Source organism: Malaclemys terrapin, chromosome 24 (genome assembly GCF_027887155.1).
Source record: "Malaclemys terrapin pileata isolate rMalTer1 chromosome 24, rMalTer1.hap1, whole genome shotgun sequence".
NCBI classification, from domain to species: domain Eukaryota; kingdom Metazoa; phylum Chordata; order Testudines; family Emydidae; genus Malaclemys; species Malaclemys terrapin.
Window position 1 is genome coordinate 6,190,701 of NC_071528.1, and position 143,262 is coordinate 6,333,962.

At 50.2% G+C, this 143,262-nt stretch overlaps 2 protein-coding genes across 3 annotated transcripts; both read right to left on the reverse strand.

Moving 5' to 3' along the window:
- Positions 1-11,113: 11,113 nt before the first annotated feature.
- REXO1 (RNA exonuclease 1 homolog) lies at positions 11,114-85,304 on the reverse strand. Of its 2 annotated transcripts, XM_054013535.1 has the most exons (16): positions 85,036-85,302; positions 57,547-59,339; positions 53,220-53,321; positions 49,794-49,995; positions 45,056-45,219; positions 42,208-42,345; positions 41,050-41,173; positions 39,253-39,366; positions 37,061-37,198; positions 33,711-33,824; positions 31,919-31,992; positions 21,859-21,969; positions 20,853-20,968; positions 19,852-19,990; positions 16,360-16,480; positions 11,114-14,932 (listed from the first exon to the last, which is right to left on the reverse strand). In XM_054013535.1, exons 1-16 carry the CDS (start codon positions 85,187-85,189, stop codon positions 14,844-14,846), a joined length of 3,693 nt encoding a protein of 1,230 aa, XP_053869510.1. In that variant the 5' UTR covers positions 85,190-85,302; the 3' UTR covers positions 11,114-14,843. The 2 variants fall into 2 exon arrangements, with proteins under 2 accessions (XP_053869510.1, XP_053869509.1); XM_054013534.1 differs by lacking the exon at positions 11,114-14,932 and having other exon boundaries at positions 16,199-16,480; positions 85,036-85,304.
- Positions 85,305-104,072: 18,768 nt separating this feature from the next.
- Positions 104,073-119,308, reverse strand: KLF16 (KLF transcription factor 16). Its single transcript, XM_054013539.1, has 2 exons — positions 118,687-119,308; positions 104,073-107,403 (listed from the first exon to the last, which is right to left on the reverse strand). Exons 1-2 carry the CDS (start codon positions 119,096-119,098, stop codon positions 107,117-107,119), a joined length of 699 nt encoding a protein of 232 aa, XP_053869514.1. The 5' UTR covers positions 119,099-119,308; the 3' UTR covers positions 104,073-107,116.
- Between the last annotated feature and the right edge of the window lie 23,954 nt (positions 119,309-143,262).

Consider the following 143,262-nt stretch of genomic DNA (forward strand, 5'->3'; position numbering starts at 1 on the left):
TAGAGATGAGAGCTAGAATTGGTTAAATGGAATCAATTACATACAGGAATGGCAAAGTTCTTGGTTCAGGCTTGCAGCAGCGATAGAATAAACTGCAGGTTCAAATCAAGTCTCTGGAATACATCCCCCGCTGGGATGGGTCCTCAGTCCTTTGTTCAAAGCTTCAGCTTGTAGCAAAGTTCCTCCAGAGGTAAGAAGCAGGACTGAAGACCAGATGGAGATGAGGCATCCGCCTTATATAGTCTTTTCCAGGTGTAAGAACACCTCTTTGTTCTTACTGTGGAAAATTACAGCAAAATGGAGTCTAGAGTCACATGGGCCAGTCCCTGCATACTTTGCTGAGTCTCAAGGCATATTTGCCTTCTCTCAATGGGTCCATTGTATAGCTGATGGTCCTTAATGGGCCATCAAGCAGGCTAGGCAGAGCTAACACCAATCTGTCTGGGAAGTTTCCCAGAAGCTTAGCATAAGTTTGAAATACAGACAGTATAGAGCCAATATTCATAACTTCAACTACAAAATTGATACACACATACAGACAGCATAATTATAACCAGTAAACCATAACCTTGTCTTAGACACCTCATTTGACCCCCTTTATACAAGATTTGGGTGCAACTACAGGACCTTGGCTGCAACAATGATCTATATGGTCCCAGATTATATCAATAATGTCACAGCTGGGTGGCAAGGGCAGCCCTGTGTCGTCACCCACGAGCCCCATGCTCTGGCGTCAGCCCCCTCCAAGGGAGCAGGGATATTTCGGCTGGACGCTGAGCTGGTCCCAGTTTGTCCCCCAAACAAGGTTCCCGTCGGCACATGCGGTTTGGCTCAGCTCATCCTTTTCCACCGGGAAGCACCAACACGCGGTTGAGCTGCTGGTCGGGAGAATGGAAACCAAAGCCGCCCGCCGATGGTTTCACTTCTCTCAGTGGCACTGCCAGGGGCATTGGACTCTGTATGAGAGCAGCAGTTCCTAGCGGTCTGCGCTGATCGAGCCCCACGATGCTGGACAGACACAGAGTGAGAGGCAGCCCCTGCTACAATGAACTTCCCACCTAAATAGCCCAGACAGATGACTGGTAGGAGACAGGACCTTTAGCCCCATTCTGCAGATGGGGGAACTGAGGCAAGACATTCAGGGCTAGATTGTCCCAAGAGCTCAGCACACCGGGAGCTGAACTGGGCCCCAAAGTCACCCGGGGAGCACACGGCAGAGCCATGAATCCACAGGGCCATCCCCATGCGCTCAGCCGTCCCCCTTGCTGCAAAGCCAGCGCTCAACCCCTGAGTCTCTGCAAGGTCTGGCTGCAGCTCCCAGCCAAAGCCTGCCGGACACCGGACCAACGGGTATCCCTTGTGGTTGTCGCATTCCTCGAGGACTTTATGCACTGCCTGTGTTAGGAGTGTCTGGGAGGCTGTGTCTCCCGAGCTCCTGACCCAGAGAGAAGTAGGGCGGGGAGCTTTAAGGACTGATACAATTGCTAGCACAGTGGGAAAGGACCTGGCTGACAGAGGGCTCAGTCAGGTGGGTACCAACTGTAGTTGCTTTGTATTGAGGTACATGAGTTGTGAGGATTAGGAGGCAGGAAGTGCTGAGTTCTAATCCTGGTTCTGACACGCCAAGACCTTAGTCAGTAACGCCCACATTTTCAGAAGGGCCTGGTCTACACTTCAAAGTTTTCCCAGCATAACTATGTCTGCTAGGAGCAGGAAAAAACTCCGCATCCCGCCAGCAGAAGCCCCAGTGTAGACACAGCAATACCAGCCAAACGAGTCCTTCTGTCGGTATAGACGAGTCTGTTCGGGGACCTGCTTTAAGCTACGCTGGCAAAAGCTACATCTCCACCAGGACAGCTTGTGGGTTTAGCGCTCCATAGGCTTGGGAGGATTCGATTAAAGGTTGATTTCACCAAACACACAGACAAATATTTCCATCAATAACAATCAAAAGTTAGACAACGTAAGAAAAAGGCTGTTTGAGAACTTAGGGGAGTTTGATTGAAGGGCATTTGCTTTGTATATTTTGCCAAGTGATGTTGATAGTTTGAGTTTTAGTGGTTACAAAGTGTTAACTTCATAGATCTCAACATCTACTGTTATTAAACCATGATTGTCTCCCCCCCCCTTAGTAATCTGAACCCCACTCCCATAATTTCCCACAACTGTGAAAATTTAAATCAATACAAATCGGGCAGGGTGGGGATGCTTAAAACCCATAATTTTGCACAACTGTGAACATTTAAATCAGAAAAAAAAAGCTTCAAACGGAACGTTGATATCCGTCAAAATGGTAAAAAATAGAACCTGAATTCTGCCCAGCCTAGTTCTACGGGCGATCCCTTCTAGCGTAGACAAGACTGGGGGTGCCTCACGTTAGAGCCCTGGAGGGGACCCAATCTGTACCATCCACCCCTCTGTACCTCAGTGTCCCTGTGATAAATGAAGGTGGGGGAGCTCCCTTTTATTAACACCCAGACAGACAGTTAGCTGTAAAATCCCTCTTGGGGTCTGTTCTCTGCTTGCTTTACCTGTAAAGGGTTAACAAGCCCACAGGTAAAAGAAAAGGAGTGAGCACCTGACCAAAAGCACCAATGGGAAGGCTAGAACTTTTAAATTTGGGAAAGAAACTTTCCCTTTGTCCCTTGTTCTCAGGAGAAGGAGACACAGAGCAGCAATGCTGTGTAAGGCTTAAACCAGGTATGAAAATTCACCAGATCAGACCTAGAATTACTGATTTGAAACCTTTCCCCCCGTCCCCAAATGTAAGTAAATTAGGGAAGTTTAGCTAGACCCAATCAGGTTATTTTCTTTATTTTGGCTTGTGGATTCCTCTGTGCTAACCCCAGATGCTTTTGTTTGCTTGTAACCTTTAAGCTGAACCCCCAAGAAAGCTGTTTTGGATGCTTAATTTTTGTAATTTGTTTCTTTTAAGATCTAGCAAAAAGTTCCAGATGTTTTTTTTTTCCTTTTAGTTTTTAATAAAATTGACCTTTTTTAAGAACAGGATTGGATTTTTGGTGTCCTAAGAGGTTTGTGGAATGTTGTTTGATTAGCTGGTAGCCTTTGTTTTCCTTTGTTTTCTTTCTTAGCTCTTCCCTGGAGGGGGGTGAAAGGGCTTGAGGGTACCCACAGGGAGGAATTCCCAAGTGCTCCTTCCTGGGTCCAAGGGGGGGGTTTTGCATTTGGGTGGTGGCAGCATTTACCAAGCCAAGGTCAGAGAGACACTGTAACCTTGGGTGTTTAATACAAGCCTGGAGTGGCCAGTATTAATTTTTAGAATCCTTGCGGGCCCCCACCTTCTGCACTCAGAGTGCCGGAGGGGGAAATCAGCCTTCACAGTCCCCATGGGATGGTGACGATACAGATGCATGTCACAGCTGATGGGGTCTGTGGGTATTTGGACGTCCCTTGGAGGATGTAGAGGGCTGAGCATTTATTAGGAGCGATAACGCCCATCAAGAGGTCTCCTGGTTCTGTGTCTTTTAACTCCTTGATGCCCAACAGAGAGGACCCATATCCCCCCTACCTGTAGTGTCAAGGGGAATCTGGTATGTGTCTTCAGCTGCACTGGGAGCTCTTGCAAACATCCCCTTGGGCACCAGCCCACATCAGGTACCGCTCTGAGCAGGGGCTCCAGACCAGTCCAAAACCTCAAAGCTAAACTCCACCCCAGCCTGGAACCACTGCCCCCTGGGGGTAATCTGGATCTAGCTCTGGAAACTTCCCAGCGTGGGCTGACGTGGATCCTGGCTTCTGAACGGGAGCCTGTCGCGAGCTGCATTTCACCTAGCTCCAGACTGGACCCACCTTAGTGAAACTCAGCGCACAAGCCACTACCGCTTGCACCCCCGCAGTCGCTCACACAGCTGTGAGACAGCAGCTGGCTGCGACAGAACCGCCATTGGCTGCTAGCCACACAGGGTCTAGGACACATATGCGGTCAGTTCTGATTCGAAGCAGTAGAGGGCAGTGTTTTCAACCACTGGCGTCTCTAGTTCTCAGGGGCAGATGTGAAACAGCAAGGACCCTCTCCGGGGCTGACGCTCAGCGATCCGGGAACGGCGCCAGGATGGCTCACCGGCGCTGAGCGATGGGAAGGGGTGAGAAAACCACCCCACCGCCCCCGTCGCCAGCTGGGAACGCCCCTCACGTGGCGCTGCCCAGTGGCAGAGTTCACAGGGGGTGGATGAAGGAGGCTGCACTGCGCTTTGAGATCCTCACCTGAGTATAGCAATGGCTAGACTGGGTCAGAGCAGGGTCCATCCAGCCCAGGGGCCTATCGCCAGCATCAGCTGCTTGAGAGGAAGGTGCCGTGATGGGGTAACCTGCTGCCCAGGGCCTTTCCCTCACTCCCTGGTACTTTGGGGTCAACTTAAAAGGGACCATAGGAGAGTAAGAGGCAGCCCTTGTGCTGTTCTATCTGGCACCCTCAGCATCACTGCATGCAAACACCTCCAGGCCCTAATGGGGCTGAGCTGCGTAACCCAACCCTGGGAGGCAAGGAAGTATTACCCCCCCTTTACTGAGGGAAACTGAGGCACGGGGCAGCTTGAGTGACTTGCTCCTGGTCACCCTAGGAGTCTGTGACAGGGCCAGGAATAGGAAAAATAATGGTGATAATCAATCTCAGGCTTCAAGGCTGTCTGCAGGGGTCAGGAAGGAATGTTTTTCCGCAGATGCACATTTGGCAAGCCGTATTCTGGGTCGCCTTCCTCTGAAGCATCAGAGATTGGCCACGGGTGGAGACGGGACACCTGCAGGGTGGACCCATGCTCTGAGGTGGGACACAAAATCCTCTTTCTAGAGACCTGGCTGCTGGGCCTTGCTCACATGCTCTGGGTCATATTGATGGCCAGATCTGGGGTCGGGAAGGGATTTCCCCCAGGGGCAGACTGGCCGGGAGCTTGGAAATGCTCTGGTCTGACTAAAGGCTTCGGTGTTAATACAGAGGCTCTGGGTGAAATCCAATGGCTGCCAGACTAGATGGGCTGATGGCCCTTTCCAGCTTAAAACTCCATAAACGAAGAACCCCGGCTCTCCCCGGGCCCAGTCCACTGAACTCATCCTTCCTCCTCTGAACTAGAAAAGACGAAGCCAGACTTTGGGGGAGGACCCACTGAAAACGAAGGGCCAGAGGAAGAAGGCTGCCTGGGCTGGAGGGTCGACGCAGCAGCTCGCCTGGCTGCGAGGAGGGACAGCAGATGTGTTTGGGGCTCCTGATCAATGGGAGAATGGGCCATGACACACTGGTGTCACTCGGTAAAGAGCTTACCCTCTCCGCCATGCAGGGCAGAGCAGATTTCTCGCCAGCCCCCCCCAATTTCTGATCAATACTTTCCCGTCTCCCCCTCCCCTTCTGTCACTTTCACTCCACGGTGTTAGCGGGGCCCTTTCTAGCCGCTCGCGCTTCTTAAGGGACTGGACAAAACGAGCTGAAGGCTTTTTAAAGACGGGATCGATCATCCCCACTCACCTCTGACCCCAGGAGCTGGTTGGCTCTATGGAAAGAGGTCAGCTGCACAGACGCCCTGTGAAAGCAGCGCGGCGGGAATCCGGCTTCACGCTGAGCCAGCATTCGCCAGGAGGGCCCCGGCCAAAGCCAGCTCTTTCTTTACCAAAGGAGAAACGACACCCACCCCCCCGCCCCCGATTAACCAACTCAGAGAGGTGACTGCAGCCTCCGTCCGGGTGTAACAAGGGCCCCGGGAAGCGCTCCCTGCTCCCTGCCAGCCAAAGGCACTTGGCAAACGTTCTCTGATTTATAATCCACTTGTTAATCTGATGCTGCCCCCGTTTCATGGAGGGGACCGAGATACCCCGAAAGGAACGTGACTTACCTAGGCTCACCCGGCTTGACGCTGGTAGAACCAAGCATTGATCTCCGAGCTCTCTGGAGTCCCAGCCCCCCTGCTTTAAAGGTAGAACCAGTGAACCCCCAGTTGTGTACCCAGTCATCGCGAGGGAGCGCACACCCCAGGTCCAGCCCCAAAGGGGCGAGCGGCTACTGCTTGAGCTAACGCAGCATCTAGTGGGTGGCATCCCTCCGTTAGCTGCTAGCGGTAGAGGGCCTGTGACACACGGGATCAGTTCCAATTCCAGGCAGTAGAGGGTCGTGTGTTTCTCTCTCACCCCCGCACACCCAGTAGACATAAACATACACCCTGTGCTGCATTTGACCCCCAGCCGATGGTTGCCCTGGTGTGAACGGCCGCGCGAGGTGCAGGACGAGAGGAAACCAGACTCCGCGCCCTGCTGGCTGGTTGCTAGACAGCGTGTCCCACGCTGCTGGAACTCAGCGGGCAGCGTTCGCACTACGAAAGGGGAGCGGCACTGACCCCACTGGGCACTTTAAACGGGGGGCAGAGTGGAAATCAAAAACCCTCTTCCCCTTTCCTGCGTCATTTGTATTGCACCGGTCACTACAGCGGCCAGCGGCTGCTGCGCCGGGGCGGTTTGTGCTGCAGCTGAGGAGAGCTCCCTCTGTCTGGCCACTTGTCCTCAGCTTGCCGGGGTCAGATTGTCTATGGTATTGATCTCCCCCCGTCACGGTAATATCCAGCACCTTGGAGCTTTTGATGTGTTTATCCTCACAGCCCCCACAGGAGGTAGAGCAGGGCTGTAACTAAGACACCGAGAGGCAAAGTGACTTGGCCAAGGTTACCCAGAAATCTGTGGCAGAGCAGGGCCTCGAACCCAGTCCCAAGTCCCTAGCTTTCCAGGGACATAAACAGCAGCTCGGCTACCACTGAAGCCAGTAGGCTGTGGGCTCCTGGCTTCATCGGTGCTTTGAAAACTCTCCTCCCAGACACACTTTAAAACGATATTAATTCTCTATGCACGGTGATTAACCAGGCAGTACATTGCAGTGAAAGCCCTGCAGACAGCGCTCTGGCACCGTCATCCCAAGGGGAAGGAGGGTTAGTGACAACCCCAGATCAGATTTCCTTTAAGTAAGGGACATTGTCCCCTTGGATCATGTGCCAGCCCCCCGCCCACCCTTCACGCCACAGAGATGAGCCCTGACAGCACGATCAATCCCCCAGCAGGCCGCTGCATCCGTGACAACCCCGCGGACAGAGGGCTCCCAGTGGCACGAATTGGCCAGTAAAGAGCTTACACTGGGAAATTAACTAAAGACAGGCTTTAAGACAGGCTCAGCCTCCCTGATCGATACCCTGCACACGGCAAGGCTCTGGGAGCGCCGGCACGACAGGACAAAGGGGTGGGAGGTTAATGCCGGGCCTTCCCGATCAGCTCCGTCACCTCTGACCTCGAAGAGAGCCCTGACGCCACACTCAATGGGCACAGACACGGGGGACAAGTGGCACCGCGGCATCTAGGTTTGTCTCAGCGCCTCTTGTGGGAAGATGACACAAATCCTTTCTCCGAGACCCCATGCTGTGTCTTCATCCAGGCAGGTGCCGTTTGGCCATGAGTTTAAAGCAAGGCAGGTTGCTCCCGTGGTTAAGCCACAGAGCAGGAGATGTGGGTCCAATTCCCAGCTCTGACACAAACTCACTGCGTGGCCTTGTATAAGTCTTTTCATCTCTGCACCTCAGCTGCCCACCAGCGAAATGGGAAGAACATTTTTCTAGTCAGCCAGCCAGCTCTTTGGGGCAGGGCCTAGCTGCTGCTGCAAGACACGTAGTAAATTATTATAAAGGTGACTTGGAAAAGGGAGGGTAAAGAACTGCTGGGTTTAGGTCTTTTTGTTGGTGCCTTCTGAAGAATACAGAACCCTGAATATATCCACTCGGCCCTCCTGCTTTTTGAATTTAAGAACAGCAGGGAGGTCAGGCCTGACCTTCTGCTGGAGAGCTCACTGGAAGACCCGGAGATATGCATCTTGGGAGCTGTCTTTGTCCTTCAGTGAGAGAGGGGGTTCTGGATGTGTAACAGAGACCCTTGCTCCCAACTGTTACTCAGGTGTTTTGAGTTAAAGGGGTTCAGGTAAAAACAAAGAACGACAAAGGGTTTTCAACAGCTTGAGCGAGCTCCCCCACCCCCGCCCACTTAATTGGGTTTCGCTTTGTTAACAACCCAATTAGTTCGGCAGCTGATCCAGTGTCCAGTGCGAGACAGGGTGGACCAGGCTTCTGTTTCTAATCCATATCGAGAACAGGAGCCTACAGACCGTTTGTAAAGCAGGACGGGCTGTTTTTCTAGCAGATCTGCTCTAGGAGTTACTGTGGGGCCTGGGCGATGCAGGAGATCAAACTAGGTGATCCCAGTGGTCCCTTCTGGGCTTGGAATTTCAGCCTAGCAGCAAAGGAAGCAACTTCTGTAACTCCAGAGGCCTGGGCAGAAGGTCCTAATCCCCGCTGATGAGCCCTGCTGACAGGACCAGGGACCTTCAGCATCTAAAGCACCAGCCTCTGCCTTTGAGCTAACAGCAATAGAAGGCTGTTATCCACCACAAGAGGGTGACCCACTCCATTTGCCCAATGTCATATATAAAGAAGCAAAAAAGGGCAGACTTGGGTTTTGCAGGTCACCTGTAACCCTGACCTACCCACCCTTACCCCAGGGACATGGTTTCAGTCTCACACTTCGGTAGGTGAACACCCTTCCGTACAATCGGCTTTCTGGAGAGTCAGCCACCCGCGAGGTGCAGACCTGGCCTGGGCTTGAAAAGCTTCTCCTTAGGGACTAGGGGAGCCAGAGAGTTTAATGCCAGACCCATAAAGGCTGACAAGACGGGTCGAGACACAGACACAGGGGAGGGCTGAGCTCGAGGTGAGCCATGACTTTTATGGCACCCTAAGTAACCAGTGAGATTATCAAAGCCGTAACGAGCATGTTCAATAAAACGCATTGCCGGTGAGGTCATCTAATGGCCTATTATTTTTAATTTGAACTTTTTGCCTTAACCTTTTCTCAGCGCTGAATCAGCTTCCCCAACCGGCACTTTAATTTCTCCCCCATTTGGGAGATTGATGGGGCAGGAGTAAGGCAGCATGGTCGAGTGGCTAGAACAGGGGCAGGGGCTCCGGGGTGAAGACTCTGGGGTGCTCAGCCCAGCTGTGGGACTGGGTGTGAGCGAGAGGTGAGCACAGGGGAACTGGGAGGAGGGTGTGGACTGGCAGGCCTGGATTGTATTCCCTGCATTGGGAAAGGGTGTGGCCCACAGCTTAGAGGAAGAGGCAGTGAGGCCAGACTCCTGGGCTCTGCCCCTACATCTGAGAGAGACGCAGGGGCCGGGGAGGCAGCGAGGCCAGACTCCTGGGCTCTGCCCCTACATCTGAGAGAGACGCAGGGGCCGGGGAGGCAGTGAGGCCAGACTCCTGGGCTCTGCCACTACATCTGAGAGAGACGCAGGGGCCGGGGAGGCAGTGAGGCCAGACTCCTGGGCTCTGCCCCTACATCTGAGAGAGACGCAGGGGCCGGGGAGGCAGCGCGCTGCATAGTGACGCTGGCCTGGCGACCCAGGCAGCTTTAATGGCCCGGCAAGTGCTTTGAGATCTTTGGCTGATGGGCGATTCCTTTGGCCTTGATGCTGCAGGGCCTGGTGCGGTGCACACGGTGACTGTGCTACACAGGCACCAGTGCCTGGTGGATGAGTCTCAAGGTCCAGGCACACCGGTCTCCCTATGGCCCAGGGTAAAATCAGGGCAGGGCCTAGGGGCCGGACAGGGGTGATGTGGGAGCCTTATGCTCTGGCTGCACTGAGCTCCACCCTCCCTTCGCCCATGCGGTAGGACAGCAGCACGCCCACTAATACAGGATCGGGGCCCCACCCCTGTGCTGCCCAGGATGAAGCCCTAGTGCAAAGCCAAGCCTTTCCCTCTTCCTCCTCTGCTGAGCTCCACTGGCCCAATCACACCCTTGGATTTCAGAGCACTGGTCACTACCAACTACAGCTCAGTCCCTCCCCTTCCCCCAACCCGTGAAATAGCAAATCCCTGCCCCTTACCGCAGAGCCAGGGCCCTTTCCAAACACTCCTCCTCCTACCAGCCCTCTTTCATCACCACCTTCATTGTATAGACAGCCCTGGAGAGTGAAGGGGCTACCCACAGGCACACAGCCAGGCTGGGGCAGGACTGGGAGTGGGACCCAGGAGTCCTGACTGCCAGGGCAAGGCTGGGACCAAAAGGCCCACTGTCTCTGCAGGTGTAAGAAAGCCGCCACACACTTTGTAACGCAGGCGTGGCTGCGGCACAGGGAAGGCCGACGGTCCTGTTGAAACAGAACCCTGATCACCAGCCCCCTTGCTCTCCGGAGCGCCTCTCTCGCAGTCCCACCAGCTCCAGCTGCGCTCTGAAGGTAGCAGCATTGGCCCCAAGTCAGACTGATGTGAGATGTAGAAGTAAAACCAAGCTGTTGGGAGAGTTAATGACGGAATGTAGCCCGGACTGAGAGGGGTAGGGGGCGCTCTGCTGGATGGGACAAGCCATGCTGACAACTCACCATGTTTAAACAGCCTACAGGGGGGGTACGGGAAATTGATGCTGTTTACTAAATATCATGCCTGGAGTTTCAATTGGACTCTGTGTTCTTCGCTTTTTAGCCGAACCTCTTGTGTGCTGTGCTGAGAATGGATGTTCCACCCCAGAGTTGGCTGCATGTCAGTCATGGGTGAAACAATCCTTCACTCCCTACAGTTTGCCTAGTGCTTTGGGGGTGTTTGATGAAAGCTAACGTTACCCTTTATCCTCCAGCAAGAAAGAAATTAAATTCCAGGCAGCTTATGGGGTGGAGGGTTTCTCAAAGGACCCCTGACAGCAGGTGCTCAGTACAGACACCGAGAGCCCTAGACATACTTAGCCTAGTGGCCTTGTCTCAAATTTACCCTCTTGTCCCGCTTGTGCGGAGCATTACATGGTGGTTACCTCCCCTCCACCCACTGCTCTGCATGGAGCTGAAAGGACACTGTTTGCAATGTACTTTGCAACCCCAGGAGATGACAGGTGCTATTCAAATATACAGTGGTGCCAATTGTGCGATCCGGATCACCTCCAGGGCTGTGCCACAGGAGAATTTCAGCGAGCAATGGGCAGGGCTGTTGGGCATCTCCCACCCATGGTATTGAACTGACAAGAACACAGCAATGTCAGAGGAACAGTTCAGTGGTGGGAGCACAGAGGAGCCCCAGAGCGATCAGCCCACGGGTCTATTCAACACCTTTTTATTAAAAAGAATTACAAAAAGGAACAGGTTACAATGTTTAGATACAGTCCAAAAATCTATCCCCTTTGCTGTTACAGTGTCCCAGGCGCTTCAAAGAAAGAATTACTGCAAGGGGGCAGACCCCCATGCCAGCTGGTTACCTGCAGCAGCATCTACAGTACGCCACATTTCCGGGTGGGAGGTGGGGGGGGGGGTAGAGAACGCAGGCAGGGGGGAGGAGATAGAGTTAGTAACAATACAGTGACCAAGAGGCCTGATTTTAATCAGCACAGTGATGACTAGCACCCCAGAGCTGCTTCCTGAAATGGACAGAGCGGGAGGAAGGAAAGAGGGACTGCAAAAGATATAAAGCAACGTGGAATATTCCAAGCCCCTATAACGAACACGGCCAGAAATCTCATTTTAGACCGTCGTCCAATACAGGCTACAACTGAAGCCCATCATGGTGGATTGAAAATTGAAGGGGGAACGGAAGGCGATCCATCATTTCTGCTGCTGGAAACCTGGCATCAAATGCCTCTCACAACAGGCAAGAGGACTCCATCCTCTAGCCATTAATGAGGGCAGCTCATCCCAGTAGATGTGCCTTCTACCCCTCCTCTCACCCACCCACCCCGCCCCCCACTGCTACATGGGCCCACACGAACATTGGGCAGCAGGCCCAACTGGAGAATAGCAGCTGGAGAATCACCCGTTATGCCATTCACCCTCACAGGATGGCGTCCACTGAGGGGTGGGGATGTCCATTGCTCGGGCCACTTCCGCTCTGGAACAAAGACACTTGGGCCTTCCTGGGGGAAAGCAGCCGGGGCCAGTTCCCAGCTGGGGCGTGAACAAAAAGCGGAGGCGTTCCGGCCTAAAGGAAAAGCTGACTGGAAAGACGTCCCGAAGGCAAGAACCTGCCTCGAATCCTGCACTGCTCCAAGCTTTATTGCTAAACAATGCTCGCCCCTTTCTATAGCCAGCAGAACAGAACCAGACCGGGAACAGTCCGCACTGGCAATCCGGAGGAGAAGCTCATTAGCAGTAAAGATGGTGTAACCTCTAAGCTGTAGTTCCCTGGAAGTACCTCTGGTGGGGAGAGGGCAGGAGCAGAGAAATCCATTCCTCCCCAGTAAACTTCCTACACGGCCCCACCCACTAGCAAAAGACAGGCCTTGTGAACAGCAGCGTTTACTGCTCAGTGCCTCAGAGTCTGGAACAGCAGGTGGCAGAGCCGGAGGGCAGCCTGCTGTGAAGAGTGGTGGGGGACTGAGGACACCCCTTTACGTGTATGCCTCCCACAATACAGCAAGAACCCAATTCAGCAACTCCGTGCTTAGCAGAGGGTCTGCGCTGAGCGAGGGGCTGGGACACGGCCTGTTACCAACAGGGGAGATGGGCCAAGTGCACTGACTGAGCCACTTGGGGATGGATCGTCAGAGAAAGTGGCTCAAGCCCCGTTAACTCTGCTTCCAACCACAAGCAGCCGGGAAGGGCAGGGAAGTGATGGAGCCTCTGGCTAATGGCTTTGCTCATGATTGCAGGTTTCTAAGGGCAACACTGCAAACGAAGAACCATCGTCACCCCACCCAACTCCCAGTGCAAGCAGGCACATGGGGAAGAGATGGGAAATTCGGCAGAGGCTGCTGTGGTTCCAGGGAAGCAGCAGGGTTAGACAGTCTGTAGTGAGGTTATAATCTATGAACGGTAACTGAAACTAAAATAGAGAGACTTTAGGTGGGGGAAAAAATACATCTCACAATGGAACACAAGGTATCAGGGGCAAGTTACTCCTCGGGACAGAGTTCATCTGTCGTATTTACAGCCAGCCACTTTATAAAGGGAACAATGCAGCAGGACGTACTGTAGTAATGCCAATCCCACACATCAGTCTGATCACCCTCCCGCCCCACGCCCACGGTGCTATGGCCCCCAGGGAGCAGACGGTCTGTAGGGTAAGGCCCAGTGCGGGCAGCACTAGGGGAAGAGAGGGTGTGAGTTATTCACTCTAGAACGTACCCCCTGGGGCTGCAGAGGCCTGGAACAAACGGACGGTAGCTAGCGGAAGCGATTTTCCATTCTGGTCACTGTATGTTAGCTGACGGAGGCGGCGTAGGCAAAGCAGTGTTCTGCCCTTCGGAAAGCCAGCCAGGGCTGGGCTCAGCTGCTGCGCTGATCTCCGCTCAGACGAGATTCTCTCTCTCTGAGCCCTGAATGCAAAGGGACTAGAAAAGGGGCGCCACGAATATGGTACATTTAAAGTCAAGCCATCAAAGCCCTTGCTATTCCTGTGCACTACTGGTTTAGAGTTACGATTCATAAATAAATATTGATAGTATATTGAGCGAGTATAGAAACAGATGGGGAGGGGTCTGTAAAAGAGGAGAGAGAGGAAGAGAAAGTGAACTGGGGGATTATTTTTTAAAAAAAACACCCCAATTTCCGTGAAAACCAGTTTTTAAAAGCCCTATTTTCACCTATTGCTTTGATCTCGCTAAGTCAGTCCCCAGCTATAGGGATCAGTCGGCAGGGACCCCTGAACATTTTCCTATCCAGTAACAGCCAGTGCTACCACCACCCAGCTCCCGTTGGCAACCCTTGAGCCTTGCTTCGGATCAACACAATGGAGGTGCTCTGGCAGCTGAAGGGGTGACCCTGGAGGGAGCCAACTCCTGCCAGCCTGCAGTCACCCAGAGGATGCAATGAGGAGCACTTGCTGGATGCCACGACCTAGCCAGCCAGAGTGTAGATCAGCCCCTATAACATCACCTGTCCCCCCCCAACAAGTTAATAAGTCTAAGTTCCTCCTGTCCTTGACAGCTGTAAGTTGCTCTATGGCTTCACAGCCTTCCTCACAGTCCTGTCCACCTTCCTGCTGTATCACTGAAACTGACTCCAGCAGCAGGTGGTGATGGCAGCCTAGCTGTGCATGGAGCATAAGACACTTCTGGCTTCTTCACCTGTTGCCACCCAGGATCTACAGAGCCCTGCACTTGTTCAGAAGGATCTGGGCACAGCAACAGAGAGTCTGGTGAAAGTCATCACCATCCCTCCTCCTCCTCTTCTGCCCAGTGTGGCTGTTTCTATTCACTGCGTTTCAGGGGCATGCCATACTCCCTTGCAGTGGGTTCTTGCTACGATCCCTTCTGGGAGACCCAATTCTCTCCCCACCAGCCTGTCTGCAACTCACATGCCAGCTACCAAACGTTTCCTGTTTCACACCCTTCTTACCCAACTTTTCTGTTTCCTACTGTCCAGCCACTGGGGGCAGCTGTTTGCTTCAGAAGACAGAGGCAGATGCTGTGCCACCCTTCAAATCTAAATCAGAAATAAAAGAGTTGTCTACCTTTAGCTTCATAGAAAAGATCATTTCAGATGTATCCACCGTGCCTCTGAACGCTTCTCCTAGAGAATAAAGAGTCTCTTTCTGGCTGTACTACTCAAAGCAGCCTTGCCATGCCTACAAGGCAACTACCGCATCACAGAGCATCTCTCTGGTGGAATCAAGAGGATCTCAGAGCTACTACCCGGCCACGTGATCATGGCCAGCTGAGAGCCTGTACCCTGTAGCTGTGCCAGCAGCAGTCTCTACGTTCCATAGATACCAGCAAGTGCATAGGGGATCTGGAAGATGGCATGCTGCTGGGTACAGGTGAGCAGTGTTACGCTGAGTATTTATTGCACTGCTTCAAAGAGGCAGAGGAGGAACAGGAGAGAGAACGAGCACAAGTCATCGTTTCACTTTAGCATCTTCTTTGATTTTCCAGATCATCAGCTCCATGCAAGCGCTGGCGTCCTCGCTGGAGTCATGACCTTCCACTGGGAACGAGAGACACAAGTGCCACAGTTAGCCACAGCGGGACAGAAGGGACAGGCGTCCTAGGCCCGGCTCCTGGGCCCAGATTCTAGAGTACATTAGGGGTCCAGGTTCTATTAGAAGGTGGGGGGATTAACTCAGAGACACTTAATTGGGAGCCAGAGGCCTCAAAAGCCCCTGCAGTTACATCATGAGCATTGCTCTAGTTGCACTGGGGGCAGGGGGGGGGGGGGGAAGAGAGATTCCATGGTTCAAACAGAGAAACAAAGCTGTCGAGTGACAGCTGTTCTATGCTGAGTGTAGCCCATCCTTGGAGCACCTCATTTCAGAGGGAGGCCTCAGGACAGTCTCCTGGAGGAGTCCAGAGCAAAATGCAGCAGACACAGTTACACTCTTCAGGGGGAACACTGAGCTGACAGATGCCAGCGGGAATTTCACACACCCGAGAGCAGGGCAGAAGTACCAGGAGAGGTTATGTGGCTCACGCAACTGAATTCCCTGACATCTCAGCACCACCATCCGCTCGCTAGACCCCTCTGCACAAGGAGCAGGCAACCGCTGACACTTGCCTTACAGAAACTGGATGTGGGGCCGGCAGACGCCTCAGAGGAGGAGCACACCCTGGAGCCTGCACCCGCCCCATCAGAATGGCCTGACTTTGGCACCAGAACAAGGCTCAGATTGGGGCATTCTGAGCCTGACAAAAGCGGAGGGGTGGAAAGGGTGGTTTAGGACCGGATTTCACCCCTGGCTCCTCAATTCTCCCCTGCCTGAAAGATCAAGCGAGAGCTCTGAAAAACGTCCTACTGCTCTGCCCTGCAAGGTTATTTATGTAGTGCTGAAAACATCCAGAGTGCTTAACAACAGCCAGGTCTGAGAGCAAGATCCCTGCTCAAAGGGATTTACAGTCTAGAGGCCCCGATGGCTCCCGTGCAGTTAGACAGACACGTGAACAGGACTCACTAGCAGGCTCGCTACGTGGGCTTTCAGGAGAGGCGCTGCTGTGCTTTAGTGCCTGGGCTGGTCTCAGCGTGCATGGGGACATGACTTGCAGCTTCGAGACGGGGGAACAAAGAGGAAGGGTGGCTCAGGAGACGTGGGATCGAGTCCCAGCCCTGCTATAGACTGCCACTGGCCTTGGGCAAGTCACTTACTCTCTGTGCCTCGTTTCCCATCTGCAATGCAGGGACAATAACGTTTCCTTTCTCCCACCCTTTGTATCGTCTTGCAAGGGTGAAAGGTGTTTGGGGCAAGGACTGTCTGACTAGGAGTTTGCACTGCACCTAGCACGGTGAGGCCCCAATCTCCGCTTGGTGGGGCACACGTGGTGGTAAGGGCAGAAGGGGAGAGAGGAGTGGAGGACCTCGCAGTGTAGGTGGAATTAGATGGGAAAGCAGCGTTCCCGTTTCCCCAGTCTCTGGGGTCTCACCGTTGTCCTGGATGATGCGCTTGAGGTAGTCGGCCATCAGCATCCGAAGTGCTCGTTTGTAAGGCAAACCCAGCCGGTGGGGAAAGACAACTGCAGTATCTACCACTGTGTTATGGATAAGCTGGGAGGGGTGGGGGAGAAAAACAGGGCGGTTTGTTTTCCCTCCTCGGAGCAGTCAGTGCATTAACTGAGATTAACCACACACCCCAGGTAAGACCTGGATCGCCCTCAGATAGGACCTTGATCACCCTCAGATACGACCTTGATCACCCTCAGATACGACCTCCACAACACTCCCACCAAACCAGTTCCACAGGCGGCTCTGCCGGAGCTGAACCGAAGTGTCCTGAACAGCACCTTCTGCCAGCCCGGCCAAGGTACTAACTCCTCTCCACGGGCAAAGCTCCTTCTATCCAAGGATCAACTCAGCCATTAAAACTCCTCCGAGCAACAGGGCCGCTCCTCCGTTTAGCCTGGTGCCAGAGACGCTCCCATGCTTCTGGAGGAGTCTTTTCACAGCTTGTTACACCGTCAGAGCAGCTCCTGGGGAGGGGTCCTTTGACACAGAAGGAGCTGTGCTTTGGGCCATACTTGGATTTAACCCATTACCCACCACACCTCTGCACAAGCAGACTCTTGCCTCTTTTAGAGACAGGTCCATTGGTTTCTAAGCTGGAGCTGGGGCTTTGGAAGGGAATCACTTATGAGAGTTTCAAATTAGCTTGAATGGTTCTGTTCCTGCTCTATCTGCAGATGGATTTAAAGAGGGCTGGATAATCTGAGCGCGTGTGTTGTTTGTAGTTAATGTAGGATGAGACAGGGTGAGCAGATCCTATGGGCAGGGCACAAGCAAATCACTGCAGAGGCCGGGAAGGAATTTCCTGCCACTCACGTACATAACAGGGGCAGGAAGTTCACTTGCCTCTAGTATCAAGCATTGGCCAGAGCTGGAGTCAGGATAATGGCTAGATCAGGGGTCAGCCACCTTTCAGCAGTGGTGTGCCGAGTCTTCATTTATTCACTCTGATTTAAGGTTTCATGTGCCAGTCATACATTTTAATGTTTTTAGAAGGTCTCTTTCTATAAGTCTATAATATAGAACTAAACTATTGTTGCATGTAAAGTAAATAAGGTTTTTAAAACGTTTAAGAAGCTTCATTTAAAATTAAATTAAAATGCAGAGCCCCCCGGACCGGTGGCCAGGACCCGGGCAGCGTGAGTGCCACTGAAAATCAGCTCCCGTGCCACCTTCGGCACACGTGCCATAGGTTGCCTACCCCTGGGCTAGATAGTGGGGTGAGTGCTTCAATCCAGCATGACAGAGCCCATGTGCTTTTGAAACAGCGTGTGCTTAAATCTGTTGGAGAGCTAACATTCTCTGTGCTGGCCAGAGGAGTGTTTAACAGGGGATATGAAGAAGCCAGGGTGAGAGAGAGGTTAAGTATCATACGGACAGTATAGCCCTGAGACTGAGGTTAATTTGTACGTCTGGCCAGTGAGGGCGACTCCTGGAGGGCTCTCTTCTTTAGGTTTCTGATTCACGACACAGGATGACGTGAACGGGCCTTTGACTCTCCAGTCGCCCGTCTGCCCCTTACTTTGTCTAGGCACTTGCTAATGTTGCGTGACAACTTGCAACTTCCTCGTTAATCGTTTCATAGCTGAGCTATGGAAATGCTTTAGAACAGCTGCAGTTTAATGGAAACAACCTGCCGCGCTCTTTGAAGTGTAAAACTGCCAAACATTATGGATAATCTCCTCTCTGGCACAGTCACGGCTGGCATCAGCCCAAGCAGAATAATTACTTATGGAGATCAGGGAGACAGAGGAAAGGGGATAATACAGCTTTAAATATAAAACTGAAATGCTATTGCTATTTGAAGCTTGTTGTGGCCATTATTGGGATGTCGTCTTTACTGCCAGAGCCTTTAGAGATTATGACTTTGCATGGCACTGCCTGTAAAACTTTGCTATATTGCTTTTGGGTTCATTCTCTTGGCAGTTTCTGTGATGCTAAGAGAAAATAATGACTTTAAGAGGCCAACACAGTCATCTTGTGCTGATGAGACCGTAAATGATTTTTTTTTTATTGTGATTACTGATACTTTGAGATCCTGGGAAGGAGGGTGGTATAGAAAGGCAAAGAGCTTACAGGCATGAACGCAGTAAACTTCCCAACACCCCCGTGAGTTAGTAACTATTACCCCTTTATCAAATAGGCCTACGTGGATAAAGGATGGTCTTGTGATTTGTGGGCTTGAACCAAGTGCCAATTTGCCAGACTTCCCCTGACCTTGGGGGAGTCACTTCGTCTCTCTGTGTTTCCATTTCTGTACAGTGGGGCAATGGCCCTGCCCTGCCACACAGGGGAGTGGTGAGGATGAAAGACTGAGGAGCTCAGATCATAGAATCATAGAATATCAGGTTGGAAGGGACCTCAGGAGGTCATCTAGTCCAACCCCCTGCTCAAAGCAGGACCAATCCTTGACTAAATCATCCCAGCCAGGGCTTTGTCAAGCCTGACCTTAAAAACCTCTAAGGAAGGAGATTCCACCACCTCCCTGAGTAACCCATTCCAGATGCTACAGTGATGAAGGCCAGAGAAGCACCTTTGGGCTTGTCTATACTCAAAATGCTACAGCAGCACTGCTGCGCCGATACTGCCTATCCGTCGGCATAGGCAACCCACCTCCCTGAGAGGCAGCAGCTCGGTTGACAGGAGAATTCTTCTATTGACCTAGCCCTGTCTACACTGGGGGTAGGGAAGTTTAACTACACTACTCAGGGTGCAGATTTTTCACAGCCCTGAGCGACATAGTTAAGCCAACTTAATTTGCTACCATAGACCTGGCCCCAGATAGACAGTAAAGTCAGTGGCAAACCTGGGGCTAGAATCCAGGAGTTCTAGTAGCCAGTCCTCTCCCTCCCGCCCAAAACTCTTACAAAATTAAATAATTCATGTGAACGCAGTCTTGGTTTCAGGAGACAGTTTGACAGGCCAGCCCTCCTCTGGGGTGGTTCCATGACAAGCCTCCAGGGGTAAAAGAGGGGTTTCCTCTTTCCACGGCTCATCCAATCCCTGACCGCATTGCTGAGCGCATCAACAAGGGAACAATCTGGGCCACTGGGGATGGTGTTTCTCCTTTCTAACGATGCCTGTCAGCTTAGAGCTCACTCAGGGGCTTAATGGCATACAACCAATCCCCTCCAGCCTCTAACCACTACACCACACTCCACAGCTGCCTCATGGATAGCTCACAGTCTCACAAAGCAACCCCATTCAGTCAGACAGAGCTAGAAGGTATCCTTTGGTACAGATCACTAGTGACTTGAACACTGCTTGTGCCCCTGCTCAACCGATCTGGCAACCTCCAATGGCTCATACAAGTCTCTACTGTGATCTTCTTGCTTTCATGAAGACAAACTCTTTCTGTAATGGTGAAACGGTAAACACAGATTAAAGGAAAGGAAGGAGGGGACAGGGTTTGTTACCTTTAGTGCAAATAAATCACTTTCCAAGCTGTGTCCTATCAAAATTGTGTCTGCGCTGAACATGTTTAATAGAACAGCTTGCACGTCTCGCAGGGTGATGCTTGCGTTCTCCAGGTCCTCCTCCGTCACACCTGAAAACCTGCAGTGCGACAGCAACAGAGGGACTTCTCCTTAGTGGGACTGAACCTTCCACGCCCTAGCAACACCCACACATTTGAGGCAATGAAAACTTCCCATTCTCAAAGTTCTCAAGAAGCTTTCAGCCAAGTGATTCAAACCATTGAGACTTGGCGCACGACATGGTGACAGAGGCACCTGCCCCCATGACTGAAACGGCTCTTGTTTAAGACTGCAGTTCTGGTGCAGGGGTCCTGGTCTTTGTGGTAATTGTGATTCACGTCTGAGACGCTTGCAGTGACAGCTGCTTTGCCCTCAGGGCCTTGCGACTTGGCCCACATGATCACTGGGTCACTAGGATTTGGTGCATCCGCTCCCCCTTCCTCCCCCCATAGAAGGAGATGGGCAGGCGGATGCACCAAAGTTGAGTAACGTTGTGACCTCATGGGCCAGGTGCAGCCCCACCCTGCTGCGGCAGGATGAGCTCACTCTTGCAGGACCCCTGTTCCTCCGCTTTCCAAGACACATGCATAGCAAGTAAGTGGCTGGGCTTGAGGGGAAGTTTTCATGCCCTCCGTATGAGAGGAAAAGCAGCCACGAATGAGCTTTGCCATTTCAAATTCTAATCATAAGCCACACGCGGCAGAGGCAGCGAACTCAGCTGCTGGGGAGGAATGGCTGGAGGGGACTTGAGAAATGCCTTGTCATCACTTCTCGAGCCAGCTGCAGATGGTGCTGACAGGCTAGGGGAGAGAAGCCATGCCGAGAGATCATTGTTGGGCTGCTGAAGTCATTTATTATTCAAAACTCTCCCCAGAAAGCCGAGTCAAGAGCCTTTTTAATGGCTCCGGCCATACTCCATCCAGGGGAGGGGTTGCTCTTACCTGGTGTTGTAGTCCACCACTTTGTTGTCCGGTTTAACAAAGGTGTCATAGACCACTTTCAGGTCCGAGTTGATCACGGTTACTCTCGTCAGCTCCAGTCCTTGCTTGGTGTAACACTGTCAACCCCAAACAAGCAAAGAGAGCTGGTCTTAGCCTGGTGTTTGCAGTCCAGGTCTTGGTATTTATGTGCCACCCCGTTCATGTTAGCACTAGCGTCTCCTGAATTACGACAAGTTATGCTGCTGCATGGCTGGCTGGCATACATTGGCTAACACGGCTATTTTTCAAAAGAAATTTATCATCTTAAGTATGAACAGCAGCTGACCAATTAAAAATACATCTCCCACTGACCCCCAGAATGTGCTGTGACATCATACAGCCAGATAATCTCACGGTCTGCCAAAGGAAAAAAAAGAAGAGTCTTATTTGATGCTAAATATGGCAGGTGAAGGAGAAGTATCTAGGAGGTGTATATGTATACCACAGCATGGCCTACAGACAGGCAGGTCTACAGTACGTGATCTCTGGAGCACAGCATCAGGGGAGAACCAGTTATTCATGCAGCAAGGTAACCTTCTGGTATAAATATTAATAAGAGTTCCACAAAGAGGATAGCTACAATTTATAATCCACTTTTTAAAGTAATTTGATACGCAGTGATCCTGAACAGGCTTGCTCTTAATAAACCGTATCAAAAGGATGCTTAAAAGCACTGGATTAGATCGTCCTGATCAGTTACATCCTGAGTCCTGGCTCCTCTTGCAAATGGATTAGAATGTACTGTTCCCACTGCTGATGGATAAGACTCCCACTCAGAGAGTAACTGTTGAACAACATGCAGCATCCCAAGTGCGGCTTTTATTCTTCTGGGAGACTGACAAGCGGAAACAGATCTCTACAGGAGAGCGCTGCAGAGAGCTGCCCTGTTCCACCCCAAGCTTCCCACCGGCCCTATTTCATGTGTATGTTCCCCTTCCAGTTAGGATTTCTGCTCCCGGATACCCACCATTTCACAGTCTAAAGCGTAGATCCCTGGATAGCCATTGGTAGTAGGCAGCTTCTCAAAAGTTTTCACAAAACCCTCCAGGTTCTCCTTCCGTCCATCTTGGACATGTTGCTTTAAAAAGAAATCCACACACACTTGTAAGACAAAAGCAAGTTCCTGAAATCCCATCACAAGCCAGACACAAAACTCAGAACTAACTTTCCAACAGATCAAATCTCAGATTCAAATTTCTTTACATTTCCAACAATTACAAACGAAGAATAGGATTGGCTGGCAAAAGGTTCCAATCGAGCAGGTACCCTATAGAAAGGCAGCAATTACACAACAGCCAGCGATTATACAATTGTACAGGAAAATGTTTCATAAAGCAACAAGCGACCAGCTTGGCTTAACAGTGAAATCCCTGCTGATCTTAAACACAAGAAAGAAGCTTACAAGAAGTGGAAGATTGGACAAATGACCAGGGAGGAGTATACAAATATTGCTCAGGCATGCAGGAGTGAAATCAGGAAGGCCAAATCACACGGAGTCGCAGCTAGCAAGAGATGTTAAGTGTAACAAGAAGGGTTTCTTCAGGTATGTTAGCAACAAGGTGGTAGTCAGGGAAAGTGTGGGCCCCTTACTGAATGAGGGAGGCAACCTAGTGACAGAGAATGTGGAAAAAGCTAATGTACTCAATGCCTTTTTTTTTTGGCCTTTGTCTTCACGAACAAGGTCAGCTCCCAGACTACTCTACTGGGCAGCACAGTATGGGGAGGAGGTGACCAGCCCTCTGTAGAGAAAGAAGAGGTTCAAGACTATTTAGAAAAGCTGGACGAGCACAAGTCGATGGGGCCAGATGCACTGCATCCAAGGGTGCTGGGGGAGTTGGCGGATGAGATTGCAGAGCCATTGGCCATTATCTTTGAAAACTCATGGCGATCAGGGGAGGTCCCGGATGACTGGAAAAAGGCTAATGTAGTGCCCATTTTTTAAAAAGGGAAGGAGGAGGATCCGGGGAACTACAGGACCGTCAGCCTCACCTCAGTCCCTTGAAAAGTCATGGAGCAGGTCCTCAAGGAATCCATTTTGAAGCACTTAGAGGAGAAGAAAGTGATCAGGAACAGTCAACATGGATTCACCAAGGGCAAGTCATGCCTGACCAACCTGATTGCCTTCTGTGATGAGATAACTGGCTCTGTGGATATGGGGAAAGCGGTGGATGTGATATATCTTGACTTTAGCAAAGCTTTTGATACAGTCTCCCACAGTATTCTTGCCAGCAAGTTAAAGAAGTATGGACTGGATGAATGGACTATAAGGTGGATAGAAAGCTGGCTAGATCGTCAGGCTCAACAGGTAGTGATCAATGGCTCGATGTCTAGTTGGCAGCCGGTATCAAGCGGAGTGCCTCAAGGGTCGGTCCTGAGGCCAGTTTTGTTCAATACCTTCATTAATGATCTGGAAGATGGCATGGATTGCACCCTCAGCAAGTGTGCAGATGACACTAAACTGGGAGGAGTGGTAGATATGCTGAATGGCAGGGATAGGATACAGAGGGACCTAGACAAATTAGAGGATTGGGCCAAAAGAAATCTGATGAGGTTCAACAAGGACAAGTGCAGAGTCCTGCACTTAGGACGGAAGAATCCCATGTACTGCTACAGACTAGGGACCAAGTGGCTAGGCAGCAGTTCTGCAGAACAGGACCTAGGGGTTACAGTGGACGAGAAGCTGGATATGAGTCAACAGTGTGTCCTTGTTGCCAAGAAGGTTAACGGCATTTTGGGCTGTATAAGGGGCATTGCCAGCAGATCGAGGGACGTGATCATTCCCCTCTATTCAGCACTGGTGAGGCCTCATCTGGAGTACTGTGTCCAGTTTTGGGCCCCACACTACAAGAAGGATGTGGAAAAATTGGAAAGAGTCCAGCGGAGGGCAACAAAAATGATTAGGGGGCTGGAGCACATGACTTATGAGGAGAGGCTGAGGGAACTGGGATTGTTTAGTCTGCAGAAGAGAAGAATGAGGGGGGATTTGATAGCTGCTTTCAACTACCTGAAAGGGGTTCCAAAGAAGATGAGCTCAGCTGTTCTTAGTGGTGGCACATGACAGAACAAGAAGCAATGGTCTCAAGTTGCAGTGGGGAGGTCTAGGTTGGATATTAGGAAACACTATTTCACTAGGAGGGTGGTGAAGCACTGGAATGGGTTACCTAGGGAGATAGTGGAATCTCCTTCCTTAGTAGTTTTTAAGGTCAGGCTTGAGAAAGCCCTGGCTGGGATGATTTAGTTGGGAATTGGTCCTGCTTTGAGCAGGGGGATGACCTCCTGACGTCCCTTCCAACCCTGATATTCTATGATTCTATGAACAATTAGTGCTGTTGTACTACAGCAAATACACAAAGCTGAAGGCATGGGGGCAGCAACAGCCTGGAAAAATGCAGGTATTCTGCAGTCTCATGCCACATGGTGATCCACTGCTTCTGATAACTTTACCACGGATGGCAAACCTGGTCATGTATAACCAGAATCTCACATCCACATGGATCTAGAAGTTCAAGCATCACATCCGTAGCTCACGTTTGAGAGACAAGTTACCCATTCAGGAACAGGTATTAAATGAGGAGGAAACTCTAATAAATAACATTTGCTCTTTCTACTTAAAGAAAAAAATGTATGCAGGGAAATTCCATAGTGAGCGTCTCATACTGAACCACTCCAGCTTCAGCTCATTAGATCATCCCTAGAATCCCTTCGATGGCATCATATCCCTATCTTGTATGGCTACCTAGTCTCTATCTTCTCGATTTAAAGCTATGCATAACATATAAAGAGCCAATGAGAGGAGCTTTCCAGGTATAAGGGAGTACAAGGAAATCAAGACACTGCGCTCAGTCAGTGCAAATAAGTTACCTTACTTCAAAACCAGGCCATGCAGACAAACGCACAGAAACACTGACCACATGAAAAGCAAAGAGCTACTGCCTTCCATTTATCTTCTGGGCCTTATGAGCAAATTTCCAAAGTGTTAAATTATTGTCCCATTATGAAGCAATAACCTTATTCTGAACTAAAGCTCTAAGATCAAGAAGTTTTAGCCCAGAATACAGTTATTACTGATTTCAGAGTAGCAGCCGTGTTAGTTTGTATCCGCAAAAAGAACAGGAGTACTTGTGGCACCTTAGAGACTAACAAATTTATTAGAGCATAAGCTTTCGTGGACTACAGCCCACTTCTTCAGATGCATCGAAAGCTTATGCTCTAATAAATTTGTTAGTCTCTAAAGTGCCACAAGTACTCCAGTTATTACTGAGTTAGCAGGAAACACCCTCCCTCAAATTATATTGAAGAACAGCCAGGGTCAGACCAAAGGTCCATCTAGCCCAGTATCCTGTCTTCCGACAGTGGCCAGTGCCAGGTGCCCCAGAGGGAATGAACAGAACAGGGAATCACCAAGTGATCCATCCCCTGTCGCCCATTCCCAGCTTCTAGCAAACAGAGGCTAGGGACACTATCCCTGCCCGTCCTGGCTAATAGTCATTGATGGACCTATCCTCCAGGAACTTATCTAGTTCTTTTTTTAACCCTGTTATAGTCTTGGCCTTCACAACATCCTCTGGCAAGGAGTTCCACAGGTTGACTGTGCGTTGTGTGAAAAAATACTTCATTTTGTTTGAACCTGCTGCCTGTTAATTTCATTTGGTGACCCCTAGTTCTTGTGTTATGAGAAGGAGTAAATAACACTTCCTTAGGTACTTTCTCCACACCAGTCATGATTTTATAAACCTCTGTCATATCCCCCCTTAGTCGTCTCTTTTCCAAGATGAAAAGTCCCAGCCTCATTAATCTCTCCTCATACGGAAGCTGTTCCATACCCCTAATCATTTTTGTTGCCCTTTTCTGAACCTTTTCCAATTCCAATATATCTTTTTGAGATGGGGCGACCACATCTGCATGCAGTATTCAAGATATGGGCGTACCATGGATTTATATAGAGGCAATATGATATTTTCTGTCTTGTTATCTATCCCTTTCTTAATGATTCCCAGCATTCTGAGAGCTTTTTTGACTGTCGCTGCACATTGAGTGGATGTTTTCAGAGAACTACCCACAATGACTCCAAGATCTCTTTCTTGAGTGGGAACAACTAATTTAGACCCCATCATTTTATACGAATAGTTGGGATTATCGTTTCCAATGTGCATTACTTTGCATTTATCAACATTGAATTTCATCTGCCATTTTGTTGCCCAGTCACCCAGTTTTGTGAGATTCTTTTGTAGCTCTTCACAGTCTGCCTGGGACTTAACTATCTTGAGTAGTTTTGTATCATCTGCAAGCAAATTTTGCCACCTCACTTTTTAACCCTTTTTCCATATTTATGAATATGTTGAATAGGACTGGTCCAAGTACAGACCCCTGGAGGGCACCATTATTTACCTCTCTCCATTCTGAAAACTGACCATTTATTCCTACCCTTTGTTTCCTATCTTTTAACCAGTTACCAATCCATGAGAAGACCTTCCCTCTTATCCCATGACAGCTTACTTTGCTTAAGAGCCTTTGGTGAAGAACCTCATCAAAGGCTTTCTGAAAATCTAAGTACACTATATCCACTGGATCCCCCTTGTCCACATGCTTGTTGACCCCCTCAAAGAATTAGTGAGGCATGATTTCCCTTTACAAAAACCATGTTGACTCTTCCCCAACAATTCATGTTCATCTGACAATTTTGTTCTTTACTATAGTTTCAACCAGTTTGCCCGGTACGGAAGTCAGACTTACCGGCCTGTAATTGCCGAAATCACCTCTGGAGCCCTTTTTAAAAATTGGCGTCACATTAGCTATCCTTCAGTCATTTGGAACAGAAGCTGATTTAAATGATAGGTTACAAACTACAGTTAGTAGTTCTGCAATTTCACATCTGAGTTCCTTCAGAACTCTTGGGTGATACCATCTGGTCCTGGTGACTCATTACTGTTTAGTTTATCAATTTGTTCCAAAACCACCTTTAATGACACCTCAATCTGTGACAGTTCCTCTAATTTGTCACCTAAAAAGAATGGCCCAGGTTTGGGAATCTCCCTCACATCCTCAGCCGTGAAGACCGATGCAAAGAATTCATTTAGTTTCTCTGCAATGGCCCTATCGTCCTTGAGTGCTCCTTTAGCACCTCGATCGACCAGTGGCCCCACTGGTTGTTTAGCAGTCCTGCCTGCTTCTGATGTACTTACAAAAATGTTTGCTACTACTTTCTGAGTCTTTTGCTAACTGTTCTTCAAATTCTTTTTTGGCCTTCCTAATTATATTTTTACACTTCATTTGCCAGAGTCTATGCTCCTTTCTATTTTCCTCACTAGGATTTAACTTCCACTTTTTAGAGGATGCCTTTTTGTCTCTCACTGCTTCTTTTACTTTGTTGCTTAGCCACAATGGCACTTTTTTGGGTCTCTTACTATGTTTTTTAAATTGGGGGATACATTTAAGTTGAACCTCTATTATGCCGTCTTTAAAAAGTTTCCATGCAGCTTGCAGGGATTTCACTTTTGGCACTGCACCTTTTAATGTCTATTTAACTAACTTCCTCATTTTTGTGTAGTCCCAGTCTGAAATTAAATACTACAGTGTTGGGCTGCTGTGGAGTTTTCCCCCGCCACAGAGATGCTAACTTTAATTATATTATGTTCACTATTACCAAGTCGTCGAGCTATATTCACCCCTTGGACCAGATCCTGTGCTGCACTTGGGACTAAATCAAGAATTGCCTCTCCTCGTGTGGGTTCCAGGACTAGCTGCTCCAAGACCAGTCATTTAAGGTGTCAAGAAACTATCTCTGCATCCTGTCCTGAGGTGACATGTATCCAGTCAATATGGGGAGTTTTTATAGCCTCTCTAATCTCCCTGAGCATTTCACAGTCACTATCACCATCCTGGTCAGGTGGTCGGTAATATATCCCTACTGCTATATTCTTATTATTAGAGCATGGAATTATTATCCATAGGGATTCTATGGTACAGTTTAGCTTCAAGATTTTTACTTCATTTGATTCTATGCTTTCTTTCACATATAGTGCCACTCCCCCACCAGCATGACCTGTTCTGTCCTTCCGATATATTTTGTACCCTGGTATTACGGTGTCCCACTGATTATCCTCATTCCACCAAGTTTCTGTGATGCCTATTATATCAATATCCTCATTTAATACGAGGCACTCTAGTTCACCTATATTATCTAGACTTCTAGTATTTGTATATAAGCACTTTAAAAACTTGTCACTTTTTAGCTGTCTGCCATTACATGATGTAATTAAATGGGCCTCTCTTTTATTTGACTGTTTCTTATCAGATCCTACCCATTTTATCATTTTCCATCCTCTCCTCCTTACTAGGACAGAGAATCTCCATTAATATATCCTCCCATAAAGGATGCCTCTGTCTGAACCATGTGCTCCTCCTGTCGGCTTTCCTCCAGCCCCCAGTTTAAAACCTTTTTAATTTTAAGTGCCAGCAATCTGGTTCCATTTTGGTTTAGGTGGAGCCCATCCTTCCTGTATAGGCTCCCCCTTTCCCAAAAGTTTCCCCAGTTCCTAATAAATCTAAACCCCTCCTCCATTGTCTCATCCATGCATTGAGACCCTGCAGTTCTGCCTGTCTAAGTGACCCTGTGCATGGAACTGGAAGCATTTCAGAAAATGCTACCATGGAGGTCCTGGACTTCAATCTCTTATGTAGCAGCCTAAATTTGGCCTCCAGGACCTCTATCCTTCCCTATGTCATTGGTACGTACAAGTACCATGACCACCAGCCCCTCCCCAGCACTGCACATAAAGTCTATCTAGATGTCTTGAGAGATCCGCAACCTTTGCACCAGGCAGGCACGTCACCATGAGGCTCTCCTGGTCATTGCAAACCCAGCTATTTATGATTGAATCCCCCCATAACTATTACCTGTCTCTTCCTAATAACTGGAGTTCCCTGCCCCGGAGAGGTACCCTCAGTGCGAGAGGATACCATGACATCATCTGGAAGGATGATCCCAACTATGGGATTGTTTCCCTCTGCTCCAGTTGGATGGTCTCCTTTCCTTTTATCCTCTTCAACAGCACAGAGGCTGTCAGACCAGGGGTGGGACTGTTCTACTGCATCCTGGAAAGTCTTATCTATGTTCTTTCCATTCTCAGTTGGCTTCTGTAATTTACTAAGCTCTGCCTGGCTACCACCCTCAACTCTCCAGCTACATGCCCACAACCAACATAGCTGCCTGAATACCTCATCTCCTCCATACACCAACGCACCTCACTTGTCTCCGGCTCCTCCTTGTCCCATAAGGAAATACATTACATCTGGCACTAGGTTTGGTGACTGGGTACGGAGAGTTAGAAGTCAAGGTGGCTGCATAGATGAAGAGATTCAAAGGCAGGAGGCTAATCAAAGCAGATGTTTAAAAGGTACCCAATAAAGGCAGAGAGAGTTGCATATTTGCATAAACAAGTGATTACTGCAAATCAGACATGCCCACAGTGCAGGAAACTGCATGAATGGGAATGAACTATGCTGTGCATCAGTGACTGTACAGCAGCCCTGCGTTGCCAAAATTTCTCCTCAGTATCTGTTTCTTCAAAGCCAACACTATTCCTGTGTACAATAGGTCAACCATTTCCATGCAGTCAATGGCCAGACCTGCCAGCACTGCATCTGTGCACACATATCAGGTTTCTTTTGCTAAGAAATGGGAGGAGGCAGATACTTACAAAGACTGGTCATTGGGTATCAAGTGGGTTTTTCCTCCCTCAACTAGGGCTGCAATATGACTGAGGTCAGTAAAATAACCTAACAGATATGCTGGGACCACAGATAGCTAATGGCTGTCTGACTGTGTCACTTGGGAGTTTACTCTCTTACCTCCAGTGTTTAGATGGTGAGGAGAACCAGCCCTCAACAGTTACTGTGAAGTACAGCAGTTCCAGATGCACATTTCTAGGAAAGCTAAAGTCATCTGTGCAGCTACAGTCTGCCATCTGCTGTTAGATTTGCTAACTGCAATGCAGCTCAGGGCCTGTGCATCTCAAGTATGTTTGGCAGGAAAAGATGTAGAAATTTCGCTAGGGCGAAGAACAGCCAAATATCCCATTCATAGTGCCTTGGCTACAGCTATTTGTTGTTTACAATGCCTGCCTTCAGGGCTGCTGAGATGAGCTCTCTTCCCTCTCCTTCCAAACATGCACATTCTACTTTCCCTCATCACACGCCTGCTGGGGGATCACGGATACTGGCTCTGCCGTCAAGGGATGCTGTGAAAACTCACCCACTTTGATAGAAAACAGAAAAGAGATGATTGTTGTGTAGCAACAGTACAATAGAAACCAGGAGATGGCGGTTGCAGAAGGATGCCTCAACCCCAGAGAGCCCTGCAGCAAGCTTCATGGAATAAGAGGCTACTGAGGAGATTGAATATTTCTTGAAAGGCTGTGAATTTTATGGCTTAAGATGGCCTCAGACAGCAGTACAGAAGCCTTCAGGGAAGTCATGTTTCTATAACTTCTTGTCAAGGTCTTCTGACTTAGTTGGATGATTTAGTTGGGGTTGGTCCTGCTTTGAGCAGGGGGTTGGACTAGATGACCTGCTAAGGTCCGTTCCAACCCTGATATTCTGATTCTATGACTTCCCCCCATTGTATTTTTCCTTAGAACACTGTCAGATATAACCGATGATTAAAAAACATTGTCTCTTTTCTACTATGTGAGTAATAATAAATTAGAAAGAGCAAAAGCCTTGTAAATCTAGTCTCTGCCCTGAGGGCCAGGGCAGGATAATTCTGTACAGTATACACCCCTGAAGCCTTTTCTGTTTTGCAAAACCTTGAGTTTGACAGCTGCCCTCGTACTACCTGGCATCAAATATGGTTGCCTTTTGTTTGTTTGTCCTTTGCAAGCGCCAGAGTCAGGTTAACAGGATGTACAGACCTCTGCAGTCATTACTTCATCATTGCTGCTGGGCCAGCCAGGGGCCTCAAAAACAGGGCGGGAGAAAATGAGCTCTCTTGCTACAGATTTTTAAGACATGGGGCATATCAGACACTTTGAAGTTAAATTTGGGGCCCAATAAAACTCGATAAGCTCCTTCTGTGTTCCCTCTTGCTTTGTTCTACATCATGTTTCTTGGTCTGGAAAGAAAATATCTAGCAACAAGAAAGTACAGAGAAGCCAGTGAAGCAAATGATTGAGAAGCAGATCAACAAACCCAACGGGAAGAGCTGATGGGACAGGGGCGCTCACTTTAGACAGTCATTCGTTCCCAAGACTGGTCCTAGGTCAGGGCTAGGATTCCAGTTATAAGTTGCACATAGAAAGAGAGGCACCTTTTACCAACTAAGCATTTGGGAGCAACACTCCGCTCCCTGGAGCAAGAGACCAGAGCTCGATTTCTGAGCTGGTTTCTTACCCACTTGGATTTCAGGTGCTAGAATCACTTTCAGTTGCTGCGCTCCCAAGATTTGAGCAGCATTTATGGGTTTCAAAGGGACTCTCCCATCCAGTACTTTCCCAGAAGGGGATGGGGAGCGTTGAGCACTGATATGGAGGAGGACAGAACAAGCCAGGGTAATGAAAGTGCCCTGTAGAGGGAAGAAAACCCCATACTCCCCACCCCAAACCAAGAGTGGCTTTTATAGGCGTGTGAGGAAGGGAAGGCCAAGGGAAAATCTGTGAGAGAGAGACACTAGTTCTGAGACTGCTTTGTGCCATGTAGCTGTTTCCAAGCACCAGTAATAGCAGTGATTGTACTTGTAGCTCGAGTGCACCAACCTTCTCGGCCTCCTTTTTACTATAGCTCTTACGCCCCCTAAAGGCAGACCAGATCTTAACTCCTTGCGGGTGTCATGCATGATGGTTTGCCTGGAATCATTCAGCCAAATTCCAGGCAGAAACTTTTTTAAAGAACATTTCCAACCTTTTAATAACTGAATATGTTGAATATATCCTCGCTTTTCCCAAAGAAACCAGTGAGTCTTTTGAAAGCGCACACAAGACAGTAAGCGACAGATCATCAGGGTCATGGAGAGGAAAAAAAGCACAACTTACTTTGGCCACCTGGCATCCTGGTGAACCCACAGCTCCTGAACAGCAGCTGTAGTGTGTTTCCCAGCCCCCCGGCACTGAAACGGCAAGAGATGAGAGTCAGACATCGGAGATAGCAAGGACCCCTGTTAGCTCAAGGGTACATCTACACAGCCGCCAGGAGGTGTAACTCCCGATTTGGGGAGGCGGACACATGCTAGATCTGCTTGAGCTAGTGCCCAAAAAGAAAGGTGTGGCCACAGTGGCACGGGCGGCAGCTCGAGGTAGCCACCTGAGTACAATCCCACATGACTCCCTGGGCACGTGCTTGGAGGTCTACCCCGAGGTGCTGCCGTGGCCATGCTGCTATTTTTAGGCACTAGCTGGAGCCGAACTAGAGCGTGCGTGTCTACCTGAGCTGGGCATTAGGCCTCCCGGCGGCTGTGTAGACGCGACGCAACGCTTTCAGGATCACTTGCTAAAATTTCTAGCGCAGTTAAAGGAAAAGACTGAGGAGTGAAGTCCCCAAACCTAGAGGGTTCAAGTGTTCCCCCGCCAGCCAGTCCGAACCAAGTTCAGCAGCAGGGGGCCAGAGCGCCAGGTATGCTTTGCAGCTTTGTTGTGGATCTGGTTAGCAAACAGGCATGGATGACAAAGGCTCTGTGTGCAAAGGGATATTTTGAAAGCTACAGCAAAGATTCAAATTAGGAAGGCCTCTCTCTGGGAAAGAATTCAACTGAAAACACTGTGCTCTTTGGGGCAGTGACCACTACCCTGTATTGTTCACATAGCGCCTTATAACAAAGGACCCCGACTGGGGCCTCAGGAAGCTACTGTAATAACAGTAAGACTGATTCAGTAGATACAATTAATCCATCGGGGACCAGCATTATTTCTTAATAGGTCTTGTTTTCACCCGTCAGTTCTCCTTCCAACAGTTACTCATTCTAGAGATATAACTATCTCGAGACCCGGCTAGTGCATCCTTCTGCTCTACACTGCCCCCCACCTGCCTTCTAGAAAGGAAATTAGCTAAAAGGCAGAATCCCACGCACAATAATGAGCCGCTTGTCGATCCAGCAAGTCAGCTCTGCCCCCACCAGTACAGTACATGCCTTTGCACTGACTCCAAACAGATTAAAATCATTTTTAGAGTTGGCCTGACTATTTTGAAAGCCCACAAGCCATTATCCTAAAAGTTTTTCCTAACGTCTTACCTAAATCTCCCTTGCTGCAATTTAAGCCCACTGGCGGCGGCGAAGGAAAACAATTTATCACCCTCCTCTTTATAACAACCTGTTACATACTTGAAGACTGTTATCAAGTTCCCCCACAAACTCAATTTTTTCAATCTTTCCTCGTAGATCATGATTTCTAGACCTTTAATCACTGTTCTTGCTCTCCTCTGGACTTCCTCCAATTTGTCCACATCTTTGCCAAAGTGTGGTGCCCAGAACTGGACCCAGTACTCCAGCTGAGGCCCTATCAGTGCTGAGTAGAGTAGAAGAAGTATTTCTTTAAAGTAAATCTTTGCTACAGCTGCAACATTACATTTCATGGATCACACCACCGCCTGCTAACATTGTGTTTTGCCAAGTCCACTCTTTTGTAATGTGTTGCGCCACCAAGTGGCAAAATTACATACTGACAATTTGCAGCTACAGCGCACAACTTTGGTGAAACCCACAGAAAACAAAAAAATGACAAAGCACAAAAACAAATTGGCTTTTGTAGTGATTCAAGTTTAATAACAGATCAGATGTTAAATGGCAAAGTGCCGCTAATGTTTTGCTGACACCTTCATCAGAGACCTTACCTCGCTGCTTGCGTAGCCTTCCCCAGTGATGGAGACACTCCTCTTTGCGAATGCAGTTTCCAGATGCTGAGACCATGTATTCAGTACCACAGCGGCAGCAAACCCTGCATGAAGCTTTAAAACAAGGGGAGTTGCTCACTGGAACGTCTACATTTCAGCCAGTTTAAACAGGGCAATCAGTAATTAAACTTGTTCCTATTTCCAATGTCAAAAAGAAACAGGAGAGAGCTTTTCCTAGTGTTTAGAGCAGGAAAGACTGGGAATGAGGATGCTAGAACTCATATGCCCCATTAAAGACGCAGGAGGTGACCTTGTGAAATTCAGTCTAGAGCTCAGTTTGCCCATTTATAAAATGGGTATAGTGCCGCTTACGTACCAATTTAGAGATGTTAATGAGGCTTAATGTTTGTTAATTGCTTTGCACTCTCAGTTCTGGCCTAGTACACACACAGCCTGTGTATTTTGAGATAGCTATACAACCACAATAACTTAGGAAATACCCTGAATATGGAAATACAGGGTTAGAAACTACTAATATATATATATATACACACACACACACACATATATACACACACACACATATATATATATACATATACGTACATACATATATACACACACACACACACACCATGGCTAAGCCAACTTTGCAGCTGAAACATTAACCGATTTTCCTGAATCTTGCCTGCTGGAATTCTCAACCTTAACACTGCATTAATGTTTAGGTTTGGCATTTAATTTCCCTGATTTCACAAAAAAGAAAAAATGTAAACATGAAAAATGTCGCTTTAGTACCGTGGCCTGTGTTCAGATGGCCATAAGCATTTATGGGCACTCAAAACCAAAGTGCGTGCCAAACACTCCAAGCCACTTTAGAAACTGCATAGCACAAAGATGGAGAAAGGTAGTAACAGCACATGTGACCATCATGATTCTGAAGTTCCTAAAACTTTATAAATATTGAACCAATTTTCTTCAAACTCAGCTTGCATTCTTCCCTTATTGCAAACTGTAAAACAAGCCTTGTTTGAATCTTCTAAGTAACAGGCATTTGAAAGCACAAAGTCTCCAATTAGAATATACAAGGAAAAATTAGTATTTCTCCCACCCTGGTCTCATCAGTCAAAAGGGGGTCAAACTTATTAAAAAAAAGTAATCTTGGGCTGAGACTAAGTATTGTAAGTTTCAGCTCAAGAGGAATTTGAAAAAGTTAAAAACAACTAAAAAGGGGGTGGAGGAGAGAAAAAGTTTAGAATGGAAACTGGAACACAGTTTTCATTGTTGCATTTCCTACTAAAAATGCTGTAACACTTTTGCAGGCATAAGGAAATGCAGCTCCCTCTGGGGTGAAACATGACACTAACAGCACACCACAAACTAACACCAGAATAGAACTTCACAGGGTATTTAGGATAAGCACAACATGAATTTCACCATTTGGAACTTGTCCCAAATCCCTGGAATATTACTACCCCTGCTCTTTCCAAAAATGTACCATAGGATCGTTAATGACAACAAGTGATAAAACAATCACTTTTGTGCATCACCTGAAAGGAAGAATGCCCAAAAACAGAGTGCTGGGTGATTTTCTGTTGTGCTTTCTGCATTGTTCACTATTAAAAGATTACAAGGGAGATTCCAAAACCAAAAAGTTGATAGCAGGACCTCTAACCTCAACACAATAATTCCTTGCATTCTAGTCTGAACAATTTTCCCAAAAGCACAGTATCATTTTAGCTAACAGGTCTGTACAGCCTACGTGTCCTACTTATCTACTTTATATTTTCACTCAATAAGGTTGTAATAACATAATGATGTATGTTTCCAATGGCTTAAGTTACTGACAGCATCAAAATCAAAGCTCCCAATACACTTGCAAGAAGCTGCAGACACACACTAGGTACTATGAACTCTGGACTATGTGAGGGTAGGTGACTGGTCAGCTCAGAAGACAAAGCATTTAATAAATACAGTACCTGACAGCATTAAAGCCAACAAACTTCAATGCAGGATGCAACAGTATTCACAGTACAAAAGTGGATGCCAGGTGTTAAATGGATGAATACTTAACACGCTTTAGCCAGCTATCCCTCCATAACCAAATGACTGACTCCGCTGAACAAGACACCTCAAGTCCCATTTTTGCTCTTATAAATTCTGATAATGCATTTATATTTTTCACTTTGGCCTGACATTCTACTCAATCTCTAGGACTCTGGTCTCCTCTTAGTTTAAAAAGAAGAAGTTGAAGTCCTCTGAATGAACACCATTTTTCAGAAAAGCAGATCCACTGCTTATTAAAGGGCCTTTAAAATGATGTGTATTGGCACCCAAGTGTCAGATTTGAAAACTGCGCTATTCTAAATCATGCTGCAGTGTTACTGGGGACCCAATCAGACACCTCCTGCTGTTTATTAAACCACCATAGCAGTTCATGGGAGCTACAGCTGTTTGAGTCCTAGAGTATGTCTCCCTCAATTCCCTTGGACATGAACTTGGTTTTCAATGCCCACATGGAAACCCCTTAGGCAGCTCCATGAAACGTTCTTGGTGAAACAATTTTGTCATTTGCCTTCCTCAGGGATGGCCTGCAAGTTCTGGGATATTTTGAATTCCAACCAGAGACGCTCACTATTTCTGGAGTGTGAAGTAGCGACCGGTAGCTCAGGGGACCTACGGGACGAGAGGAAGGCCAAGTGGAAACTCAATTAAAACGTGCTCCACCCTAAAGCTGAGGTCTAGATACTTGTTCCCCAAAACACAGAACCTTTGCTGCCCTCAGGATTGACAAAACACCAGCCAAAGCTGGATGTCAAATCAGACACTGACATATGCTAACCCCTGAGGAGCAAATAATTTTTTTAAATGTTTTTAGGTTTATAACCCAGTAGTGCTCCACGACGCAGTGGAGAACAAGTGACTGCAATCCTGGCCATCTCCTCTGAGGACATGTGAGTCAATGGGCCTAGGAAGGGATACCAAAAGATTCTTGCCGCTGGCAGCAGCTAGAACCACCATACAAGGCATATGAAGCTGTGGTGAGGCCAAAGGGCGCACACCCTATAGTGAAAATAGCTCTCGAGGACAGGAAGCCTTAGAAACCTCTGGTTCACCAGAATGATAGGGAGTTATTTGCAGCCACCCTCATGTTCAGTCTGAAGGGACAGCCTGCAGAGACACTGGGTCCCAGCATAAGAAGTTCTATCCTGATGAAAGCGAATGACCACATGCTGGGATCTGCAGTGTCCTCAGGCTGCACCTTCAAGGGTGGCTGCAGGCGGCATGGGGCATACAGGCTGTACATTAGATAAAAAACCTTGCTGACCACAATAGCCAGCGGAGCTTACAGTCCGTCGTTTTCTTCTCTTCCACAGTGAAAACGACAGCACGGCCGGCTTTCTCTGGATGTGGCATTGGGTAGCCATTTTCCTTCAACTGCTCTTCCGTCAGGAGATATTCCTTCAGTCTTCTGTACAAAGCAGCTCCTAGGTACCAAAGGAAATGCTGATGTCACAACACTGAAGCAGCAGGAATACCAATCATTTTCTACGCAGCAGCCGTGCTACTCATCACACCTCACATAGAGAGTCCCATTGTCTCAAACCTGCTTCTACATCTTCTATTCAGTATTTAAACAATTCTAAGTCCAGGGAAATAGACTCCAAGGCAACACTGGGCACATACATATATGACCTGATTTGTAGAGTTGTTCAGCAACTAATTTTAGGCACCTATGTCTCAAAATTTTGGCGTAGAACCGTTAAGGCATTCCAAAATGGAATTCCTCTGAAGGGTCAGACTTCAGAACGTCTCAGTGGCTAGATTGTACACTGGGAGCTTGATACATTATTTCAATCTTTAAAACGTTTTCACCATGGTTAAGTGTGTCAAGCGACATGCCTTCCACCCCTTGGGAGACTACTCACAGCCATCTAAGATCTTGCTCTCAGGAGTTTTTTCCCTTATATTCAGCCTAGGTTTTCTTTTTGTTAATTTTGTTCCATTATGCCTAGTTATAACGCCTTGCACCACACTCAGTAACTCCCTCTACACTTTGTGTTTACACCCTTCAAATACTTGAGGACTGGTGTGTTTCCTTTTGATGTTCATAGAATCATAGAAGATTCGGGTTGGAAGAGACCTCAGGAGGTCATCTAGTCCAACCCCCTGCTCAAAGCAGGACCAATCCCCAACTAAATCATTCCAGCCAGGGCTTCGTCAATCCAGGCCTTAAAAACGTCTGAGGATGGAGATTCCACCACCTCCCTAGGGAACCCATTCCAGTGCTTCACCACCCTCCTAGTGAAATAGCTTTTCCTAATAGCCAACCTAGACCTCCCCCACTGCAACTTGAGACCATTGCTCCGTGTTCTGTCATCTGCCACCATTGAGAACAGCCGAGCTCCATCCTCTTTGGATCCCCCCTTCAGGTAGTTGAAGGCTGCTATCAATTCCCCCTTCACTCTTCTCTTCTGAAGACTAAACAAGCCCAGTTCCCTCAGCCTCTCCTCATAAGTCATGTGTCCCAGCCCCCTAATCATTTTTGTTGCCCTCCACTGGACTCTCCAATTTGTCCACATCCTTTCTGGAGTGGGGGGCCCAAAACTTGACACAATACTCCAGATGTGGCCTCACCAGTGCCGAGTAGAGGGGAATAATCACTTCCCTTGATCTGCTGGCAATGCCCCTACTAAAGTAGCCCAATATGCCGTTAGCCTTCTTGGCAAAGAGGACACTCTGTTGCTTACCTGAGCTACACAGATCCATTTAAGCTTTCCTCATATGTCAATCCCTCCAGCCCCTTAGTAGTTTTGTTGCTCTTCTCTGATCTCCCCAACAGCCTGTCTACTGCACATCTCTTGGCAACTGAGATGTGCACAACCGATTCGACCCAACAACGATAATGCCAGTGGCACAATCCCTTGCATACAATTGGACCCTTTAGTACAATGTTGGTAAACCATTTGAAAGAGATCCCCTACAGAACATATGGAGGCATATTAACACTTAATACAGACAATCTCCCCTTACGGTGATGGACCCAAAATAACCACATGCAAAGCACACCTTCTGGGGCAGGAAGGCAAAAGCAACCCCCAGTGCTGGAAATGGCAAGTCAGTGATATGGAGCATCCAAAAGGCATCTGCAAATCCAAACACATCAAACGAGTTTTCTGACCACCTGTTGATGTTACATCAAAACCATATGGGCAGGATTAATGAACTCACCTCAAAGGTACGGCCCAGAAGAGGGAGGGCAGCTAGAGTGCACATCTGCCAGAGGTGGACTCCTTTTTCCTCAAGGGCTAGGGGTGGATGCCAAACATGCCACTGGAGTGAACGAGCCTGCAGCTCTTATATAGACTTCAGCACCCAGTATAGGTTTTGCACCGTTCGGTAAGTGGTAACGTGCAAAGCTTTGACCCGATGAAGTCACATTGCTTCATGGATCAGCAAGATGCCGCCCTTCCCTTTTCCAGCTATGTTATACTCGCTCCGCTGACTTGCAAGATATGGAACTAGAGAAAAAGGGACTTACCTGTCAAGTCCTCCGCCCGCAAGTTCCCTGACTGGTTTAGCGTAAAGCTCGTCTTAGCAGCGAGTTTCCCTCCTAGCACAGCTTCGTGGGACACCACCTTCCTGTTACTGGTCTCTGCCGTGAAAGGGGAGAAGAGAAACAGGAACAATAAAGGATCAAATCTGCAGCTGCCACCTTTTGACAGTAGAGTCTTTATTCCAGGGATTTGGGGCACAACACACAGAGGAAAGCTGGGGTACAGACAGGTTGGGTAGCTGGAAAAAGGATGGTTCAGTTTACTCTCTTGGAATTTCTACTTCAGGAGCTGGAATGTGTTTGATGCTTTCAGGGCTGGCCTGTTCATTGGAATACTCCTATCTGTCACAGGAAAACTGCTGCCAACACTGTCAGCCTACTGTGGTTTTCCCAGGGGCAGCCAGGATATCTGTACAATTCTACAGTATACTCCTGGTAGCCACATGCTCGCTGCTCTATACCATGCAATCCTATGCGATAGGATAGCACAATCTGTTTGCATGCAGGGGACATTGCAGCCATGCTGCAGGCTTTATTTCAGCCATAGGAACCATGACCTCTTCTGCTGCACAGCATTCCCATTTGGCGGAAACACGCCACGAGTAAGAGTGGGCAATGCGGAGAAAAGAACCCACTACAGCAGCTGTGTAGCTAGGAAAACGAGGCTGTTTCCTGGAAAAGCTCCCAAGCAGGGAGGAGAGGAAGAATTCATCTCTGCAGTATTTCTGCCAAAGACACCCCCCACCTCCTTTACTGACGAACGACATCGCCATGGCCCACCAAGAGGGCCAAAGCCACTCCACAGCGTGCAGCTCCACCACCAAGTCCCTGCTGACCAGACTTCCACACCGAGGGCTTGTCTACACTTACCAGGGGATCCACGAGTGGTGATCGATGCATCGGTGGTCGATTTAGCGGGTCTAGTGAAGACCCGCTAAGTCAATAACAGATCGCTGTCCCGTCGACTCCTGTACTCCACCAGATCGAGAAGAGTAGGGGGAGTCAACGGGAGATGTTGCGTAGTGTGGACCCTGCGGTAAGTAGATCTAAGCTACGTTGATTTGAGTTACGCTATTCATGTAACTCAAATTGCGTAGCTTAGATCGAATTTCCCCTGTAGTGTAGACAAGGCCTGAATCTTTCACCCTTCTTAAAAAAGAACCTCACCGCCTGGGAATATGTGCAACACATTAGATAATGGTTCACAGGTGCTTTTTACTAATCATTAACTGGCAGCTCTCCAAAAGGACAGCCTCCCAAAGTTCAGCCTGGCTGACTAATGGCTGTGAAAGTAATGGGGGGGGGGAGTGAAGGGAGGGGGCTAAGATCAGAAATTTTTTTCACAAGAACAGCACAAATTGATTGTTTAATGTACCCTCTCGAGAGCCAATAATGAAATGTCTTAACCCTCTTCTTTTCTCTCTTGAAGCTTAATGCGTGTAACAGATCTCTGTGGTGATGGACGAGTCTCTCACTTTGAAGGCACCATGTGAAAGTTACTCCATTAGCAGGATTTTTCATTTTAAAGAACTTGTGCTTAAAAAAAAAAACCCATCCTCGTGGCATTATCTCCATTTAGGTATAGACAGCCAACAAAGCATTGCAGGATTTTCCTCTTGAGGAGATCTATTAAAGTTTGCAAGGCTATAACGCTAACTCGAGTTGCTTGCCTTTCAAGCCTAATGCATCTGAGAAATGGCTCTGTCTTTTCAATGTGTTTCACTCTGCTGCCTCTAATCCCATCATGGTTTTGGATCTGAAAATCCACAGTGCAGTACGTACTGTTTACACAAGGCGGGGAATTGGGCACTAGACTTCTTAGCTTCTTTAACGTATTCACTGCCACATTCAGGTAGATGTTCCGGCTGGTACTGCGTTCATAAGCCACCTTCTCCTCCGATAGAGCCTGCAAATAATGTAGTTTGTTACCACCTGCTCCTTTAGCGCGTTCGATTTTAGTTGTGTGAGAGAGCGTGAGTCTTCTTGAACACAGTACCCTCAAAGTGATTGTCCATACAACTGGCACCAAAGGGTTTCAGAAGCAATGTGCCAAGATACAAGGCAAGAGACACTAGTTCAGAAACTGTCTTGGGTCCTCCTACTTGTGGGGTAACAGTGTTAACAGCAGGTCATGGAGGGGATGCATTTGAACTCTAGCTAGATTCACAAGCGCAGCCCTGGACGCTGTCTTAGAAAAATTGCTCAGTGGTCCTCCTGCAGCAGCATGAAAGCACAGAGGTATGAAGTAGGCAAAAAGGGAGGTTATCCAGAATGGCAGATAAGAACCCATTCACACTCAGAACCACGCCCTGGTTGCAATAGGAACATTTCCTACTGGGAGTGGGAAAGGGGAGATGCCACAAGAAAAATCCTCAGAGTTGGTTTTGCACCAGACACGTGTGGCATGTTATTTTGAATTTACCCAACTGACCTCAGTGGTTAGGGTTTCTCAAAGTAAAGCACATGATTTTCTCAACTCTGCCTCAGGAAATGCTAATGATATGTTAGCAGGTCACTGTGAGGCTCCTTAAAATCAAGGCACCAAGACTCAATAGTGAGGTAACATGAACTATGAGCTTTACAGATCATGTCTGCACCATATGCATAGCTGTACAGACGGACAATCTCCAGAAGGCCTTTACCAGCATGCTCTGGGTTCAGGATAAAACTTGGGAAGGATTTTCTAGAGTCTGACTCTGGAAGAGATTTCCCTGGGACCATGCATGGATCTCCCAGCAGGGAGCAAGGTGAAATTCCACTGGAATTGTAATCTTTGCCATTTTTCTAAGGATCACATGCGTTTTTAACCTACTTCACTCCTGAATAAGTAGCATTGGCAGCAGCACAGCTAGAAAACAAAACCTAAAATGATCATGACAAACAGAAAAAAAAAATCCCCCACTCCAAACTTCATACTTAAAAGCGAATGCCAACACAGACCTTGTCAAACGCTTCCTGTGAGGAAGAGCAGAACTTCAGGCACTCATCAATGAAGAGATTGAGGTACCTTTGGCGAATGTTGGTTGGGACTTTGGCACCAAACTCAGTGGGAATAACGGGCCTCTTTAAACTAGCGCTCTAAAGAGAAAAAGATAAAAGGTTGTGCAGGGCTTGAGAAACAAATGGCTTTGGGTATCTCATATTTCCCAGGTGTTATTAATAGTGCTGTGACTTCCTTTCTGAAAACCTTCTCAAACCCCGATACAATGTGTGTCCTTTGCAGTCGCAAAAATAACACTTGCAACTGCCCTGGTCCCCCACAGTATTTGTATTATAAAGAGGTATTGAGATTTTTATAGTGTTTTGTTACAGTCAAGTGGAATCGGGCCTTAAGATTCCACAAGGCAGGCAAGTAGCCTCAGTGGCGTTAGACACAAAGCTAGTATGTCTACATAGAAAAGCTTCCCAGACCATTAAAATTGTAGCACTTACATTAAAAGAGTCAAGGTTAGTGTGGTGACAAAGCATCACACTTCGTATCGGAGACATGACTGTATGAAACCAAACATAAAACCAATGGTCTGTGGTGCACATTTCCGATACTCCACCTGCAAAGAAGGGAAAATGGGAGGCTGGCAACACGCTAAGGGGCTGAATTCAGATAATTTGGCAACCTAACTGAATTCCCATACTCGCAAGTTGGGGTTCTCGTAAGTTTAATTACGCCATTGAATTTCCTGTCTTTGTACATTTTTGTGTGTGCCAACTACAAAGTGCTTGTAAGGACTTTTACCCTTAAGTAACTGATGTGCACTTTCTATGCCCTAACGATTTTTGTCTTGGAATACTGACTAAAAATACTCTGTCTTTGACTAGGGTACACCCAACCACTCCATTTTCCTAAAAAGGTCTGTCTGCACTGCAATCAGAGGTGTGACTGAAGCACGGGCAGACATACCCAAGCCAGTTTTGAGCTAGTAATCTTGAACAACAATAGCAGAGAAGCTACAGCAAAGAGCAGAGGCACCGCCTAGCTGCCTGGGTACAACCCTGCCCCGGCTCCTGCGAGCAGCTAGTCTGTGCTGCCACGGCTTCCCTGCTATTGTTGTTCAAGCTAGCTAGATCAAAGCTAGCTTGGGTATGCCTATATGTGCTGCAATCACACCTGATGACTGCTGTGTAGACATACTCTAAATGCCAGCTTACATCACAAGTGATATGCTTTTAGTCTCTTCCTACAAACTGTATGCCCACATCACAAAGCCACCCAACATAAACCCAGGAACATAACAGCCCACGTGCTGCAAGTTAAGACCGAGGTGCACCAGGAGAGACTGGGGGGTGAAAGGGACCTGCAGCACCAATTGCTCCAATGAGGATGAAAGTTTGTTTTATGTCGTGCCATTGGCCCTGTCTTGACAGGCAGAAAGGGTGCTTCTGTCAGTCATATTTGTTCAATGAAGTTAACTTAACACCACTGAAAATCACTCATACTGCTAGTTAAGTGACAGCCTTATCTACATAGGAAAGTTTTTCCAACATAACCTAAGGTGTAACTTTCAACAGATGTAGTTATACCAGTATAACTTCCTGTGTGGACACTCAGGCTGGGTCTACACTACCCGCCTGAATCGGCGGGTAGAAATCGACCTCTCGGGGATCGATTTATCGCATCCCGTCGGGACACGACAATCGATCCCCGAATCGACGCTCTTACTCCACCAGCGGAGGTGGGAGTAAGCGCCGTCGATGGGAAGCCACAGAGGTCGATTTTGCCGCCGTCCTCACAGCGGGGTAAGTCGGCTGCGATACGTCGAATTCAGCTACGCTATTCACGTAGCTGAATCTGCGTATCTTAAATCGATCCCCTCCCCCCCCATAGTGTAGAGGTAGCCTTATTCAACGTGCCTTTTTCCAATTTAGTTTATGTCACTTGGGAAGGAGTCGGAGGGTATGTCTACACAGCACTGTGACATGGGCAGTGTGGTCATGCTTTATCACCGGGGGAAAGCTCTCCCGGCAATAAAAAATAACCACCCTGAACAAGCAGCTCCCGGCGATAAAGTGCTGTCTATACTGGCGCTTTTCAGTGCTAAAACTTTCATTGCTCAGGGGGATGTTTTTTCACACCCCTGAATGTCTAAAATTTTATCACTGAAAGTGGGCAGTGTAGACAACACAGCCTGAGCTAAACTGAAAAAAGCCACTCTTATTCTGGAATAAGAGTGTCCACAAAGAGGGATATACTGGTATAACTAGACCAGTTTAAATTCACGCCTTATGCAAAACTAAAAAACACCAAAGCTTTTCTGTGTAGACCTCACTCAAGTGAGCTAACAACATGAAAATGCACCCTTTTTGCCCAGCAACAGAGAGCTGTAGCATAAGTGGCACTTTTCAAACACATAGGATGACAAGGTCCGTGCCCCAAACAGCTACAAATCTACACAGACAGTACAAACAGGGTACAGGCACAAGATGAGAGATTGGTATAAGGTTACAGTATATTTAAACGTTAGAATTCGGTTGTAGATACATCCAGGTGGCTTTCAAAAGGTTATTTTTAGGACAGAAACCATTTCTGCCCTCAATGTCACTCTGAGTCGCATGATCAGAGAAGCATTTCCTGAAGTACGTTGCAGCCCAACTAAATGCTACAGTTACGTAATCCTGGGTAGGGCAAACCCAATAAGAGTGGGAAACTCAGTTAGAACATATCAGCAGCTAGCCGAATCTCACTGCTCCGGGAGCCTGCAACAGCACAAGTTACATGCAATCAAACCAATGTGGAATGAAGAGAAAAACCATACTATGGAGATGGGTTCGATATGCCAAGAGTTTGTTTTACCTGTAGACTGGGAGCGTGTGCTATTCTTTTCTGGAAAGCAGTAGTAGTGGTCTTAGACGTCATGCCAGTTAGCGTCCGGGCCTTCAGGGTAAGAGCAGGTGCCTCAGAGCCATTGGGGGCTGTAACGCTGCTGACTGGAATGGTTTTCTTAATGCCCACAGTGACTACAAGGTACAGAAAATATCATTTTAGACAGAAACTCCATCCACATTTTCACTTCTCATACTGAGCACACAGAGCTCGAGGACTGCACTGCACACTGGGATGCAGGAATGGTCGTTTCATTCCTTGTGCTCATCTCCCATGTCAATGGAGAAAGAACTCAGTGGGTCTGTCAAATTACGTGATGTGTCCAACCTGCGTAGTGATGACGGTGGAAGTTTCTGCTGCAATGGGCTACACAGTTAGTCTTTGACTTGAGAGTTAGTGTCAGAATTACAGACATCTTGGTTCCAGTGCAAAGAGCACTGGCAGAAGTTAAATCCTGTCACACTCCTACTCATTGTGATCTGTGTAAATGCTCTTGGGCTTTTCTTCTTCCACACTACCTGATGTGATAAAATAGTCACTTTTATTTAATAAGGAATGCATGAATGTGATGTCCTCAAATGGTGCGGGAAGAGCAGTTAAGAATATAGAATCATAGAAGACTAGGGTTGGAAGAGACCTCAGGAGGTTATCTAGTCAACCCCCTGCTCAAAGCAGGCCCAACCCCAACTAAATCATCCCAGCCAGGGCTTTTGTCAAGCCGGGCCTTAACTACCACTAAGGATGGAGATTCCACCACCTCCCTAGGTAACGCATTCCAAGGCTTCACCACCCTCCTAGTGAAATAGTATTTCCTAATATCCAACCTAGACCTCCCCCACTGCAACTTGAGACCATTACTCCTTGTTCTGTCATCTGTCTGTCATCTGCCACCACTGAGAAGAGCCAAGCTCCATCCTCATTGGAACCCCCCTTCATGTAGTTGAAGGCTGCTATCAAATCCCCTTTCACTCTTCTCTTCTGCAGACTAAATAATCCCAGTTCCCTCAGCCTCTCCTCGTAAATCACGTGCCCCAGTCCCCTAATCATTTCCGTTGCCCTCTGCTGGACTCTCTCCAATTTGTACATATCCTTTCTGTCGTGGGGGGACCAAAACTGGACGCAATACTCCAGGTGTCGCCTCACCAGTGCTGAATAGAGGGGAATAATCACTTCCCTCGATTTGCTGGCAATGCTCCTAATAATACAGCCCAATATGCCGATGGCCTTCTTGGTAACAACGGCACACTGCTGACTCATATCCAGCTTCTTGTCCACTGTAATCCCCAGGTCCTTTTCTGAAAAACTGCTGCTTAGCCAGTTGGTCCCCAGCCTGTAGCAGTGCATGGGATTCTTCCTTCTTAAGTGCAGGACTCTGCATTTGTCCTTGTTGACCCTCGTCAGATTTCTTTTGGCCCAATCCTCTAATTTGTCTAGGTCACTCTGGACCCTATCCCTACCCTCCAGCGTATCTACCTCTCCCTCCACCATAATGTCATCTGTGAACTTGCTGAGGGGGCAATTCATCCCATCATCCAGATCATTAATAAAGATGTTGAACAAAACTGGGCCCCAGGACTGACCCCTGGGACACTCCGCTTGATACCGGCTGCCAACTAGACATCGAGACGTTGATCACTACCCGTTGAGCCCAACAATCCAGCCAGCTTTCTATCCACCTTATAGTCCATTCATCCAATCCATACTTCTTTAACTTGGTAGCAAGAATACTGTGGGAGACTGTATCAAAAGCTTTGCTAAAGTCAAGATATATCTCATCCGCCGCTTTCCCCATATCCACAGAGCCAGTGAATAAGCCCTAACAGCATCGGAAGGTGTTCTGAAGTGTCTCAGGGGGACTCATTCATCACCTAACCAGCCGAGTTCTTGGTTGCTATTGGAAGTACCTGTCCATGTCCTGAAATAATGCCTTCTGTGATAAAGCAAGAGGGAAGGGCTCAGAAAAGCTAAGCTGAGGACTCAGTCACTAGCATGGACACTCAGATACCAGAAAAGCCATTACAAAAAGATCTCAATGATGCCACAAATGCAGGAGAGGAAGGAGACAGAATACCCTGACATCTGCAACATGAAAGCTAGATAGCAGAAACCACTTCATGATGAGTCAATATTATGATAACAGAAAAGCAAAAGAGTGAACACACTAGGTTGAAATACCTTCCCCCACTGAAATCAATGGCAATCCCCCCTCCCCATTGACTTCAGTGGGGTCAGAATTCCACCTTCTGTATTCCCTTAAATACAGTTGGCAATGTTCAGCTGAGTATATTTCATCTTATGTCTCACTTGTGCAGTGACTTGAGTCTTGAAAAAAATATATGCCACCATCCCTCTTAACCCAAAAGTTTATTAACATCCTTAGTGGACTAAGAAGATTGTTTTGTATTGCCTCTTCCCCAAAACCACACTTTCTAAAATACATCTGCAAGAAGAGCATCTTGCCACTAATATATTGGGGCAATTTCCCCCCCTTTAAAATGCTGTTTGAGGACATTGCTTTCACACTACACATGGAGAAGTGGCTGGCTTTCTTTTCACACATGGCAGGGTAGATTTTGTGGGCAGAAGGAAATACAGATGTCAGAGTTTGTGTTTCCAAGAAACAACCCAATAATTTTTAAAACATCTTTTCTCATCCAAAAAATCCTAAATAGAGGATTCTAGATTATAATCTCCAGATCTTCTTTGCCGTCAGCCTGGGCTAAGGGTATCTGTAGTACTGACAATACCCAGGAGGGTCTTCCAATGGGAAAGTAGTACTTATAGTGCTGTGAGAGCTTTTATCCAGAAAAAAAGTCAACCCAGATTTTTCTACTTTTTGAACTTGCGCCATTCTGAAGTATTTATATGAACACGGAATGGACAAAGTCATTTGTGACTGGAGAGAGAAGAGTATCTAGTGGGAGGATTCAACGGTCACTGACTGGTGAAGAGAAGGTAGTAGGTGGAGTTATAAATTGTTTGGAAGCTTGGTTTTCTAACTAGCTTTAGAAAGTCACACTGACAGATACCCTGCCTAGTGGAACTCTATACGCTGGCATGCAACTAGAACTAGTATGTTGACATTTCCAACGAGCATGAAAACTTAACAACGCATAACACACGTTTTATGCGGACGAGGGACTCAACAGAAAGGCACTACATTTTTAAAAGTAGACATTTCAGGGGGACTTGGGAGACTACAGGCAGATGCTACCACTGTCAGAGCCTCAGTGAAAATTTGGCTTGAACAAATAAAGAAAGATGGAACTACACAGAAATAAAATCAAAAAGCCATTCAGAGAAATTATAGAATCTTTTCATTATTTTGCCAATATTACTGCTCCCAAATACAAAGGTTATAGGTTAAACCCCTGAACAGGAGAAGTGGCCAAATCATGGCTGGTAGAACGTAAGCTCATTCCTTCTCTTCCAGCATTTCAAACTGAAGATCCAGATTTCTACCCCGTAACGAGGATTGTGAAGGCAGTAGTGCCACAGGTCATTGTATTAAAATGATGGAAAACTGAGGAAGTCAAGTCAGGACCAGCTGCATTCAGAATTTTGTCAATGTTTAGAAGATCTGAACTCCTGTTCAACCAGCTTAGCGTGAGTCCAGCATGCTTTTAGAACATTCAAATTGTTCTGAACTTTGTAATATGTTAGATCAGGGCTCGGCAACCTTTCAGAAGGGCTGGGCCAAGTCTTCATTTATTCACTCTGATTTAAGGTTTCGCGTGCCAGTCATACATTTGAACGTTTTTAGAAGGTCTCTTTCTATAAGTCTATAATATAGAACTAACCTATTGTTGTATGTAAAGTAAATAAGGTTTTTAAAATGTTTTAAAATGTTTAAGAAGCTTCATTTAAAATTAAATTAAAATGCAGAGCCCCCCGGACCGGTGGCCAGGACCCGGGCAGTGACAGTGCCACTGAAAATCAGCTCCCGTGCCGCCTTCAACACACGTGCCATAGGTTGCCTACCCCTGGGCTAGACAGTGAAAAAGCAAATAAGTTGGTGAAAATGTATCTGTACGTACGGGCAGATACAAAAGTGCGTTAGATCTAACTAGTCAAGGGAAAGGAAAGTTACTAACGGTATTCTTGTTTTGCTAAGAGAATGGCAAAGCTTTTTATTTTGGACAACATGGTTGAGGAATAAATACACTTATGACATGGATCACGTAGCATGCATTTTGTTTCATTTCATAAAACGTGTGTGCGCTTCCAAGAGTTTCTTACTTTTCAGAAAACAATGAACATAAGAATGGCCATACTGGGTGAGACCAAAGGTCCATCTAGCCCAGCAACCTGTCTTCCCACAGTGGCCAATACCAGGTGCCCCAGAGAGAATGAACAGAACAGGTAATCCTCAAGTGACATCCCCTGTCACCCATTCCTGACGAATAGCCATTGATGGACCTATCCTCCATGAAATTCTTTTTTGAATCCTGTTACATGGGATTTTTCAGTTTGGAGGAGAGGGGAAAGGAGGGGGGAAAATCACAACATCCTGACTTCTGGCCCAGCACACAAAAATCTGAACTTGGCCAGTGCTACCTCAAATGGAGGAATGTTCCTGTTTTCCTGTATTCTCGCTGCAAAACACCTGGAGCTTTTATTATCTTTAAAACATTCTCTTAAGGAGACAGTGTCATTTTAATAGGAGAAAGTGAAAGGACGGCAGTTAATGGAGCTAGCGGTGACTTACTCTGCTTTGCGGCTGTGGAAAGTGCTACATTTGGCACATGAGCAATCCTTTTCTTTTCTCCTGGCAAGGCAAGAGAGGCCTTTTGGACTGCCACAGCCAGCTGTGCCGCCTGCTGCTGTGCCAGCTGAATCCTCCGGTAACAGACCTCCTGGGCAGTTGGTGGGCGGTACGGCCGGATGACTGGTTTGCTCGGGACATCTGCCTGTACAGATACAAAGTATTCTAAAATCAATCTGTTTGCTTGCAGAAGTCCAGACCCCTGGCCTTCACTCAGAGTAGAAAACAGTAGAGGCTCTTTTACAACTCTAGGTCCCAGGATTTAGGCTATGGCTACTCTATGGAGCCTACACCAATGCAGCTGCATCGCTCTAGTGCTGCTAGTGCAGATGCTCTAAGCCAATGGTAGGGATCGGATACAGAGGGACCTAGACAAATTAGAGGATTGGGCCAGAAAAAACCTGATGAGGTTCAACAAGGACAATGGCAGAGTCCTGCACTTAGGACGGAAGAATCCCATGCACTGCTACAGATTAGGGACCGAATGGCTAGGCAGCAGTTCTGCAGAAGAGGACCTAGGGGTCACAGTGGACGAGAAGCTGGATATGAGTCAACAGTGTGTCCTTGTTGCCAAGAAGGCTAATGGCATTTTGGGCTGTATAAGTAGGGGCATTGCCAGCAGATCGAGGAACGTGATCATTCCCCTTTATTCGACATTGGTGAGGCCTCATCTGGAGTACTGTGTCCAGTTTTGGGCCCCACACTACAAGAAGGATGTGGAAAAATTGGAAAGAGTCCAGCGGAGGGCAACAAAAATGATTAGGGGGCTGGAGCACATGACTTACGAGGAGAGGCTGAGGGAACTGGGATTGTTTAGTCTCCAGAAGAGAAGAATGAGGGGGGATTTGATAGCTGCTTTCAACTACCTGAAAGGGGTTCCAAAGAGGATGGAGCTCGGCTGTTCTCAGTGGTGGCAGATGACAGAACAAGGAGCAATGGTTTCAAGTTGCAGTGGGAGAGGTCTAGGCTGGATATTAGGAAACACTATTTCACTAGGAGGGTGGTGAAGCACTGGAATGCGTTACCTAGGGAGGTGGTGGAATCTCCTTCCTTGGAGGTTTTTAAGGTCTGGCTTGACAAAGCCCTGGCTGGGATGATTTAGTTGGGAATTGGTCCTGCTTTGAGCAGGGGGTTGGACTAGATGACCTCCTGAGGTCCCTTCTAACCTTGCTATTCTAGGATTCTATGAATGGCACAGAGCTCTTCTGTCGACTTAATTATTCCAGCCCCCGCGAGCGGCAGTGGCTATGTCAGCAGGAGAAACTCTCCCGCCGACATAGTGCTGTCCACACCGGTGCTTAGATCGTTGTAACTTACGTTGCTGAGGGGGGTGGCTTATTTACACCCCCGAGCGACAAATTATACCAACCTAAGCTGTAGCATGTACATAGCCTTATTTTGTTTATAAAGGTTTGCGTGTGTCAGCTGATGGAAGTGGAGGTCATGCTAGTCTTCCAGAATAGTTATTACAGGCAGCTCCCTTCAGTTTTAGTTTATTTAAAAACCCAATTCACTTGTGTTTACAGCATCAGAACATGACAACTAGAATTCAGAGGTCTGTTCATACATAGGAACAGCACCCTTCTGAAAAACAATACTCATGTACGACAAAGTTATATATGCATTTTCTTTGAAGCAGGAATTCAGTATGCAGGAAAGGTGCCAGAATGGACAGCAGTGAAGACCGAAACCTTCTAGCAAGAGAACAAATACCAAAGAGGCAGTAGCAATGGAAACTTCCCCACACTTCCCAGTCGATGTACCTCAAACCTAACTCTCGGTGTCCACATCTAGTGTCTTTCAGAAGGGAGGGCAGTCTCTACAACCCATTAATTACCTGGCCTTTTTGCTGAGACTGCAAACTAGGGAGCAAATTAGTGTCTACTGGAAACTGGTGTCAGAGTAAACAGAGAATAGACGATAACTTTAGATTACTACTGAACTGGGTGTGAATGGCTTTCTACCTCCTCACCAATCTCTTCATTCTCGCACTCGAAAACGCAACTAAAAGACACCCTCTTTTTCTTCCGTTTCTACTTAAATTCTTGAGATGTAAGTGGCAAGGAACACAATGCATACAATACCATTTGGATGCATGTAGCAATATCGGGAATCTAATTCTACATGCACACACATAGTAAATGTTTTCTGACAATAACGGAAGACATTAAGGGTCCTATGGCACGACATGAAAGCAGCAGGCAATACCACCACCTCCTAGGCAACATTCTCTTTATAGATCAGGTTCTGATGTCCAAGTCTGGGTGCAAACCGTTGCTGAGCACACCAAAACTGCTGTTTGCCTAGACAATGACTGCACTATGACTACCTCGCGTCTCTGAAAAGTGCTTCAGGGTCAGAAGCTGCATTAAGAACCTTTATCTAAAGATACATAAATGCCTAACGTGTACATATTTACAATGAATATTTGTGTTAATGAATTTCCAACCCATTTACTTCAATCTCTTATCTCCTTAGTTTATAAAAAAAAAAGAGCCTTATCAAACAAGCGAACTGGCTGAAGATATGTAATTAACAAAAACGCACTGCACTGACCTCAGGGCTTAAAAGGTTAAAAACACCCTTTTCCAGACTGTGTGGAAAGGAAGAACAATTCATTTTGGAAATCCTGGTTAGATCAATGCTTAAACCTTCATTCTTCTCCTGCTGCAATATAAAACTGAATAATCTGTCTTCAGCAGCTGGAGGGAAAAACTATGGCAAACAAATGAAAAATCTGAATGAAAGAAAATGATGATGTCTTTATGGCCTATTTTCTTGTTTTCTGAAGATAGTTTAAATTCAGATGTGTAGAAAAAAGATGTAAAATGAGACACTCAGCTGGTTAAAATGGAGCAAAGACAAACAAGGAAAACAACCCCTCAGATTTGCAGTGCTTCAGACTCAGGCAAATATGTTATGTTAGCCTTTTTGCTTTCGCAAGACAAAAACTTAATAAGCTCTCTTATATACCCAGGGTAACCTGTGTACAGTTAACTTTGATCTAATGAAGCTACATTTATACTAATGGAACACGAAAATCTTAGACTGTCTCAGTGCATCACAACATGCAGAATGCAATTCCGGTTACAGGGCTGGTACCTGTTTTTGCTGAAGGCCAATAGGAGTTTTGCCATTAACTTTACTGGAAGTCAAATTGTATTTCAGAGTGAAGTTATTCAGGGGGGAAAAGAAAGAACTTCCATGTAACAGGGTTCCACTGCAAATATATCACAGTCAACTTCCCTATATTTTGGTTGTTTCACCTACAGCCTGTGCAGTTTCCTAATACATTGTGGTCATATGATGGGAAAGAAATCTTGGAAACTTTCTCCAAATTGTATTCTTGTTAACGAGGTTTACACTTACGTTTCCTTGCTTGGCAAGGTGAGAGATCCTCCTTTTTTGGCCAGGAAATAGAGTGGTTAAAGCGTCATCCATCTTTTCTTCACTTGCCTCTTCTTTCAGTGGCTACAAAACAAAAGACCAAACTTCCAAAATGGAATCGACTCAAGTTTCTGCTCCATGGGGATGTTTGGAAAGCCTCCCTCTGGGATAATGGAACCATAAAGGGAAATTGCTTCCAGACAGCAGGTGAGTACAAACTACTACCAGCTGCTAAACTACTGAAAGAGAACCAGCTTTCAAAATAAGAGGCACCAGTGAAGCAAATGAACAACAGCATTACTGTTCCCACCCATGCAGCCCATTCACGGATCTTACAATAGGATGCCTTGGTATAATCTATTACAGACACTATTCTATTGGCCGCCCTTAAAGATTGAATGCTTCAGCAGTGCTGTTTACCTGCCAACCACTTACGTACCTCAATGTGTTAGCAACATTTTTAAAGCCAAGGAATTTAATTAAACTCTAGATTAGTTAATTTCTTGGTCCCACATAATGATCTCTCACCGAGCAGGCCCTGAAAAGCTGCGGCGCACTGTGCCTCAATGTCACTGTTCTGCTTTTAAGAAACAAGGCACCCCTGCAGCTATATACAAGACTAATCCATCGAGGGACTGTGGTGCCAAATGCCGAGATGCTTTGTTCACGAGGCAGAAACCCAGGATAGAACAACAGCTTTGCAGTAGAGAAGATGCTTTTTAACGCTCCTGTTTCCAGACACTTGGGCCTGGTCGCCACTAAGCCCCCACTTCGGACTAAGGTACGCAAATTCAGCTACGTTAATAACGTAGCTGAATTCGAAGTACCTTAGTCCGAACTTACCGCGGGTCCAGACGCGGCAGGCAGGCTCCCCCGTCGACTCCGCGTACTCCTCTCGGCGAGCTGGAGTACCGGGCGAGCACTTCCGGGATCGATCCGGGATCAATTTATCACGTCTAAACCAGACGCGATAAATCGATCCCAGAACATCGATTGCCTGCCGCCGGACCCTCCAGTAAGTGTAGACGTACCTTTGATTTGCCAGATAAAAAGCCACTTTTGGGCTGACTCCTCAGACTTGTTCCCAGCAAACAAACCAACCTGTTTAGCAATGCTGATAAAACTCCGTTTAGCTGGTTGAGTTATAAAGGCATGTACAATGAGTGTTGCACATATTAACTACTTTAGAGCCGTCTCCGTGCTCTGATCATTCTTATTTTTAACACTCCAAAAGAGCCACGAGCAGAGTTCTCAAAGGAGCTAAATTTGACATTCACAAAGAAATTTCGTTTAGACAAAGCTATAGACGTGATCTTAGGAAAAGCTCAGTTCTCACCTAAGCGTCTAAACAAGAGCCGGATTTTCAAAAGCGCTCAGCACCCAGCAGTTCCCACTGTGACATTCCTGACCAGGTTTTCAAAACTGGTCAGGTCCTAATTATTTAGGGGCCTCAACAGAAGATTTTTTTTTCTTTCTTAAATCTGACCACATAGAGTTCCACAGCGTTTAAGGCCAGAAGGTACCTTTAAATCATCTAGCCTGACCTCCTGCATATCACAAGCCATTAGAGTCCATCCAGAGACCCCTATATTAAGCCCAAATACTTGAGTTAGACCAAAGCATTTCAGTCCTCAAGAGACTAAACTGTGTGCCACCGGCAGAGAACAGGAAAGCCCTATGTCCGAGGCGCCTGCATGACAAGGAACGGGTTAGATAGATAAATGCAGATAATCCCAGCAGGATGGATCCTGTTAGATTCCTAAATAGGAGCTGTTAAGTGCTGAACTCTCTTAAAAATCTGGCCCTATAAATACCTTCAAAATTAACAACTCACTGAGATCTGGGGCTCCGGGCTGGTTTTTAAAGCAGAACACACCTAAATAAGCACCTACTCAGAGGTATCTTTCCCTCTTAAAAGACCAATCTTCTCTCCTCTTAATCTTCAATAGCTATGGGGTGCAAGGGAAGGAAGCCTTCTCCAAAAAGGGAAAATTAAAGCCTTGATGAAGGACTATAAAATGCTGTGCGTGCAAGGACCAGTTAGTTGCTGTGAGAATGTTGCCCCATGAACATTTCCATTCTGTGCCATAACACTGCATTTGCACAGTTTCATTGAAGTGAATTAGAGCCCTCATTTCAGTACTTTTTCAAGGGAATAAGAGTTATAAGAACTCCACCATTTTTGCACTATGCAACATTTGGAAAGCTCGAAGAAGACGACAAACCTTCCTTGCTATAAACAAACTGGCATGTTGTTAAACTCCTTTCATTTAAAATTGGCAACGTAGAGTTTATTGCTATTGTTGGGACCTTCTTATTAAAGCGTGAGGCTTTTGACAATGGGAACACAGACAATTAAACAACTCTCACCTACCCTTTCCTAAACACCATCAAAAGAACGCCTGTGTTTAAACAGTTATTATTTTCTTCTGAACTATTAAACCAGCAGAATCAGGTAACAGGGAAACCTCCTTTATAATTTCTTCCACCAAGGCCCTAACATCAGTGTCACATATATCATTACCTGTCAGCAAGAGAGAACATTAGGCTCTGATCAGTGCCATTACAGCAAGTAATATCTAGAATCAGAAGCTGTATTAGCCAGTCAGTCTTTCATGGGGCAAAATTCTCTTCTCCATTCAGCAGTTGTGGCTTCAGTCAAAGCCAATCAGCAACTTCTCAGGTGCTTAGGAGCATTTGTCTTTTAATATCATGCTTTGTTCAACACATGCCGAATGCATCTAGTTATCTCAACTTCATCAAAGAAGCCTTAGTCTGGACATAGTGAGCCCATACAATACACCTGTCTCAGTTAAATGTAACTCTTTGGTACGCTCCATTGCAATCAGATGTGCCTAAAAGAGAATATTGGTGATAAAGGTTTTCGGTGTTTCTTTGAATAAAGGAAGTCAGGTTTTTTCTAGAGTCTGTTCCCAGTTTGATTTCCAGAAACACCTGCTATGGTGCAAATGAAGTGATCCCCAATAGAAAACTTAACAGCATTATGTTTGACATGAAATCAAGTGCTTCTGTTCATTTACAGCCAGCCACACGTTTAGCTGAGGGTTTGTTCTCATTGTCTCGTTAACTCAGATGTCAAAAAGATGGAGGATAAGATTAATTTATTTCTACCCTATCATCCCGGAGGCCACTAAAGGATTATTACTGACAGCGTGTTTTCTAGAGCTTTGCCCTACTTAGTTTTAAATGTCTCCATGGATGGGGCTTTCTACACTTAATCAGGAGACTATGCCACAACCATAGGGACCTCACTGTTATGCAGCTTTTAAGATAAATTTTTTTTTCTTTATTTCATCCCATTCCTCCAAATATCTTTTGTATCATGCTGAGTAATTCTTCCCGCCACTTAAGAGTTTACACTATTCATGTATGGATGGATGGGAATCCTTATGCAGGAATTGAACTATGAGAGTTTAAAATGGCAAACATATAGGCTTTCAGAGGGTCCCTTTAAAAGTATCAGCTAGATCAGGGGTTGGCAACCTTTCAGAAGTGGTGTGCCAAGTCTTCATTTATTCACTCTAATTTAAGGTTTCATGGGCCAGTAATACATTTTAACGTTTTTAAAAGGGCTCTTTCTATAAGTCTATAATATATAACTATTGTTGTATGTAAAGTAAATAAGGTTTTTAAAATATTTAAGCAGCTTCATTTACAATTAAATTAAAATGCAGAGCCCCCCGGACCGGTGGCCAGGACCTGGGCAGCGTGACTGCCACTGAAAATCAGCTCGCGTGCCGCCTTCGGCACGCGTGCCATAGGTTGCCTACCCCTGAACTAGATCAGCAGTTCTCAAACTGTGGGTCGTGACCCCAAAGTGGGTCGTGACTCCGTTTTAATGGGGTTACCAGGGCTGGCATTAGACTTGCTGGGTCTGGGGCTGAAGCCCAAGCCCCAAAGCCCGACAGGTTCAGTCCTGAGTGGTGGGGCTCAGGTTACAGACCCCCCTCCCCCTCGCCTGAGGCTGAAGCCTTTGAGCTTCGACTTTGGCCCACCTGCACAGGGTGGTGGGGGGCTCAAGCTTTGTCCCCCCTCCTGAGGTGGCCGGGCTCGGGCGTGCTCAGGCTTTGGTCCCCCATCCTGGGGTCATGTAGTAATTTTTGTTGTCAGAAGGGGATCACAGTGCAATGAAGTTTGAGAACCCCTGAACTAGAGAATATCCCAATATTCAACTAAATATTGGTTATGGGCTATGAAATGCTACAGGACACTAAAGGCAGTTGGTTTAACATCTAGATTTGGAGGCAGGGGAATGACTGACTAGTGTTGAATTCAGAATGAGCATTACCTGCTTCCCTAGCCTTCCCTTGTCTTCTGTTTTCACATCCGTGGATTCGTTAAAAATTCTGAGGCACTCTTCCATGGGGTCAGAGTCATAATCCAAATCTTTCTCCAGGACGGAATAATCAATGTCATCAGAGGCTGAGGAGGATGAAGATGACTTGGACAGCTTGGAGCGCTGAATGCTCTTTGTCCCTTCATTATCACTCTGAAAACCATAGGAGCCATCATCGCCATCGGAGTCTGAGCTCATGTTTGGAAATGGAGCCAGAGATTGGCCCACCTTCTCCTCCTCCCCACTCTCATCTCCAAATAGGTCAACGTGGCTCAACGTCCGCTGTTTCGGCTTACACTTGCCTTTTGAGTTCCCCACTTTCGCAGGGCTTGCCTTCTTTTTTGGACGATCAGAGGCAGAAGTCTTGCCCCCTTTGTCTTTGTGTTTATCACTAGAGGCTTGTTTGCCATTTTTCAGATCAGCTGCCTTTAGCACGGAGTCCTTCTTGCTACCTTCCGGCTTCTCTGTGCTAGCTTCCTTACAGAGCCCCTCATTCTTGCTTTTCCCTGAGCTGGCTGCACAACTGGTGGACTTAGACTTCTCTTTCTTAGCCACTTTTTCCAATTTCTCTTTTTCAGATTTCTTCGAATTCCCGTCTGGTTTTGCTTTGATACTTTTCTCTTTACAGTTTTTTTCTCCATTTTTAATTTTTAATTTTTCTTCTTTCTTGACTATTCTCTCTTTCTTTGTGTTTTTACTTTTCTCCTTCTTGCCCATCTCTTTGTGGCAAGGGGGTTTCCTGCCATCTGTTTTTTTCTTTTTCATTTTGTCTTTTGCAATCTCTTTGCTGTCTTTCTCTTCAACATCCTGATCATTCTTGCCAGAAGATGCCTTTGCCAATTTTGTATTCTTCTCCGACAAGTCTTTGACAAGATTTTTCTGTGGACTTTCAATATCTTCCATGTCATACTGCACTGCCATTTCTTTCATCTCCCGGGAATTTAGGTCTTCCAGTTTGGTGCTCTTTTCTTTGATGGACAACCCATCACTTGATTCATTTTCAGAACTGACTTTAGATTGTAAACGGCTAACGGAGGTTGGCTGGTATTCCAAGTCGACATCCTCTTCAGAGTCAGAGAATTTGGCATACGTTCCATAGTTATTGGATACATTACAGTGCTTTTTGCGTGAAGGAGAATAAGATTCTCCATGACTAGAGACCTTTCTCCTTTTGGTCCCCTTCTGCTCCTTTGTGCAGGCTTTGCTCAAAAGCCTTGCTGAGTAATTTGAAAGAGGGTCATATTCCAAGTCCGTAGAAGGCTTGGAGTCATCAATCACATACTTATTGTTCGTGACAACGCTACTGTATTTTTTAGGCTGAGCCACAACCTTGGGAACGTATTCCAATGAACTGCCTTTGGATTTTGCATTATCAAAAGTATCCAAGGTGTATTTACTTGAACTAGCAGCAGCCAAAGGCGTAGGGTTGTAGTCTGTGTTATTATTCAAGTTATAGCTACCTGGGTTATATTCTAAAGAGTCTGTTTTTGTCACAGCAGCTGATACAGGTGTTTTGGAAATAAGCGAAGTAGCCTCAGATGTGCTGTATTCCTTTGTTGTCTCCAATAGCTCCTCATACTTTTTCTGCTCTCTCTCAACTTCATATTTTACCTCTTCAATGGCCTTGTTGACCAACTCCAGCTGCAGAATGCTAGGGGTTGACACTGTAATGTCACCCAAAGCACCATTCGCTATTTGGGTCGAAGGCTTGGGAAGCTCAGGGTTATATGGATCATAACCAAGCTCTGTAAGGGGAGAAAAGAAAAAAAAAGTATCTTAGATCCAGCAATTTTTCTAAAGTAAGATTATCTTTGACTATGTATGAAATGTCTATTAAAGTCTAAAAGAGAAGCTCCACTATCATCAGAACCCGGCATTGGAAAGATATGTAACAAACCAACAAAAAAAACAACCAAAAACATGCTCTTGCGTGTGGAATGGGACACACTAGCTGCTCAACGTTCTCCAACTTCTGTGAAGCAGGAGGTCAAACTAGGTGATCACAATGGTCGCTCCTGGTCTTAAAGCCTATGAATAATACACCGTTGTGAATCCAATGCCTTTATAACTTACTACTGTTTTGAAAAGCTCTATAGGTAAAATTTTCATTTGTGAATTTAAAATTCAGTTTTCATCTAAATGATAACTAAAACTCCATCTTGTTACTACACATATCTGCTCCTCCTATTTCGCCGTGTCCTAGCTACTTAATGTAAAGAGTTTTTAAATTATTTTTATTACTGTAAGCACTGCAGAGCTAACATGGATGCACAACTGTATTTTATTGTGACAAAAATTGCCAACCAAGTTCTAATTATTTTTTACCGCTGATGCCAGTGTCTGAAGCACCAAACATCTCCCAATTTCACTTGCAGTCCACTGAGGTTTGTGACTGGGAGGGAGAAAACCTTACCCTGGCTGATAAACTGAGCAAATGTGACACAGAAGTCACTGAAATGGAACAAAGTACCACCATTAACGGGTCCTTTAGAAAGGTAAAACTACACTTCAATTTCATAGAGCAAGGAGATTAAGGCAGTGTATTAAGTATGCTCACAAAATTTAAAAGATAACCAGAAATGTTTGACATTTGTCTTTCCACAAATCTCTTTTCAGATGTTGCAACTTCCTCAGATAATTATAACATTAAAACTGTCTGAGAATCTTGGAGCATGCAGACTCTGAACAATCCACCTTGGCACTTAGACTAATTGCAGTGATATCCTACCACTCCATTTGATCTTTTACATAGAAATAGAGAAGAAAGAATTGCTGGGGAGATTTTTTTGGTGAATGCATTTTTACTCTTGCTGTATAAGTAGTTTGCACATCACTTGAAAATTTTACATCTATTTATCCAAGTAGGAGATAGCAACTTTCAATTGAGACATTAAAGTCAAAGAAAATCAGTAAAGCATAGACTGATGTCTAATCTGCTCACAAGGCACCCGTATGCTAACCAGTGTACATAATTTTGTGGCAATTATGTAGTCAGCAAGCAACTTGCTCCCTCGCTAAGCACCAGGCACAGAAAAAGATAATTTTCTCCTCTGTAATTAACAGAAGTTCATGATAACAATCATGATTCAGGGCCACTAAGTGCTACTAAACTGGCCTGTTCATCCCCATACGTTTCTAAAAAACGAACCAAGATCGCAATCAAAATGATTCTGCTGAACTCACAACATTAACTTAAGAAAAACTTACTAGTTTATACTGAAAACAGGATGTATTTTAAAAGTAAATCAGTAAAAATAATGAGTTTGAGAAACCACTGGCTAAGCCTTTGTGCAGAACATGGCTAGAGCTCAGGGCTCTGCAGAGATGGAAAACAAGATGGTTTTTCATGTTGCTTCCTGAACAAGGGCTACTCAAGGCAGTACATTAGAACAAACTGCAAAAATGGAAAATGCACGAATGCGAAGACTTTTAACTTAGGTTTTAATCTTGTCAACTGACTCAAAACTAGAAGAGACAATCTTCTTTCATGGCTTTTATTGTTTATGGCCAATTATAAGAATATAAGAGTTGCCATACTTGGTCAGACCATGGTCCATCTTGCCCAGTGTCCTGTCTCCGATACCATACCATACCAGAGTTTCAGGGGAGTGTACAGAACAGGGCAATTATGCTTTCCACTCCCAGGATAAATGATTTTTTTAATCCCTATCATAGGATGGAGGTAAATCCTAGGTAATGAACTCTTTGAAAGATCAAAATTTGTCAGTCTACTCTCACACTATTAATCCAGGGGTGGGCAAACTTTTTGGCCCAAGGGCCACATCTGGGTATAGAAATTGTATGGCAGGCCATGAATGCTCACGAAATTGGGGGTTGGGGTACAGAAGAGGGTGAGGACTGGGGGGGGGGGGAAGGCTCTTGGTGGGTCCAGAAATGAGGAGTTCAGAGTGTGGGAGGGGACTCCGAGCTGGGGCAGGCGGTTAGGGTGCGGGGGAGAGGGGGTGAGGGGTCTGACTAGGGGTGCTGGCTCTGGGGTGGGGATGAGAGTTTGGGGTGCAGGAGGATGCTCCGGGCTGGGATCAAGGGGTTCGGAGAGCAGGAGGGGCATATGGGCTGGGGCATGGGAGGAGGTCGGGGTACAGGCTCCAGGCACTGCTTACTTCAAGCAGCTCCCAGAAGCAGCGGTATGTCCCCCCTCTGGCTCCTACGCAGAGGCACAGCCAGGCAGCTCTGCACGCTGCCCCGTCTGCAGCTCCCGCCCCTGCAGCTCCCATTGCCCCAATGGGAGCTGCGGGGGCGGCATTTGGGGTGGGGGCACAGTGGCGAGCCCCTTGACTGCCCCTATATGTAGGAACCGGAGGGGGGTCATGCAGCTGCTTCCGGGAGCTGCGCGGAGCCACGGTACACAAGGAGTAGGGCAAGCCCCCGACCCCACTCCCCGACCGGAGCGAGCCCCAAACCCTGCTCCCCGGCAGGAGCCGGAGGGCCGGATTAAAATGTCTGAATGGCCAGATGCGGCCCCCAGGCCATAGTTTGCTCACCCCTGTAATAATCTGTTTCCAAAGTCCTGTTATACACGTTTTCTGCTGGCTATTGCCAAGTTAGTCATATTGCTCACAGCATGAGCAAACGTGACATTGCTTCTCAGGCAGCGTGGAAAAGGGACGGCATTTAAAAGTGGGGGTGTCTACTGTGCACCTTAGAAATGGAATGGATTTTGGCAACGTTGTGTTGTTACTTCTGACTGTCCTGCACTTTTGGAAAGTGCAGTTCCACCCTATGAAAACATGGCAACAGGAGTAACCTTTGCAACACGATACACTTCCAAAATGACAGGTCAGCCAATGGATGGGGCTGCTCTAGCAGAAGAAGCAGCAGCAACCCAGAGGACAGAGGAAGACGCACAGATAGTTGGTTGTCAAACACCCACGCCTCTCCTCGCTGCCAGATCTTCAACGACAGGAACACACATTCCTCTCCAGCCACTCCCACAGGCCTATCCCATCCCCTGCGGAAAAACGAGGTTTTATATCTTTCACACATGCAGCATTGGCAAATCCATAGGTGCTCTCCCCGGCCTTCAAAACCAGGGTATCCAAATTTGGCACTCTTTTCAGTGGCAGGTTCAGAATACGACACTTTGGCACACAGCTTCACAATTTGAGCTGTGATGAACTTGCTACTATAAATAAAACACAGTCAGTTTTACAGACTATTTGAAGCTGCAGGTAAGTTACGCAAATTGGGCGCAGCCCTCTGGCTGCTGACAAATCGGTGCTCTTGTAAAACCTAGATGCTCTTATTCTAAAGCAGCCCTGGCCTGTTCTCCTTCACCAGAGGGACAGTAACAACGCTGGCTCTCACGGGTGGGTACATAAAGGAGATGAAAATCAGGGCCCTAATAGTGATGCAAAGGAGTCATAGAATCAAAAAAAAAAAGAAAAAAACTGAACAAGTTGATATGGGCAATTTCCATCTCTTCCTCAAACGCCTACAAGCCTAACCATACAAGGTTGTGTGCTTCCTCTGAAAGGTGCTGAGCTCCCTTATCTCCCACTGAAAGTAAGAACTGAGGATGCTTAGCGCCGTACAGAATGAGCCCGTGAGTGGGTGGAATAGAGACTAGTTGTATGAAATGCCTTTCATACTCCAAGTCTCTCAAAGCTTTTTACAAAATAATTAGTCTGAAAGCGCAGGGACTGTGTGGGCAAAGGCGGTATGTCACTATGTTCCGAGTGACAGCTCAAACTGCCTTCAACGTTCGGAACGCAGGGCATTACTTTGAAAGAATGAATATTATTTTGCATTTACATAGCACCCTCCCCCCCGAAAGATCCCAAAGTGCTTTACAAACCAAATATAGACAGCGCTTCTGCAACGCAGCCATCTTTGGGTAAGGGTGGCAATCTACCAGCCGTAAAATCTTTCACGTCCACACTTGGTGCTTAATACCTAACCGAAAAGACAGCTACACAGTGTGAACTGAACTCAATTTACCTTCCTCGGGAGGAGGAAGGGCTGAGTGAGTCCTACGGTGATTTTAAAAGGTGGTTATGGAGAGTCTCAGGCTAAGACTATATTTAATGCTACGGCAACAGCACTGTCGCACTTCAGTGTGGACACTCACACAGCAATGGGAAGGGTTCTCCCCTCCCCGAGAAGCCGTAGCTAGGTCAGCAAAACAACTCCTCCATCGAACTAGCGCTGTGTACACCAATGATAGGTGCAGCTAAGGTGGGGAGGGATAGCTCAGTGGTTTGAGCATTGGCCTGCTAAACCCAGGGTTGTGAGTTCAATCCTTGAGGGGGCCATTTAGGGATCTGGGGCAAAAATCTGTCTGGGGATTGGTCCTGCTTTGAGCAGGGGGTTGGACTAGATGATCTCCTAAGGTCCCTTCCAGCCCTGATATCCTATGATTCTGTGTAGATCAGGCCTCAGTGTTCCCTTCGCCAAAGCAGAAGACACCATAAAACCAAAGGTAGACAGAGACCAAATTCTCAGGCTATGTCCACACTACAGAGCCTATGCCAGCTTAGCTAATGTTGGCCTAGCTGTGTTGGTATAGCCCCCTAGTGTAGACGCAGCATACACCAACAGGAGGAGTTTTTTATGCCAGCAGAGAACAACACTTCCCCAAACGACGTTAGCTGCATCTACATTGGGGGTTTTGTCAGCATAGCTATGTTGCGTGGGGGGTGGGGAGTGGCAGGGTTCACACCCCTGATGCCAGTATACGTTTTAAGCGTAGACCAGGCCTCAGTCTAAAGAGAAAGAACTGGGAAGAGACTTGGGGCCTGGCTACACTTACAGATGTAGAGCGCTGTGAGTTAAACCAGCCATCGGAGACCGCAGTTAGGGAAAGCGCTGCCGTGTGTCCACACTGAAAGCTGCAAGCGCAGTGGTGTGGCCACATTTGCGGCACTTGCAGCAGCATTGAGAGCGGTGCATTATGGGCAGCTATCCCACAGAGCACCTTTTCCCACTCTGGCGCTGTGGCTTATGGGAAGGGGGGGGTGAGGGGCATTCTGGGTCCTGTCCCAACGCCCCGTGATGCATTGCTTCACATCCCAGCAATCCCTGTGCTTCCATCCACATTTGGCGCCATCTTTCAATGTTTTTTGTACTGCACACTCGGTCTTCCCTTTCGGTCTGCGGGAATGGATCCCGAACTGCTGAGGAATATGCTGATGGGCCTCGCCAGCACGTCACGAATGGCAGTTGAGTTACTCAAGCTACAAACTGACAGTGAGGAGTCCGACGACGATGTCGACTCGCGTAACGCATATGACACGAGATTGCTTGTGGCATTCACAGACATGCTCGCCACCGTGGAAAGCCACTTTTGGGCTCGGGAAACAAGCGCTGAGTGGTGGGATCACATCATCATGCAAGTCTGGGATGACGAGCAGTGCTTGCAGAACTTTCGGATGAGAAAAGCCACTTTCATGGGACTGTGTCCTCAGCTCGCCCCCACCCTGCGGTGCAAGGACACGAGATTGAGAGCTGCCCTGCAGGTGGAGAAGCGGGTGGCTATTGCAATCTGGAAGCTGGCAACTCCAGACAGCTACCGATCGGTCGCTGACCAGTTTGGAGTGGGGAAGTCGACCGTTGGAATCGTGTTGATGCAAGTTTGCAAGGCCATTAATCGCATCCTGCTCAGAAGAACCGTGACTCTGGGTAACGTGCATGACATTGTGGATGGCTTTGCACAAATGGGTTTCCTTAACCACGGAGGAGCGATAGATGGGACACATATTCCAATTCTGGCACCAGCCCACCTAGCCTCCAAGTACGTTAATTAGAAGGGGTATTTCTCTATGGTTCTCCAGGCGCTTGTGGATTACCGTGGGCATTTCACTGACATTAACACAGGCTGGCCCGGAAAGGTGCATGACACATGCATCTTTCGGAACACTGGCCTGTTCAGGAAGCTGCAAGCCGCAACTTTCTTCCCAGACCAGAAGATCACTGTAGGGGAAGTCAAAATGCCCAGTGTGATCCTTGGAGACCCCACTTACCCTTTAATGCCGTGGCTCATGAAACCCTACACAGGGAGCCTTGACAGCAGCAAGGAGCAGTTCAATAACAGGCTGAGCTGGTGCAGAATGACTGTGGAGTGTGCTTTTGGCCATTTAAAGGGCTGCTGGTGCGCTCTGTATGGGAAGGTGGACCTGGCCAATGACAACATCCCCACGGTTATATCCGCATGCTGTACCCTCCATAACATTTGTGAAGGGAAGGGTGAAAGATGAACTCGGACGTTCAACACCTGGAGGCTGAATTTGAACAGCCAGAGAGCAGGGCAATTAGAGGGGGCTGCAAGGATTAGGGATGCCTTGAGGGAGCAATCTGAGGCTGAAAGCCACCAGTAATGTCTGGAGGCCTGCACGGGAGTGAAGTGCAGTGGTTCCAATGTGAGTAGGAATCTGTGTTTGCTACGCTGACTTGCAGTACCTGTTGCTCTCCTGGGCTAAGGTCTCTTTTACTTTATGCAATAATAAAGAATGTTTTCAAAGCCAAAAAATCCATCTATTGAAAAGAAAATGCATTTATTGAAAAGAAACACAACTGCTTGGGAAACAGAAAGGGCCATGGGGGTGGGGTGGGGAACGGTACAATCACAGATTTGCGTATGTCCTGTTATCATACTCAGCCTTCCTGTCTGGAGTGCTGTGCAATGAGTGCTGCACTTCAGGATGGCTGTACTGCATGGTGATGGGGGTTGAGTGCAGAGGGTAAGGGTGGTAGTTTGCAGGGCTGGGTGGTGAAGCTACAGGTGTTGGATGCAGCTGGTGGCGATAAGAACCTGGATGTGGGGGAAAGTGGGTTGGAGGTGACATGGGGGCACAAGGGAAAGAGTTTTGGGACAAGGGCTGCAGGGGGGTGGGGGCAGGCGTGGTAGTGCTCCGCCTGCATTGCTACAAGCGCCTGTATTCAGTCTGCTTGGCGCTCCATGATGCTTAGCAGTCACTCCATGCTTTGGTGCCAGCGATCCGCATTCTGCTGGCGGACCCTCCCTTCACTCTCCCACCACTCCTGCGCTTTTTGATTTTCGTTAAGGGACTGCTGCATTACTTCATGCAGCATGTCCTCTTTGCTTCTACGTGGCCGCTTCCTAATTCTTTGGAGTCTTTCGGACGGTGATAACAAGGATGGCTGAGATCTCAAGGTTGCATCCGTAAAGCCAAAATGCAACACTTAACAGAGACAGCATTGTTCACACCAGACAGAGCAATGATTTGCCTGTACTTAAAGACAAGCACAGTCTACACAATAGGAGAATTTGCCCATCCTAAAGCGAGCGCACATAACCCACAGGAGCCCCAAAACGGTGAGTAAGCACCGGGGCAAGGGGGACTGATTGTTTCACGGCCGTATTGTCCTCTGGGTTTCTGTACCTTGGGGAGAGCTAACAGCTGCAGGAGGCCTCTATACTGAACACTGTCCTCACATTTTCCACAAGAGTTCGTCCGGGAAGATCTCTCACTGCTGAGGGTGACCTGGGAAGCAAGGAAGGGTCTTCTACTGCAATGCGGCTTCCGCCCTGGCCCATATGCAGCTTGCCTGTGTGCAGCCATGGTCCCCCCGCCCCTCACGGCACAGTGGCATGGACATGTTAGCCTGACTGGGACAGGGAGCACAGTAGCTCTGCCAAGGAACCTGTGCAAGCGGATTGCCCAACTTCTGCATGAGACCTTTGAAGAGATCACCGAGTCCAATTACCATGATGTGAGAGAGCACATCAACGCCCTATTCCGCATCTAGGCATGCATGCAGCCCTAACCCTCCTCGCCCCAAGAGCCCACACCAAACAACTTCCTTCCCAAAATAAAAGCCGCTTACCGAACACCTCCTCTGGTGTTTGTCCTTCCCCAAGCCCCAGCCACTGCGACTGGCTACCTTTCTCCTAGCTTGAGAACAGCTCCTGGCTGCATGCATCTAGGGATACTGGGCTGTCTCCCACCTCCTCAGCACTCTCGCTCCTGCTTTCCTCCTCCTGCCTTGTTGAACTGGGATCTGAAGTGTCCATGGTGGTCCTCCGAGTGGAGGTGGGGTCACCCCCAAGTATCGCATCCAGCTCTTTATAGAAACAGCAGGTCGCGGGAGCAGCACCGGAATGGCGGTTTGCCTCACGGGCTTTGTGGTAGGCATTCCACAGCTCCTTCACTTTAACCCTGCATCAGAGTGCGTCCCGGTCATGGCCCCTTTCCATCGTTTCCCTTGATATCTGCCCGAAGGTATCGCAATTCCTACGGCTGGAGCACAGCTGGGACTGGACAGCTTCCTCCACCCAAACACTGATGAGGTCCAGCACCTCGCCATTGCTCCATACTGGGGATCGCCTGGCGCGTGGAGGCATGGTCACCTGGAAAGATTCGCTGAGAGCACTGCACGCCTGGCTGAGCAAACAGGAAGGGGATTTTCAAAATTCCAAGAGAATTTAAAAGGCAGGTCTGACGGTTGGTCACCTGAGGTCAGGGCAGTAGAGTTCAAAGTGATGACCAGAGTGGCTAGAACAGGCATTGTGGGACACTTCTGGAGGCCGATCAGAGCGCATTAATAGACAGGGCATCCACACTGGCGCCGCGGTGCTCCAGCCAGGGTGCAGCGTTATGCATCTTGACTAGGTGGATTACCAGGAGCGTTCCAGCCACGGAATCCGGCTGGAACGCCAGTGTGGACGTATCGTGAGTTAGAGAGCCCAGGGCTGCTTTAATGTGCTCTAACTCACAAGGGTAGCCATGCCCTAAACTACAGTGGTGTAAGGCAGCATCAGGACTGTATAAGTAAAAACCACCCCCTTAACTGAAACAGTTACACCAGTACAAAAACCTGTGTGTCGACCAGGTTTTAGACTAATGCAGTTTGTATTGTGATACTCTAATGTACAAATCAGTTTATTTTATTTTGTACACATGTTACTTTAGTGGAATGATCAGTTTGTGAGCTACAGAATAAACCCTGAAAACATCAAGGGTCTTGTGAGATTTCCTCTTAAAAGAGCTCTTTTGTGTGTCGGTGGATGGTTTGATTGGATTACACAGAAAATGTGGTATCTGATCAGCTTTATTCCTATATAAGACACTTGCTTAAGTGAGCTCCACTATAGTAATTAGGGCTGTTACCTTCAGTCGTGATGTGTTTGCGGATAAAAAAAACTCTTTGCTGTATTTCTAGTGCATTAAGAGTGAATGCCTAGAGTAAGGGAAACTAAATAAGCTGCCTCAAGTCAGGCCACTAAGGGCTGGTCTACACTGGGGGGAGGGGGGCAGGGAATCGAGCTAAGTTACGCAACTTTAGCTACATGAATAACGTAGCTGAAGTCGACATACTTAGATCTACTTACTCCGGTGTCTTCACTGTGGTAAGTCAATGGCTGACGTTCCCCCATCGACTCCGCTTCCACTTCTCGCTCCAGTGCAGTACCGGAGCCGATGGGAGTGCTTGCCGGTCAATTTATCGCATCGATGCAATAAATAGACTCCCACTGGGTCGATCGCTGCCTGTCAATCCAGTGGGTAATGTAGACATGCCTTTATTTAAGCACCATACTGTAGACTTAATATGGAACCTAACTTTAGATGCTTAAAAATCTTGGCCATTGTATTAAATGCAAAAAGAAAAAAATCTTCATTTGCTTTTGCATTTGTTACTTTCAGTTCAGTACATAAAACATTTAAGAAAAATCTTTATAGTTAAGGAAGATAACTGCAAAATAAGTGATCTAGTTTCTGCTATTTCAGCTGTATAATAACCCTATGATAATTCTGCTAAAACAAAATGGGCAGATTAAAGGTATTACTTAATGAAATTTCTCTTTTTTGATGAGAAGTTACAGAGATTCCTCCCAGGAATATCACAGGGCAACCAAACTTGAGATAGCAACTCCCTGTCTGACTGTTATTGTAATTATGATCAAGACACTTTTTAAAAAAAAATTCAAATTATTTTAAGAATAAATACATCTTAGAATGAGCATATTAAAATACATCTTCCAATGCATCAAAAGGAAGTAAAACAGAAAAAAATCATTCCTTTTAAAAACCATGTTATAGCCCTATATAAATGCTGATCACTAAAACCAGAAAATGTACTTAACTCAGATATATTCCAAAAGAAACCAGTGTACTTTGAAATGAATCCCTCTTAAAACAAACAGCTTTTCTGGGCAAGAAGAATAGAAAACATGGAACAGGCTTCCACAGAAAGTTAGGGTTTCCTCCCCCTTAGTTGTAGTTATGATGGTGTTGTTGGTTTGGGAGGGGGGGTGTCAATTCTGCAATGGCAATGTTATTCAAACAGCTTCATTTAGGCTAGGAGCAAAAGGCTGTAGCATCTTCTGCAGTATAATGGTCATTCTAGTTATTGCAACACAGAGGAAGACAGTAAACAAAGACTGACATTATTTATTAAACATAATGCAGCCAGTACAAGGTCGCCTATTTGATTTAAAAACTTATTTTACAATGAATCATTCTGCATCAATAGATGCTTTGTTTAAAGGCAACCTAGGAGTGTATCTAGAACATGCTTTTTATTCAGAATACAGAGCCCTGCTGTTTGATCAATTCTTACCACTGAAGTTTATAATTTTGGAAGAAAACAGGCTGGTTTTTGCATCTGTCCCGCTCAAGGGGGAGCACATATCTCGCTCTCAAAGGCAGCACCAGCTAAAGGAGCTAAGAGGTAGCTGCAGGGGAATCAGAAATATTAAAATTTTGGGCAACTGAAGTCTTGCAATGCAAGACTTGTAAGCAAGACATCAGTCTTTCATTACAGTGACTATCAGTCTTGGACATCTAACTGTTCAAGGAAGCTGTTTGAAACATTTTCAGAAAAATAGCCATTTTTGCTACAGTCAGAGCACCTATGCTAGATTAACATCATGCTTCTGTTTACAGTGTTAGTGCTGACCATACCAACAACCTCTGCAATTACCAGAAAAAATGATCCCTACCGGAAGAATATTTTTGAGCTTTGCCTTTAATATTTCTAGAAAAAGAAAGGCAATTCCCACAAGAAGATGATATTATTTCACAAGAGGCTTTGCTTTTCTGTGAAAATGGCAAGATTTCGTCCTAGCAACAAAGGCTTGGCTCAGCAGGTTTAACTTAGTGATAAAATACCACAAGTATGTGCTGGTGGAAATGGTGACTTCTGGCAAAGACCTTATTCGCAAATACCCAAAGCAGAGTTTGACAGCTTTGCACAGCTCCAATGGTGAAGCTTAAATCCCCTAAAGGGCAGAAAATAATTAATAGTAGAACATTTCAAATAAGTGGCTCAGATTAAGGAGGTTTGGGAAAGGGGTGCAAAAGTGGAACCGAAAGCAAGGTTTTTTTTATTTAAAGTACAACTGCAGTCAGAAAACTCACAATGTAAGTCTTATTCAATGTACCTGCTCCTTGTGTGCAAGTCTTACCTGCATGTTTATTCATTCACTGATAGTGCACCTAATGCAATAGCATCCAAGCGCATTACAAACATACATAAGTATCAATTTATAAACAGAAGAATGAAAGAAGACAATGCCTTAGCAAGAGATTTGACAAAATTGCCTCAATCACTTAAATTGTCTGATTTTTTTAACACACTATTGTTACAAGTAACACCGAATGTGTCTAAGTGAAAGATTAGAGAAACAGCGCTATATTTTTTCGAGTTTGCTTACCTAGCACATCTGACAGCACTTAGTGTATTGTAAGTTCCAGGCTTTTTCCTGTATAGACAAGCAGTTTCTCCTGTCTGTGTGGATCTTTCACACAGCAACAGGGAACAGAGAAACACGATTATTTTTTAAAAAGGCAAAGGGTAATTGTAAAATCATTGGCAGGGGAGTCTGGGCAGACACAGTATCTAATTTATTTAACTTATGTTTTAAACTGAGTAGATTTCAAAGTGGCAGCGCCCCCTTTAAACTCAGGCTTCAAGGGTGCATCTGTGACGGGTTCCCACCAGGGTGCCACCTGGAACTGGGGTACCACTGAGCCCCCCGACCCACCAGCCTGGGCTCCCTTCTACACTGTACAGTACTGCTATTGACAAGCTGCCAACCCTCCAGGCTTCAGCCTGCACTTTCACCAGCATACATACAGGTAGACACACACCCAGCTGCAGAACATGCAGACAGATTCTTTAACCAGCCCCTGCATGGGAAGGCTTCAGCTAGGGCACCTCCCAGGTCCTAAGGAACACACCCCCTATGGAGTATAAACCCAAAATTATACTGTCTTGTGCTGCGTAAGCTCATAAAATTCGCCCCCTCCTTCAATGTGGAGAGGGATTATGCAACAGCTTTCTCCCCGAGTTATGATTCCCACATGCTGGTTTTAGATAAAGCAAAAACAAGTTTATTAACTATAAAAGATAGATTTCAAGTGATTATAAGGGATAGCAAACAGATCAAAGCAGATAAACAAAAACGCAAAAATAAACTAAATAGACTGGCTATGAAGAGCAGATCCGCACTCTAAGTGATGACACAAGAAGGCTGCAGACTCTTAAGGGGCAAGCTACACTTGTTTAAAGCTTGGAATCCCCAGGTGTTCCATTCGTAGGCTGAAAATCCCATTAGCCTGGGTCCAGCACTTCCCCCAGTTCAGTCTTTGTTCCTCAGGTGTTTCCAGGAGTCTTCTTGGGTGGGGAGTCAGTGGACAACCAAGATGATGTCACTTCCCTGCCTTATATAGCTTTTGCAAATGGCAGGAACCCTTTGTTTCAAAGCTTGGTTCCCACACCAGTCAGTGGAAAAATACTGACATCCCAAGATGGAGTCCAGCACCAGGTGACCTCGTCACATGTCCCACAGCCATTCCCCACGGGCTGTTTGGAGCGCTCACAGGAAGGCTCACCAGGTGGGAGCGAAGCTTCTCCTAAGGCCTATTGTTTCTTTCTAATGGCTCATTAACCTGAATGGGCCCTTCCCAGCCAGCCATCTAGACTGAGAGCATTTTGCCTAGTGGGCATTGCCCTGGATTAGCTACACGTGAAATACATACACAGACAATATTCATAACTTCAGATACAAAAATACCTGCAAACAAATAGGATATCATATTCAGCAAACCATTACCTTTCCAATGACACCTCACATGCCTTACCTTGCATAAAATACATCTTTATGATATCATTAATCAGACTAGTATCACTATGAAGAATATGGAATGCAGCGTCCCACCATCCACACTAGGAAAAAAGGGTTAGTTTGCATCTCCTCCTCCCATCTTAGCTAACTTGCTGTGGACAAGGCAGGGTTTTAACATGTTAGCAGGTCAAAATAAACGCTATATTTTACCATACGTTCACTAACACATGGTAAAAAGCCACCTTTTTTCCTAGTAAAGATAAGGCTTAAGAAGCCACCAAAGCGAGCAAGGTCAACAGTCTCTACCAAGAACATCTCCTTGACAGTTCTCTTTTTGCTTCCTGTTCACAAGAGGGCATATCTAACCAAGTGCTTGCTTTACTCTCATGGCACTTTCAGAGATAATACTGCGGTGAAAGAGGCTGCTGAGTTCTATGCCGCCTCACACAGACCTCCTCAATGTCAGCTAAATCTTTATTGCTAAAAGATGCAAGAGGTCAAAATAACAGATACAAAAAATAACTGACAGCTTCCACTGTTTGTCAGGCGTATACAAAAACAATAGTTTATGCTCCTTCCATTGCAACTGTTATTAATGGCTGTGGTGATGTGAATGATACAAGTATACAAAAATCACCAGATTAACGTCAAGCTTTATGGCAGGGAAAAAATCTTTCCAAGGGGAGACTCACAGTAAGAAGGAAATTTTCAAAGTTGGGCTAGAACATCACAAAGAATTTAAATATAAAACTATATTTAAAGAGTGCTAGTGTACTTAACAGAAAAAGAGTGCACAAAGGGAAGACAAGTAAATACTGGGACTGTTGCCCTTGGATCAAAGTGACCTTCCTACCCCTAATCTTTTGTACCAGACTGACTAGTAGTTTGGTAACTATTTTACGCCCTGTAACAGGATCTTAAATACATTTACATTCTTAAAAAGGAAATCTAAAGACCTCCAATTGGCCTAGCTTAAAAACAATTATTTTCCCTCTAGTATTAAAAAAATAAAGTTTAAATTAACTATTTTGAAAAAGCACGAGCTGAGGGTAATTTTCTCCGATTCCAGAAAACAAAAGCACCTGTAAAGTTTTCAGAGCCCACTACAGAAACGGCATGTCAACTTAAGGCAGCTACTTCAAATAATTATTAGGATGTTACAATTAGCAGAACCAAAATAAGAATCTTTTAAATATTCTGATATCCTCTCTTCTCATTCAAGAATCTCCTAAAAGTTCACTTTTGCCACAACGGCCACCAGAAGCAACAATTTTTTCTCTGTTTAATCTTCAAAGTCAATTCCTCCCTCTGGGTTTCTCATTATGTCCTTTCTTCTCAGTATCTGCTTTTTATTTTTTAAACTCTTTAGGGTATAAACAACCTTCTTTTCTATGTCTTGTGCAGCACTTAATTAAAAAGATGTAGTACTTCAGTGGAAAGTCAGCAATTCTGACTTCTAGAAGAGCAAAACTAAAGTTAACTGACATATAAAAAGAGCAGTTTTCAAACTTGAGGGTGTTAGATTTTTTTTAAAAAAATCAAGTTACCTATGAAAAAGTTTGACTAAAAACAAAACTCAAACTGTATAAAAAACACCACACATTTCACTGACTCAAAGCCTATATTAGAACAAAATAACTGATTTACTATTTTCCAACACCTGCCGCTCAAACTTTCCAGATACCACAATTAGTAAGTACAACATTCTTCAAGTGGTTTTAAGCATGGAACCGATGAGTTAGCTTCTCAGAAAAGGGTCAGATCTTTAAAAATATGGGAAATATTATATATCTATAACCTCCAGAACAGGACTGAGGTTTTGGGTAGTTATTTATTTAGACGTGATTCTATTCTGAGTGATAGGATATGATGTTAATGCAAAAAATACTTCAATAGACAAAAGTTTGCTTGTAGAAAGCATTTCTCTATAACTGCTTCATGTACTGAAATCCACAACAACTCACAAGCCAACTCCAAATATACAATAATAAAAATTTCAAAGAATTACCTGATTTCTCCACGGTTAATAAATAATGAAGATATTTGTTCATGTTTTGCTTGAGGATTTTAATATCTATTTTGTATAGTCAAGGCACTCAAACAAATGCTTATGTCACAATGTGCTGTTGACCAGTACACTGACAGCACCTTCTGGGTCCCAAAGATAATTGTGGCAGGAGGGCAGGACATAGAAACTTGCTGAAGTCCCGCCCCCACCCTCATTTACTCTAAAGCAAAATTACCATTTCTACGACAGTTTCTCCCTCCTCCTGCCCAACCCCCTTCTCAGTGTTATTAATATCACCGAGGGGAATTTTTAAAAATCTAATTTATTTTCAATATTTACTCTACTTACTTTTTATATCACTCAGCTTAGACACTGAAAACTGACTAGTCAATTTCACTTCTTGGTTTTCATGCATTAATGCAATGTCGCAAGGTTTGAGCTGTGAAAATTTCACGGGAACCATTTAAATATGAAACAAAATATTTCTAATTAGAGGGATCTATAAAGCCTTTTTGTTAAAAAGCATGCACAAAATCTAATTACTGAGCCTAAATTACCTAAAAGTGTGTCCATTTAACATCATAGAGGCAGATCTCAATGGACGACAAAATTACAAAATGTAAAGATAGTTCTAGTGAGTTCAATGGAACTCGTTGCCTGAGTAAAGCTACGGATGCACGTACGTGTTTGGAGGATTGGAGGCTAATTAATGGACCTTTTACAATGCATAAAATAAATTTAGAACAGCCTCTGAGAGTACTGAATAAATGCTTCCAAATGAACACTTGCCAAAAAAGGCTTTAGAACAATCAGAGCTGGATTGTGCCTGGTTTTATGCAAGTGTAAAAGGGAGAGGGTATGGGGGAGAAAGAAACAACACAATGAGCCTTCCTCTCCACCACAACCCTACAGCCCTGAGAAGAAGCTGCACATAATCTGGTCCTTGCATGAATCTAAGCACAAGGACTTCATGAGGTTAGCTGTGACAGCAGGACAAATCTCTCCCAAGTGAGTGGGAAGAGCCGAGGATGTGCCTCCACCAGTGGAGACTTCCCTGAGGGCGCACGCATTGCACGTTTGCAAAAGGTGGCACAGTAATAATGCTTCCAGGAACTGCAGACCGCATCATGTCTGTACCAGCTGAAGAAATTTTGCTTCAAGTTTCACATTCTAGCAGAGATCAAACATGGAAGATTTCCTCCCCCCCAAAATAAACATTTTAGGAAGTTATGAACATGTGAAAACAGAAGTTTGAATGGAAACTGTTTTGCATCTTTACCAAATGCGGGCACTACATGCAGCCACTCTGAAAAGTGAGGTATTTTAAAAAGCTTCATATCACATTCCCCATTCCCAGGGAAGTGAAAGACGTTACAAAAGAATAAAACATTCCAAGGGGCAAATAACTTGTTGAAATCTCAACTGTTTTGCCATGTAACATTGCTACATGATTTACCACCTCTGGCAATCTAATGAAATGACAAGACATCTCTGACTACTGCAAGACCAATATTGAGATCAGTTTATTAAATGAAAAGACATGCTCTTGACCTTGCTATCAAGTGGTTTTCCAGTCTTCATTTCACAAATCACAGCTGTAATCATTACCTATCTTAAGTTGACAGTATTTTTTTAAATTATTTTCTTGAATGCTGACAGATACTAAGCCTTTGGAGCTACCAGCCAGCATGACTTTCTAGAGTCTTTAGAGAGCCTTGTCAAGAGATTCTACCCAGTCTTGGAATCCACTTAAGTATGAACATCCACAATCAAAGCCTGCATTTAATTGATCTGAACTCAAGTCTACAGCTCATGTACACTACGAGCTAAGGGTGTGATTCCCCTGCTCGTGTCCACATGATAGTGGGAGTACAAACAGTAGTGTAGCTGCAGCAGCACCAGCACGGGCAACAGAACGCTTAGCTGTGCCAAGTTCAAACCCACCTAAAACCAGTGCCCATGCCTCTGCCGCTGCTAAACGTGCTACTGTGGCTACACTGCTATTTATACTCATTACAGCGTGAAGAGAGCTACTGCAAGTGCGTCCCCACAAGCAGAGGAATCACACCCCTCGCTTGTAGTGAAGACGCAGCCCACATTTGTTGCAAGAGAAAGGTTTACCATTTCTGTTCATTCTATTTCCCTTTCCAGTTAGCACCAAACAAAAAAAGTTTCCTAGGAAAAATAAAAAGGGCATTCCCAAAATACGTTACTGAACGTAATAAGCCCACAGAGTATTAATTCAGATGCCATTGCAATATGTGATGTATTAGAAACCAGAGAGATCAGACAGATTAAACAGAGGCCTCAGTCCTGTAAACACTTATGCATGTGCTTGGGACTACTTACACAAGTGAAGCTAAGCACATATGTAAGTGTTTGCAGAATCAGGAAAATATTTTGCATTCGCAGCATGCTTTTGTGGACTGTCCTATTCATGTTTTTCCTCCCCAAGGAATACAAGTTTTGTTGTTTGTTTTTAAATGTGTGCATTTCACTCACTTCTTTCCGAAAGTTTATAACAGGTTTAAGAAAAGTATTTAATTTAAATGTATAGGAAAGAAATGCAAAGGGGTGTGTCATCAAGCTTTTCCATGCAAGCACCAGCTAGTTCTCTGCTCCCTATCCTACCTAAAGAGATAAGTAAAGTGTCTTAAACTTCTCAATTGTGTTACTAACACATCAGTTCTTAAAACAAAGGATTTAAATTTATTTCTTCCTTCCCCAATTCTTCATTTCACTGAGCTAGGTCACCAAAACCAGGTTAATTTAACTTCTTGGTTTTTACTTTAGCAAAATGCTACAAAGTTTCCAATACATACACTGCAGGAAACTGTGTATTTTCATTGACATTCTTTAAATTTAGTAATAATATTTCTATTAATAGTTTTATCCTTTAATATTTTGAATATTTTGGTAATATGCTACTGCTATCACCATAGCAACTGAGAACCTTCTATGTAAAACTGATTGGCAATAGCAGAGTTTCTAGGCGACTTCATGAATCCCTTTTTGCTTTATTAAAATTTCTGCTTGGGGTATGGTTAAGTTTTTGGTTGGTTGATTTATTAATTTTGGGTGTCCATGCTTGTTTTTGGGAGGGGGTTTTAGGGAGAAGGGGCAGGTAGAAGGAGGGGTTATTGTGTCGTTCTTGTGATGACTGAAAGGCTTTGCCAAAATGGAAGGTTCTGCAGCATCTCCTAAAGGGAGACTGCCAAGTTGTTTTAATATTTAAGTTCTCTCCTGTATTTTATTATTACCCTGCACTTCTACAATCTAAGCCTCTAGCATGTTACAATTAACCCTCAACCTTCCTGTGAGGTAAGTATTTGTTTTACAGATAAGGAAACTGAGGAACAGAGACATGAAGTGAAGGGCACACTGCATCAGTGACAAAGTCAAGAAAAGAACTAAACAGTCCTGGGTCCTACTGTCCCCAGCGTTAATCACTAGACTATACTCCCTCCTTTAAAGGAATTCTCAAAGATGCGTATTAAATCTAAAGAATTTGCAGAATCCTTGGAAGCATTCTAAACATATAATCCACACAGTACAAGAAACCACCACAGATTTTTGATCTTTGTTTAGCAAAGAGACGGTCTCATGGCTTAGCCTGGTCCACTACCACACAGCTGTTCTACACAATGTAACTATCCGTATGTATTGTTCTAATGTAACTGCTTCCAGGCTAGATGCTAAAACTTCTGCTCTTTCAATCCTACTCTGATAGCAGACTCACATAGGTGATAAGAACCTTAGAAATCCATAGCTGGATTGTAGCTTGGTTTTGAAACCAGGACAGAGACCACCCGGCTTCTGAGCATGGTCTTGGCCTGATCAAAAAAGTCAAGTAGAAATAAGGTTTGGTTTTCTTTTTTAAATGTTCACAAACAAAATCTTTGTTATGCTTTATGACTTTTCAGCTCAAACAAGCTCTAGACTTTCACAAAACAGAAAAACTGAACAAATAGCTGGGGGGGGGGGGGTTTCTCCCAAACCATAGCTATAGAAAGCAATGCTTTGGGGGGGAAAAACACAGTTCTTTGCTTCCTACATTTTCCAAGCACTTCACAAACATTCATTAATCCTCACACGCCCTCTAATGTGCCAAGTGGATATTGTCCTCATTTTACAGATGGAAAAGTTAGGGCAAGACATTTCACTTAAAGTCACCCAGCTAGTCAGTGGCAAAGTCAGGATTAGAACTCAGGATTTCCTGATTCCCAATCCTCCGCTCAATCTTTCACACAATGCCTTCTCCCAAAAGGCATATCTGATATACTATTTCAAGTGTATTACACATCACCCCCAGTAACTTACCCACCTTTCAGGCAATATTTTAGAGATACGCCCCTCAAACCGGGCACTATTTCTATTACTGCACAAATGGACCCTAATGGTTAATAAATAGAAATTAATATTTCTACTCCAACTATTCATATACTTCAGTATCCAGTACCTCTCAATGGGCCAAATCATAGAAGATTAGGGTTGGAAGAGACCTCAAGAAGTCAAACCCCCTGCTCAAAGCAGGACCAATCCCAACAAAATCATCCCAGCCAGGGCTTTGTCAAGCCAGGCCTCGTCTAGGTCACTCTGGATCCTACCCCTACCCTCCAGTGTATCTACCTCTCCCCCAGCTTAGTGTCATCCGCAAACTTGCTGAGGGTGCAATCCATCCCCTCATCCAGATCATTAATGAAGATGCTGAACAAAACCGGCCCCAGGACTGACCCCTGGGGCACTCCTCTTGATACCAGCTGCCAACTAAACATCAAGCCATTGATCACTACCCATTGAGCCCGACAATCTAGCCAGCTTTCTATCCACCTTATAGTCCATTCATCCAAGCCATACTTCTTTAACTTGCTGGCAAGAATACTGTGGGAGACTGTATCAAAAGCTTTGCTAAAGTCAAGATATATCACATCCACCGCTTTCCCCATATCCACAGAGCCAGTTATCTCATCACAGAAGGCAATCAGGTTGGTCAGGCATGACTTGCCCTTGGTGAATCCATGTTGACTGTTCCTGATCACCTTCCTTTCCTCCAAGTGCTTCAAAATGGATTCCTTGAGGACCTGCTTCATGATATTTCCAGGGACAGAGGTGAGGCTGGATTCTCCTTCTTCCCTTTTTTAAAGATGGGCACTATATTTGCCTTTTTCCAATCGTCCGGGACCTTCCCCCATCACCATGAGTTTTCAAAGATAATGGTCCATGGCTCTGCAATCACATCAGCCAACTCCCTCAGCACCCTCGGATGCAGTGCATCCGGCCCCATGGACTTGCTTATGTCCAGCTTTTCTAAATAGTCCTTAACCCGTTCTTTCACCACTGAGGGCTGCTCACCTCCTCCCCACACTGTGCTGCCCAGTGCAGCAGTCTGGGAGCTGACCTTGTCTGTGAAAACCAAGGCAAAAAAAGCATTGAGTACTTCAGCTTTTTCCACATCATGTCACTAGGTTGTCTCCCCCATTCAGTAAGGGGCCCACACTTTCCCTGACCACCTTCTTGTTGCTAACATACCTGAAGAAACCCTTCTTGTTACCCTTCACATCCCTTGCTAGCTGCAACTCCAGCTGTGCTTTGGCCTTCCTAATTAAACTCCTGCAGGCTCGAGCAATATTTTTATACTCCTCCCTAGTCATCTGTCCAAGTTTCCACTTCTTGTAAGCTTCCTTTTTGTGTTTAAGCTCAAGGAAAATTTCTTGGTGAGAAATCATAGATGGGTTTTCCCTACAAGTAAGGGGACAGGAAACTCCCCAAGTTTCCATTTGCTGGGATGCTTTCACATCAGGGAGGGAACGACTGGCATTTGCAACCTCTGTGCAAGGCTGGAGGGGGCTCATCTTTACAACCTGCAGATTTTAGAAGCTCTTCTTGTGGAGACCACGGCTCCGCATTTGTCACCCTTCAGAGGGCAGGAGTCCAGCCCACCGGGAGTGCACTTTGTAAATTACAGATATTTTAATGCTATCCCCCATCAACAATTCTAGGGGGGGGGCGGGACAATACTACCTGCAGTTGAAGAGGGAAGGAGAATGATGCCATGAAGCAGGTATTCCCTTGTATGCCCTCCATTCACCTAGGTCTGCCTGGGGTTCATATCATCTTCTCAGGCTTGGAGGAGTAGATGATTTGGCCCCTTGTTTTAAAAGCTCAGGGTAGGTCTACACTTACCTCCGGGTCCGGCGGTAAGCAATTGATCTTCTGGGATCGATTTATCGCATCTTGCCTAGACGTGATAAATCGATCCCGGAAGTGCTCGCTGTCAACGCCGGTACTCCAGCTCGGCGAGAGGAGTACGCGGCATCGACAGGAGAGCCTGCCTGCCGCATCTGGACCCGCGGTAAGTTCAAACTAAGGTACTTCGAATTCAGCTACGTTATTAACGTAGCTGAATTTCATACCTTAGTTTGAAGTGGGGGGTTAGTGTGGACCAGGCCTCAGTAACTGCCTGCAGTCAGTCAATCAGACTCACTCTCCTCCTCCCTCTGCACCGTGATCTGCATTGGATAAACTACTGAATATTTTTGGGTGGCACACTAGTAATGGCAGGCCCAATGTACTCCTTGGGCATCATGGTTGACCTCAACCTCAGAAGCAAACACCCTGTATACGCTGGATTTGTTAGAGCATTATTATTCTGTACCCTTAATAGCACCCTTGGGGGAAAAACCATTTGCTTGCAGGCTGCTTTTTCCACTGCTCTTCTTGCCCAAGGATTACAAAATATACAGTTTTTAATTTTATTTAGTAAACATCATGACATGGACATGAAAGGAGATATTGTGTCTGGCCTCATATGTTTTCATGATCTTTTGTAAGGCTCCTTTAGAATACAAGCAATTTAATTGATAGATAGCAACTCATCTTGAATAAGAGAAACTGATCTCAAAAAGTTGGTTGCTTGCTAAAGAAAGTCAGAATACAACAGAGAAAACACCACCCTCTAGCGTAAATTTTAAATGTAACCTCACAGATCAGGGGAACTACAATACTGCACATGAAAGGAAATACTAAATCAAAGCATAGTCTCTTTAGTCTAAATCCATCTCAGATCAAATGAGCTATAACAAAAGGGTTGTTCCCTCCCCCAGATTTTAAAACTAGAGTACTTTGTTCTTAAAGACATTACACACGCTAACAGTAGCGGTGCCAGCGGCCTCCTATTAAAGGCAGTGCCTTGGAGTCGATTTATAATTACTCTCCACTTCTCAACCCAAATCCACATATATAAAAGGGTTCTACTGAAAAGAATCCCTCACAAGAAGAATGATCAAAAAAACAAGGTTATCTTTCAGACATCATACAATCATGAACGTATAGATCCTCTATCATCCAAAAGGAACTCTACGTGCTGTACGTACTACAAAAATTGCTTCACATACCACTGCACAAATACCTGAATAAAGTTGGGTCAGGTCGGGGAGTGGGGGCAGAGAATTGGTCCCAGGCACCTAAGTCAGTTAGGCTCATATGAAAATGCACACAAACTGATGGACAAATATTTCTAACGATAATAATCGAAATGTACAGATAGGCAAAGTAAGAAAAATGCAGCTTGAGAACTTATTAGAGTTTGATTTAAGAATATCAACACTGGATTTTTTTTTTTTTTTTGCACATTGTGATGTTAGCAATTAATTTTTAACTGTTATAAAGCTTTAACCTTTTGAACCTCAACATTTACTGTCATTAAATAATTACTGTCTGACCCCCCCCCCGCCATAATTTCCCACAACTGTGAACATTTAAATTAATAAAAAATGCTTCAAACCCATAATTCTGCACAACTGGGAAGTTTTAAATTGATAACAATCAAAGATGATGCTTAAAAACCAACCTCAAGTGTATCCATTGAAATTACAACAAAATAAAATTTGACTGCGAAGCCTAGGTCTATGAAAAGGTCACAAAAGCAGCAGGATGAACAGACTAGGTGACTTAACAGGTCTCCGCTATGTCTATCACCTCCATAATGAATAAGAAAGGACCCTTGGAGCATAACAGGGTGAGGGCTACCCTGAGTGGGGTTGCAGTTAAGAAGGGAAAGGAAACTGTTCCCTCAGCAGACCTGTAATTAGGGACAGGGTGACTGTGGATGGGCGATACATGGAGCTCTCACTGGGGAGTGAGGGCTGGGAACGGGGGAAGAAGACTGGTAAACGGAGCTGTCACTCTGGGGAGAGCTGCAACCTGTCCCTATGCTGGGAGGAGAGGGGGAAGAAGGAACCTGTCATGTCTGGGGGGAGACAAGGAACTTGTCATTATTTGGGGGGAATGCAGCGGAGAAGGAACCTGCCACTAAATTTTGAGGGAGGATGGGAGGAGAAGGAACTTGTCACTATATTGGGGGGGGGGGGTGAGAGAAGGCACCAGTTGCTACATATTAGTGGGGGAAGGGAAGGCACCTGTTACTATATTGGGGAGGGGGGGAAGACACCCGTCACTACATTGGGGGGGAAGGCACCTGTCGCTACATTTTAGGGGGGAGGAGGGAAGGCACCAGTCGCTACATTTCGGGGAGCAGGAGGGAAGGCACCAGTCGCTACATTTCGGGGAGGAGGGAAGGGAAGGCACCTGTCGCTCCTTTTGGGGGGAGGGGGAAAGGCACTTATCCCTACATTTCGTGGGGGGGGGGAGGGAAGGCACCTGTCGCTACATTTCGGGGGGGGGGGGGAGGGAAGGCACCTGTCGCTCCTTTTTGGGGGAGAGGGAAAGGGAAGGCACCTGTTGCTACATTTCAGGGAGCAGGAGGGAAGGTACCTGTCGCTACATTTCGGGGAGGAGGGAAGGCACCTGTCGCTCCTTTTTGGGGGGGGAGGGAAGGGACGGCACCTGCCGTTACATTTCGGGGAGGAGGGAAGGGAAGGCACCTGTCGCTACATTTCAGGGGAGGGGGGAAGGTACCTGTCACTACATTTCGGGGAGGAGGGAAGGGAAAGCATCTGTTGCTCCTTTTGGGGGGAGGGGGAGAGGGAGGGCATCTGTCACTCCATTTCGTGGGGGGGAGGAGGGTAGGCACCTGTCGCTCCTTTTGGGGGGGGTGGGGAAGGGAAGGCACTTGTTGCTACATTTGAGGGGGGAGGAAGAAGGCATCTGTCGCTATATTTCAGGGAGGGGAAGGAAAGCATCTGTAGCTACATTTTGGGGGGGGGAAGGCACCGGTCGCTATATTTCAGGGGGGCAGGCACCGGTCAGTATATTTCAGGGCGGGGGAGGGAAAGCACCAGTCACTACATGGGGGGGGAGAAGAAGGCACCAGTCAGTATATTGGGAGGGGGGAGGGAGAAGGAACCAGTCAGCATATTTGGGGGGGGAGGGGAGGCACCAGTCAGTATATTTCAGGGTGGGAGAGGAAGACACCGGTCAGTATACATCGTGAGGTGGGGGCGCGCGCCTGTCAGTATATTTCAGGGTGGGGGCACCCGTCAGTATATATCGGGGGGGAGAGAGAGAAGGCGGCAACAGCCAATATATTTCGGGGGCGACACCTGTAAATATATATCGGCGGGGGGGGGAGAAGAGAAGGCGGCAGCGGTCAGTATATTTCGGGAGGGGGGAAGGCACTGGTCAGTATATTTCAGGGGGGGAGGAAGGCACCGGTCAGTATATATCGCGGAAATGGAGGTGCCGGTCAGTATATTTTGGGGGAGGAAGGCGCCGGTCAGTATATGGGAGGGGGAAGGACCAGTCAGTATATTTCGGGGCAGGGAGAGGAGAAGGCACCGGTCACTATATTTTGGGGGGGATGGGCAAGGACCAGTCGGTATATTTCGGGGGGGGGAAGAAGGCACCGGTCAGTAGATATCGGGGGGGGAGGGGAGAAGGCGGCACCGGTCAGTAGATATCGGGGGGGGGGGGAGAAGGCGGCACCGGTCAGTAGATATCGGGGGGGGGGGAAGGCGGCACCGGTCAGTAGATATCGGGGGAGGGGGGGAGAAGGCGGCACCGGTCAGTAGATATCGGGGGGGGAGGGGAGAAGGCGGCACCGGTCAGTAGATATCGGGGGGGGGGGAAGGCGGCACCGGTCAGTAGATATCGGGGGGGAGGGGAGAAGGCGGCACCGGTCAGTGGATATCGGGGGGGGGGGAAGGCGGCACCGGTCAGTAGATATCGGGGGGGAGGGGAGAAGGCGGCATCGGTCAGTGGATATCGGGGGGAGAAGGCGGCACCGGTCAGTAGATATCGGGGGGGGGGGAAGGCGGCACCGGTCAGTAGATATCGGGGGGGGGAGAAGGCGGCACCGGTCAGTATATTTCGGGGGGCGGCGCCCGTCGCTCGGTTTCGGGGGACCCAAGGCCCCGCGCCCTGGTTCGGGGGCGGCTCGGGGCCGGGCGCGGCGGGATCGGGGGGTCCCGGGGAGCCGGCGGGGCGGTACCTGCGCCGAGCTTGGCCCCGGGCTCCGGGGCTGCGCCGCGCGCGGCCGGCGGGTGGCGGAAGTGGCAGTGCGGCCTCCTGCAGGGCGGGCCCCGGCCGCCGGCGCCGAGGAAGGGGCAGTCGATGCCGCGGAAGTAGCCGCTGGGTCGCAGCATCGCGCCGGCTCCGCGGGGCGCCGGGCGGCTCCGTCCCCGCCTCACACGGACAACCCGGGCCGCGGCCCCGCCAGCGCCGCCATCTTGGGGAGCCGGGCCCGGCCGGCCGAGGACCCCGCGGAGGCCGCTGCCAGGAGAGGGCTGCCCGCGCCGCGCCTGACTGGAAACCCGCCCGGGGGCGGGGCTCAGGGGGCGGGGGGGGGGGGAGGGAGATGAGGGTGACAGGGATTTCCCACCACACCCCCGTTCGACTCCCCCATCCACCCCCACACTGATCAACCAGCCCCCTGTAAATTCAAACACCCCCATTCTTGGGGAAAGGTCAGATGGGGTGCAAGGGGGAGGGGAAGAAAGGGAGATGGGGTGCGGGGGGAGGGGAAGGAAGGGAAAGGGGGTGAAAGGGGGAGATGGTGCAAGGGGAGGGAAAGGAAGGGAGATGGGGTGCAAGGGGAGATGGGGGTGCAGGGGGAGGGGAAGGAAGGGAGATGGGGTGCAGGGGGAGGGGAAGGAAGGGAGATGGGGTGCAAGGGGGAGATGGGGGTGCAGGGGGAGGGGAAGGAAGGGAGATGGGGTGTGGGGGGAGGGGAAGGAAGGGAGATGGGGTGCAAGGGGGAGATGGGGGTGCAGGGGGAGGGAAGGAAGGGAAAGGGGGTGAAAGGGGGAGATGGGGAGATGGTGCAAGGGGAGGGAAAGGAAGGGAGATGGGGTGCAGGGGGGAGATGGGGGTGCAGGGGGAGGGGAAGGAAGGGAGATGGGGTGCAGGGGGAGGGGGAGGGGAAGGAAGGGAGATGGGGTGCAAGGGGGAGATGGGGGTGCAGGGGGAGGGGAAGGAAGGGAGATGGGGTGCAGGGGGAGGGGAAGGAAGGGAGATGGGGTGCAAGGGGGAGATGGGGGTGCAGGGGGAGGGGAAGGAAGGGAGATGGGGTGCAAGGGGAGGGGAAGGAAGGGAAAGGGGAGGGAGAGGCAGAGCAAAGGGTGGGGAGGGACAGGGAGGAAGAGGAGGCAGATAAGAGGGGAGAGGGGCAAAAGGCTAAGGGTTTGGAGTTGGGGAAAGGGAGTCTCCAACCCATAGGATCAGAAGCAGCCAAAGCAGGGCCTGCTGCACTGGGGGGGGGAGGGGAAAATGAGCCCCACAGCACCCCTCTGGATCAAGGACTGCAGAGGATTCCCCCCAAGTCTGGGGGCACTAGGAGCCAGGCAGCATCTTCCCCCTCCCATCCCCCCAGCCATGGGGGTTTGGAGCATAAGTTACACAAGAATCCACTAAAATCTCCAGCCAGTTGCACAATAGTGTCCAAGTTTCACTCCAGATCGTCCTGTCCTCCCACAGGATGGGGAAGGGACGTGGCTGCAGCAGCCCCAAAGTGGCTGTATTTCTCCACGGGGCATGGCTGGAACTTGGCCTGAGCCCTTTACAGGGAAGTCATGCAGGAGAATTATGTGACTGTGGCCTCACTGGGATCCCCCATCCCTAAACCCAACCTGATCTCATGCATGGAGCGAGGGGACAAGCCATGACTCCCAGATCTCTGGGGGGAGGGAGATCCTGAGAGGCACCAGCGCAGAAGGTGACCGGACGGTGAACTCCCCAGCCACGACATCCTGAATCAGCAGAACCACACAGGACAGTCTCGAGAAGGTGCAAGGGGAACATCTGCCAGGAAGAAAGCAGCAAAAATCAGGGCAGGTTGGAGGAGCAGCAGGGAAACCCACCCAGGAAGAGCGAGGAGAAATCCACTCCTGAAGAAGGAAGTCTCAAGGAACTTGAAGAGCTCTTAGTCCTTAGTTAAGGAGAAGTACAACGGAGAGACGGAAGCACTGAATGTGGACGGGGTTCCCAGTGATACGTCAGGGAACCCACGGCGGAGAGAGATCCTATAGATGTGGGGAAATCTTCCAAAAGAACTTCAGAGCATCCCCATAGGAGAGATTGCAGGAAGAGCCTCCATCAGAGCTCAGAGCCTGCACATCAGAGCATCCCACAGGAGTGAAACTCGATGGCTGCCCCGACTGGGAAAAGTTTTCACAGCGATTGCGCCTTCTGAAACATCAGAGAGTGCCCACGGGGAGAGAGATCTCCCGAGTGCGGGAGAAGTATCCATGCCAGCGTGGCCCCAGATGGCAATCGGACAACCCACTTGGGGAAAAAACACAGGGAAAGAAAAAGTTTCAGTCACAGCTCCAACCTTATTACACGTCGAGCGAGCGACCTGATAAATGTGTTGACGGTGGGAAAAGCTTCAACCCCTGCGCCTACTTGGTGTGTCCACGTGGGAGAGATCCTACGAATGCACCGCAGGCGGGGAAAGTTCTGTTGCGCACTCACTGTTCTAGATGAGAACTAAGAGCCAGCACCAGCGTTAGCCCAGTTACGGGAACTCAGTGCGATCCCATCCACATTACAGATACAAAGTGTGTTGGATGCAGCTGAGCTGGGGGAAAGCATCTTCAGTCAGGTGTCCTGTAGTGCAGACGGGATCCCGTTTCTACCCCTTATGGTTGCAAGGAAGAGCTTCTGTGTGTGACTTAATGCCGTGCCGTTGTCTTGAGTCTACAGAGATTGAGTTCTGAGAGACATGAACTATCCCCATTCATATCAGTTGGGTGTTGACTCTGAAGCCTAATGACTACAATTTAGCTCTCAGTGTTAACTCTTTCTCTTTCCATCCTTTTATTGGAAATATTGAGTCTCTGTGGGATTGTGGGTGCTTTAAGGATTGTCAGAGGATTTTGAGTAAAGTACCATCACATTGTCCACCCAACAGCACTCTCACTATAGTGATGTTTTGCTACCATTTAGGGCTGCGTTGAGGAGGGCCACCTCTATTTCAACTTCTGGGTCTTCAAGTCCAAGACTGTGAGATGGGCCCACTCGATACTAGAGCAGGTCAAAACCCACCAATTATTTTTCACAGGAACTTGCAAAAAACCAAATTGTTTTTCAGAAATAAAATCCCTGAAAATGTTTCATTATCCCTCATTAAAAATGAAACCAAAAACGTTTGGTTTTTGAAAACCATGATCAGTAAAAATAATCCGTTTTCAAAACCCCCAAACCAATTTTTTCCCCCCAGAAAGACAAATATTTCTACTAAAAAATGTTCCAGGTCCCTGTTTTTCATTTCAAAAACAAAATGTCAACCAAACTGTACATTTTCTACAAATACTGTTGAAAAATTGTTTTGATGAGAAATGTTGACTAGCTCTACTCAGCACGCAGGCGAAGTTGCTAGTTCAGATTGCATCCAACTCAGGAGTGGCCAGACTGGTTGTTCGTTAAGTGGCTTGTGTGTCATTAGCTGGCCGCATCAGTTCAGTTTCCCAAGAGTGCGTAGCACAAAAACATCCCCGAATGGGGACTAATTTGCAGTCTCGACTCCTGGGAGACAGAGGCATGTATCTTATATGGTTCTCCATTACTGCAATATCTGAGCACCTGGCCGCCTGTGATGTATTTATCCTCACAACATCCCTGTGTGGCAGGTCAGGGGCTATTATCCCCATTGTACAGATGGGAAACTGAGGCACAGAGCGATGAAGTGACTTGCCCAGAGTCATACAGGGAATTAAATCTGGGGTTCAGACTAGTGCCCTAACCACTGGACCATCCTTCCTCCCCCTAGGGCTACTGCCTCCAGCTCAGGTTAGAGGCACATGGCTGGGGCGGCGGGGATGAACGCACCCTGGCACTCCCCAAGCGGCGCTTATCTCTGGGAATGACCAGAGGACATTAGTCCTCCAGGCAGTTTTGGGGGACTGAATCAACAGATGGGGTTCTGTACTTGGACTGTTGTATTTTTATATCATGCACCGCCACCGTTGGTGTCTGGCCGGGCAGTGTTCCTAAAGCACTGGTCATGGGGCGTCTATGGGCTGACTACAGGGTTAAAAGATGCCGCCCAGTGGCCCAAATGTGCCCCCTGTTCTTAGCTCCTCCTGCAGCAGGTGCATGCTTACCAGGCCTCTTTGTCTTCTTTGATCAGGTGAAGCCCAGAAAGGCCATCGCTTATTAATTCTTCTACCTCATCCCCCGCCACCTCACACCCACCTGCAAAAGAAAATGAATCCCCCTACCCCGGACACAGACAGGACTGTTATCCTTCAGGAGGCTGCTTGGGTTAGGGTTGCCAGGCGTCCGGTTTTCGACCAGAACACCCGGTTGAAAAGGGACCCTGGTGGCTCCGGTCAGCCCTGCTGACAGGGCCATTACCAGTCTGGTCGGCCCCAGGCAGGCTGGGGCACGAGAGTGGGGGTTCGGGGATTGGGCTCCGAGCAGCACTCACCTCAGGCGCCTTCTGGGAAGCAGCGACATGTCCCTGTGGCTTCTAGGACAGGGGTGGCCAGGGAGTCACTGCGCCCTGCCCCTGGCTCCGTCCCCCGCAGCTCCCATTGGCTACAGTTCCCAGCCAGTGGGAGCTGCAGAACCAGCACTCGAGGGCAGCGCATGGAGGCTCCCTGGTCATCCCTTCGCCTAGAAGCTACAGGGACATGTTGCTGCTTCCCAGGAGGTGCCAGAAGTAAGCGCCGCCTGGAGCCCACGCCTCTCCCTGCCCCAGTCCTGAGATCCCTCCTGCACCCAAACTCCCTCCTGGAGCCCACGCCCAACCCTTTGCCCCTTCCCATAGCCCCCTCCTACACTCCAAACCTCTAATTTCTGGCCTCACCCTGGAGCCTGCACCCCCAGCTGGACTCCTCACCCCCTCCCGCACCCCAACCCCCTGCCCCAGCCCGGAGCCCCCTCCTGCACCCTGAACCCCTCATTTCCAGCCCCACTCTGGAGCCCACACCCCCAGCCCAGAGCCCTCACCCCCTCCTGCACTATAATCCCCAGCCTCAGCTCGGCTGCCCAGAGCCCGCACCCTGAACCTCCTCCCGCATCCCAACCCCCTGCCCAGTGAAAATGCTCAAGTGAATGAGGGTGGGGGACAGCAAGCAACAGAGGGAGGGGGGGATGGAGTGAGTAGGGGGAGGGGCCTCGGAGAAGGGGCGGGGCCTTGGGAAGGGACGGGGCAGGGGTGTTCAGTTTTCTGCAAATAGAAAGTTGCCACCCCTAGTTACCGCAGGACATCTTGCTCCCAAGCAATGGAAACCGAGGCGCGCCGCTTGGTATTCTTCAGCTGCGGCAGCCGGCAGTCCTCCGCGAGGTGGGAGATGTCAGGAAGTAGCCGGAGATTTCAGAGCCGCTCTCTGAAGTGGAGCTGAATACACAGTGCGTGTGTAGGTGGACCTGACAGTTCCTTTATCGTCTGGAGCCACCAGATAAAAATAGATACACCCTGCTTGTATAACAGACATTTCCTGCATAGAGTGGTACTGTTATTCGTTCTCCTTTGGGCTGTGTGGAACATATGAAATAGGTAATCTCAGTTAATACGCTGATTAGAGAAAGCTCTCTACAGCTTTCTCACTGGAAGGGTGGGCTTTCCCTCTTGGGTTATGTTCCCTCTGATCCAGGGTCAAGTTTGGGTTAGTTTGCAGAGCACATACCTGCAATGGCACATCCAGATCCCAGATATTTAGGTCTTAAAGCTATGGCCAGCCATTCTTCACACACATTATAACACATTATATCACAGTCCCCTGCTGTGCCTGGCATTGAATCACAGAACTGGACGGGACCTCGAGTCCCTCTGATCTAGACCATCCCGGACAGGTGTTTGTCCAACCTGCTCTTAAAAATCTCCAATGGCGGAGATTCCACAACCTCCCTAGGCAATTTATTCCAGTGCTTCACCACCCTGACAGTTAGGAAGTTTTTCCTAATGTCCAACCTAAACCTCCCTTGCTGCAATTTAAGCCCATTGCTTCTTGTCCTATCCTCAGAGGTTAACGAGAACAATTTTTCTTCCTCCTTCTTGTAACAACCTTTTACATACTTGAAAACAGTTATCATGTCCCCTCAGTCTTCTCTTCTCCAGACTAAACAAACCCAGTTTTTTCCATCTCCCCTCCCAGGTCATGTTTTCTAGACCTTTCATCATTTTTGTCGCTCTTCTCTGGACTTTCTCCAGTTTGTCCACATCTTTCCTGAAATGTGGCCCCCAGAACTGGACACAATACTCCAGTTGAGGCCTAATCAGTGCAGAGAATCCGGGAATCTAGCTGGGAACCTAGATGAATGGTTCAATTAACACAACAGATACTCCTGCTGTGACGGCACAGGCCCTAGTCACTCAGGCTGGTGGTAGACACTTCCATAAACCAGGGCCGGCTTTAGGAAGTGCGGGGCCCGATTCGAATACCCGCGGTGGTCCGGGTCTTTGGCAGCAGGTCCTTCACTCGCTCCAGGTCTTCGGTGGCACTTCGGCGGTGGGTCCTTCACTCACTCTGAGTCTTCCACGGCACTGAAGGACCCGCCTAAATGCTGCCGAAGACCCGGAGCGAGTGAAGGACCCGCCACCAAAATGTCGACGAAGATCCGGAGCGAGTGAAGGACCCGCCGCCAAAGTGCCGCCGAAGACCCGGACTGCCGCCGGGTGAGTAAAAATTTAAAAGGCGCCTAAGTTAGGCGCTCTTCTTTAGGGCGCGGGGCCCTCGTAGGTGCAGGGCCTGATTCGGGGGAATCGGGGGAATCGGCCTAAAGCCAGCCCTGCCATAAATGGTGAGCAGCATGTTAGCCCATCCCATGCAGCCCATCGGTTCTGATTCCATCCAGGAGGGGGCAGTGGTGCTAGGCAGTGCACTGAGAGAGCTGTATTTTGGGGTGCAGCTCTGAGGAGCGCTGTAGGTGCTTCTGTTGGATCGTGGACAAAGGAAGCCAGCGGTGAGAGGGATTAAACTGTATTCTTCACTCAAGCAGATACACATAATATCACAGCTCCCACCTGCCGGTCAACTCCTGTACCTTTGCATCGGCGCCCTCTAGTGTTCTCAGTTCTGTACTGCATTTTTCCTCATCCCTGGGCTGTTCTAACGGGAACACAGGCATTGTCAGACTGGATCCAGTCCTGTACGCTGTCCCCAACTGAGACCAGTACCGGGTGCACCAAAGAAAGGTGCAAAAAACCCTGTAGTGGCAGTTATGGGGTAACCTGCCCCCAGAGAAAGAATCTTCCTGGCATCCCTTAATTGGAAGTCAGTTTATGCCCTGAAGCAGGAGGGTTTAATCTCCCTGCCAAATTCTTGGTTATTTTTAATATTTACAGTTCTAGCTCTGTTTGTTCTCATTATCCGTCTCAACCCCTTTTTGGAACCCTGCTAGGCTCCTGGCTTCAGTGAGATTTTTTGGCAAGGAGTTCCGCTAGCTAACTGGGCATTGTGCAAAAAGCTAACCTAAGCCACAACAGTTTACCCTATACTGGTTCCAGTTCCGAAAGTTTATCCGAAATTGAACGCTCAAGGATGCCTGGCCTTCTATCGCTTCCTTTCCAAGGATCGAAGAAACATGAGGATTTGCCATTCTGGGTTAGATCATTGGACCATCCAGTCCAGTATCCGACCTCCAGCCGGGGCCGCTTCCAGATGTTCTGAAGAAAGGAAAAAACCCTCCCATCCCTGGTGCCCAGATACGGTGATCAGTGCATCAGTGTCTTGATCACATGTGGCCATTTTCTGTCCCTGTTCTTCCAGGCCAGATCAGCCAAGTGTGCAACATACTCAGATCCTAGATTTTCAAGAAGGACTAATGCTTTTGGACGCCACTTCAGTGCAAATCCGGTCCTTTAAAGTGTCTCTAGTCAGGCACTTTGGCCAAGATAAGCTCTAGACCAGAGGTTCTCAAACTTTTGTCCTGGTGACCCCTTTCACACAGCAAGCCTCTGAGTGTGACCCCCCCCCCACTTATAAATTAAAAACACTTTTTTATATATTTAACACCTTTATAAATGCTGGAGGCAAAATGAGGTTTGGGGTGGAGGCTGACAGCTCACAACCCCCCCTGTAATAACCTCGTGACCCTCTGAGGGGTCCCGACCCCCAGTTTGAGAACCTCTGATCTAGAAAGAGCCAAACTACCATTCAATCTTACACTCAAACGGTGGTAAGTCAAGTTCCTAGCAACAATGCTTAGATTCCTCTTTGGGTTTTCATTTCTCCTTCTTTCCCTTTTCTCTCCCCATTCTCCACTTTTCCTTCTAATCATTTTTCTCAGATCAAAATTCCAGGAAAAGCAGAACTTCCTGGCAGACATTCTGGCTTTGACTTAAGTATGGTCTGAGCCCAATGCCGGGAAACCTTGAATTCTACTTCCGCCTCCAATGCTGCCTCTGTCTGTGACCTTGAAAAAGTCATAGGAACAGAGTAATTGCCTCGTAAGATCGGACTCAGGGTCCATCTAGCCAGGTGTACTGTCTCTGACCATATGCTTCAGAGGAAGGTGCAAGAACCCCTCAGTAGCCAATGCGGAGAATCTGCCACCCACCCACCTCATCCTGCTCTCTAATGGAGCATGAGGCTCAATATCCCTTCCAAATTGACTGTTGCCATTAATTATATCTTATGATGTTCTTGGTGTCAACAAATTCCTGCAGCAAGGAGTTCCACAGTTTAATCAGATTGAGTCTAAAAGTCACACACACACACAAACACCCCTTGCCATGCCTCAGTTTCCCCATCTGTAAATAAGGGGTAATATCACTTACATTAATCAATGTTTGGAAAGTAATTAGGACAAACTTCCTAACAGTAATAAAATGAAAACTTGGTGATGAGGCCACTGGTTATCTTCATTAATTTTTATCTGTATAGCACCATCCTTGGGCCGGGCATTTTATGGATGGGTTTGAAGCCCTGATTCCTGCCCTGGATAGTTTGCAATGTATTTAGGGAGAATAGCTCTGAGAGAAGCAGGATGGAATGATTTGTACACAATTAATTTCCACAGAGTCATGGTTAGCAATAAATATGAATGGTTTATTTTTTGCAGCGAGTCAGACTCATGGCACCCATTGTCCATATGTGGAAACTGAGGCACGATACAGTCTGACTCCAAAAAGTGACTATGGAAAAAATGGCATTGTGGGACTGCATGCTCATTGTCCCTTGGTGACTGGCAGGGAGGCAAAGTGACTTGCCTAAGGTCACACAGTGACAAGAGTTGGGAATAAAACCCAGACCTCCTGACACCACCAATCTCACTCTAGCTATGAGGTGGAGCGGCCCAGCCTTTCATGTGGCAGACTTAGGTACTATTCCCAGCTCGACTACTGGCCTGCTGGGGGACCTCAGGCAAATCCTTCTCTGGCTCTGTTTTCTTTGGCTCAGAAGCCTTCGAGGCAGGGGTTGTGCATATGTACAGCAGCTAGCATCGTGGGGGCTCTAAGTGCCACTGTCATCATGCAAGCACCAGCTCGTGTCCATGGTTTAAACATCGCATGCTAATAGCAAAGAAGGGGAAGTCAGAATGCACCAGCTGGCGAGACAGATTTAGGTTGCAGGCCCCAAGGGACCCGCTCCTCCTCCGAACCGAATTCCACACTCGGCTCCAGTTGCACAGGAGCTGAATCTGCCCCTCTGAGTACTGTCGAGAGGGGAGGGGTCCAGTAGCAAACCCCCTTAAAGCCTCTTCCTGGGAATCCCCTGCAGTGGGAGGAAATGCAGCAATTCCCTGCTGCCCGTTTCCTGCACACCGTGGCTGGGGAACTTCTGGAGCAGCCCGGCTCCAGAAAGGATGAGGGCCTTCATGAGCCCAGAACCCCGTGGCAGCTGGCACAGTAGGGCCGGCATGCTGTGACCACAGGCATTCGCCATCTGCCCAGGCACTGATCCTGAGCCGTGAGCAAGGGCCAGGCAGTGCTTGCCCTCGGCACAGAGCACTCTGTGAGCCCACCCCCGCCCCCAGCCATTCCTTCACCCATTACACTTCAGCCAAACCTTGGTCACTCAGCCTGGCCGTCAGTGGTTTAATCTGCACCTGTGATCCCTGACCTAGCTCCAGGGTTCGTTTGTAGCGATGCTTCAGGGAGGGGTGGGATTTTCTGCTGCGCCAGTAAAATCGATGCCACCTCCCTAGTGGTGCAACAGTTACGTCCAGTCAGCTGGAGAGAGGTGCTTTGTAGCAGCAATATTGTCCTTAGCGGAATAACGACACCAGTAGGAGCGCCTGTCCCGAGGCGGAACTGCCCCCAGGCTTGGGGGAAAGAGTAAAGCGTTATGGGTGTAGATCAACTGGCACAAGCTAAATCAGTTCACCCATTTTAAACCAACACAAGAGTCCACACACAAAAGCTGCTCTGATTTAACTAAACCAATTTAAATGTCACCGGTGCAACCTGTGCGTGTCTAGACAAGCCCGAGGGGGCAGCGCTCAACCCATCCCAGCTCTGCAACAGGCGAAGGCGGCTTTCAGTTGCCTAGCGATAGGCGAGGGAAGGCTGCCCGTTGCCTAGCAGAGGAGAAGCGTGGGTGACACTTTCATGCAGGAAGGAGAGAGACTCAGGCTATGTCTACATTACAGCCACTACGGCAGGCCAGCGGGAGTGCCACAGTGCAGAGGTTCCCAGCATGGGCGGAAGGGGGGTTTGCCGCTGGCATAGTTCATCCCTCTCTCAGAGAGACGGCAGCTGGGTCCACGGAAGGATGGGTGCTCAGGGCGCACGACCGGTCACGGCCGCGAGTGATATTGCTGGGTCAAGCCAATCTTGAAGCACAGGCCTCGCTGGTGTGCCGCTGCGCACGCTGGGCTCGCTGGCGGAGGTGGGATTTTCCTGCTTCCGGCGTCACTCGAGCGTGGCACCAGTTTTCAGACCCCGCCGGCTGTAACCTGGGGCTGACGCACCCCGGAAAGGGTCAGGAGCTGCCATTTAGAGCTTTTACAGGAAGCCAGGCAAACCCTTACTTACTAACAGTGCCTTGTGGGGGACTGAAAGATGCTGGCCCGCCAGGACAGGCCCATCCGGCCGGCAGCAGGGCAGGCTTCCCCGCCGCTGTGCTCAGACTTGCCTGGGGCGAGAGGGTTATTCTGTGTCATTTGGGCCCTGGCCTCCCTGCGCCAGCTCCTGGGTGCTAAGTCCTGCCATTGCAAGGGGCAGTTGGCACGTGGCGACACCTCTCGACTGGGAGCTGCCTGAGACCAACAGACTCCTTGTACGCAGGCCCCTGAGGGCCGCTCCTTGCAACCACTCCTGAATTCCATCTGGTGACCTCGAGTTCTTTACCCAGGAGCCGTTCTCCAAAGCAGCCAGGCCCCAGCTGGGGGCTTTGCTCTGCACTTGGAGGTTCAGTAGACTAGTGTAAACGTGGCCGGCTTTTGAGTTGCATTTGCCAACCTTAACAATGGTCACAAAGTTTTCTGTGGGGCATTTCCTAGGGTCACCTTTTAAAACGACGGGTCGCAGGAAATCTCCTTCCGCTGCCCCCGGGACACAGTGTAGGCTCATGGATCTGTGTTTGGATCAAACCCATCTCTAGCTATAAATCCCAGCCACCTAGCGGCAGCATGCCCAGGGTAACCATTCGGGACACAGGGTGGGCTCCACTGATGGGCACGAAAGTACTGATATGGCCCCCTGGAACCATGGTGTATTTATCCTCAATGCCCCATGAGGAGGGGAAAGTATCCATGGCAGTAGAGATGCTGAAGCACAAAGAGCCTGAGAATCTAGATCCACAAAAGGGTTCAGTGTTTAACTGCCACTTTAGGCACCTAAATCCCAGAATCAGGCCCCACTGGGATTCACAACACACACACACACACACACACACACACACACACGATCAGCTGCTGCTGAACCCTGTAAGTGCCTAAACCGCCTTTTATAGATAGGGAAACTGAGGCATCAAGCAGTGAAGGGATTTCTCAAAGCTGCCACATCCTCGCTGTTTAGAGCTAGGAACAGAACCCAGCGACTCACCCACCTTCAGCCCCACTGAAGTGAACAGGGGAAAATGCTCAGTGGCTTCCAGGAGGTGCCTGGTGTCTTCATTCCCCAGGTGGAGAGGGCCTGTCCCACCCCCAATTTCCAGTGGCCAAAGCTGTTAGCTACCTGAACTACCTGGCCTTCAGAACCAAAACACAACAGTTGTATAACGGCAGGGCTCCATATGCAGGTGCAGAGCTGTTCCGCTGACTCATGCCAAGAGGCAGAGCAGATGTGTCTCATTATCCCCACTCCATTCCAAAGGCAGAAAGTTTTGGAGCCAGGAGCTGGAGACAGTAGGTCCTGCAGAGAGAAATGCCTCTGAACCTGGTCAGAGGTCTATCTGCCGGGCTCAGGGATCTATCTGCTAGTCAAGTTCTACCTTGGCAATTGGATACTATCATTAAGAAGGGATTGCCAATGTCTTTAGCTTCTGTAGCCAGAACTTATTATCCATAGCAGGGCTCCTTATGTTCCTCCATTTCCCCCCTCACACCCCGCTCTATTTCAGGGACTCCCTGCACTTCCCGTAATCTCTCCCTGGCCAGGGGTTTGTGTGGCCCCTCTTCATACCTCCTCCCATACCCGTGTCATCACCTGTGAGCAGCTGTGTGCATCCCCATTCCCACAATGGCAGGGTTCCCCATGGTTCTGTCTGGCCCCCATTCCTGCCTGCACCCTACAGCCGCATCCCCCATTTCTCCCTCCACGTCAGGGGCTACGTACACTTTCCCCTCTCTTCCCCCCCTCCCCCCGTGGTGTTCAGAAGTCATTGCATTACAGACTTACAGAGAAGCGCCATCCAGCTGAGGGTCAGGCCTCATGAGCTCAATTAAAGCTTGGCCACCAAGATGGGCGGCCAGCAAGGTGGGCAGGCACCTGAAAGAGGGCAGGGCTGGGTCCGATCAATATCCTTTGGGCTGGGGCTAGAAGCAGGCTGGGGCACTACCCTGGTGGAAGGAGGATGTGGGAAGAGGGAACAGATAAGCTCGAAAGAAGCATCCCAAGAATTAAATGTGGTCACGAGTCAAAATATTTCACTGACTTATTTTTTTAATAAAAAAATTTATTTTAAAATACAGCACCAAGACAGTGCAACGTTTTCAACCCATCCTTCCACGCACAGCTCCCGGGCCAGTGACCTGAAGAACAGACACCTGGTTAAAAAGGGGACCGACCAACCAACCCCACGTTTTGCAAAAGAAAGTTCCCTAAGAGGTCTGCTCCCTCCCAGCACCCCGCTCCCACCTGAAAAGAGGACGTCGGCTCCCACTGTCCTGGCAATGCCCAGGATGGTTCCCATCCGAGAACCGGCAGGCCAGTGACCGACTCATTCCTACAATGCTTTGGGCTGGATCTGCCCGAGTTCCACCAGCCATCCCGCAGCTCCGATTCTTTTCTCCGGCCTGTGCCCACAGCCGACGCCTCAGTTTAAAAGCTTTCGGCCTCTAAGCAAACTCAGAACCAGTCACATTGGAGCATTAGAGGAACTTCTGAACCTACACTGATCAAGTGGGCTTGAAATTTGCCAAACCAAGGTCATTCTCCCTAGCGGAGGTGGGGACGTCAGAGATCGCAGTCTTGTGGCAGGGTCGTCTCCAAGGGTTTGGGGAAGCAGCTGGCAGGGGGTTAGACTAGATGACCTCCTGAGGTCCCTTCCAACCCTGAGATTCTATGATTCTGGTGAGGCACCCCCAGTCTGTCTTAAAAATAATCAGTTGCTAGAAACGGAGGCGAAAAGGTATTTTTACCCATTCCTAACAAGGACGTGATTTGGCAACAATAAACCACTCCCCAAAAGCTCTGTCTGCTTAGAGCCAGCACCTCGCCCCACCACGCAGGGCCTTGGCTTTAAATAAACACAAACACACAGGGAACGACCAGACCAATTAACCAGGAGATTTCTCTTTGGGAAAGTGGCTTCCGTAAGATTAAACCTCCTTGACCTCCCTGCTCCCCAAGGAAACGTTCAAACAGCATCCTGTTCTCCCCCCGAGCTCACTGCCCCTCACGCGCTCCGTTGCTGCTGACGGGAGAAGCTTTGCTTGCCCAGACACACAGCACTGGTCGTTTTGCAGCATGGCCGAGCGCGGTGCAAACTCCGCTCAGGGATCCCTTCACCCGCCTCCTCTACAGAGGAATGGGGCAGCGGCCCAGCAGCCTTATGCAGCCGGTTAGGAAGGGAAGTGAAAACTACCTCTCCCTGACAATGCCGTTTGGGGAGCTTCAAGGGGGCCGAATGCAATGACTCAGTGGGAATGTAGCCAGGACGCCAAGATGAAACCTCGGACTCTCACCAAGCAGCATGACCCATTCTAACAGGGAGAGTAGCCACTAGGACTTGGGATACCTGGGGTCTATTCCCAGCTGACCTTGGACAAGTCACTCCCCTCTGTGCCTCAGTTTCCCCATGTATAAAATGGTCATGATACTGACCCTCCTTGGTACAGTGCTTTGAGATCTAGGAGGATAAGAGCTAGGGGATTATTCTCATACGGGGCCACGGGCTCTCTGCTGAGCATGGCCTGGGTTTTCGGTCTCGTCCCAAAAGAGGACTCCTCCATCAGCATAGTTCTCCTTAACGGGCCTGCAGTGGGCTCGGAGAGAAGGGCGCCACCCGTTGCATCGGCACTCCCTAGAGACCCACTGTCCTCCAATGGCCCCAGGCCGACGCTGCTTAGCTTGTTGGCCGAGAGGCTCATGGGAACGGCTCCCTTAGGCCAGGGCCAGTCTAACCCCTTCAGTCCTCCAGGCCAGTCGACATTAGTACTCAGCCCCTTTATGGCCCTTTGCAGCCAAGGATCCCAAAGCACTTAACCCCAGATTCCAGGGGATGGGGACAACCCATTAATTTGTGGCTTGGGGGTCTGGAATGTTCTTCCTCTTCCACCCCCCGTGTCCCGGGGCACAAGGGGAAGGGTCACATCCTCAAAGCAAGCAGTGGGTCAGGCCAGGAGATTGGACAAAGGATAGGACGGGATGCAGAGGAGACCCCCTACGTTCTGGAGGTGAGCCAGGACCTGCTGGGCTGTAGGAAGTGGGGAATCAGCTGTATGGCATTTCTGCAGTTCACTAGAGACGGGAGGTCGTTTTATCTTTGTCTTTGGCACTGGTGCGAACGCTGCTAGAATAGCGCGCCCAGGCCTGGTATGCACAATTCAGGGAGGATGTCGATACACTGGAGAGGGGTCAGAGAAGAGCCACGATGGTGATTGAAGGATTAGAAAGCCAGAGTGACTGAGCCCGGACTCTGTTTAGCTTAACAAAGGGAAAGCTAAGGGGGGACTTGGTCACAGCTGGTAAGTATCTGCACAGGGAACAAATATTGAATAACGGGCTCTTCGCTCTAGCAGAGGAAGTCGAACACGACCCAACGGCTGGAAGTTGAAGCCAGACAAATTCCGACTGGAAATAAGATGCACGTTTTTAACGGAGAGAGTAATTAACTATTCGAACAACTCCTCAAGGGTTGTGGTGGCTTCTCCGCCACTGACTATTTTAAATGAAGATTGGTTCTTTTTCTAAAGGATCTGCTCTAGGAATCATTTTGGAGCAGGTCTCTGGCCTGTGCGATGCAGGCGCTCAGACCAGATGATCCCAATGGTTCTTTCTGGCCTTCACATCAGCAGAACATAAGAGCGGCCAGACTAGGTCAGACCAAAGGTCCATCTAGCCCAGGATCCTGTCTTCTGACAGTGGCCAATGCCAGGTGCCCCAAAGGGAATGAACAGAACAGGGAATCATCAAGTGATCCATCCCTTGTCACCCATTCCCAGCTTCTGGCAAACAGAGGCTAGGGACACCATCCCTGCCCATCCTGGCTAATAGCCATTGATGGACTTATCCACCATGAACTTATCTAGTTCTTTTTTGAACTCTATTATAGCCTTGGCCTTCACAACATCCTCTGGCAAGGAGTTCCACAGGTTGACTGTGTGTTGGGTGAAAAAAAACTTCCTTGTTTTAAACCTGCTGCCTATTTATTGACCCCTAGTTCTTGTGTTATGAGTAGTAAATAACACTTCCTTATTTACTTTCTCCACACCAGTCATGATTTTATAGACCTCAATCATATCTCCCCTTAGTCGTCACTTTTCCAAGCTGAAAAGTCCCAGTCTTATTAATCGCTCCTCATATGGCAACTGTTCCATACCCCTAATCATTTTTGTTGCCCTTTTCTGAACCTTTTCCAATTCCAATACATCTTTTTTGAGATGGGGCGACCACATCTGTATGCAGTAAGTAGAAGCATTTGAAAGGTCAGGCCCAAGGACACATCTGGTGCTTCTCTGCCACCAGAGGAGGTCAGGAAACATTACAGAAACCTCATAACCCCAGCATGAGGTTAAACGTCACCCTGCTGCCAGTGTACTGAGGGGAAACTGAGGCATAGAGACACACTGCTTGCCTGAGATCTCACGGCAAGCCAGGGGCGGAGCTGGGATTAGACCTCAACTCCCAGTCACGCGCTGCAATAGGCAGACCTGTACAGGCTGGCGGATGGGGTGCAAACAGAGTGTGGACCGGACCAGGGGAAGATCTAGCTTTGAAATTCCCGTGTATAATCCTGCGTCTACGAGCCACTGAATACTCTGAAGGCCTAGGCACCAATTGTGTCCTGTTTAAGCCTAAACCACATGGTTGATCTTCTGCCTAAGGGGTCAATTTCACATATAAAAAGGTGCCACCTCTTGTTACATCTACTTAGCAGGGCCTCTGGGACAAGCAGATCCGATTTTGGACCGCTCCCCCTGTGATTGGGGGTGGGGGGGTGTCAGGATAGGAGGATCTGACTTAACAGAGGCTACACAGATTTTTTTTTTTTAAAAGACAGGAAGGAGACAAAAGAACCGATCAACAGCTTTACCTCCAGCCAAAATATACAAAGCACAAAGAATTGCTTTCCAAACACCCCCGCACCCTCCCCCCGATAGCACGAAGCTCGAGCTCCCAATCACGGGCGCCAGCCGGCTCCTCGTCACCCAGTCAGTCGTGGTTCCGAACCGCTCTATAAAAGTCGCACTAAAAAAGTAAGGTTCCCCCCCCCCCCCCCAAAAAGCAGCAGCAGCATTTTATTTTACGGTATAGAGATCTATTTATACAACTCCAGCTCTGAGAGAGAAGAGACTCTGCATAAATATCACACGCACACAGAATAAAGTTATCCCCTCTCGTTAGAAAAGAAACCATCTCGCCACGCTTATGACAAATCACAAGCCAGAAAAATACCCACTTTGCAGGGAATCTGGGGAGCCCAGATATAAACCTGCACCTTTCGATTGCTCTTGGTGGAGACGGATCTTGGCTACGCTAGGCATGGGGCTCTCAAACTGGGGGTCGGGACCCCTGAGGGGGTCGCGAGGTTATTACATGGGGGGTCGCGAGCTGTCAGCCTCCACCCCAAATCCCGCTTTGCCTCCAGCATTTATAATGGTATTAAATATATTAAAATTTATAAGGGGGGGGGGTCGCACTCAGAGGCTTGCTATTGGAAAGGGGGCACCAGTACAAAAGTTTGAGAACCACTGGGCTAGGGGAAGGGATTTGGTCTTTTCCATACGGGAACTACCCTCCAGTTTATCTGGGACCCATCCCCCCTTCCCATTTAGCAGTACGAGAGAGAGCAGAACCCCCAGGATAAGGATCCCCGACACCCCTGTAAATCCAGAGTGACTCCACTGGAACCAGTGGAGTTCTAGATTTACTCCCCCTGTAATCAAGATCAGAATCCAACTGCATAGGCAGAGAAATGGGGCAGGGGGGGAAGGAAAGTTGGGGGAGGGGAAGATCTAGGGCCCAGACCTGAATGGGAGCTTTGCATTAGTAAGGACCGCAGGGGTGGACCCCTAGCGAGGGATGCTCCCAGGAACAGCAGCTGCAAGGAGATTGTGCCCCCATGAAAATGGCGTTTGCCCCATTCCCCGCCCCTCTCCGCTCCCGGACACTGGTGCCTTGAGGAAGCTTCAGGGATAAAGGGACTGGATTAATAAAGACATTGAAAACCCACCAGCCCCTCTCTCCCAAGGAAATGCCAGGGGCGGGAGGCAGAATACAGACAACCTACAGCATCAGAGGGGCAAGCGCACTGCAGCCAGTCCGAAACGCGTATGGGGGAGCCGTTCATCGGGGCGGGGGAGGAGAAGGACCCATTCCAGTCCAACTCCTTGGGGGAAAGGGAGAAATCAATAATAAATAAGGAGGAAATAAGTGCATGGAGGGCGTGGGGGGGAAGGACCCCCTTTGGAGCTGGAGGGGAGGAGGGGAGGGCTGGTGGCAGCTGCCGAGTCCCCACAGAGAATCTCCCCACACGCGCAAAGGGAATTTTGGCTGGCGGAGGCAGAGTGGCCCCTCCCCCCACCCCCAACGAGCTGGACTCTCCTCCCCCACCCCCAGAACACGGCGCTCCGCCAGAGCCCATCCTTGGAAGGGGCCACACACCAGCTGTCCAGGTTAGAGCAGGGCCCTTCCTGATCTAGCTTCGGGGGGGGGGGGGGGGGGAGGGCCAAGTGGCCCTGCTCAGGGCTCTGGCCACCCCTCACCGTGGTGGGGAAACTGAGGTACGCTGGTCCCTGGATGCATATGGACCAGCAGGGGCCCAGCGCAGCCCACAGGCTTCAGCGATGCTTCCTGGGGTCACCAACATCTGTCTTCGCAGATGCCGTCTACACTAAGCAAAACCAGCCCAGACTACAGGTCCCCCACTCCCCGCATCACACACACAGGAAGTTACCCCTGAACCCGCCCCCCTCCAGCAATGATACCAAGTACTACAGGGCAGGAGCATCGGGAATCCCAGAATGCACTGGGGCAGCACAGCTAAGGCGGGCTAGGTCCGAACTGCTCCGGCGCCAGGCTTATCTTGGGAGGGGACACACCAGCCTCACCCGCACCAGCTCAGGCCACTAACCGCTTCACGCCCCAGCCATGGAGCCCTTCCTGAAAGGTTGTTTCTAGTTCACCTGCTTTTGCCCTCTAGATCACCTGCTTTTGCCCTCTCCTCACTGGTCCATTAACTACCCCCCCCTTTCCTCTCCTCCTCCACCCACTTAGCCATTTCGTAAGCCACCCCCCCCCCCGCCGTATCCCCATCACAAGGGCCCTGGGACCGCCCCAGAGAATAGTCACCCAGCGACACCTTTGCATGAACCAGCTGGTGGAAAATGTTGAGCTCCTTCAACAGTTCCTGCTGGAAACAGATCTCCCTCGAGCTTCAGCCATGAAAGCAGGAGAGAGACAGGCAGCTCCCAAAGGCCAGTCAGTTTGTGATGGGCACAGGCAGGAAAGGACGCCGAGCCCCCTGGCACGACACTGACGTGAGAAGGGACCCGCTGGCTAATGCAGTACGTTTCAGTGTATTCTACCCAAGGTGGCCTTTGGCGAGCCGCCCCGAGAGGCAGCCACTGCTCCCGGAGCCGGGGTCCGGCTGGCATCTCTTCCCGGCCGCTCTGAGCGCTCTTGTGCCCCAGTCCAGGAGGCCAGAAACAAGGTCCAGCCAGAGGAGCTCCACACAGTCCTCAAGTTCTGACGCCGGAATCCTGGCCGCTGCCAGATTGGCTCCCAATCCCAGCAAGCTGCCGGCTCCTTCGAGACAGTCCCACGGCCTGGGCCATTGCAGACAGTCTGATGGAGAATGATCCCACAGCGCTGGGACCCGGGGGCCACGCGGAATACAGAGAGGGGGCAAAGGAGGCCAACTCCCAGCCATGCCACGCTTGAGGAACTCCCAGCAGACCCATCCCAGACACGTCTCTGAAGCGTTCCAGGGGGCAAGGTTCTCTCCGGAGAGCCCAGGGAAAGCACTGGGGGGAGGGGGTTTGCTTCTTGATCGAAAGCGCGCCTGGACTGAGAGAGGCGTGGGCGTGGAGCAGCCTATCCCCATACCAGGTGCGGCATGGGCGTTGGTAGGGGCAGCGCAGGAGGGGAGAGCCATGCCAGCCACGCCGATGGCTTTGTTACGCAGGCAGGGGGACCCCAGGAACTGCCTGTGACCCATCAAACTCGTTCCACCAAGGCCAATCGGCCTGGGCTCACGTGTTGTGGGGAAAGCTGATGTTCAGCCTTCTGGCCAGCGGCACGGCACTGCACACAAGCGGCCAGGCCTATCCCCAACGCAGGCAGAACACCCGCGTCTATAAAATCAGCATCACCCACGCCAACGCGGGGTAGCGCCTTGTCCCCCTCTAGTGGTCAGACCCCAGAGTCCGCTACTGCAACAGAACTAACGGAGCTGGGCTCTTAGCTCAGGCGACACACTCACTGCTTTTAGAGCCAGAGGTCCCAGGTTCAATCCCCGCAGCTGACTAAACCAAGGGCATTACTGCACCGCAGCCCTGACCTACCTCAGGGCTGGGTCTACACTGGGACCTTACACCAGCACAGCTACGTCTCTGATGGGCGTGAAAAATCCACTCCCCTGAGCGGCGTAGTTAAGCTGACCAAACCCCTGGTGCAGACAGCGCGAGGGCGATAGAAGAATTTGTCCATCGGCCTAGCTACCGCCTCTCGGGAAGGTGGATTGCCTACGCCGACAGGAGAACCCCGGCCTAGGTGGAGTCGACACCCAAGTGTAGACACACCCTTAGTGACTTCAGTGCAGTGACTTGCAGCAGAATCAAATGGAGCAGCCCACGTGGCTGAGAAAAGCTGCTATGTAACTGCCGTTGTACCAATAAACGAGTCCACTCTGATCCTGTTCTGGGACAGGCCTGCTTTCGACGGACTGAAGGCACTTGGCCCTATATTTCCAGCAGTGTCTAGTGATTTTTTGGGTGCCCCACCTGACCCACCTCAAAGGGGTCCCCTGTGTCTTTAAAGTGCTGAGAACTCTCTGGAAAAAAAATTAAATTACAAGTTTTCAGGACAATCCGCAGCGCCCCCCCCCAAATCACCAAGAACCGAAATGCAGGCCCAGGCTTCCCCTAAAACAGCTGCACACGGCTGGGTTCCAGCAGCAGTATGCTACGTAGACAAATACTCAATCCACACCCGCTTCAAAGAGGCTGGCTGGGGCACCTGTCACCCCCCCCCCCTTTATACCCCTCCACCCCGATTCCACAGCTATAAAAACCGATTTTGTCCATAAATAGATTCCTGCCTAAAAAGCCCAGCCCCATCCCATGGCAGGGGCTGGACGGAGAGTCACTCAAAAGGTACATCCCCCTCCTCCCCCCCACGGCCCAGTCAGTCAGTCTGTGTCCACTGGCCAGATACCCACGACTTGCAAAGACCTCAGAAGGTTGCAGCCGGAGGTGCGTTAGTCTGTATAAATAAATATTCAGAATTCCCCTCTGGGGGAGGGATAGATCTATATCTATGTTGGGCTTCCCCTGGAGGGAGAGGGGAGAATTTCAGGGGAGCAGGTCCTGGTTTCCAGAAGGAGAGGGGAGGGGAAGTGGGAGACGCAGGGGACTTCAGCCACCGGCCATCTCCTCCCTGAGCAGCCTTCTGTCCCAAGAGCAAAGCAGTCACGGCCTCCGGGGACGGGAGGCAGAACTGGCCTGGTTTAAGCTGCCTTCGTCAAGGGGTCCCCAAGGTGCAAGTTGGAACCACCCCGAGGGTGCCCCCTGCTGGGGAAGTGTCGTTGCACCAGCACCAGGAGGGTAAACCAGAGAGGAGGCAAGGGCCTTGATTTGCCCCTCAGCATCTCCAGGGCGAAACAGCCCCGCACGAGTCGAGCCGGTAGAGTCTGGCATCGTGGTAGCTGGGGGTTCCCGGAGAGGTGCCACTTCTCACCGCCATGCGGGAGCCTGCCCAGGAGAGGGGCTGGCGGCAGCCAGGGCAAGGTCATAGCCTTCTCCCCGCCCTGCTCCTTCCACAGCCGCCCAGGGGGAGCAGCACGGCCCGCGGGACTGGACGCCCAACCGCTGTGCCACGCAGGCCGGGGGTAAGGGATGCTGGACATCACCACGAAGCCAGGTGGGGAGAGGCTGCTGCTCGAAGACACCCAGAACATGGAGCGGAAGGTCCCCGTGAGCAGGACCCCGTCAGGGAGGAGCAGACGGTTCGCTCGCCCCACAGATCCAAGGGCAGCCTTGACACTGGGCACTCTCGGTGGCTTCCTGGGCCGGCCTGGGCCAGGCGGCACCTTTTGGGGTCCGTGCCACATGGTCCCCGCTTGGAGCAGCACCAGCCCCTACAGGAACTTGGCCGGGCTGGGGGCAGGGCTGGCGACGGGGCTCCCCGCCAGGCTGCCGGGCGCGGAGTCGCTGGGGCAGCCCAGCCGCTTGACCATGGAGGGGTGGAAGGCGGGATGGCGGCGGGCATGCTTGGTGAGGTGGTCACTGCGCATGAAGCGTTTCTCGCAGAGCGGGCAGGCGAACTTCTTCTCCCCGGTGTGGGTGCGGTAGTGCCGGGCCAGCTCGTCCGAGCGTGCAAACTTCTTGGAGCAGTCGGGCCAGGTGCACGGGAACGGCCTCTCACCTGGGGGAGGGGAGAAGAGCGTGAGACACAGCAAGGAGCCCAGGGGGGGATGTCCCCGTGCCCCCTGCCCCGACCCCTTTGGACTCCCCCAGAGAGTCCCCACACCCCCACCCCTAACACCTTTGGACTCCCCCAGACAGTCCCTGTGCCCCCCCGCCTCTGACACCTTTGGGCTCCCCCAGTCTTCCTGCTCCAACAGCACAGGCTCTTAACACTTCAGCTCAAGGAGAATCTCCACCAGCCATTCACCCTATAGGGCCTATGACACACAGCTGAGCAGTTTCAATTCCACCCAGTGGAGGACAGTGTTCCACACAGCAGTCCAATAACAGTGTTGGACAAACAACCCAGGTGCATTGTGAGTTGGGGGCTCCAGGTACGGGGCATTTACTCTAGCCAGGGGCAGCTGGCTTGGCAGGCCAGTGACATGATCTCATGGAGCACTGTGTGAGCTCCGAGTCCCTGGACTGACCCGGGGAAGGGCTCAGAGCTCGAGAAGGATGTAAAGAGAAAGGGAAAGTTTATCATTCATTTCAACTCCTACCCCTCCAAAACAATCTCCCGTGTCCCAGCTAGGTGGCAGCAGGCTAATTATGGACTGTGACACACAGCACGTTTCCCTGGGTTTGGGGATATTTCTGCCACGTGAGCCTTTTCCCCAGCAGAGTCAGAGCGCGGATCCCGGACAGCTGCAATCAGCGTCTCACGTCTTGCGTGGTAATACCAGGGGACCGGGACTGCACGCGCCTCGCTCTGCTCCTGGTGTCCCCGAACCACCCTGCAATAGAACTGGGGACGCCGGGAAGCACTGAACCAGAACAGCAGGGGGGCTGTGGGTCACAGGCAGTTCAGTTCTCCTGCAACAGACCCACCTCCCCGGCTCTGGGCTCTGCCACTGGAACAGGGCTTGTGCGATAGAGAGAAGCTAGGAGGTGCTGTGCTAGGACAGGTCCAATGCCCCCTGGCCCCGGAAACACAAACGGTCCGTGCCTCCCCCGACCACGGGCAGCCCGCTCCGGTGAGGACTATGCCAGGCCCGGGAACGAGACGTGCCCAGCAGACAGACTCAGCCAAGGGCTCCAAGCCCACCCAGCCCCTGGGGATTGTTTTCTGGTTCTAATCTGCCCCCATCTGCCTAATCCTGACACAAAGCAACTGACCTAAGCAAGAATAAAAAACAGACCCAGAGAGGACGAAGGCAAAATTAAAACCTCAGATTAAGATGCTGCCGGCTCCAGCCTCCCCAGAGACTAATTAGATGCTTCCAATCTAGCCCCCAGTTCGTCAATCTCTCTCCACCCGCAGTGACTGCTGCTTCTCTTACTAGGGCGCCCCCTGCTGGTCAGGTGCAGACTATGCCGCATGCCTGGACTACAGAGCTTGTCCGGACTGAAGGTCTTTCGAAGAGAGCCGACACCCCACTGAGCCAGGAGCGTCAGTACCAGGGACACAAGGGCCATGTGCTCCTGGGGGCACGTGCAAGGGGCAATTGGGCTGACAAAGCTGAGAGCCACTTGCAATGAGGTGCCGAGAGAAACCCAGGGCTTGATCTGCCCGGGCTCCATTCCGGGTTCTTGCAATCACAAGTGTGACAGGATCATCACCGGATCAGTAGTGAGCGAAATTCCACCACAATCTGCCACTTGCATCTCTGGCCTTTTGTCTGGTTCAACCCACCCAGCCCCTCCCCCCCAGCAGACTGGTCCCAAGGCCCAGGAGGGGAATATCTCGTCCTGGACCCGTGGCTGTTTCAGGTCCGATCCTGCCTGACCCCTCCATGCCACGTATCAGCGGGTTACCACTGTGCAGTTGGACAGTTACTGAAGCACCTGCATCTACAGTTGCAGAGCCAGAAACTAGGGCCAAGTTAAACTTCCTTAAACATTTTTTTTCCACAACGTATGACACAGGTGGACTTGCAGAGGAATTGCCAGATTGGATCAGATCAGGGGCCCTTCTAGACCAGTCTCTGGTCTCAAACAGTGGCTAGCACCAACTGCTTTAGCGGGAGGAGCAAGAAACTCAGCAGTGACGGGGTAATCTGCCCCCAGCAAAGGTGGCTCCTGACCCCTATGGCTAAAAGCCAATTCATGCCCTGAGTTGGGTTTATTTCCCTGCCAAAACTCTTGTATCTTTCGATGAACTCTGGGTGATCTTTTTTTTAATCCTGCAAAACTCTTGACCCCGGTGATCCCTTGTGGCAAGGAGTTCCGCAGATCAGAAAGAACATACTTCACCCATCGGTCACTGGTCGAATGATGGGATGTCAAGGTTTTAAAGTCAGCATAGATTTGGGGTGACCAGCCTCCCCCACTCACAGCTTCGCCCCTGGTAAGCGACAGGACCCCCCCACACACTTATGACTATGAAACATTTTAAACCACATCACCCTGCTCTGTGAATCCCGCGCATGAGAGGCTTTCCCCTGACTGCACAATCACCAGTTGGCACAATCTTACGCAGCCGTTTTCGACAGGAAAACGCGGCCCCCGTCACTGGTTACAAATAGCTTCTCCTGACTGCGTAAGCCCAGGGCGAAGGAGCGAGGCGAGTAAAGGAATCAGACGCAGCTCCAATTTCAAGAGCTTTTCCCCAGCGCCAGCGTGAGTCACAGACCAACCTTGGCAGAGGAGCGTGGGATGTTCAGGGGACCCTTTCAAGGTAAAACGAAATCAAAGTCTTTGCTTACTCCTGTAGCCCCTGACCCTGCAAACCGCTCCTGGCAGTTTAACCAGGCTCCCTTTGACTTCACACGCTAAGCACGTGTTGTAGCAGCTGGGCCTAGGAGGTCTAACAGATCTTTTGCCATCATTGACCCGAATTTAACAGATATGAGTATGAGCGTTACAATAGAACCTGGTGGCACCGATCAGGGGCCAGGAGCTAGGGTGACCCTACGTTCCGTTTTGGCTGGGACAGTCTCCCTTTTTAAGCCCCATCCCAGGCGTCCCGACTTTTTTGGCAAGGTGACTCACTGAAGACCCAATGCCCAGTCTTGCCAAAAAAGGTGGAGCACACCCTGCTATGGGGGCACGGAGGAACTTTTGTGGGGGGCGAGTGGCGAAACCAGGCAGCTCGGGCTGGTCTCACACGGGCGGGGGGGAGGGGGCGGACTTGGGCCAGCCTTGCACAGTGTCCTGTTTTCACTTTGGGAAATACGGTCACCCTAGCCAGGCCCCACTGCAGTAGGTACCCCTCCCACCCCACAGAAAGAGAAGGTCCCTGCCCCGCCTGTGATGCATTATGTGACTTGTTATTGCTGCCTGGAGTTTTGTATTAGTAACACCACCACAGAGGATTAATAATGAATGCCTGGAGAGTCTCGTTTGCTCGTCTGTATTCCCAGGCTCGCATCCCTGCACGAGCCCCTGACCGCTTTCACGTTGCGCTTCTCAAGACCCAGCTCCTTCGCCCTCCTCATTAAAATACTTCTACTCAGCTCAGATTCTGCCCAAACACGATGGACTCAGGGCAGCAGCTAGATGGGCGAGGGGCTGTAAGAATTCCTGGCTCTACCACCAACTCCCGGCGTGACCCAGGGCAAGTCACGGCCCTCCTGTGCCTCAGTTTCCCCATCTGTGAAACAGGGAGACCACTACTTCCCGTGTTTTGAAAAGCTTTGCTCCCTGACGGCTGGGATGGGCTTTGAAAACCCCAGCAACTCGACGGGAAAGGCGTTCGACTGCTCTGCGCCCAAGACTGCAACACGCGGTGCGAATCAATGGGGATGCCTACTCTTATGCCGTGACAGTGGAGACACGGGAGGGGTTCTCCTGTCACTGTGGTTAACCCCCCTCCCCCCCTCCGAGAGGCAGTAGTGGGGCCAGGAGAATTCTTCCATCACCCCAGCGCTGCCTACGCCTGTCTCCCGGGGTAGACATAGCTACGCCGATGTAAGTTTTCAGTGCAGACCAGCCCTAAGAAACTGGTCAGCGTCCCTTTGAGTTCAGATCCTGCCCTGGACCCAGCCTCTCCAGCGCCAGCGGCAAGCCCTTTGATAGCGAGCCTGAGCCCTGCCGCCCCTCCCCAGCACACAAAGAGAAATGCCCACTGCCAATCCATGCCCACTCGCGCCTCCTGGCAGACCCCAGCTGGCGCCCGAGCGCAACGCGTCAGCTGCTTCGCTTGTCCTGCCTCGAACTGGAGCGAGCCAGACGCTCAGGGCAGGAGGCAAGAGCGGGGGATGGGAGAGCGCACTTCAGGCCCCAGGCTTTGCAGCCCAGCCCCCCGCCCTGGAAAACAGCTTGTGTCACGCAAGAGGCCGGAGAGCCACGCGGGGTTGGAGCCGGCCCATCGCGCCGCATAAGCGTCAAAAGCTCCTCAGGTCAGGCGTAACCTCCCACCCCTTCCCTGCCTCCTACGCTGGGCCTGCTGTCTGCACGGAGGGGGAAGCCAGGGGACAGGCAAGCGGTGCGGGAAATCAGCTACAGCTGGGTTTGCCGGCGGGCTGTGGCTCGAAGGGGACACAGGCTGGGGTAGCCGCTAAAGGAGAGCAGGGCGGGCTGGTCTCCTTGCAGGAGTGTTCCCCAGACAGTTTTTAGAACCAGCGTGCAAGGGGCTAAATCCGGGAAGATCTGCTCTGATCCACGTTCATTTCACCATCCCTACCCGCATAAAGCCCACAGGCCCTCCCGGCGCATCCAGCCCGTACGCACAGCACTTTCTCTGCAAGGCGCTGAACGGACGCTGAATTGCACCAAGGTGGGCAAATGCCACTGCTGCTTAGCCAGGGGCAGGACGGATGGTGGCCCAGAGGTCACCCGCTCAAGGTCACAGCAGAGCTGCTCTGGGACCAAGGCATCTTGAGTCGTGGCTCGCTGCCCCGAGCGTACTCCCAGCCTGCCTCTGCTGCCACGTGAGCGAAGCTGCCCGCGGTTTGCCAAGCTAAACACTTGGGCTTCCCATTGGCTACGGCCAGGGAGTCATTCAGTGCCAGGGGGCCCAGGTGAGGGGCGGAGAGGAGGCCCTAACCTTTGAACTTCAGAGGGCGTGAGACCAAGCCCACCCGGCTAATTCAATGCAACCCTCCCCGCTAGGAGTAATTGCACGCCCCCCCCCCCGCCCCCGCAGCTCTCAGGGGCCACTGAGAGGCTGACGCAGGCAGCACGGGGACTGCCCCATGACTCATCCCGCCAGCCCAGCTCAGCACGGTTTGGGTGCAGGCGCTGGGAAACCCTTTTGTCTTGGAGCAAAAACAAACATTAAAGCCAGGAACAAAAAGCCTCACGCAAGGCGCCAAAGGGCCGAGCCCCAGGCCAGACACTGCAGCTCAGGCCGATCCTCTCTACAAGGGGTGGAAAGGGGAGGCCCAAAGGGCAAGAATTCAGTGCAGGAACTGCAGCGAGGGCAGGGCCCCGGCTCTGGGTCGGGGGCAGCACCGGTTTTGGGTTCACAGAGGCACGGTTAGTTCCTGGCAGGAGATTTGTGGGCAGGGCAATGCCAGCAGCTGCTTCGGGAACTCCATGGGTTAACGCCACATGCAGGCAACTCTCTCTCCCGCAAGCCGCGCTCCAGAAGAGACAGGCACATGGGCTCCTGCAGCCGGGGAATCTCACGCACCATCTGTGCTGCCAGCGCCGAGCGAGCTCAGTGGCGGCAGCGGGGTGAGACGAGGACAGCGGCTCCGGCGGCGCGGGATCTTCCGGCTCTGCGGCACAGCCAGCCCTCCCGGTGCACGGAGGCTGCCCCCTCCCCCATGCCCTGTGCTTTCATTCAGCGGTTCAAACCCTGCTCCAGACCCAGGGCGTCCGGGGAGGCCAGGACTGTGCCCACAGGATGGTCAAAAGGCAGAGGAGAGGGAGTGGGGGTGGGTTCTGTCAGAGCCTCACCCAGGCATCTCAGGGCAGCTCCAGCCCCCGCGGTTCAGCCCAGTCTAACACCAGGGATTTAAAGGGGACATTGTCAAGCAGTTTAGATCCCAGATTCCACACCCCTTGGACGCTGCAATCAGGCACCCTCTGTGCTCGGTACCAATTGGGCCACCTCCAGACAAGCACCCACCAATGGCCACACGCTTCCTACATCCCCCCGGCCATGGAAGTACCAGCTGCCCGCCTGCCGCGGACAGCGGCTGGGGCGTGCAAAGGAGCTACAGGAGTTGTGTCCACATCGCATTGAAGGTCGGGGGAGTTCAGAGTAACTCCCTCGGGGGCTTTGAAAATCCCAGGCAGCTCCGGCACAGCTTCGTTTACCTGCAGGACCTACAGTCAACAAGCCAGGGGGCTGGGAGCGAGAACTCCTCCGTTTGATTCCCGGCTCTGCCACCGACTCACAGCACGATCTTCAGTGATTCACCCAACCACACTGTGCTTCTGGGGAGGGGGTGCAGCTGCGGGCGCCCCGAGAGATAAACGGGGCGTTCAAAACAGGGGGCAGGGTGGCCTAGTGGACTGGGACTCTAGAGAGCTGGAGTCACCGTGGTGTCCAGGGACCAAACGCAAGGACTTCCAGCGGGATGGTCTCTGTCCCCCTCCACGCTGGGGACAGTTGTTCTGTAGGTTCTCGCCAGCACAGAAGGCCGGTGTCTGGGCATCTCCCACTCACTAGGGTGCTATCGAGGAGAGGCCTTAGCAAAGGGCTGGCTCTGACACTGATCCACATACAGGCCTCAGCCTTCCCCTCCGGAGCTCCCTCCTGCCACCGCGGGCCTACACCTAGGCTGCCCCATCCCTGGCAGTTCACCCTCTGGGTCCAGCCTTCTGCAAAGGCCAAACTAACTCCCCCAGCAGCCTGGCTCCAGCCCCCCACCGCCCGCAGGGGACCTGGCTTCTCCCCACCTCCCTCCCACCACCGGCTCAGGTTACAAGAACCCTCTAGCCCAGCCACGCTCTAGCCGCTCCTTTGGGGGAGGGGGGAGGAGGGAGGCTCCGCTGATGTGCTGAGCTGCCCCCCCCCCAAGCGCCCCAGCTCCTAGTGCCTCTATTTCAAACCACACCGCCTCGTCAAGTTCAAACCGTCCGAGTCCAGCCATTACGCCACAATGGGGCCTTTCATCCCTTGACGACGCGACAACAGGCCCCGCACACAATGCCACGGGCCGGAGTCTGGCTGCCTCTCCGCGGGCACGCCAGAGCCAATCTGGCAGGTGAGCAAAACCCCCCGGGATGCCGGCTTGGGGTAAGCGAGACACACACAGTCTGCCCTGACACAGGACCCCGTGAGGCGTAGGCGGCCGACAGGGGCTGGGGCGTCCCTCCCAGCAGGAAACTCGAGTCCACCTCAGCGAGATCTTGCCCATGACTATTTTCTACCAAGGTGGAGTGAGTGCCTGGGGCTAGCCATGAGGTGACTTCATGGGTGCTAGCCGCCGTCTGGCTCCACCTTTCAGGTTATTGGCTCCCGGCCACCTTGCAGATCTTCAGTTCAGGACCAGATTCCCCATATGAGCTGAGGCTCAAGTTTTCAAGGGCTCCGAATCCACAATCCAGGCCTGATTTGCAAAGGATTTCAGCCCCCGTCACATGTGGGCAGACCAGGACCCCACTGTGCCAGGCGCTGGACAAACACAGAAGGGGTCTGACATCTGAAGTCATGCATGTTCTGGATGCAGCTGGGCAAAAGGTACCCTTCCCCCCACTCCATACATCAGCTGGTGGGAGGAGCTGGCACAGGGGGTTGTGTGCATGGCACTTCTGCTACTCGAATTCTACCTCAGCTTTCATCCCCACCCCCAGGAATAACTCAAGTCCCCGTCTGCTGCTACGGAGGCTCCTCACAGCTTTTCCCCGAGGGCCTTGGCAGCCTTCCTGACAGTTCCACAGAACTCAGCAGCACCCTTCGCAAGCTGCTACTTGGTAAAGCTATGAGCTGCACCCGAAGCACTGGACCCAACTGCCTGCAGGCTGAGGAAGATAACGTTGCCTCGGGTCACGCTGGCTTTCCCATTTGGAGGGTTCTCCGCATTGCCACAATGCACGGAAACTCTGGCCTTGTCTATCACAAAAGCTGTACCACTTTAACCACACCAGCATAGTTAAAGGGGGACAACGCCCCTTAGTGTGGATGGAGTTCTACGGGGCCTGTTCTACACCTAAAATTTAGCTCGATATAGATACGTCTCTCGAGGTGTGCATAAAATCCACAGCCTTGAGCGACACAGCCCTATCTCCCAGTGTAGACACAGCTAGGCTGAAGGAAGAAAGCTGCTGTCACTCGGAGAGGTGGGGGCCCTACACTGACAGAAGAACCCCTTCTGTAGGCTGTGTCTATACTATGGGGTTATCCTGGCATGGCTATGCCGGCATAGTCCCCATAGTTATACCTGTCCAAAAACCGTATAGTCCAGGCCTCAAATACTGCACGGACCAATGGCTTCACGTCCCCGCTCCAGACTCCGCAGGGCAAATTTCCTATCTACCGTGGGCAGGGGGATTTTTCAATCTAGATCTCTTCCAGGCTCTAATTTGGGAGAGGCTTTATCCCATTGGGGATGGCTATTACACCCCTGGAGGGCCCCCTTTACATATGCACATTACCATTAGCCAGCTACTACCCTGCCTACATTAATCCAGCATATGGTCAGCCCTCAGAACTCACTGCAGTTGTGGCCTTATCTGAAGCCAAGGTATGGCGAATCGTTGCAGATCACCGTACATCGGTGCATTCGCACTGAGACAGTAGTGCTCTGCACTGGTGCAGCACCATCAGTGTAACTACCTCAATCAGGATGAGGCCTGTTGATCAGGTCTCTCGCCAGGCCACTCCCAAGGTCCAGCCCACGCCCCCCTCCCGTGGTGACAGGGAGCCAGCGAACCAGCATGGCAGTTCCACACTGAAATCAAAGGACAACCGTGTGCTCTCAGCAAAGCCAACCCAACCCCGCATCCACACGACTGACTATGTACACCTCTGAGCGAGGCAGGGCTCACGCCGGATAGCAGAATTTCCAGACAGTTGCTCCCAACTGGTGCTATCATGTTATGGTGCCTAAGAGGACTTGGAGTGGAGCTTCACACGCAGCCTCACTGGGACACCAGGTTTCACGCCAGGCATCTTGCTGCCTGATAACTAAGGTAGCAACTGTGGGAAGAGGCGGCCGACTCCATGAGACCCTCTGCTCCTCTGGGCAGACACACCGCAGGCCCACTCCCGACCCCCCACAACCGCACCGATTCACTGGTGAGAGGCAGGAGAGTTGGGCCCAATTGCTTTGGGTCTCTGTATAACCCCAAACTTTCACGACCTCTGGGTTGGTGGCAGTCCAGATCCGAACTCTGCCAAGACATAAGTCCTGGATCCAAATGCTTCCTAACGCTGGGGTGCAAGAGTCCAGACACCCACAATGGGCCGATATCTATCATCCGAACAATTAGCCACCCCCTACCACATATTTCAGTGTCGTTTACATTAAGTGTGAGCTTAACACTGCAAAAGGGGCCAGTTTGACAGCCCAGCATGCACAACTCACGGCTCGGGGTCATTCAGGCCGGATTGACACAACAGACTCCTGCCAGCATCCCCACGGGGGTCAGGGGTGCGATCTCTGACCGACTCAGCCGGGCTGGCAGAATCCCCTCGTACAGGCACAGTTATAGCCTTCTTCCTTGGAGGTTTTTAAGGCCCAGCTTGACAAAGCCCTGGCTGGGATGATTTAGTTGGGGATTGGTCCTGCTTTGAGCAGGGGGTTGGACTAGATGACCTCCTGAGGTCCCTTCCAACCCTGATATTCTAGGATTCTATGATAGCAGCAAAAAAGTGCAGTTTTATCAGGCCAACTTGTTTCACGTGAGGGAGCTCACAGCAGATATAAGCTAAGCGCACATCGCGGGGGTGGTCTGTGGGTACATGCCAGTACCTGGCCTCAGTCTCCCCAAGAATTCACAGGTAAGGCCAACTGAACCAATCCTTAAGAACAGTATCCCAGACACTCCTTCAGCCCCTGCCCGGTGGCTAGAACCAAGACTTACTAAGGGCCTCTTATCTTTCCTCCCCCATACTGCCAACCTGCCCAATTAGAAACAACGAGAGTGGTGGGAGGGGGGGAATTAATGACACTCCCGCCCTGATCGCCTCTGCTCTGTTCAGTGCCAATGCCCCACCCTCCTTGCCTGGCACCAACGCAGGTGCAGCTGCCTCCCCAGTGCATCAGGGCGAGACAGAGAAGCAGGAAACCAGGCAGCTTCTGCCCTGGGATTTTGCCCCCTCCCCCTTCACGTCCATTTCTGCCTCCTGCCTCTCCCCAGCCCCACCCACCAGCTTAGGCAGAGAGGCATCAGGCAGCCTCGTGCCCGGTGGAGAGCTGCCATGCAGATTCCTGCGACCCACCCCGGACCCTCCCCCAGAGCCAGCTGCATCCCACAGACTCAGCGTGCTGGAAGCGCCAGCCCCGGGATTCGGGGGCGGGCCAGGCCCCCCCCACAAGCCACATAGGCCACTTTCAAAAGTCGAAGGGCTTCAGCCACCTCCAGAGGTCCCCAGGGATGGGGCGCTACTCCCGGAAACCAGGGGCAAGGAAGAGATGGGGGGGGGGTCACACAGGGCAGCAGGCTCCAGGACCTGACGTGCGCACACTTCAGCACCAGGCCCCCACCACGCACACGAAAAGAAAGCTGCCGTGTTGCATGGCAGAGAAGGAAGGGAAGCGTGTCACAGGCCATGGCCACGCCTCCCGGACAGTCCAAGCCCCGCCCTTCCCACAGAAGGGTGGGGGGAGGGGTAATAGACTGGGCTCCTACCCCTTTGGGGCTGGCAACTGATGGATTTGAGGCCAATGGAAATGAAGTCGCGTTGTTCCACGCAGCGGGGGTGGGGGGAGTTGGACACAACTTCAGATCGCTTAACCATCCCCCCCCCCCCCAGCAAAAATAAGTTACATCACCCTGGACCTCCCCACCCACCCGCCACAGGGAGGCCTCCGGGGTAGGTCATGGGGGCGGGGGGAGGGTCACAGCTCCCAGGGCGAAGGAGGGAGGGAGGAAGATCGGTGCAAGATAAAGTCACCATTGGAAAAAGCGACGGGGGGGGCCTGTTCCTACCTATGGGCATGGGGTACTGGGGAGATGCGAAAGGACTGGAGAGCTGGAGGGGGTGGCGGGACCCCAGGAGGGAAAGGGGGGCAGGGAGAGCAAAGGGAGGTGGGTAAAGGCAGGGGCCCCTCGTGGGTGGGGGAGGAGGAAGAACACGCGCGCAGGAGCAGGGGGGAGGAAAGTGGGGCCGGGGGAGGAGCGTGAGAGCGGAGGCGGCGGAGGCAGGTGGGCGGGGTCCCCGCGCAAGGAGGGGGCAGAGTCGGGGGCAGGTGGGGTCCCCACGCCGGGAGAAGGGGCAGAGTGGGGGAGGCGGCCTCACCTGTGTGCGTCCTTAGATGCGCCTTCAGGTGGGACGATTTGCCATAAACTTTGCAGCAGCCCTGGAAGTGACAGCGGTGCCGCTTGCCCGGGGAGGAGAGGCTGGGGCTGTGGGCGGGCAGCGGGGCGCGCTGGGGTCCGCCGCCCCCGTCGGACAGGGTGGTGTAGCCGCTCTCCAGGTCCCCCCCTCCGGCCGACGAGGACGAGTTGCTGCTCTCCGAGTGCGCCGAACCGGGGCGCGCCCTGCAGCCGGCCGCCGCCGGGGCTGCGCCCCGGAGGGTGTCCCGCACCTCCCGGTCCTCGCTGCTAGCGGGATCGGGGCTGGGGAGGCTGGAGGCGGCGGCGGGGTGGATCAGAGCCCCGCTGGAGATGGACACCAGGCACTCGGCAGCGAGGTAATCCAGGCAGGACATGGCTCTCCAAAGGGGGCCCCGGCGGGACTGAACGGGGGGCCCGGAGCTGCTCCACTCGCCTCGCCCGGCTCCGGGGCGAGATCCGCAGCCTTTGTGTCTCCAGGCGGCCGAGAAAGCGGCGGCTGCTAAGGCTCGGGTGGCCCCTGCTCCGCCTCCGAGCGCACCGAGTGGCTGCGCCGCGCCCTGGCGCACGGAGAGAGACGGGGACACCCTTCCCCGCCCCGCCGGGAGCGCACGCACCACACCGCCCGCCCCAGGGCGTGGGCTGCAAGGGGGGGGACGGGCCCGCCCCGCCCCCAGCCCAGGGCTCCCCCCACTCTCCGTCGGGCTCCGCCTCTTGGCACATCGGCCCACACGCCGGCGGGAGGAGAGCGCATGGGGGGGATGCAATGGCCCCCGGTGTGGAGAGGGGCCGCCGGCTGCTGCTGGCTCGCCCCCAACTCCGCGCGTCTCAGCACAGGGCGGGCGGCAGCCCCCTCCCTCGGGCACAAGCGGCATGGTGCGAGCCCCTTCCCACCCGTGCCATGCTGCCTCTGGTCTCCCGCCCCTAAAGCCAGCCCTGCTTATGCTCCCATCACACCAGCCAAGCTCCTGCCCTCCACGCTTTGATATGCCTCTCCTCTCCTCTCCTCACCACGATGGGGAGTGTGTCCCTAGTGCTCCAGCCCTGCGGCCTCTGGACTAGGCCCACAGGACACCTTCCCTTCCTCGTTCCCCAGAGCGAAGGGGCCCACGACCCCTCCCACAACTCGTGTCACAAATTCACAATCCCCCAACGTTATCCAGGATACCCTGCACGCAGGGGGAGATCCCAGCGTCCGCCCCATCAGCCCTTGGGCTAGTTAGTATGTACCAGGCCAGCTCACCAAGCACCCAGTTCAGCACCTGCTAAGGCCCTGTGTTTGCAGCACCCTCACTGGGCATGGACAGCCACAAACGGCCAGAGGCAGAGTGGAGAAACAGCCCCTGGGCCCAACTCACCGTTCCTACCAAACCAGGATTGTTCTAGCGTAATAAGTCTATCCAGGAAGTGGCTCCAGAAGTAACTGAGGCCGGGCTAGAACTGGAGAGCGTAGTCATACTGTCCACAAACCTGCTCACCAACCCGCCTCCCCTTCCCCCCCACGGGATGCCACTAAGATCAGGTGGGGAAAACGGTAAAAAACACAGGATCATGCGTGTTCTGCTGGGATCCCACTAAGCGATGCTCAGCTATGCTGAATCAAGGCAGGGGCATGTGCCCAGGGCCCTGCCTGCCAGTCACGCAAATGGTGTCAGAATCTAGAGATTCAAAAGCCACCTCCCCTTACTGAAATAGTTCTATCACCACTCGATGAGTTTGCAGACCAGGTTTAAACAGTTACTTAAAACAAATTGTGTCTAGCCCTTGTGGCTGTAAAGACAGCCTGGTGGTGGTGGTGGGGGAAGTGAGCCAAGTGGAACCACCGCAGTGATGCATGCCTGAGTCTGCAGACAGTTTCCGGCTGAGAGAGGGACCCCTGGCCCCTACACTCCCCACCGCAGCAGACCAGGCTCCCGCTGCGCGAGGAAAGGCTTGGATGCCCCTGAGCTCTTCAGGGTGTGTTGCCCCTGGGGTGAGGCTCATGCCCAGTCCCACTTTGGCCTTGTGGCTCCCAGAGTCGGAGTGGGGGAAGCATGGGGGTGTCTCCTAAATGCCACCAGTTCATGGCACCAAGATGAAACCGCACTCAGGGCACATCTGTGACCCTTCTTTTCCATGTGCTTTCATCAGTGAAGCAGCTAAAAACATCGAGGGGCAAGGATTCATTACTTGGACAGCTGAGTAACAGGAACGGGGCACATCACACTTCTTAGAGGCCCTGTTTCGGGCTGACGGGCTGCAGGCTCTCAGACCTCACTGCTCACTCACACGTTCATGCGTGTCTCTGTGACCCTTATGATTGGAGGGCTTTTCGCCCCCTAATGAAAGCTGAGATTCTAACCCTCCGACTCCTGGGCTGAAGCCAACTTCTGTCTATTGGGGGGCGGGCAGCTGGAGAAAGGCAGGATGGTCTGCTGGGTCTGGCCATGCCTCCGGAGGACAAGATGGCCGCCTCCAAAGAGGGCCACTCACCTAGCCCAATACAAGTCCTGGGTTAAGAGATCCTTCAGGGTTTGACAGGAACATTCATATGCATGGGGCAGGGGAACAGGTCCTATCACATTCGTGCTGCCTTTTTTAGCTCCCTTTAGCGACACAGGGCTTGGGGCAGTTATTAAGCCATCCTGGAGAGGGCCGTCATAACTAACAGCTGGGCCTGGCCCTTTGGTGGCTGCTTGTTAGAGCCGGCGTCCCGATCCCATAGCCAAAGGTGGGACCGTCCTGCGGGTGACAGTCCCAGAGACTCGTTGCCGTCTGGAGAGGGACGCTGAGTCGGAATTCCCCTGCTCTGGCCAATGGGATCCAGGCCAAGCTTGCCCCCACTGGGAGTCCCCTTTGGCACCTCATTTGGGGGCTGTGTTCAGGGACAGTGGTGTCCTGTCCCTTTCTGCTCACCTGTCCCCTTAGCAGTTAGTCAGTGTCTCCTTTACTATACACACAATGCCTCAGGTTTGTGGCTCACTGGTTTCTAGGGTAGAAAAACCAGACAGAAAAGCTAGCGATAGGCATCAGGCAGAGAGCAGCTAAAGGGCAGCAGAATGCTGGCCGTGCTCTGCAGGGAGCTGTAGAATGGGGCCCCTCAATTCCTATAGGGTCAGTTGGGTGCTGCCATAATCCAAGGTTAACAAGGTCACCGCCAAGCTGTTCTCCGCTCATTGCACTTTAGCACCCCCTACTGGTACATTGGCAGCAGCCCCGGGTCCTGGGACGAGAGAGCAGCGATTCCGAGGCAGATTTGTAGTAAACTGCGGCAGCCAGCATGGAACAGTCTCTGCAGGGTGTCTCAGACAGCAGGGGTTTTGCTGCCAAGTGAGCTTGTCTGGCATGTGCGTATTAGACAGGGGAGGGGAATAGAACTGAGCACACAAGAACAATAGAACACAAGGCGATAAGGCACTTTCCCCTACTTCCTGTCCTGGCTGGTAGTGTTGGGGGTTGTTGAATGGCTGCAATTAAACCCCAGAGTCAGCTGCATTCCAGAAGCAGGTGGGATCCCTACATTGCTCAAGAGGTTTGTGCAAACCATGGAGGCCTTGCAAAACTTACCGGACACTTACTGACCAGATTTGGGGATGCAAGGCTCAGGACAATGGACTTTTCAGCTCCTGTTTATCCCTGAATATTGGAGATAGGGTTATCTAGCCCTCCCCAAGTCTAGTTTTCCTGGGTCTTTCTCCACTGTGACCAGCTCAGTGCCTGCACCATGATTATCAGCTTCATGGCGGCCCATAGGATTGGAGTCTTGTGTTCATTCCACCACTGCTGCTTGGGAAAAGCAGAAGCAGAAGAGGCGGCGCGCTGCCCGTCTGCAGACTCAGGAAGACAGTCAGCACTGCATCAGGCCAAATGGCATCTCTGCTTCAAAGGCCGTGCCTTTAACTTGCGCTCAGATGTTTAAAGTTGGTGTAAGTGAGCTTTTACACACCCTGAGATCAGACTTTTTTCCACATCTTTGTAATCAATGAAAATAGAGTTTTTTTTTAAAAATCCCTGAGACGCTCTGTACCTCGGGGGAACACCCAACACCCCCATGTTCATCTTTATAAAATGATTGTGTGGTATGCAAAGTTTGTCATGTTGCGTGTCTTCGGAAGGCTCCTAATGCCCTGAGCATGGTTGTTATAGTGATTGATTGTTACAGTAATGTTGCAGTAAGGTTATAGGTTATAATTTCATGTATATAGTTATGAGGCTGAAAATGTATCCTCATGGCTTAAAGCAAGCCCAGGCAAAAACTCTCCAAGAGCAGAGAGGCAGTTCACGCCGCCTCGTCAGGGCATGGATGGGACAAACCCAGGCCAGCTTTACAAGGAACAATGGACACTGGCTTAGGCAGCAACAAAAGAATCGGTTAGACCAGGGGTGGCCAACCTGAGCCCGAGAAGGAGCCAGAATTTACCAATGTACATTGCCAAAGAACCATAGTAATACGTCAGCAGCCCCCCTCCATCAGCTTCCCCCCCGCCCCCGCTCCCAGCACCTCCCACTCACTGGCAGCCCCACCGATCAGCACCTCCCCCTCCTTCCCCGCACCTCCTGATCAGCTGTTTCGTGGCATGCAGGAGGCTCTGGGAGGGAGGGGGAAGCGCAAGGGCATGGCAGGCTCGGGGGGGGGCAGGAAGGGATGGAGCGGGGGCAGGACCTGTGGCAGAGCCAAGGGTTAAGCAGTGAGCACCTCCCTCCCCCCACCACATTGGAAAGTTGGCACCTGCAGCTCCAGCCCTGGGGTCAGTGCCTAGACAAGGAGCCGCATATTAACTCCAGAGCCACAGGTTGGCCACCCCTGTGTTAAACCTTCCAGGGAGTCGCCCCCTTCCTTTGGGTAGTTTGGGACTGCGAGGAGGTAATGCTCACCTGACTCTGAAGGGGGGGGGGGCAAAGCCAAGAGGAAAGAAAGGACATGATAAAAGGGAGAGATGTTTGCCATGCGCTCTCTCTCTCTCGACTGAAGCGCTGATCAAAGGGGAGAGCCTGGCTGAAGGGCAACCAGCCAGCCTGTGGCGAGAAGAATCTAAGTTTGTAAGGACATTGAAAGTGTTAAGATCAACTTAGAAGGCGTTTTGCTTTTATTTCATTTGACCAAATTGGACTTGTTATGCTTTGACTTATACTCATTTAAAATCGATCTTTATAGTTAATAAATCTGTTTATTCTACCCGAAGCAGTGTGTTTGGTCTGCTGTGTGTCCGAGACTCCCTTGGGATAACAAGCCTGGTACATATCAATTTCTTTATTAAATTGACAAACTTACATAAGCTTGCAGCATCCAGCGGGCATAACTGGGCACTGCAAGACGGAGGTTCCTAGAGTTGTGTCTGGGACCGGAGATATTGGCTAGTATCATTTGGTTGCACAATCCAAGAAGCAGCTTCCATGCCAGAGGCTGTGCGTGACTAGCCCAGGAGTGGGGGTGCTCACAGCAGAGCAGGGTAAGCCTGGTTCCCAGAGTCGAGGATTGGAGTGACCTAGCAGATCCCCGGTCCCAATAACACCAGAGGGGAATGTCACAATCCCCCAACAGCATTTGTGGCCCAAACAAGAACCTGAAAGTGAAACAGATTTTGCCAATTCTCATTGTCCAAGGCCAGAGAAATGCAAGCAACAAATTAGTGACAAGCCGCCAGCTAAGTTGAAAGGGCCGCTGTCAATTGAAACGGCATTACAAACGCCCCCTCTCCTCAGCGCTCGAGAACAGCCGCTGTGCGCTGGCAAGGCCTGGCTCTCCAGAATCTCCGCTTTCGGTTGAATATCGCAAGCAAGGCTGGAGCTGTCACGTTTGTGGAGAAACACTCAGCTCCCGTGGGTGAGGTGAACTGATGCAGAGATGAGGCTGCACAGAGCCTGGAACACTGGCCCTGAGAGATGTGAGCTGCCCCCTTCATCTCCCTCGGTGGCTGACTCAGATGCCCAGTGATGGTTTAAATATCAGCGCTGTTACCTGTTGTGTTTCTCATGCAAGAAAGGAGAAAGGAGTCCCGCATCTAGACAGTCTTCTGTGAGTGACGGGTGACGGCTCATTTTACATCCACCTGCTCCCTAGCACACCAGCTCACAAGCACGGCTCGCGCTATGAGAAGGATGGGCCTGAGTCGTAAAGCCCAGATCCAGAACCATCCCAGGGGGTGTTGAGATCTGGGCTTAAAGGATGAGCTGCTACGTTCCAACCGCCCCCGTCCCCCCATCTGGGTTTGGGTCTGGGGCTTTGGTCCTGCCTGTATAGTTCCCCAGTGTTTTACTTTCTGGGGGAAGGGAACCAGTGATTCAACTTGGGGGGCACAATCAGATTTCAGGGGGTCCCAACCACCCTCCCTCGGTTTATAATGAGATGGGGGGGGGGCTCCCAGGTCGTTTTCCTCTTGTAACAGGGTACGGAATGGCCCTGGTATGGAAAAGGTTGAAAGCCACTGACCCAGGCAGTCGTGCACCAGAAAGCCGGCCCGTTGGTTACACGCCTTGTACAAAGTCCCCTAAGCAGAGCCCGGCAGTGGTAGCAGCTGGCAACTCCTCTCCTGCGGGGCGACTAGCGCTCCCCTAGGACGAGCCAGGCCAGAATATTAGCGAGCCAGAGCCGGTGATGGCACAGGGCATTAACAGCTGCCATGAAAACAGGTGAAGGGAATCAGGAAGTGAAAGTGACAACGTCTGTTCCCTGAGCGGAAGGGTGGGCTGCATTTTCATCTTCCTTCCCAGGGCAGCCACCCTCGGCCCCATGGCTGGACGGGGATTCTGTACAGCCCCTCAGGCAGTAACGTAGCCTCATCCAGACACTGGGAAACTCAATCTGTAGTGCAGGCCTTGGCATCACATGAGGAAACAGGGGCAATGTTCTGGGTGAGCAACTGGAGTGTCGGGCTCCGGCCCCCCCCCCCGATAACCATCTCCCCAGACTGCAGCCTCACGGCCCAGCCCCGGCTTTCCAGCACCCTAGACAGCATGGGGCAAGGTGCTGGTGCAGCCAGGAAAAGCCAGCCCCCGCCGCTAAGCCTGAGAAACATTGAGCTGCCCAAGTTTAGTTCCAACTTAATCCATGTGTAAGGGGACAACAGCCCCCTTACTACAACTCAGGGGGGTGTTTTGGTGGCTAGCTCCCAGCACCAAAAGAAAGGGGGAGGGTTGACGGGAAATCAGGAGCCTGAGACTGACAGCCCCCAGGGGCAATGGGGAGAGGCCAATGCTCCAGGTCAGCCTGATTGACAGGGCGGGCAGCTAATCAGGGAGTCAGGAGGCCAGGGGGGTCCCGTCCTCCGTGTGAACTGGAATGGCCTGAGTCAGACAGAGTGGGGCCGAGCTAAGGAGAGAGCAGGGGCCCGAGCTGAGCTGGGGAGCAAAGCCGGACCAGACAAGCAGCCCAAGAAGTAGGTCAGAGCTGGGTGCAGCAGCCGTGCTGAGGCCGGCTGGAGCTGGGGCTGGAGCTGGGGCTGGAGCCGTCCGGAGCCGGGTGCGGTGAGCAGCTGGGGAGAGCGAGGGGGACCCTGGGCAGTGGGCCAAGTGCAGGGAGACGCCCCCAGCCAAGAGGCCCTGCAGGCCAGACTTGGAGGGGGATCGTAACCCCGATGGGGCGGGAGCGATGCTGGGAAGAAGAACCCTGCCACCTGCCTGAGGGCGTGTGGCCACCGCTAGAGCCAATGTCCGACCCGCAGTGTCCCTGCAGCACGGCCAGGGCCTGGGCAGGGGCCTGGGCCGTGAGGAACGGACGGTGACCTGCCCTGACATCCCAGAGACGCTGGTTGTGACGTCCCCGGGCCACAGAGCGGGTGACGTGTTTTCCTTTCACCTCTCCCATGGTTTCCTTATTTTTTTAATTGGTTGCTGTTTAATACATTGTATTTGCTTTGAGCTGTACGCAATGATCAGTGGGTCAGGGAAGCGTCCAGTGCAGAGAGAGCACCCCGGCGTGGGGACACCCGAGCCCCTGCCCAAAGTGACCACGACAAGGTTGGGGAGTTGAGTCCCCCTGGAATCCTGGGCCCAGCCTTGTCGGGGTTACGAGGGTTCTGCCGCGTGGGAGGGAGGAAGGGGAGCCCTCGAGGTCAGGCTGGTCTCTGGGTAAAGGGAGTGGGAGCGGGGACTCGGATCCTTTCACTAGCCAATTCCACCGAGGCATGTCTAAGCCCAGGAAAGTTCCCGTGACCATTCCCCCGTTTACACATGCACATTCTCGGGTCATGGTCTCAGCTGGGGCAAGTACAAGTAATAATAATGCAAGATAGGGCCCAGCTTGGGCTCCCCCGAAATCCACTAAACTCCCACCAAGCCCCGCAGCCACCTAAACTCCCTCTGCGCTTCCGCGTCTGGCGTAAAATGTTCCTGCCACGCCTGTTCCTGCCTCTGGGCACGTGCGCAGCTGCCTCTCTCTAGGCACCCGGACGCCTGTCTCCTGCCTGAGCCCCAGAGCGGGTCCCAAGCCAAGGGGAGATGGGTGTTCGGTCCCCTAAGTCACATGCAGGCCCCGCTCTGATAGGTGCACTTGGACCCTGCTTCCCCAGTCGGGTCCTGTTCCAATCCTGGCCAGAGGAGTAGACCCTAGTGCCGGCCTTCTAACTGTGAGCCCAGGGGTTGGGGCATGTGTGTGACCCAGGTTCAATCCCCCCTCACCAGAGCATGCACCAACCGCTGGGTGATGGGCCACCCTCCTGGGAGGTTCCCTCGGACACTCCCGTTGAAGCTGTTCCATGGTGGGTAAGAGTGATTGGAGCAGGGGAAATGGACCTGGGGTCTCCCATTTGCCTGGTGGGTTCCCTCATTGCTGGGCTAGAGTCTGTCCCACGCTCTGGCCCGCTGTGGATAAATATTTTGGGCCGGACTCAGGGGTTGGAGCACCCTGCTGAGCCACGGCGGATCCCTGCTCGAATCTTTTCTCCCTCTCTGGCGGAGGGGAGGATGGAACCGGGGTTTCCCACAGCCCAGGGGAGTGCTCTAACCACTGGGCTAAAGGGGGGTACCACCGTCCCCAGGGCCGTGCTTAGGATTTACGGGGCCCTCCGCAGTATTATTAAACTTATGCCCCTACGCCGGCGCATTCGGCTCTGTGAATACGACCCCTGCCTTCTGCCTAGTAAGGAGACTGCAGCACGTGCTGGGTGTGCAGGAGCCGACGCGCTCTTATCTGCTGTCCTGGCCATAGGCGCAGACTCTGTGGGTGGGTGCTCCGGGCCTGGAGCACCCACAGGGAAAATTTAGTGGGTGCAGAGCACCCACCGGTGCCAAGCTCCCTCCCTCTGCCCCCCTCCCCCCACGCCTCTTGAGTGCCAGCAACCCTGCACTTACCAACTCCTCCTGCTCCCTCCCAGCGCTTTCGGGGCACCGCGAACAGCTGATTTGCGGGGTTCTAGCTCCATGAGGGAGAGGGAGGAGCGGGGACAGGGCACGCTCGGGGGAAGAAGCGGGGTGGGGGTGGAGCAGGGGAGGGAAGAGACGGGATGGGGGCTGGAGGGAAGGGGTGGAGTGGGGGCGGGGCTTGGAGCGGAGGCAGGGTCAAGCACCCCCTAGCAAGGTGAGAAGTTGGCACTTATGGTCCCGGTGGTGCCCCACATTTTCGGGTGCCCTATGCAGCCACGTATGCTGCATCTACCCAAAGACGGCCCTGGCCTTCGCCTCTGTCCATTTTGTATGGCACGAGACAGGCACACAAGGCACCTTTGCCATTGCAGCCCAGGAGAGGGGGTCCCGTTCACGGATCTAGGCACCTCCTTGGTGCTCAGACTTAGGCACCAATCTTCCAGAGAGGGGCGGGCAGGGCTTATCACACACTACTCGCTTAGGCTTCCCACCGAGCACCCTGGTTTGGTGGATTGCGTTCCTGGCCACCTGTCTCTCCCCATCCATAGGCTAGCGAGCCTCGGCGTCTAGCTCGGCTTTGCGAATCCCAGAGCGTCACTGTGGTTGTCCAGGCGCTGTGACACCCAGTGTTGCAAAGCCTAAGTCCCTTTGCGGGTCCCACCCTAACTGACTAGCCCAAGGTCACAGGGAAAGTCCGCAGCAGAGCAGGGAATTGAGGACTCCAGCCACTGGACCTTCCGTCCTCTCCTTCTGCTTGTGTCACTTCCTTAGTCCTCCACTGCCTGCCAAAGGCCTGCCAGAGAAAGTTCAGCTGGACCTGACGCTTCAAACCCCAAATAAACTTTAGTGCACCCCCATCCTTAAAGGAAATCAAAACAGACTTTGAAGCCATCTTTGTGGCTCCTAAAGCACCCGGGAAAGGGGACTGACAACCCAGGGGCTTGCTTTGCAACTCCTCTTTATAGCCAGAATAACCGTAAGGCCTGGTTTTCAGGCGCACCAAGCGCTTGCCGCTGCAAGGGGAGCTACTGGTGCACAGCACCTCTCACAACCAGGCTTTGAGTGGGGTGAAAAAATCTTGTCACGCTCAGAAGGGGGGGGGGAATGCTGTGAGAGTCCAGGGATGAAACAATGGGACTCTGTATGCAAGGGGCGGGAAGGCGGCTGCTAGGCAACGAGGGAGGGCGAGGCAGACGTGGGCGTGTGGCTGCCACGGGAGAGGATTGGCAGTGGTGCAAACCAGTGGCGGAGGAGGGGCCCACAAGTCAGATCCCTGGATGCGGAGTTTCCTGGGGCATCAGCCTCGCTAGGCATCGTTCCTTGCCATCCTCACCCGACGGCGACCAGCTCCCGGTGCGGACGCTCTCATCCCAGAATAAGAGTTCCTTTCTCTGGTTTCGCTCAATCCACTTCCATCTATCCTGCAATAGCTCTTCTGGTCAATTGCCCCATGTTAGACAAGCCCCAGTATCATTCTACTGGTATCATCTCTAGTGTGGACACAGTTATATTGCTACAGAAGTGCCTTATACCAGGTGCCTTATTCCTCTTCCCGTAGGGGAGTGGTTATACCAGTTTACACCGGTATAACTCATAGACTCATAGACTCATAGACATTAAGGTCAGAAGGGACCATTATGATCATCTGGTCTGACCCCCTGCATGCTGCAGGCCGCAAGACCCTTCCCTGGACTCTACCGTTGAAGTCCCCAATCCTGTGTTTTAGTGACTTCAATCGGCTGAGACCCTCCTGCTAGTGATCCCTGCCCCATGCTGCGGAGGAAGGCGAAAAACCTCCAGAGGCTCAGCCAATCTACCCTGGAGGAAAATTCCTTCCCGACCCCAAATATGGCGATCAGTAATACCCCGAACATGTAGGCAAGAGTCTCTAGCCTGACCCTTGTTGGCCATTATGCTGTTCATGTACCATTGCTTGGTTTTCCTTGGCTACTATGTTTTATCATTAAACCATTCCCTCCATAAACTCATCCAACTTAATCTTAAAACCAGACAGGTCCGTCGCCCCCACCGTTTCCCTCGGAAGGCCGTTCCAATATTTCACCCCTCTGACGGTCAGAAACCTTCGTCTAATTTCAAGCCTAAACTTCCCCCCGGCCAGTTTGTATCCATTCGTTCTCGTGTCCACATTAGTACTAAACTGGAATAATTCCTCTCCCTCCCTTGTATTAACCCCTCTGATATATTTAAACATAGCAATCATATCCCCCCTCAGCCTTCGCTTTGTCAGACTAAACAACCCAAGCTCCTCTAATCTCTTTTCATACGACAGGTTTTCCATTCCTCTGATCATCTTAGTCGCCCTTCTCTGCACCCGTTCCAGTTTGAGTTCATCTTTTTTAAACTTGGGAGACCAGAACTGCACACAGTACTCCAAATGAGGTCTCACCAGCGCCTTATACAACGGAAGCAGGACCTCCCTATCCCTACTAGATATACCTCGCCTAATACATCCCAAGACTGCATTGGCTTTTTTCACCGCCACGTCACATTGCCGACTCATAGTCATCCTGCGGTCCACAAGAACCCCTAGGTCCTTCTCCTCTTCCGTTACTTCTAACCAATGCGTCCCCATCTTGTAACTAAAATTGTTATTATTCGTCCCCAAGTGCATCACCTTACACTTTTTACTATTAAATTTCATCCTATTTCTGATACTCCAATTCACAAGCTCATTCAAGTCTCCCTGCAGAGTATCCCTATCCTCCGAGTTTGCAACTCCTCCCACCTTCGTATCATCCGCAAACTTTATCAGCCCACTCTTGCAATCGGTCCCGAGGTCAGTTATAAATAGATTAAATAAGATGGGTCCCAAAACCGAACCTTGAGGCACTCCACTAGTAACCTCCCTCCAACCCGACAATTCACCCTTTAATATGACCCGCTGCATTCTCCCCATTAACCAATTCCCTATCCACCTCTGGATTTTCATATCGATCCCCATGTTTTTCATTTTAACCAATAGTTCCTCATGGGGTACTGTATCAAACGCTTTACTGAAATCCAGGTATATTAGGTCCACCGCATTTCCCTTATCTAATAAGTCCGTTACTTTCTCAAAGAAGGAGATCAGATTCGTTTGGCACGATCTGCCCTTCGTAAAACCATGCTGTAATTTATCACATTTGCCATTAACTTCAAGGTCCTCAACTAGTTTCTCTTTCAGAATCTTCTCCAGCACCTTGCACACTACTGATGTTAAACTAACAGGCCTATAGTTACCCGGGTCACTTTTTTTCCCTTTCTTGAAAATAGGAACCACATTGGCTATTCTCCAGTCTAACGGGACTACCCCCGAGTTTACAGATTCATTAAATATAGTCGCTAATGGGCCTGCTATTTCCCGCGCCAATTCCTTCAATATTCTCGGATGAAGATCGTCCGGTCCACCCGACTTAGTCCCATTAAGGCGTTCTAGTTTTGTTTCTACCTCGGATGCGGTAATCCCCCATCCCGTATGCCCCTCTGTAACGGTGCTAGTATCCCTAATACCTTCATTGGCCTCATTAAACACCGATGCAAAATATTCATTGAGATATTGCGCCATGCCTAGATTATCTTTAATCTCCTCTCCGGCTATAGTCTTCAGCGGTCCCACTTCTTCTTTCTTTGCTTTCTTCCTATTTATATGGCTGTAAAACCTCTTACTATTACTTTTAATTCCCCTCGCTAAGTCCAACTCTTCCTGGCCTTTGGCCTTTCTCACTCTATCTCTACATTCTCTGACTTCGCTAAGGTAAGTTTCCTTACTGATCCCTCCCCTCTTCCACTCTTTGTACGCTTTCTGTTTTTTCCTAATCGCCCCTTTCAGCCGGTCGCTCATCCAGCTCGGTCTAAGTCTCTTGCTTAGTAATCTTTTTCCCTTTTTGGGGATACAGGCCTCTGACAGCTCTTGCATCTTTAACTTAAAGTAATCCCAGGCTTCTTCTGCCTTTAGGTCCCTTAATACGTTTGCCCAATCCACTTCCCTTACCAGTCCCCTTAATTTGTTAAAATTGGCCTTTTTAAAATTATAAACCCTAGTCTTTGACTTAATTCTGGTACTCTTTCCATTTAGTTTAAAGCGAATTAGCTCATGATCACTGGAGCCCAAGTTGTCCCCCACTACCACTTCCTCAACAAGGTCCTCACTACTTACCAGAATCAAATCTAAAATGGCCTCCCCCCTCGTCGGCTCAGCTACCACTTGATAAAGGAATTGATCCGCAAGCACATCTAGGAACATCTGAGCCCTATTATTGCTACTAGCGTTTGTTCCCCAGTCTATATCTGGGAAGTTAAAGTCCCCCATAATTATACAGTTTCTATTAGTATTTACCTCCCTTAATACATTAAACAATTCCTTATCCATATCCTGGGTTGATCCCGGCGGTCTATAGCACACCCCAAGCACTATCCCCGGAGAGGCTCTAGTAGTACTTTTACCCAGCTTGAGTATCGCCCAGACGGACTCTGTATTATCTATTCCATCCACTATTATTTCTTTACAGCTTATTTCACTATTGACATACAATGCCACCCCCCCACCTTTACCTTTATCCCGGTCTTTCCTAAACAGCGCATACCCCTCCATACCTGCGTTCCAGTCGTGACCGCCATTCCACCACGTTTCAGTTATTCCTACGATATCCGGTTTCAATTCTCGGACCAAGAGCTCCAATTCCTCCATTTTATTACCTAGGCTTCTCGCATTGGTGTACAAACAGCCTAATGTATGTCGTTTAGCCTGTCTCCCATTACTAGCACTGTATGTTGCGGGCCTCTTTGTGTTCGTCCCCCCTGTCCCTCCTATGTCCAATCTCATCTCCCCGGCTATGTCTCCTCTTATTACACTCAGCTTTCCAATACCGGAAACTGGCGTGGAGATTAACTGTGCATCTCCCAACCATCTCCCCAAACTTCCTAGTTTAAAGCTCTTTTGATAAGATGAGCCAGCCTCCCTCCCAGAAGTCTATTTCCTTCCCTACTCAGGTGAAGCCCATCCCGCGAGAACAGGTGTCTGTCCCCGAAAGCCTCCCAGTGGCCATACATCCCAAAGCCCTCCTTATAGCACCACTCCCTTAGCCAACTATTTATCCTCAAAATCCTATCAGCCCTTTGCTGCCCTTCCCTCGGAACAGGCAGAATCCCACTAAAGATAACCTGAGCCTCTATCTCCTTGAGAGTCTTCCCCAGCCTGGCATAATCTCCCTTGACTCTCTCTAACGAGAACCTAGCCGTGTCATTCGTTCCTACATGAAGGATTATCAAGGGGTTCTTACCTGCTCCTTTTAGGATCCTTTTCAACCGCAGGTCCACATCGCGTATCTTTGCACCTGGTAGACAGCACACCCTTCTGTTCTCCGGGTCCGCCCTGGTCACAGGCCTGTCCAGTCTCCTCAGTAAAGAGTCTCCAATTACATACACCTGCCGTCGCCTGGCAACAGTGCGATCTAGTAATCTAGTCTCCGATCCCTCTAGTCCTGACCTGTGTCTGCTCCTATCTTCCCTTATGCTCCCCCTTATGCCTTCCTGTATCCTCTGGTGGCCCATAATTGGTGCTGTCTCCATCAACTCCTCCCCCCTCTCTCTCGGACTAGCAGCTCTTCTCTTCTTCCTCACCCTCCCACCTTCAGTCACCACCTGCTGCCCCTCTACCTCGTTATCCAAACACTCAAACCTATTCCTGAGTTCTATTCCCCCCTCACTGGCCCTCCTTTTCCTTGGCCTACTTCTCACAGTCACATGCTTCCACTTCCCTGGATCTCCTCCTTCCATTCCCCTCTCGCTGTCATCTACTACTGCCTCCTCCTGCACCCTAGAGCCTTCCCCTTCAGCCCCACCTTGCCCATCCTCCATCAGCTGCTCAAACCCCCGCCTAAACTCCACCAGGGTCACTACCTGCATCTCCAGCCCCTTAATCTTTTCCTCCAGTAACACTATCAGGCGACACTTCATACACACATACCTTTGTTCCGGGTCTCCTGCTAGGACTATATACATACCACAGCTTCCGCATGCAGCCAACTGCATTCTGTCTGCTGCTGCTGCTTGGCTCATGGCTGCTGCGGTCTCTGCCCACGGCACCTGGGGACACAGAGCACACGGCGCACCCCGCCCTCCTGCCTCCCCCGTTACCTCCCCCTGCAAACTCCCTCTCAAACTCCCCTGTTAGCCGCCACACAAGATGGGTTGTGCTGTTTAATGCACCTGCTCTAATTAAAGTGGGACTGATTCTGTATGCGGGCAAGGCCTTAGGAGCTGATCTTGTGCCACTGACGTCAAAGGGTTCGCTTGAATGGGTGCAGGAGCCGACCCTTAGCTCCTGCCCAGCGAGCGATCCCCTCGGAGTGAGGGAGCCTCCACGCTTGTGCGGCGTTTGCACACACGTCAGTCGGAGGACTTGGCCGGACAAGGAGTCAGCGCACAGCCAGCTGGGGTGTGAGTCTCCCGCACAATGGCTTCCACGCGGACCCAGCAGCCGGTCCCTCGTGCGCTTGGACGTAGTGCGCTTTGAAACGGGAACCAGTCTTCTGTCAACCCACCTGCGTCTTCACTGGGAGGTTGGGTCCGCACGGCCACAGCGCGCCGGGGTGGGGATTTTCACATCCCTGGGGACATAACTACGGCGACCCACATTTTAAGTGTTGACCAGGCCTAAGAGCATCCACACCGGGCTGTAATGTGGTTTAACTAACCCGTTTTAAAAGTTAATTCGAATGGACTTGGCTGAGTGCCCCGTGTAGACAAGGCCAGGCCAGCGAGAAGGGGACAGAGAGCCTTGCTGGGGAAGCTGGTAGCAAGCTCCCCACCCCCCGGCTGGGTGACACCAGTAAAAGGTGTTGGGAGGCGGTAGCCTGATTGGGGATGGGTGTTAGCCAGACGACGTAGAGCCTGACAGAAGGATCAAGGATCGAAGGGTCCTCTCCTTTCCTGAAGCTGCTAGCTCCGACCCAGGGCAAGTTAGAGCAACCCCAAGGTTCCTCCTCACTTGTGCCCTGCCTCAGTGGGCCCGTGCAGCATGGACAAACAGCCCAAGTGTCACAGGCTGGCCATGCGTCCTCAGGCCTCCAGGACATGTTGCTCAGAGCCGCCCCAACCCCGAGGGCATTCCCAAGGTGGGGGCTTCGAGCTGCAAAGGGACCACGGAGCATGACGAATCCCGCAAGCTGCTACGGAGGAGAACTCATTCAGTATGAGCCCTGCTGCCTCCGGCTCTGGGATCTCCCATCAAATAGCTTCCAGTCAGGCCTAGGTGCTGCCGGAGAAGGTTTGGTAGAGGCAGTATTGGAACAGCACCCCCTAGTGGACATGCAGCCAAGCAAGAGAGTCCTTTTACTCATGTAGCTTATACCAGTGTCTCAGACAAAATAACTGGCGCTGATTGAAAACATTTTGACGGACCATTCTGCCATCAGAAAATGGAGTTTGGTCAAAAGGACATAAAAAGGTTGTTACAACGAGGAGGGAGAAAAATGGTTCTTCTTAACCTCTGAGGATAGGACAAGAAGCAATGGGCTTAAATTGCAGCAATGGAGGTCTAGGTTGGACATTAGGAAAAACTTCCTAACTGTCAGGGTGGTGAAGCACTGGAATAAATTGCCTGGGGAGGTTGTGGAATCTCCATCATTGGGGATTTTTAAGACAAACACCCGTCAGGGATGGTCTACATAATACTGAGTCCTGCCTCGAGTGCAGGGGACTGGACTAGCCGACCTCTTGAGGCCCCTTCCAGTCCTACGATTCCATGAAAATCTAAACGTTTTGAGGGAATGTGTCAATTTTGAAGACATTTTCCACGTGAAAAGGACTAAACAAACCCTTTAGAGTTTCTCCTTTCGATAACGTCAAAACGTTTTGTTTCTATGCGGCAAAAAGGTTTCGTTTCAACTTTATTATCTGGCTTCCTTTTGTTTCAGTTCTGATATGAACTGTTAATATTAATGTTCACGATCTCATCGCTGACCCAGTGGCTTACTAATGATGACATGGTATTGTCTTTTATGCCCTCGACATGCTATTTAATATTTTCTCTTACAGTGGTTGTAGTCACATTATCGAAAGGAAATGCTCTTACCCCCATGGAAATGAAATGTTTCAACGGCACGAAATGGGTCAGAATTGACATTTTGGGGAATTTTCATCCCATGGACAATTTTGGAAACGGCATTTTCTGCAGCAGGGAGATTCCCTTTGCCAGCCAGCTGTAGAAATTAGCTGTACTAGTAAAAGGACTATTTTGCTGGTATAATTGTGTCTACACTTGGGCTTTTGCTGGTATAAACATGTCATTAAAAAGTCCCCCTCCCCCAACCGGCATTGCTTTGCTGGCAAAAGTTTTAGCATGGCCCCAGCCTGCCTCAGTTTCCATGTTGGTGGCTGCAGACAAGTCCCTGTTCGTAGCTTGGGTACAATTGCCGTGAGCTGAGAAGCGGCAGGGCCCCCAGCACCATGATCCCCCACAGGGATGTCCTGCTAGCCCACACACTCCCGGCGCTTCACCCTCCCACAGGCAGGAAAGGCTGCGGCTGGGAGGGGAAGTCACTCGCTCTGCTTTCGTCAGGGCTGGCTGCCTCCGGAAGCAGAGTTCAGGCAGGTCCCAGGGCCCAAGATGTGAATGTCTCCGAGACGTCACCAACTCCCTCGAAAGATAAGGAGCCAGGAAAGGAGAGTGGGACTCTGCTTTTCTGGAGCAGCAGTTTGACAACACCCGAGCGGTCAGTAAATATCATTGCCACCCATTTTCCAGATGGATAAACTGAGGCACGTTGATTTTTCTCAAAGTCCCATGTTGGCTCACAGTCAGGACTAGAACCCAGGAGTCCCGACGCCCAGCCCACTCCTCTAACTGCTAGCCCCCCGTCTCCACCCATAGCCAGAATCCTGGACTCCCAGGCCACTGCTCTAACCACTAGACTTGTATCCTCTCTTTGTCCAGAAAGCAGAGAGAGAGAGGGGCTGTATACCAAGGGCACAAGAAGGCAAAGCGGGTGGTGCTGGTTTTCTAAACAGGCTCTGATGCGTCCATTGGAGCTTCGTGGGTGTTCAGGGACGGGACCCGTCGATCCAAGCCCCGTGTATCGAGCACTAGGACAGGGTGTGGCTGCCTTGTCAGCTTAGCAGCTGCAGGTTATGGCCGCAGTGTTAGGTCCTGCTGCAGGGGAGAGCTATGAGGTTACTGACCGGAGCCCACCAACAAAGCCCCATGCCATGAAGGAGAACATGGGTCTTCCTTGCCCGTGGCTGTGGGGATCTGGAGGAAACGCACACCATGGTTCCAGTTTAGGACCGAGAGGGAAAGAGCCAGGACAATTCTTTAATCCAAACCAGATTTGAGTGGCTAGTTTCACCTTGTCAGCCATTGACCCCAGGGCAAAGCAAGTGTCAAACACCGTCAGATCAGAACTGTTGCCTCCTGCACTCACGTTGCCCTGGGGTCACTGACTGCACAGAGAGCAGAGCAATGGTGGTATCACCAACCCTCATGATTCAATCACCAGCCCTCGTGCTCTATGGGGTTTTTCTTAAAGCCCCAGCTCCTGGAGTCATGAGAATTTGGGCACTATTATAGTTTACACCAGATGAGGCTCCGCCCCTAGGTTGCTAGCCTTCCTGGCTGTGGACAATGGAATTGGCACGCAGCCTAAAGGAAAATAAAACGAACCCCAAATGGCTTTTAAAAAGAAAAGAAAAAAATCTCATGATTTTTGGACCGTTGGGGCAGGTAAAGCTGCAGTGGAGACCCAGATGCCTGCCCACCTGTGACTTTCACAACTTCGCTCACCCCAGGGTGAGCCCAAACCCTAAGCAAGAGCCTACACTGGCGATGGGGGCTAAGAATCTGCACACACCCAGCTGCTGTGTTGGAAACTTGCAGGGAGCCTGAGGCTTTTGCCCTAATTTACATATATATTTGCATTAAAAATAAACTCTCCCAGCCCTGCCCTCCTCTCTTCCCTGATGGAGGAGCAGATCGCCGTCCCTGGCTCTCAGCTCGAGGCTGTGTAAGCGTAGCCCACTGGCTGGGTTTTAGCTGCTGCTCTGTGCCTGAGCCTTGGAGGATCGGAGCCCGCCCCTTGCCCAAGCTGTGGTAGCGCCTGCTTTTGGGTGGTGGTAGCGCTGCCACCCCTCCCTTCAATCCCCGGGGTGTCAGCCACCCACATGGACGTGGGGAGAGGCTGCAGCTATCACCAGCTTGGAAGGCAGGGCTGCCAGGGAATTGCAAACCGCAGCAGGCTTCCGGCCTGGCTGAGTGAAGGAATAGCGTCACTGGGAAATCCAGGCATTCCTGGCCCTCATGCAAAGATCACCACAAACCCTGCAGCTGGTCACCTTTGTTCTCCCCTTGCAGCAACAGAGATGGGGAATCCTGCAGGCCGGGTCTGCCAGTGTTATTCACCAGAGCACCCCACTTGGACTCAGGATACCTGGGCTCTGATCCTGACGCTGCTCTCAGGGCATGTCCCCTCCCTTTGCCTCGGTTTCTCCATCGGTAGAATAGGCACCGGCTTTGTAAAACACCTGGAGATCTCTGGGTGAAAGGTGCTAGGTAAGGAGAACTTGAGAACGAATTCAGCAAGGGGCGATGGCCAGCCTGGAGTTGTACCAGCTTCTCCCTAGTCACCTCTGTCCTGCAGAGACAGGTCAGGACAGCTAGATACTCACTGCTTATTCGCTCCTCAGCCTTTCTTGATCAAGGACTCAGTGGGTGTGTGGAGCAGCGAGCCCCAATTCACTGAGGCAGGATTTGAACTCAGCCCCCTAGGGGTGAAGCAGGAATGCATAGACACATGGTGCTAAGCGCCTCATGCTCCAGCCAAATGAGAATATATTATATATGTAATGGTGAAACAGTGCACTGTTATATCGATAACTCTGTCTCTCAGCAGGGTAGCATGAGTGCCCATGAAAAGTCGTAATGACTGCCCTCTACTGGATGGATTCCGTACTGCTCAGGTGTGTGTCATAGGCCCTGCAGGGACAGCAGCAAATGGAGATTTTCCTTTAATTCAAGTGGCAGAGGCTTGTGCACTTGGGGCCTGATTGAAGTCAATGGGTGCTGGATTGGTCCTTTAGAGCAGATGTATCCTGGGTTCTTTCCCCAGCATTGCTGTGACATGCTTTGGTGGATATGGATTTATTACAATATATACTTTGACCAAACAATCTTGAGTGCTGTAGCCCTCCCAGGGCATGTGCTTAATGACGTTTAAAGGGCCATTCTCACACTGACATTATATTTTAGAATTGCCATTACTTATCCTACGTTAGAGTATTAATATCACAATTGCAAAAAACCCAAACTTGTTGGGGCGAGGCCTTTTTTAATTTACAGTGCCTGATACACTGATGTCCTGATCTCTGATATGTGCTACCAGAGTACAAATGGTAACTTTAACAAGTCAATGTTATTTTCACCAGTAATGCAGTTTGTTTGCTTTCTGCATTTCAGCCAAAGCAGCCTGGTCAGTTTCCCTTTCTGTTTATAGTCAGTTCCACTCCCTGATTCTCTGGCACTTCAGCAAAACTGTCCCCTGCTGTGGGGAAATGGGGCCAGGATATCAACCCCATCATTCAAAAGCATGAGACTGACTTTAAAAGATCATGATTTTTTAAAAAAAATGTAACTGGGAGAGGGTATTTGCTTTGGGGTTTTTGAGGGTTAGGGATCAAGTGTTCAAGCTTTTCTCTGCAGCAATTGTGACTAGCAATTTACTTTGTTTTTAAACAAAATCTTAGATTCTAACATGATCCCATGACTCCAGGAACTGGGACTCTACGAAAAAACACCAAATAGTGCAAGAGATGGTTATTTTTTTTTAAATGCACAGAAGTTTTCTAGTCATATTTACTTGTTAAAAAATGCCCCTTTAACACAAAGTCTGAAGACCAGATCCCACCATCTTTACTCACCCTGAGTAGTCTCTTTCTCTTAAGCGTTGTTCCAGTGAAATGAACAAGACTACTTTCAAGGTTCTATCCCATGGGAGCAAGGCCTGGTCTCTATTCAAAGTCCTATCAGTTTAATTTTAAATCAGGTTAAAAACCAGTTGAGTTAACGAGGTGTCAACCACTGAGTGGACACCCTTAATTGGCTGCAAGCCAGGCATATACTTTTTTTGTTTCACTGATTAAGGATCAATTTAGGCTGAATGGATATAAGGTTTAATTCAGATTGAGAGCGTTCACACTGTGGCTGGCACCTGCTGAACTAAATCCGGTTTAAAAAAAAATCAAACTTTACCTTGGCTTAAATTGATGCATTTTGGGATAGAAATGAGGTCTCAGACCAGCACTAGGCTCTAGCTCAGGCATGCCTAGGACGACACCCTGAACGGCTCAGGCGGTTAAAAATTACTCTGAAAGCAGCCGGCTTTTGTAAACCATTTATTGGTTTGGCATCACTGGGGATCAGTATTAACGCCCCCCCCTCCCTCCAGTGTTGCCCCAAATACTGGAAAACTCACCTTCCTTCCCTTCTCCCAGCATCGGCTCTAAAGCCCTGGACCTCAGAGCATGCCCGGCCATCGGGGCAGGGAGCAGGCCTGCTGTGCATGGGTCTCACTGTGGCCTGCCTGGCTTGGGGGGCCCAGCTGTCTCCTTGTCTCTATAGTTTTCCCTGGCGCCCCAATCCCCTTGCTGCAGATCTGGAGTCCAGTGGGGAGAGGATGGAGACTGGGCAGGGGCTTGGGGCTTTATCTCCAGGCAGCCCTCACCTTCCAGGCAGCCAGCGTAGGGGTGTTCCTGGCAGCTCAGGCCAGGGGTACAGCTGGTGTGGATGAGCCTGGAGCATTGCTGGTGCCCGGGATCTGCACAGACCCTTGGGAGAAGGCCTCACTGCCTCTTGCATGGGGTCAAATCCCCCTGATGCAGTGGAGCAGGGAAATCCTCCCAGAGATGTCCTCTCCCAGAGCAGCAGATCACATCATCCCCCCTGCCCTGTCAGCGGAAGGCTGCTCCGTGCACTCTGTGCCCCACAGGGGCAGGCCGTGCCCCGCCCATAGCAACTGCCCCCCAGGGGAGACAGCCTCACAGCCTGACAGCTCGCTGCCTTAGGCTGCTTCCCCATCTGCATCCCTCTTACCCGCCCCCCTGCACCCTTGTTGAGGCCCTTCCAATGTCTGGCTCTGAGCTAGGCCTTGCCTAGGCCCCCCACTGTGGGACTTGCGGACAGGGGATCCCTACACGCCAATGGGACACGCCAGGGACACCAGCCTGCCTAACAACCTCACGCCACGCCGCCGACTTTGCCTCACTTTCCCCGGGCAGGTACTGACAGAAGAGACCCCACGGAGATGCCATTTCCTGGCAGTGGCTGTGTGATCGGGCAGCCTCCCCCCCATCGAACGGTGCCCAGTGATTCACCCATTTCCTGGACAGGGCGGTGCTAACACAGGCATGCATCTGAAGAAGTGAGGTTTTTACCCACAAAAGCTTATGCCCACATAAATCTGTTAGTCTTTAAGGTGCCACCAGACCCCTCGTTGTTTTTCTAACACAGGCTGGGATCTTCGAAAGGAGCATCCGGTTCCCACCAAATCCAAAAGGAGCTGGACAAATAACTCCCCATGGCGCCTCTGAAACTCCCACCAGAAGCGGTAGCACCCTAGCTCTTTCCCAAGCTCACTCAGCAGGACCCCCTGCCCCTCCTTCTGTCTCTCTGGGTACGTCTAGACTTCAAAGAAAAACCCACAGGGCTGAGTCTCAGTGCCCAGGTCAGTTTGCAGTGTAGACGTGCCCTCTCTTGCCTCAGGGAAACTCTCAGGCTTCTCTGCACCGGAGTGGGCCCAGTGAGACCCACCTGATCTGGCCGCCAGGGTGAGTCAGCAGAACAGCTCTGCGCCGCCTGATGCCCAGTCACGGGCTGGCTCGAATGCCCCCTACCCCCATCTCCCTGTGGTAGCCCCCTTGGGTAGGACAAACCCTCCAGTGGCCAGGATGGAGGGGAGGCCCCTAATGCTGCCCTTCGCGGGAGGGCTGGTCTTGGCTGGCAGGGAGGCTCCCATGTCTTCATATCAGGTCCGTTCTGGTGAGGGCTGTTGGCAGCCACGTGGGCTTCCCTTCACCGTCCCAGCCTTCAGGCATCTCTCAGGCATAGGATGACAAAGGGAAGCTCACAGGGCGCACCGGAGAGACCTTTCGCGGCACCGGCGGGAACTCGGTGCCCTTCCTCAAATTGCCCTCGCTTGCTCCACGGATGTGGGGCAGGGATGGGGGGCAGGGACCATGAAGGGATTCAGAGTCCCAAGCCAGGGGAAGGCAAAAGTCGGGGTGGGGGGAGGGAGAAGGGGGAGGAGAGAGGTGGGAAGGCAATGGGAGAAGGGGAGTCAAAAAGGATCCAAAGGGGGAAGGGGAAGCAAGGGGGAAGGCGGGAAGCCCCTTCAGCATCACAGCTGCAAAAGAAAATAAACAAAGGACCATAAATCTCTTATTGCCTAGAAATGAGCCAGGTTAAAAAAACACCAGTGCGAGGAGGTTAGAGTGACAGGTTGTGTGTGTGACTATATGTGTGTGTGCAAAGAGGCGTGGGCATGCAAAGATTATGTGGCTAGTGCTCTCAAGGGGCCCCTGAGCCTCGTGGGTTGGGTGGGGAGCTACCCCCAGGCTGGGCAGGGCTGCAAACCGGAGGGCTGAAATGCAGGTGAATTTCCACCGGCCGCTGGGCATCGCGCAGTTCGGTGCAGCGCGGGCAGGAGCCCGGCCCTGCCGACCCGGGCGCCATGATCGAGTGACCCCCAACTCCAGGCCTTTGGCTTTTGTTCCTGTGACTGGGGTGTAGCACAGTGGCTTGGAGGCCTTGAGGTCGGCTACCAAACCCCCAGCCCCTCGCCAAGCCCTGAGACACCCCGCGGCCTGCGGAGCGCTGCCCAGCTGTAATTAGAGCCACCGCTAGAGGGTTCCCCAGGCCCCGCACATCTAGGGTGGCCAGAGAGTGTGTGAGAAAAATCAGGACACTTTTTTGGGGTGGGGGGTATAGTTGTGTAATAAAACAAAGTCCCTAATATCGAGACATCCGGTCACCCTGTCTGTGATGCCCATTAGTCCTTACTGCTCCGTCGGTGCATAGTGACTAGCAGGGAGTCTCCGGCCACCAGCTGGGCACAGATCCAAACTGTCTGAGCTTCCTGGGGGGCCCAGCAGCATGTGTGTGTGGGGGGTCCTGTCTCTGCAAAGCTTGGGCTCGGGTGTGAGATTCCCAAGGCTGCCAACCCAGAGCCTGTCCTGGCAGGGGGAGCGAAGGAGGGGATGGAAATTGTCCAGACTC

What these genes read in the sequence shown, in the direction of transcription:
- REXO1 (XM_054013534.1), bottom strand. Translation starts at nt 85,189, where the DNA reads ATGCTGCGACCCAGCGGCTACTTCCGCGGCATCGACTGCCCCTTCCTC. An exon ending in CGGGGCCAAGCTCGGCGCAG is followed by an intron (nt 59,340 to 85,035) that starts GTACCGCCCCGC and finishes CTCCCCTTACAG; the next exon opens with AGCTTGGTTATGATCCATAT. An exon ending in ACCTTGCCAAGCAAGGAAAC is followed by an intron (nt 49,996 to 53,219) that starts GTAAGTGTAAAC and finishes GTATCTGTACAG; the next exon opens with GCAGATGTCCCGAGCAAACC.
- KLF16 (XM_054013539.1), bottom strand. Translation starts at nt 119,098, where the DNA reads ATGTCCTGCCTGGATTACCTCGCTGCCGAGTGCCTGGTGTCCATCTCC. An exon ending in GCATCTAAGGACGCACACAG is followed by an intron (nt 107,404 to 118,686) that starts GTGAGGCCGCCT and finishes CCCCTCCCCCAG; the next exon opens with GTGAGAGGCCGTTCCCGTGC.